This window comes from Carcharodon carcharias, chromosome 9 (genome assembly GCF_017639515.1).
Source record: "Carcharodon carcharias isolate sCarCar2 chromosome 9, sCarCar2.pri, whole genome shotgun sequence".
Classification (NCBI taxonomy): Eukaryota; Metazoa; Chordata; class Chondrichthyes; order Lamniformes; family Lamnidae; genus Carcharodon; species Carcharodon carcharias.
In genome coordinates, this window is record NC_054475.1 from 57,436,913 (window position 1) to 57,581,091 (window position 144,179).

The window sequence follows — 144,179 nt, forward strand, 5'->3', positions numbered from 1 at the left end:
TGTCCGGGCTCTCGGGTACTTTGGGGATGTCTGGGCTCTCGGGTCCTTTGGTGATCGCGGGGCTCTTAGTACAAATGGGGTTCCCTGGGCTCTCGGGTACATTGGGGTTCTCTGGACTCTCAGGTACTGTGGGGATCTCTGGATTCTTGGATACATTGGGGATCTGTGGACTCTCAGGTAGACTGGGGATAACTGGATTCTATGATACATTGTGGGATCTCTGGACTCCCAGGTACATTGGGGATCTTCGGACTCTCGGGTACATTGGGGATCTACGGGCTCTCAGGTACTCGGCGGATCTATGTATTCTCGGATACACTGGGGATCTCCGTACTCAGATGCATTAGGGATTTCTGGGCACTTGGGTTCATTGGGGATTTCTGGGCTCTCGGGTACATTGGGGATCTCTGGATTCTTAGATACATGGGGATCTCTGGGTTCTCGAGTACATTGGGGATCTTCAGGCTCTCGGGTACAATGGGGATCCCTGGACTCTCGTGTCCATTGCGGATCTTCGGGCTCTCGGGTACAATGGGGATCTCCGGGCTTTCGGGTACTTTGGGGATGTCTGGGCTCTCGGGTACATTGGGGATCGCGGGGCTCTTGGTACAATTGCGGATCCCTGAACTTTCGGGTACATTGGGGATTTCGGGCCCTCAGGTACATTGGTGATCACGGGACTGTCGGATGCATTGGGGATCTCTGGGCTCTCGGGTACACTGGGGATCTCAGAACTCTCAGGAACATGGGGGATCTCTGAACTCTCGGATACATTGGGTTTCTCCGGACTCTCAGGTACATTGGGGATCTCTGGACTCTCAGGTACAGTGGGGATCTCTGGTTTCTTGAATACATTGGGGATCTGTGGACTCTCAGGTAGACTGGGGATCTCTGGATTCTAGGATACATTGGGGATCCCTGGACTCCCAGGTACATTGGGGATCTTCAGACTCTAGGGTACATTGGGGATCTCTGGACCCTCGGGTACCTTGGGGAGCTTTGAACTCTCAGGAAATTGGGGATCTCTGGGCCCTCAGATAGTTTGGGGATCTCTGGATTCTCGGATACATTGGGGATCTCCGGGCGCTCAGATACTTGGGGGATCTCTGGACTCTCAGGTACATTGGGTATCTCAGAACTATCAGGAACATTGGGGATCTCCGGGCACTCAGATACTTTGGGTATTTATGGACTCTCGAGATCATTGGGGATCTCTGGGCTCTCAGATTCCTTGGGGATCTCGGAACTCTCGGGTACACTGGGGATCTCTGTATTCTCGGGTACATTGGGGATCTCTGGGCTCTCGGGTACATGGGGGATCTTTGGGCTCAAGGGTACATTGGGGATCTCTGGGCTCTCGGGTACATTGGGGATCCCAGGGCTCTCGGAACAATTGGGGATCCCTGGGCACTCGGGTACATTGGTGATTTCGGGCCCTCAGGTACCTTGGTGATCTCTGGACTCTCAGATACATTGGGGATCTCTGGGCTCTCAGCTACATTGGGGATCTCTGGACTCACGGGTATGTTGGGGATCTCTGAAATCTCAGGAACATGGGGGATCTCTGGAGTCTCGGGTACATTGGGGATCTTGAACTCTCAGGAACATTGGTGATCTCGGAACTCCCAGGTACATTGGGGAACTTTGGACTCTCGGGTGCATTGGGGATCTACGGTCTCGCAGGTACTCAGCGGTTCTATGTATTCTTGGATACACTGGGGATGTCCGTACTCAGATGCATTAGGGATTTCTGGGCTCTTGGGTTCATTGGGGATTTCTGGGCTCTCGGGTACATTGGGGATCTCTGGATTCTTAGATACATGGGGATCTCTGGTTTCTCGGGTACATTGGGGATCTTCGGGCTCTCGGGCACAATGGGGATCCCTGGGCTCTCGTGTCCATTGCGGATCTTCGGGCTCTCAGGCACATTGGGGATCTCCGCGATCTCAGGTACTTTGGGGATGTCTGGGCTCTCGGGTACATTGGGGATTGCGGTTCTCTTGGTACAATTGCGGATCCCTGGGCTTTCGGGTACATTGGGGATTTCGGGCCCTCAGGTACATTGGTGATCACGGGACTGTTGGATGCATTGGGGATCTCTGGGCTCTCAGATACTTTGGGGATCTCTGGACTCTCGGGTACACTGGGGATCTCAGAACTCTAAGGAACATGGGGGATCTCTGAACTCTCGGATACATTGGGTTTCTCCGGACTCTCAGGTACATTGGGGATCTCTGGACTCTCAGGTACAGTGGGGATCTCTGGACATTCGGGTACATTGGGGATCTCCGGACCCTCGGGCACATTGGGGATCTCTGGACTCTCAGGTACAGTGGGGATCTCTGGTTTCTTGAATACATTGGGGATCTGTGGACTCTCAGGTAGACTGGGGATCTCTGGATTCTAGGATACATTGGGGATCCCTGGACTCCCAGGTACATTGGGGATCTTCAGACTCTAGTGTACATTGGGGATCTCTGGACCCTCGGGTACCTTGGGGAGCTTTGAACTCTCAGGAAATTGGGGATCTCTGGGCCCTCAGATAGTTTGGGGATCTCTGGATTCTCGGATACATTGGGGATCTCCGGGCGCTCAGATACTTGGGGGATCTCTGGACTCTCAGGTACATTGGGTATCTCAGAACTATCAGGAACATTGGGGATCTCCGGGCACTCAGATACTTTTGGTATTTATGGACTCTCGAGATCATTGGGGATCTCTGGGCTCTCAGATTCCTTGGGGATCTCGGAACTCTCGGGTACACTGGGGATCTCTGTATTCTCGGGTACATTGGGGATCTCTGGGCTCTCGGGTACATGGGGGATCTTTGGGCTCTCGGGTACAATGGGGATCCCTGGGCTCTCGGGTCCATTGGGGATCTCCGTGCTCTCAGTTTCTTTGGGGATGTCTGGGCTCTCGGGTACATTGGGGATCGTGGGGCTCTTGGTACAATTGCGGATCCCTGGGCTTTCGGGTACTTTGGGGATTTCGGGCCCTCAGGTACATTGGTGATCACTGGACTGTCGGATACATTGGGGATCTCTGGACTCTCAGATACTTTGGGGATCTCTGGACTCTCAGGTACATTGGGGATCTCTGAACACTCAGGAACATTGGTGATCTCTGAACTCTCAGATACATTGGGGATCTCCGGACCCTCGGGCACATTGGGGATCTCTGGACTCTCAGGTACAGTGGGGATCTCTGGATTCTTGGATACATTGGGGATCTGTGGACTCTCAGGTAGACTGGGGATCACTGGATTCTAGGATACATTGTGGGATCTCTGGACTCCCAGGTACATTGGGGATCTTCGGACTCTCGGGTACATTGGGGATTAACAGGCTCTCAGGTGCTCGGTGGATCTATGTAATCTCGGATACACTGGGGATCTCCGTACTCAGATGCATTAGGGATTTCTGGGCACGTGGGTTCATTGGTGATTTCTGGTTTTCTCGGGTACATTTGGGGATCTCTGGATTCTTAGATACATGGGGATCTCTGGGTTCTCGGGTACATTGGGGATCTTCGGGCTCTTGGGTACAATGGGGATCCCTGGGCTCTCGTGTCCATTGCAGATCTTCGGGCTCTCGGGTACATTGGGGATCTCCGGGCTCTCTGGTACTTTGGGGATGTCTGGGCTCTCGGGTACATTGGGGATCGCGGGGCTCTTGGTACAGTAGGGGATCCCTGGGCTCTCGGGTACATTTGGGATTTCGGGCCCTCAGGTACATTGGTGATCACTGGACTGTCGGATACATTGGGGATATCTGGGCTCTCAGATACTTTGGGGATCTCTGGACTCTCGGGTATATTGGGGATCTCTGAATGCTCAGGAACATTGTGGATCTATGGGCTCTCAGATGCATTGGGGATCTCTGTACTCTCAGATACATTGGGGATCATTGGACTCTCGGGTGCATTGGGGATCTCTGGACTCAGATGCATTGAGGATTTCTGGGCTGTCGGGTACAATGGGGATTTCTGGGCTCTCTGGTACAATGTTGATCTCCGGGCTCTCGGGTACATTGGGGATCTCTGGGCTCTCGGATACATTGGGGATCTCTGGACCCTCGGGTACATTGGGGATCTATGAAATCTCAAGAACATTGGGGATTTCTGGGCCCTCAGATCTTTTGGGGATGTCTGGACTCTCGGCTACATTGGGGATCTCCGGGCGCTCAGATACTTGGGGGATCTCTGGACTCTCGGGTACATTGGGTATCTCTGAACTATCAGGAACATTGGGGATCTCCGGGCACACAGATACTTTGGGGATTTCTGGACTCTCGAGATCATTGGGGATCTCTGGGCTCTCAGATTCCTTGGGTATCTCTGGACTCTCGGGTACACTGGGGATCTCTGTATTCTCGGTACATTGGGGATCTCTGGGCTCTCGGGTACATGGGGGATCTTTGGGCTCTCGGGTACATTGGGGATCTCCGGGCTCTCGGGTACATTGGGGATCTCTGGGCTCTCGGGTACATTGGGGATCCCGGGGCTCTTGGGACAATTGGGGATCCATGGGCACTCGGGTAAATTGGTGATTTCGGGCCCTCAGGTACCTTGGTGATCTCTGGACTCTCAGATACATTGGGGATCTCTGGGATCTCAGCTACATTGGGGATCTCTGGAATCTTAGGTATGTTGGGGATCTCTGAAATCTCAGGAACATGGGGGATCTCTGGACTCTCGGGTACCTTGGGGATCTCTGAACTCTCAGGAACATTGGGAATCTCTGAACTCTCAGATACATTGAGGATCTCCGGACCCTCGGGCACATTGGGGATCCCTGGACTCTCAGGTACAGTGGGGATCTGTGGATTCTTGGATACATTGGGGATCTCTGGACTCTCAGGTACAGTGGGGATCTCTGGACATTCGGGTACATTGGGGATCTCTGGACCCTCGGGCACATTGGAGATCTCTGGACTCTCAGGTACGGTGGGGATCTCTGGTTTCTTGAATACATTGGGGATCTGTGGACTCTCAGGTAGACTGGGGATCTCTGGATTCTAGGATACATTGGGGATCCCTGGACTCACAGGTACATTGGGGATCTTCAGACTCTAGGGTACATTGGGGATCTCTGGACCCTCGGGTACCTTGGGGAGCTTTGAACTCTCAGGAAATTGGGGATCTCTGGGCCCTCAGATAGTTTGGGGATCTCTGGATTCTCGGATACATTGGGGATCTCCGGGCGCTCAGATACTTGGGGGATCTCTGGACTCTCAGGTACATTGGGTATCTCAGAACTATCAGGAACATTGGGGATCTCCGGGCACTCAGATACTTTGGGTATTTATGGACTCTCGAGATCATTGGGGATCTCTGGGCTCTCAGATTCCTTGGGGATCTCGGAACTCTCGGGTACACTGGGGATCTCTGTATTCTCGGGTACATTGGGGATCTCTGGGCTCTCGGGTACATGGGGGATCTTTGGGCTCAAGGGTACATTGGGGATCTCTGGGCTCTCGGGTACATTGGGGATCCCGGGGCTCTCGGAACAATTGGGGATCCCTGGGCACTCGGATACATTGGTGATTTCGGGCCCTCAGGTACCTTGGTGATCTCTGGACTCTCAGATACATTGGGGATCTCTGGGCTCTCAGCTACATTGGGGATCTCTGGACTCACGGGTATGTTGGGGATCTCTGAAATCTCAGGAACATGGGGGATCTCTGGAGTCTCGGGTACATTGGGGATCTTGAACTCTCAGGAACATTGGTGATCTCGGAACTCCCAGGTACATTGGGGAACTTTGGACTCTCGGGTGCATTGGGGATCTACGGTCTCGCAGGTACTCGGCGGTTCTATGTATTCTTGGATACACTGGGGATGTCCGTACTCAGATGCATTAGGGATTTCTGGGCTCTTGGGTTCATTGGGGATTTCTGGGCTCTCGGGTACATTGGGGATCTCTGGATTCTTAGATACATGGGGATCTCTGGTTTCTCGGGTACATTGGGGATCTTCGGGCTCTCGGGCACAATGGGGATCCCTGGGCTCTCGTGTCCATTGCGGATCTTCGGGCTCTCAGGCACATTGGGGATCTCCGCGATCTCAGGTACTTTGGGGATGTCTGGGCTCTCGGGTACATTGGGGATTGCGGTTCTCTTGGTACAATTGCGGATCCCTGGGCTTTCGGGTACATTGGGGATTTCGGGCCCTCAGGTACATTGGTGATCACGGGACTGTTGGATGCATTGGGGATCTCTGGGCTCTCAGATACTTTGGGGATCTCTGGACTCTCGGGTACACTGGGGATCTCAGAACTCTAAGGAACATGGGGGATCTCTGAACTCTCGGATACATTGGGTTTCTCCGGACTCTCAGGTACATTGGGGATCTCTGGACTCTCAGGTACAGTGGGGATCTCTGGACATTCGGGTACATTGGGGATCTCCGGACCCTCGGGCACATTGGGGATCTCTGGACTCTCAGGTACAGTGGGGATCTCTGGTTTCTTGAATACATTGGGGATCTGTGGACTCTCAGGTAGACTGGGGATCTCTGGATTCTAGGATACATTGGGGATCCCTGGACTCCCAGGTACATTGGGGATCTTCAGACTCTAGGGTACATTGGGGATCTCTGGACCCTCGGGTACCTTGGGGAGCTTTGAACTCTCAGGAAATTGGGGATCTCTGGGCCCTCAGATAGTTTGGGGATCTCTGGATTCTCGGATACATTGGGGATCTCCGGGCGCTCAGATACTTGGGGGATCTCTGGACTCTCAGGTACATTGGGTATCTCAGAACTATCAGGAACATTGGGGATCTCCGGGCACTCAGATACTTTTGGTATTTATGGACTCTCGAGATCATTGGGGATCTCTGGGCTCTCAGATTCCTTGGGGATCTCGGAACTCTCGGGTACACTGGGGATCTCTGTATTCTCGGGTACATTGGGGATCTCTGGGCTCTCGGGTACATGGGGGATCTTTGGGCTCTCGGGTACAATGGGGATCCCTGGGCTCTCGGGTCCATTGGGGATCTCCGTGCTCTCGGTTTCTTTGGGGATGTCTGGGCTCTCGGGTACATTGGGGATCGTGGGGCTCTTGGTACAATTGCGGATCCCTGGGCTTTCGGGTACTTTGGGGATTTCGGGCCCTCAGGTACATTGGTGATCACTGGACTGTCGGATACATTGGGGATCTCTGGGCTCTCAGATACTTTGGGGATCTCTGGACTCTCAGGTACATTGGGGATCTCTGAACACTCAGGAACATTGGTGATCTCTGAACTCTCAGATACATTGGGGATCTCCGGACCCTCGGGCACATTGGGGATCTCTGGACTCTCAGGTACAGTGGGGATCTCTGGATTCTTGGATACATTGGGGATCTGTGGACTCTCAGGTAGACTGGGGATCACTGGATTCTAGGATACATTGTGGGATCTCTGGACTCCCAGGTACATTGGGGATCTTCGGACTCTCGGGTACATTGGGGATTAACAGGCTCTCAGGTGCTCGGCGAATCTATGTAATCTTGGATACACTGGGGATCTCCGTACTCAGATGCATTAGGGATTTCTGGGCACGTGGGTTCATTGGGGATTTCTGGTTTTCTCGGGTACATTGGGGATCTCTGGATTCTTAGATACATGGGGATCTCTGGGTTCTCGGGTACATTGGGGATCTTCGGGCTCTTGGGTACAATGGGGATCCCTGGGCTCTCGTGTCCATTGCAGATCTTCGGGCTCTCGGGTACATTGGGGATCTCCGGGCTCTCTGGTACTTTGGGGATGTCTGGGCTCTCGGGTACATTGGGGATCGCGGGGCTCTTGGTACAGTAGGGGATCCCTGGGCTCTCGGGTACATTTGGGATTTCGGGCCCTCAGGTACATTGGTGATCACTGGACTGTCGGATACATTGGGGATATCTGGGCTCTCAGATACTTTGGGGATCTCTGGACTCTCGGGTATATTGGGGATCTCTGAATGCTCAGGAACATTGTGGATCTATGGGCTCTCAGATGCATTGGGGATCTCTGTACTCTCAGATACATTGGGGATCATTGGACTCTCGGGTACATTGGGGATCTCTGGACTCAGATGCATTGAGGATTTCTGGGCTGTCGGGTACAATGGGGATTTCTGGGCTCTCTGGTACAATGTTGATCTCCGGGCTCTCGGGTACATTGGGGATCTCTGGGCTCTCGGATACATTGGGTATCTCTGGACCCTCGGGTACATTGGGGATCTGTGAAATCTCAAGAACATTGGGGATTTCTGGGCCCTCAGATCTTTTGGGGATGTCTGGACTCTCGGGTACATTGGGGATCTCCGGGCGCTCAGATACTTGGGGGATCTCTGGACTCTCGGGTACATTGGGTATCTCTGAACTATCAGGAACATTGGGGATCTCCGGGCACACAGATACTTTGGGGATTTCTGGACTCTCGAGATCATTGGGGATCTCTGGGCTCTCAGATTCCTTGGGTATCTCTGGACTCTCGGGTACACTGGGGATCTCTGTATTCTCGGTACATTGAGGATCTCTGGGCTCTCGGGTACATGGGGGATCTTTGGGCTCTCGGGTACATTGGGGATCTCCGGGCTCTCGGGTACATTGGGGATCTCTGGGCTCTCGGGTACATTGGGGATCTCTGGATTCTTAGATACATGGGGATCTCTGGGTTCTCGGGTACATTGGAGATCTTTGGGCTATCGGGTACAATGGGGATCCCTGGGCTCTCATATCCATTGCGGATCTTCGGGCTCTCGGGTACATTGGGGATCTCCGGGCTCTCGGGTACTTTGGGGATGTCTGGGCTCTCGGGTACTTTGGGGATTGCGGGGCTCTTGGCACAATTGTTGATCCCTGGGCTCTCGGGTACATTGGGGATTTAGGGCACTCAAGTACATTGGTGATCACTGGACTGTCAGATACATTGGGGATCTCTGGGCTCTCAGACACTTTGGGGATCTCTGGACTCTCGGGTACACTGGGGCTCTCAGAACTCTCAGGAACATGGGGGATCTCTGAACTCTCGGATACATTGGGGATCTCCGGACTCTCAGGTACAGTGGGGATCTCTGGACACTCGGGTACAGTGGGGATCTCCGGACCCTCGGGCACATTGGGGATCTCTGGACTCTCAGGTACAGTGGGGATTTCTGGATTCTTGGATACATTGGGGATCTGTGGACTCTCAGGTAGACTGGGGATCTCTGGATTCTAGGATACATTGGGGATCTCTGGACTCCCAGTTACTTTGGGGATCTTCGGACTCTCGGGTAATTTGGGGATCTCTGGACCCTCGGGTACCTTATGGATCTTTGAACTCTCAGGAAAATTGGGGATCTCTGGGCCCTCAGATAGTTTTGGGATTTCTGGATTCTCGGGTACATTGGGGATCTCCGGGCGCTCAGATACTTGGGGGATCTCGGAAATGCGTGTACACTTGGGATCTCAGAACTCTCAGGAACATGGGGGATCTCTGAACTCTCGGATACATTGGGTTTCTCCGGACTCTCAGGTACATTGGGGATCTCTGGACTCTCAGGTACAGTGGGGATCTTTGGACATTCGGGTACATTGGTGATCTCCGGACCCTCGGGCACATTGGGGATCTCTGGACTCTCAGGTACAGTGGGGATCTCTGGTTTCTTGGATACATTGGTGATCTGTGGACTCTCAGGTAGACTGGGGATCTCTGGATTCTAGGATACATTGGGGATCCCTGGACTCCCAGGTACATTGGGGATCTTCGGACTCTCATGTACATTGGGGATCTCTGGACCCTCGGGTACCTTGGGGAGCTTTGAACTCTCAGGAAATTGGGGGTCTCTGGGCCCTCAGATAGTGTGGGGATCTCTGGATTCTCGGGTACATTGGGGATCTCCGGGAGCTCAGATACTTGGGGGATCTCTGGACTCTCGGGTACATTGGGTATCTCAGAACTATCAGGAACATTGGGGATCTCCGGGCACTCAGATACTTTGGGTATTTAGGGACTCTCGAGATCATTGGGGATCTCTGGGCTCTCAGATTCCTTGGGGATCTCGGAACTCTCGGGTACACTGGGGATCTCTGTATTCTCGGGTACATTGGGGATCTCTGGGCTCTCGGGTACATGGGGGATCTTTGGGCTCTAGGGTACATTGGGGATCCCTGGGCACTCGGGTACATTGGTGATTTCGGGCCCTCAGATACCTTGGTGATCTCTGGACTCTCAGATACATTGGGGTTCTCTGGGATCTCAGCTACATTGTGGATCTCTGGACTCTCGGGTATGTTGGGGATCTCTGAAATCTCAGCAACATTGTGGATCTCTGGACTCTCGGGAATGTTGGGGATCTCTGGACTCTCAGATACATTGGGGATCTCTGGATACTCGGATATATTGGGGATCTCTGGACTCTCGGGTATATTGGGGATTTCTGGACTCTTGGGTGCATTGGCGATTTCTGGGCTCTTGGGTACATTTCGTATCTCCGGTCTCTTGGGTACATTGGGGATCTTCGGGCTCTTGAGTACATTGGGGATCTCCGTGCTCTCGGGTCCATTGGGGATCTCTGGGCTCTCGGGTACATTGGGGATCTCTGGGCTCTCAGGTACACTGGGGATCTCTGGACCCTCGGGTACATTGGGGATCTCTGAACTATCAGGAACATTGGGGATCTCCGGGCACTCAGATTCTTTGGGGATTTCTGGACTCTCGAGATCATTGAGGATCTCTGGGCTCTCAGATTCCTTGGGGATCTCTGGACTCTTGGGTACACTGGGGATCTCTGTATTCTCGGGTACATTCAGGATCTCTGGGCTCTTGGTTACATGGGGGATCTTTGGGCTCTCGGGTACATTGGTGATTTCGGGCCCTCAGGTACATTGGTGATCTCTGGACTCTCAGTTACATTGGGGTTCCCTGGGATCTCAGCTACACTGGGGATCTCTGGACTCTCGGGTATGTTGGGGATCTCTGAAATCTCAGGAACATGGGTTTCTGGACTCTCGGGTACATTGGGGATCTCTGAACTCTCAGGAACATTGGTGATCTCTGGATACTCGGATATATTGGGGATCTCTGGACTCTCGGGTATATTGGGGATTTCTGGACTTTCGTGTGCATTGGCGATTTCTGGGCTCTCGGGTACATTTCGGATCTCCGGTCTCTTGGGTACATTGGGGATCTTCGGGCTCTCGAGTACATTGGGGATCTCCGTGCTCTCGGGTCCATTGGGGATCTCCGGGCTCTCGGGTACATTGGGGATCTCTGGGCTCTCAGGTACACTGGGGATCTCTGGACCCTCGGGTACATTGGGGATCTCTGGACCCTTAGGTACATTGGGGATCTCGGGGCTGTCAGGGACATTCGGGATATCTGGGCTCTCACATACTTTGGGGATCTCCGGTCTCTCGGCTACTTTGGGGTTCTCTGGGCTCTCAGGGACATTGGGGATATCTGGGCTCTCACATACTTTGGGGATCTCCTGACTCTCGAGTACATTGGGGATCTCTGGACTCTCGGGTACATTAGGGATCTCTGAACTCTAGGGAACATTGGGGAACACTGAACTCCCGTGTACACTGGGGATCTCTGGACTCTCAGGTACATTGGGGATCTCTGGGCTCTCAGATACTTCGGGGATCCCTGGACTCTCGGGTACACTGAGGATCTCAGAGCTCTCAGGAACATGGGGGATCTCTGAACTCTCGGATACATTGGGGATCTCCGGGGTCTAAGGTACATTGGGAATCTCTGGACTCTTGGGTACAAGGGGGATCTCTGGACATTCGGGTACATTGGGGATCTCCGGACCCTCGGGCTCATTGGGGATCTCTGGACTCTCAGGTACAGTAGGGATCTCTGGATTCTTGCATACATTGGGGATCTGTGGACTCTCAGGTAGACTGGGGATCACTGGATTTTAGGATACATTGGGGATCTCTGGACTCCCAGGTACATTGGGGATCTTCAGACTCTCAGGTACATTGGGGATCTACGGGTTCTCAGGTACTCGGCGGATTTATGTATTCTCGGATACACTGGGGATCTCCGTACTCAGATGCTTTCGGGATTTTTGGGCACTTGGGTTCATTGGGGATTTCTGGGCTCTCGGGTACATTGGGGATCTCTGGATTCTTAGATACTTGGGGATCTCGGGGTTCTCGGGTACATTGGGGATCTTCGGGCTATCGGGTACAATGGGGATCCTTGGGCTCTCGTGTCTATTGCGGATCTTCGGGCTCTCGGGTACATTTGGGATGTCCGGGCTCTCGGGTACTTTGGGGATGTCTGGGCTCTCGGGTACATTGGGGATCGCGGGGCTCTTAGTACAAATGGGGTTAGCTGGGCTCTCGGGTACATTGGGGATCTCTGCACTCTCAGGTACAGTGGGGATCTCTGGATTCTTGGATACTTTGGGGATCAGTGGACTCTCAGGTAGACTGGGGATCACTGATTTCTAGGATACATTGTTGGATCTCTGGACTCCCAGGTACATTGGGGATCTTCAGACTCTCGGGTACATTGGGGATCTACAGGCTCTCAGGTACTCGGCGGATCTATGTATTCTCAGATACACTGGGGATCTCCATACTCAGATGCATTAGGGATTTCTGGGCTCTTGGGTTCATTGGGGATTTCTGAGCTCTCGGGTACATTGGGGATCTCTGGATTCTTAGATACATGGGGATCTCTAGTTTCTCGAGTACATTGGGGATCTTCACCTCTCGGGTACAATGGGGATCCCTGGGCTCTCGTGTCCATTGCAGATCTTCGGGCTCTCGGGTACATTGGGGATCTCCGGGCTCTCGGGCACTTTGGGGATGTCTGGGCTCTCGGGTACATTGGGGATCGCGGGGCTCTTGGTACAATTGCGGATCCCTGGGCTTTCGGGTACATTGGGGATTTCGGGCCCTCAGGTACATTGGTGATCACGGGACTGTCGGATGCATTGGGGATCTCTGGGCCCTCAGATAGTTTGGGGATGTCTGGGCTCTCGGGTACATTGGGGATCTCCGGGCACTCAGATACTTGGGGGATCTCGGAAACTCGGGTACACTGGGGATCTCAGAACTCTCAGGAACATGAGGGATCTTTGAACTCTCGGATACATTGGGTTTCTCCGGACTCTCAGGTACATTGGGGATCTCTGGACTCTCAGGTACAGTGGGGATCTCTGGACATTCGGGTACATTGGGGATCTCCGGACCCTCGGACACATTGGGGATCTCTGGACTCTCAGGTACAGTGGGGATCTCTGGTTTCTTGGATACATTGGGGATCTGTGGACTCTCAGGTAGACTGGGGATCTCTGGATTCTAGGATACATTGGGGATCCCTGGACTCCCAGGTACATTGGGGATCTTCGGACTCTCGTGTACATTGGGGATCTCTGGACCCTCGGGTACCTTGGGGAGCTTTGAACTCTCAGGAAATTGGGGATCTCTTGGCCCTCAGATAGTTTGGGGATCTCTGGATTCTCGGGTACATTGGTTTTCTCCGGGCGCTCAGATACTTGGGGGATCTCTGGACTCTCGGGTACATTGGGTATCTCAGAACTATCAGGAACATTGGGGATCTCCGGGCACTCAGATACTTTGGGTATTTATGGACTCTCGAGATCATTGGGGATCTCTGGGCTCTCAGATTCCTTGGGGATCTCAGAACTCTCGGGTGCACTGGGGATCTCTGTATTCTCGGGTACATGGGGGATCTCTGGGCTCTCGGGTACATGGGGGATCTTTGGGCTCTAGGGTACATTGGGGATCTCTGGGCTCTCGGGTACATTGGGGATCCCGGGGCTCTCGGAACAATTGGGGATCCCTGGGCACTCGGGGACATTGGTGATTTCGGGCCCTCAGGTACCTTGGTGATCTCTGGACTCTCAGATACATTGGGGTTCTCTGGGATCTCAGCTACATTGTGAATCTCTGGACTCTCGGGAATGTTGGGGATCTCTGAAATCTCAGGAACATTGTGGATCTCTGGACTCTCGGGAATGTTGGGGATCTCTGGACTCTCAGATACATTGGGGATCTCTGGATACTCGGATATATTGGGGATCTCTGGACTCTCGGGTATATTGGGGATTTCTGGACTCTCGCGTGCATTGGCGATTTCTGGGCTCTCGGGTACATTTCGTATCTCCGGTCTCTTGGGTACATTGGGGATCTTCGGGCTCTCAAGTACATTGGGGATCTCTGGGCTCTCAGGTACACTGGGGATCTCTGGACCCTCGAGTACATTGGGGATCTCTGAACTATCAGGAACATTGGGGTTCTCCGGGCACTCAGATTCTTTGGGGATTTCTGGACTCTCGAGATCATTGAGGATCTCTGGGCTCTCAGATTCCTTGGGGATCTCTGGACTCTCAGGTACACTGGGGATCTCTGGACCCTCGGGTACATTGGGGATCTCTGAACTATCAGGAACATTGGGGATCTCCGGGCACTCAAATTCTTTGGGGATTTCTGGACTCTCGAGATCATTGAGGATCTCTGGGCTCTCAGATTCCTTGGGGATCTCTGGACTCTCGGGTACACTGGGGATCTCTGTATTCTCGGGTACATTCAGGATCTCTGGGCTCTTGGTTACATGGGGGAACTTTGGGCTCTCGGGTACATTGGTGATTTCGGGCCCTCAGGTACGTTGGTGATCTCTGGACTCTCAGTTACATTGGGGTTGCCTGGGATCTCAGCTACATTGGGGATCTCTGGACTCTCGGGTATGTTGGGGATCTCTGAAATCTCAGGAACATGGGGGATCTCTGGATACTCGGATATATTGGGGATCTCTGGACTCTCGGGTATATTGGGGATTTCTGGACTTTCGGGTGCATTGGCGATTTCTGGGCTCTCGGGTACATTTCGGATCTCCGGTCTCTTGGGTACATTGGGGATCTTCGGGCTCTCGAGTACATTGGGGATCTCCGTGCTCTCGGGTCCATTGGGGATCTCCGGGCTCTCAGGTACATTGGGGATCTCTGGGCTCTCAGGTACACTGGGGATCTCTGGACCCTCGGGTACATTGGGGATCTCTGGACCCTTAGGTACATTGGGGATCTCGGGCTGTCAGGGACATTCAGGATATCTGGGCTCTCACATACTTTGGGGATCTCCGGTCTCTCGGCTACTTTGGGGATCTCTGGGCTCTCAGGGACATTGGGGATATCTGGGCTCTCACATACTTTGGGGATCTCCTGACTCTCGAGTACATTGGGGATCTCTGGACTCTCGGGTACATTAGGGATCTCTGAACTCTCAGGAACATTGGGGAACACTGAACTCCCGGGTACATTGGGGATCTCTGGACTCTCAGGTACATTGGGGATCTCTGGGCTCTCAGATACTTCGGGGATCCCTGGACTCTCGGGTACACTGAGGATCTCAGAGCTCTCAGGAACATGGGGGATCTCTGAACTCTCGGATACATTGGGGATCTCCGGGCTCTAAGGTACATTGGGAATCTCTGGACTCTCGGGTACAAGGGGGATCTCTGGACATTCGGGTACATTGGGGATCTCCGGACCCTCGGGCACATTGGGGATCTCTGGACTCTCAGGTACAGTGGGGATCTCTGGATTCTTGGATACATTGGGGATCTGTGGACTCTCAGTTAGACTGGGGATCACAGGATTTTAGGATACATTGGGGATCTCTGGACTCCCAGGTACATTGGGGATCTTCAGACTCTCAGGTACATTGGGGATCTACGGGTTCTCAGGTACTCAGCGGATTTATGTATTCTCGGTTACACTGGGGATCTCCGTACTCAGATGCTTTCGGGATTTTTGGGCACTTGGGTTCATTGGGGATTTCTGGGCTCTCGGGTACATTGGGGATCTCTGGATTCTTAGATACTTGGGGATCTCGGGGTTCTCGGGTACATTGGGGATCTTCGGGCTATCGGGTACAATGGGGATCCCTGGGCTCTCGTGTCTATTGCGGATCTTCGGGCTCTCGGTTACAATTGGGATGTCCGGGCTCTCGGGTACTTTGGGGATGTCTGGGCTCTCGGGTACATTGGGGATCGCGGAGTTCTTAGTACAAATGGGGTTAGCTGGGCTCTCGGGTACATTGGGGATCTCTGCACTCTCAGGTACAGTGGGGATCGCTGGATTCTTGGATACTTTGGGGATCAGTGGACTCTCAGGTAGACTGGGGATCACTGGATTCTAGGATACATTGTTGGATCTCTGGACTCCCAGGTACATTGGGGATCTTCAGACTCTCGGGTACATTGGGGATCTACGGGCTCTCAGGTACTCGGCGGATCTATGTATTCTCGGACAAACTGGGGATCTCCGTACTCAGATGCATTAGGGATTTCTGGGCACTTGGGTTCATTGGGGATTTCTGAGCTCTCGGGTACATTGGGGATCTCTGGATTCTTAGATACATGGGGATCTCTGGTTTCTCGAGTACATTGGGGATCTTCACCTCTCGGGTACAATGGGGATCCCTGGGCTCTCGTGTCCATTGCAGATCTTCGGGCTCTCGGGTACATTGTGGATGTCCGGGCTCTCGGGTACTTTGGGGATGTCTGGGCTCTCGGGTACATTGGGGATCGCGGGGCTCTTGGTACAATTGCGGATCCCTGGGCTTTCGGGTACATTGGGGATTTCGGGCCCTCAGGTACATTGGTGATCACGGGACTGTCGGATGCATTGGGGATATCTGGGCTCTCAGATACTTTGGGGATCTCTGGACTCTCGGGTACACTGGGGATCTCAGAACTCTAAGGAACATGGGGGATCTCTGAACTCTCGGATACATTGGGTTTTTTCGGACTCTCAGGCACATTGGGGATCTCTGGACTCTCAGGTACAGTGGGGATCTCTGGTTTCTTGGATATATTGGGGATCTGTGGACTCTCAGGTAGACTGGGGATCTCTGGATTCTAGGATATATTGGGGATCCCTGGACTCCCAGGTACATTGGGGATCTTCGGACTCTCGTGTACATTGGGGCTCTCTGGACCCTCGGGTACCTTGGGGAGCTTTGAACTCTCAGGAAATTGGGGATCTCTGGGCCCTCAGATAGTTTGGGGATCTCTGGATTCTCGGGTACATTGGGGATCTCCGGGCGCTCAGATACTTGGGGGATCTCTGGACTCTCGGGTACATTGGGTATCTCAGAACTATCAGGAACATTGGGGATCTCCGGGCACTCAGATAATTTGGGGATTTATGGACTCTCGAGATCATTGGGGATCTCTGGGCTCTCAGATTCCTTGGGGATCTCGGAACTCTCGGGTACATTGGGGATCTCTGGGCTCTCGGGTATATGGGGGATCTTTGGGCTCTAGGGTACATTGGGGATCTCTGGGCTCTCGGGTACATTGGGGATCCCGGGGCTCTCGGAACAATTGGGGATCCCTGGGCACTCGGGTACATTGGTGATTTGGGCCCTCAGGTACCTTGGTGATCTCTGGACTCTAAGATACATTGGGGATTTCTGGGCTCTCAGCTACATTGGGGATCTCTGGACTCATGGGTATGTTGGGGATCTCTGAAATCTCAGGAAAATGGGGGATCTCTGGACTCTCGGGTACATTGGGGATCTCTGAACTCTCAGGAACATTGGGGATCTCTGAACTCCCAGGTACATTGGGGATCTTTGGACTCTCGGGTACATTGGGGATCTACGGGCTCTCAGGTACTCGGCGGTTCTATGTATTCTCGGATACACTGGGGATGTCCGTACTCAGATGCATTAGGGATTTCTGGGCTCTTGGGTTCATTGGGGATTTCTGGGCTCTCGGGTACATTGGGAATCTCTGGATTCATAGATACATGGGGATCTCTGGGTTCTCGGGTACATTGGGGATCTTCGGGCTCTCGTGCACAATGGGGATCCCTGGGCTCTCGTGTCCATTGCGGATCTTCGGGCTCTCGGGCACATTGGGGATCTCCGCGATCTCGGGTACATTGGGGATGGCTGGGCTTTCGGGAAATTTGGGGATTGCGGGGCTCTTGGTACAATTGCGGATCCCTGGGCTTTCGGGTACATTGGGGATTTCGGGCCCTCAGGTACATTGGTGATCACTGGACTCTCAGATACATTGGGGATCTCTGGGATCTCAGCTACATTGGGGATCTCTGGACTCTCTGGTATGTTGGGGATCTCTGAAATCTCAGGAACATGGGGGATCTCTGGACTCTCGGGTACCTTGGGGATCTCTGAACTCTCAGGAACATTGGGAATCTCTGAACTCTCAGATACATTGAGGATCTCCGGACCCTCGGGCACATTGGGGATCTCTGGACTCTCAGGTACAGTGGGGATCTGTGGATTCTTGGATACATTGGGGATCTGTGGACTCTCAGGTAGACTGGGGATCACTGGATTCTAGGATACATTGTGGGATCTCTGGACTCCCAGGTACATTGGGGATCTACGGGCTCTCAGGTACTCGGCGGATCTATGTATTCTCGGATACAGTGGGGATCTCCGTACTCAGATGCATTTGGGATTTCTGGGCACTTGGGTTCATTGGGGATTTCTGGGCTCTCGGTTACATTGGGGATCTCTGGATTCTTAGATACATGGGGATCTCTGGGTTCTCGGGTACATTGGGGATCTTCGGGCTATTGGGTACAATGGGGATCCCTGGGCTCTCATGTCCTATGCGGATCTTCGGGCTCTCGGGTACATTGGGGATCTCCGGGCTCTCGGGTACTTTGGGGATGTCTGGGCTCTCGGGTACTTTGGGCTTTGCGGGGCTCTTGGCAAAATTGGTGATCCCTGGGCTCTCGGGTACATTGGGGATTTAGGGCCCTCAGGTACATTGGTGATCACTGGACTGTCGGATACATTGGCAATCTCTGGGCTCTCAGATACTTTGGTGATCTCTGGACTCTTGGGTACACTGGGGATCTCAGAACTCTCAGGAACATGGGGGATCTCTGAACTCTCGGATACATTGGGGATCTCCGGACTCTCAGGTAAATTGGGGATCTCTGGACTCTCAGGTACAGTGGGGATCTCTGGACACTCAGGTACAGTGGGGATCTCCGGACCCTCGGGCACATTGGGGATCTCTGGACTCTCAGGTAGAGCGGGGATCTCTGGATTCTTGGATATATTGGGGATCTGTGGACTCTCAGGTAGACTGGGGATCTCTGGATTCTAGGATACATTGGGGATCTCTGGACTCCCAGTTACATTGGGGATCTTCAGACTCTCGGGTACATTGGGGATCTCTGGACCCTCGGGTACCTTATGGATCTTTGAACTCTCAGGAAAATAGGGGATCTCTGGGCCCTCAGATAGTTTGGGGATCTCTGGATTCTCGGGTACATTGGGGATATCCGGGCGCTCAGATACTTGGGGGATCTCGGAAACTCGGGTACATTGGGGATCTCTGAACAATCAGGAACATTGGGGATCTCCGGGCATTCAGATTCTTTGGGGATTTCTGGACTCTCGAGATCATTGAGGATCTCTGGGCTCTCAGATTCCTTAGGGATCTCTGGACTCTCGGGTACACTGGGGATCTCTGTATTTTCAGGTACATTCAGGATCTCTGGGCTCTTGGTTACATGGGGGATCTTTGGGCTCTCGGGTACATTGGTGATTTCTGGCCCTCAGGTACGTTGGTGATCTCTGGACTCTCAGATACTTTGGGGTTCTCTGGGATCTCAGCTACATTGGGGATCTCTGGACTCTCGGGAATGTTGGAGATCTCTGAAATCTCAGGAACATGGGGGATCTCTGGACTCTCGGGTACATTGGGGATCTCCGGACCCTCGGGTACATTGGGGAACTCTGGACTCTCAGGTACAGTGGGGATCTCTGGATTCTTGGATACATTGGGGATCTGTGGACTCTCAGGTAGACTGTGGATCACTGGATTCTAGGATACATTGTGGGATCTCTGGACTCCCAGGTACATTGGGGATCTTCGGACTCTTGGGTACATTGGGGATCGACAGGCTCTCAGGTGCTCGGCGGATCTATGTAGTCTCGGATACACTGGGGATCTCCGTACTCAGATGCATTAGGGATTTCTGGGCACTTGGGCTCATTGGGGATTTCTGGGCTCTCAGGTACATTGGGGATCTCTGGATTCTTAGATCCTTGGGGATCTCTGGGTTCTCGGGTACATTGGGGATCTTCGGGCTATCGGGGACAATGCGGATCCCTGGGCTCTCGTGTCCATTGCAGATCTTCGGGCTCTCGGGTACATTGGGGATCTCCGGGCTCTCGGTTACTTTGGGGATGTCTGGGCTCTCGGGTACATTGGGGATCGCGGGGCTCTTGGTACAATAGGGGATCCCTGGGCTCTCGGGTACATTTGGGATTTCGGGCCCTCAGGTACATTGGTGATCACTGGACTGTTGGATACATTGGGGATCTCTGGGCTCTCAGATACTTTGGGGATCTCTGGACTCTCGGGTATATTGGGGATCTCTGAATGCTCAGGAACATTGTGGATCTATGGGCTCTCAGATGCATTGGGGATCTCCGTACTCTCAGATACATTGGGGATCATTGGACTCTCGGGTGCATTGGGGATCTCTGGACTCAGATGCATTGAGGATTTCTGTGCTGTCGGGTACAATGGGGAATTCTGGGCTCTCTGGTACAATGGGAATCTCCAGGCTCTCGGGTACATTGGGGATCTCTGGGCTCTCGGATACATTGGGGATCTCTGGACCCTCGGGTACATTGGGGATCTGTGAACTCTCAAGAACATTGGGGATTTCTGGGCCCTCAGATCGTTTGGGGATGTCTGGACTCTCCGGTACATTGGGGATCTCCGGGCGCTCAGATACTTGGGGGATCTCTGGACTCTCGGGTACATTGGGTATCTCTGAACTACCAGGAACATTGGGGATCTCCGGGCACACAGATACTTTGGGGATTTCTGGACTCCTGAGATCATTGGGGATCTCTGGGCTATCAGATTCCTTGGGGATCTCTGGACTCTCGGGTACACTGGGGACCTCTGTATTCTCGGGTACATTGGGGATCTCTGGGCTCTCGGGTACATGGGGGATCTTTGGGCTCTCGGGTACATTGGGGATCTCCGGGCTCTCGGGTACATTGGGGATCTCTGGGCTCTCGGGTACTTTGGGGATCCCGGGGCTCTCGGAACAATTGGGGATCCCTGGGCACTCGGGTAAATTGGTGATTTCGGGCCCTCAGGTACCTTGGTGATCTCTGGACTCTCAGATACATTGGGGATCTCTGGGATCTCAGCTACATTGGGGATCTCTGGACTCTCTGGTATGTTGGGGATCTCTGAAATCACAGGAACATGGGGGATCTCTGGACTCTCGGGTACCTTGGGGATCTCTGAACTCTCAGGAACATTGGGAATCTCTGAACTCTCAGATACATTGAGGATCTCCGGACCCTCGGGCACATTGGGGATCTCTGGACTCTCAGGTACAGTGGGGATCTGTGGATTCTTGGATACATTGGGGATCTGTGGACTCTCAGGTAGACTGGGGATCACTGGATTCTAGGATACATTGTGGGATCTCTGGACTCCCAGGTACATTGGGGATCTTCGGACTCTCGGGTACATTGGGGATCTACGGGCTCTCAGGTACTCGGCGGATCTATGTATTCTCAGATACACTGGGGATCTCCGTACTCAGATGCATTAGGGATTTCTGGGCACTTGGGTTCATTGGGGATTTCTGGGCTCTCGGGTACATTGGGGATCTCTGGATTCTTAGATACATGGGGATCTCTGGGTTCTCGGGTACATTGGGGATCTTCGGGCTATCGGGTACAATGGGGATCCCTGGGCTCTCATGTCCATTTTGGATCTTCGGGCTCTCGGGTACATTGGGGATCTCCGGGCTCTCGGGTACTTTGGGGATGTCTGGGCTCTCGGGTACTTTGGGGTTTGCGGGGCTCTTGGCACAATTGGTGATCCCTGGGCTCTCGGGTACATTGGGGATTTAGGGCCCTCAGGTACATTGGTGATCACTGGACTGTCGGATACATTGGGGATCTCTGGGCTCTCAGATACTTTGGGGATCTCTAGACTCTCGGGTACACTGGGGATCTCAGAACTCTCAGGAACATGGGGGATCTCTGAACTCTCGGATACATTGGGGATCTCCGGACTCTCAGGTAAATTGGGGATCTCTGGACTCTCAGGTACAGTGGGGATCTCTGGACACTCAGGTACAGTGGGGATCTCTGGACCATCGGGTACCTTATGGATCTTTGAACTCTCAGGAAAATTGGGGATCTCTGGGCCCTCAGATAGTTTGGGGATCTGTGGATTCTCGGGTACATTGGGGATATCCAGGCGCTCAGATACTTGGGGGATCTCGGAAACTCGGGTACATTGGGGATCTCTGAACTATCAGGAACATTGGGGATCTCCGGGCTCTCAGATTCCTTGGGGATCTCTGGACTCTCGGGTACACTGGGGATCTCTGTATTCTCGGGTACATTCAGGATCTCTGGGCTCTTGGTTACATGGGGGATCTTTGGGCTCTCAGGTACATTTGTGATTTCGGGCCCTCAGGTACATTGGTGATCTCTGGACTCTCAGGTACATTGGGGATCTCTGGATTCTTTGATCCATCGGGATCTCTGGGTTCTCAGGTACATTGGGGATCTTCGGGCTATCGGGGACAATGGGGATCCCTGGGCTCTCGTGTCCATTGCAGATCTTCGGGCTCTCGGGTACATTGGGGATCTCCGGGCTCTCGGTTACTTTGGGGATGTCTGGGCTCTCGGGTACATTGGGGATCGTGGGGCTCTTGGTACAATAGGGGATCCCTGGTCTCTCGGGTACATTTGGGATTTCGGGCCCTCCGGTACATTGGTGATCACTGGACGGTCGGATACATTGGGGATCTCTGGGCTCTCAGATACTTTGGGGATCTCTGGACTCTCGGGTATATTGGGGATCTCTGAATGCTCAGGAACATTGTGGATCTATGGGCTCTCAGATGCATTGGGGATCTCTGTACTCTCAGATACATTGGGGATCATTGGACTCTCGGGTGCATTGGGGATATCTGGACTCAGATGCATTGAGGATTTCTGGGCTGTCGGGTACAATGGGGATTTCTGGGCTCTCTGGTACATTGGGGATCTCCAGTCTCTCGGGTACATTGGGGATCTCTGGGCTCTCGGATACATTGGGGATCTCTGGACCCTCGGGTACATTGGGGATCTGTGAACTCTCAAGAACATTGGGGATTTCTGGGCCCTCAGATCTTTTGGGGATGTCTGGACTCTCGGGTACATTGGGGATCTCCGGGCACTCAGATACTTGGGGGATCTCTGGACTCTCGGGTACATTGGGTATCTCTGAACTATCAGGAAGATTGGGGATCTCCGGGCACACAGATACTTTGGGGATTTCTGGACTCCTGAGATCATTGGGGATCTCCAGACTCTCAGGTAAATTGGGGATCTCTGGACTCTCAGGTACAGTGGGGATCTCTGGACACTCGGGTACAGTGGGGATCTCCGGACCCTCGGGCACATTGGGGATCTCTGGACTCTCAGATGCATTGGGGATCTCTGTACTCTCAGATACATTGGGGATCTGTGGACTCTCTGGTCGACTGGGGATCTCTGGATTCTAGGATACTTTGGGGATCTCTGGACTCCCAGTTACATTGGGGATCTTCGGACTCTCGGGTACATTGGGGATCTCCGGACTCAGATGCATTTGGGATTTCTGGGCTTTCGGTTACATTGGGGATTTCTGGACCTTTGGGTACATTGTGGATTTCTGGATCCTCGGGTACATTGTGGATCTCTGGACCCTTGGGTACATTGGGGATCTGTGAACTCTCAAGAACATTGGGGATCTCTTGGCCCTCAGATCCTTTGGGGATGTCTGGACTCTCGGGTACATTTGGGATCTCCGGGCGCTCAGATACTTTGGGGATCTCTGGACCCCCAGGTACATTGGGGATCTCTGAACTCTCAGGAACATTGGGGTTCTCTGGGCGCTCAGATACTTTGGGGATTTCTGTACTCTCGGTTACATTGGGGATCTCAGCGCTCTCAGATACTTTGGGGATCTTTGGACTCTAGGGTACATTAGGGATCTCTGGTTTCTTGGATACATTGGGGTTCTCTGGGATCTCGGGTACATTGGGGATCTTTGGATTCTCAGGTACATTGGGGATCTCTGGGCTCTCGGGTACATTGGGGATCTCCAGGCCCTCAGGTGCATTGGGGATCTCTGGGCTGTCGAGTACATTGGGGATCCTTGGGCTCTCGGGTACATTGGTGATTTCGGTCCCTCAGGTACATTGGTGAACTCTGGACTCTCAGATACATTGGGGATCTCTGGGATCTCGGCCACATTGGGGATCTCTGGACTCTCGGGTACATTGGGGATCTCTGAACACTCAGGAACATAGGGGATCTCTGAACTGTCAGATACATTGGGGATCTCTGGGCTCTCAGGTACATTGGGGATCTCTGAACTCTCAGGATCATTGGGGAACTCTGGACTCCCGGGTACATTGGGGATCTCTGAACTCTCGGGTACATTGGGGATCTCTGGGCTCTCGGGTACATGGGGGATCTTCGGGCTCTCGGGTACATTGGGGATCTCCGTGCTCTCGGGTACATGGGGGATCTTCGGGCTCTCAGGTACATTGGGGATCTCCGGGCTCTCGTGTACATTGGTGATTTCGGGCCCTCAGGTACATTAGTGATCTCTGGACTCTCAGATACATCTTGGATCTCTGCGATCACAGCTACATTGGGGATCTCTGGACTCTCGGGTACGTTGCGGATCTCTGAAATCTCAGGAACATGGAGGATCTCTGGACTCTTGGGTACATTGGGGATCTCTGAACTCTCAGGAAATTTGGGGATCTCTGAACTGTCAGATACATTGGGGATCTCTGGACACTCAGATACATTGGGGATCTCTGGACTCTCAGGTACATTGGGGATCTCTGAACTCTCAGGATCATTGGGGAACTCTGGACTCCCAGGTACATTGGGGATCTCTGGACTCCCGGGTTCATTGGGGATCTCTGGACTCTCGGGTACATAGGGGATCTCTGGGCTCTCGGGTACATTGGGGATCCTGGAGCTCTCAGTAAAATTGGGGATCCCTGGGCTCTCAGGTACATTGGTCATTTCGGGCCCTCAGGTACATTGGTGATCTCTGGACTCTCAGATACATTGGCGATCTCTGGGATCTCAGCTACATTGGGGATCTTTGGACTCTCGGGTACATTGGGGATCTCTGAAATCTCAGTAACATGGGGGATCGCTGGACTCTCGGGTACATTGGGGATCTCTGAACTCTCAGGAACATTGGGGATCTCTGAACTCTCAGATACATTGGGGATCTCTGGACACTCGGATACATTGGGGATCTCTGGACTCTCGGGTAAATTGGGGATTTCTGGGAGCTCGGGTGAATTGGCGATTTCTGGGCTCTCGGGTACAATGGGGATCTTCGGTCTCTTGGGTACATTGCGGATCTTCGGGCGCTCGGGTACATTTGGGATCTCCGTGCTCTCGGGTCCATTGGGGATCTCCGGGCTCTCAGGTACATTGGGGATCTCTGGGCTCTCAGGTACACTGGGGATCTCTGGACCTTCGGGTACATTGGGGATCTTTGGACCCTTAGGTACATTGAGGATCTCGGGGCTGTCAGGGACATTGGGGATATCTGGGCTCTCACATACTTTGGGGATCTCCGGACTCTCGGCTACATTGGGGATCTCTGGGCTCTCAGGAACATTGGGGATATCTGGGCTCTCAGATACTTTGGGGATCCCTGGACTCTCGGGTACACTGAGGATCTCAGAGCTCTCAGGAACATGGGGGATCTCTGAACTCTCGGATACATTGGGGATCTCCGGGCTCTAAGGTACATTTGGAATCTCTGGACTCTCGGGTACCAGGGGGATCTCTGGACATTCAGGTACATTGGGGATCTCCGGACCCTCGGGCACATTGGGGATCTCTGGACTCTCAGGTACATTGGGGATCTCTGGATTCTTGGATACATTGGGGATCTGTGGACGCTCATGTAGACTGGGGATCACTGGATTCTAGGATACATTGGGGATCTCTGGACTTCCAGGTACATTGGGGATCTTCAGACTCTCAGGTACATTGGGGATCTACAGGTTCTCAGGTACTCGGCGGATCTATGTATTCTCGGATACACTGGGGATCTCCGTACTCAGATGCTTTCAGGATTTTTGGGCACTTGGGTTCATTGGGGATTTCTGGGCTCTCGGGTACATTGGGGATCTCTGGATTCTTAGATACTTGGGGATCTCGGGGTTCTCGGGTACATTGGGGATCTTTGGGCTATCGGGTACAATGGGGATCCCTGGGCTCTCATGTCTATTGCGGATCTTCGGGCTCTCGGGTACATTGGGGATGTCCGGGATCTCGGGTACTTTGGGGATGTCTGGGCTCTTGGGTACATTGGGGATCGCGGGGCTCTTGGTACAAATGGGGTTCCCTGGGCTCTCGGGTACATTGGGGATTTAGGGCCCTCAGGTACATTGGTGATCACTGGACTGTCGTATACATTGGGGATCTCTAGGCTCTCAGATACTTTGGGGATTTCTGTACTCTCGAGATCATTGTGGATCTCTGGGCTCTCAGATTCCTTGGGGATCTCTGGACTCTCGGGTACACTGGGGATCTCTGTATTCTCGGGTACATTCGGGATCTCTGGGCTCTTGGTTACATGGGGGATCTTTGGGCTCTCGGGTACATTGGTGATTTCGGGCCCTCAGGTACGTTGGTGATCTCTGGACTCTCAGATACATTGGGGTTCTCTGGGATCTCAGCTACATTGTGGATCTCTGGACTCTCGGGAATGTTGGGGATCTCTGAAATCTCAGGAACATGGGGGATATCTGGACTCTCGGGTACATTGGGGATCTCTGAACTCTCAGGAACATTGGTGATCTCTGGACTCTCAGATACATTGGGGATCTCTGGATACTCGGAAATATTGGGGATCTCTGGACTCTCGGGTATATTGGGGATTTCTGGACTCTCGGGTGCATTGGCGATTTCTGGGCTCTCGGGTACACTGGGGATCTCTGGACCCTCGGGTACATTGGGGATCTCTGGACCCTTAGGTACATTGGGGATCTCGGGGTTGTCAGGGACATTGGGAATATCTGGGCTCTCACATATTTTGGGGATCTCCGGTCTCTCGGCTACTTTGGGGATCTCTGGGCTCTCAGGGACATTGGGGATATCTGGGCTCTCACATACTTTGGGGATCTCCTGACTCTCGGGTACATTGGGGATCTCTGGACTCTCGGGTACATTAGGGATCTCTGAACTCTCAGGAACATTGGGGAGCTCTGAACTCCTGGGTACACTGGGGATCTCAGGACTTTCAGGTACATTGGGGATCTCTGGGCTCTCAGATTCTTCGGGGATCCCTGGACTCTCGGGTACACTTAGGATCTCAGAGCTCTCAGGAACATGGGGGATCTCTGAGCTCTCGGATACATTGGGGATCTCCGGGCTCTAAGGTACATTGGGAATCTCTGGACTCTCGGGTACAAGGGGGATCTCTGGACATTCGGGTACATTGGGGATCTCCGGACCCTCGGGCACATTGGGGATCACTGGACTCTCAGGTACATTGGGGATCTCTGGATTCTTGGATACATTGGGGATCTGTGGACTCTCAGGTAGACTGGGGATCACTGGATTCTAGGATACATTGGGGATCTCTGGACTCCCAGGTACATTGGGGATCTTCAGACTCTCAGGTACATTGGGGATCTACGGGTTCTCAGGTACTCGGCGGATCTATGTATTCTCGGATACACTGGGGATCTCCGTACTCAGATGCTTTCGGGATTTTTGGGCACTTGGGTTCATTGGGGAATTCTGGTCTCGGGTACATTGAGGATCTCTGAACTCTCAGGATCATTGGGGAACTCTGGACTCCCAAGTACATTGGGGATCTCTGGACTCCCGGGTTCATTGGGGATCTCTGGACTCTCGGCTACATTGGGGATCTCTGGGCTCTCGGGTACATTGGGGATCCTGGAGCTCTCAGTAAAATTGGGGATCCCTGGCTCTCGGGTACATTGGTGATTTCGGGCCCTCAGGTACATTGGTGATCTCTGGACTCTCAGATACATTGGCGATCTCTGGGATCTCAGCTACATTGGGGATCTTTGGACTCTCGGGTACATTGGGGATCTACGGGCTCTCAGGTACTCGGCGGATCTATGTATTCTCGGATACACTGGGGATCTCCGTACTCAGATGCTTTCAGGATTTTTGGGCACTTGTGTTCATTGGGGATTTCTGGGCTCTCGGGTACATTGGGGATCTCTGGATTCTTAGATACTTGGGGATCTCGGGGTTCTCGGGTACATTGGGGATCTTTGGGCTATCGGGTACAATGGGGATCCCTGGGCTCTCATGTCTATTGCGGATCTTCGGGCTCTCGGGTACATTGGGGATGTCCGGGATCTCGGGTACTTTGGGGATGTCTGGGCTCTTGGGTACATTGGGGATCGCGGGGCTCTTGGTACAAATGGGGTTCCCTGGGCTCTCGGGTACATTGGGGATTTAGGGCCCTCAGGTACATTGGTGATCACTGGACTGTCGGATACATTGGGGATCTCAAGGCTCTCAGATACTTTGGGGATTTCTGTACTCTCGAGATCATTGTGGATCTCTGGGCTCTCAGATTCCTTGGGGATCTCTGGACTCTCGGGTACACTGGGGATCTCTGTATTCTCGGGTACATTCGGGATCTCTGGGCTCTTGGTTACATGGGGGATCTTTGGGCTCTCGGGTACATTGGTGATTTCGGGCCCTCAGGTACGTTGGTGATCTCTGGACTCTCAGATACATTGGGGTTCTCTGGGATCTCAGCTACATTGTGGATCTCTGGACTCTCGGGAATGTTGGGGATCTCTGAAATCTCAGGAACATGGGGGATATCTGGACTCTCGGGTACATTGGGGATCTCTGAACTCTCAGGAACATTGGTGATCTCTGGACTCTCAGATACATTGGGGATCTCTGGATACTCGGAAATATTGGGGATCTCTGGACTCTCGGGTATATTGGGGATTTCTGGACTCTCGGGTGCATTGGCGATTTCTGGGCTCTCGGGTACACTGGGGATCTCTGGACCCTCGGGTACATTGGGGATCTCTGGACCCTTAGGTACATTGGGGATCTCGGGGTTGTCAGGGACATTGGGAATATCTGGGCTCTCACATATTTTGGGGATCTCCGGTCTCTCGGCTACTTTGGGGATCTCTGGGCTCTCAGGGACATTGGGGATATCTGGGCTCTCACATACTTTGGGGATCTCCTGACTCTCGGGTACATTGGGGATCTCTGGACTCTCGGGTACATTAGGGATCTCTGAACTCTCAGGAACATTGGGGAGCTCTGAACTCCCGGGTACACTGGGGATCTCAGGACTTTCAGGTACATTGGGGATCTCTGGGCTCTCAGATTCTTCGGGGATCCCTGGACTCTCGGGTACACTTAGGATCTCAGAGCTCTCAGGAACATGGGGGATCTCTGAGCTCTCGGATACATTGGGGATCTCCGGGCTCTAAGGTACATTGGGAATCTCTGGACTCTCGGGTACAAGGGGGATCTCTGGACATTCGGGTACATTGGGGATCTCCGGACCCTCAGGCACATTGGGGATCACTGGACTCCCAGGTACATTGGGGATCTCTGGATTCTTGGATACATTGGGGATCTGTGGACTCTCAGGTAGACTGGGGATCACTGGATTCTAGGATACATTGGGGATCTCTGGACTCCCAGGTACATTGGGGATCTTCAGACTCTCAGGTACATTGGGGATCTACGGGTTCTCAGGTACTCGGCGGATCTATGTATTCTCGGATACACTGGGGATCTCCGTACTCAGATGCTTTCGGGATTTTTGGGCACTTGGGTTCATTGGGGAATTCTGGGCTCTCGGGTACATTGGGGATCTCTGAACTCTCAGGATCACTGGGGAACTCTGGACTCCCAGGTACCTTGGGGATCTCTGGACTCCCCGGTTCATTGGGGATCTCTGGACTCTCGGCTACATTGGGGATCTCTGGGCTCTCGGGTACATTGGGGATCCTGGAGCTCTCAGTAAAATTGGGGATCCCTGGCTCTCGGGTACATTGGTGATTTCGGGCCCTCAGGTACATTGGTGATCTCTGGACTCTCAGATACATTGGCGATCTCTGGGATCTCAGCTACATTGGGGATCTTTGGACTCTCGGGTACATTGGGGATCTCTGAAATCTCAGGAACATGGGGGATCGCTGGACTCTCGGGTACATTGGGGATCTCTGAACTCTCAGGAACATTGGGGATCTCTGAACTCTCAGATACATTGGGGATCTCTGGACACTCGGATACATTGGGAATCTCTGGACTCTCGGGTAAATTGGGGATTTCTGGGAGCTCGGGTGAATTGGCGATTTCTGGGCTCTCGGGTACAATGGGGATCTTCGGTCTCTTGGGTACATTGCGGATCTTCGGGCGCTCGGGTACATTTGGGATCTCCGTGCTCTCGGGTCCATTGGGGATCTCCGGGCTCTCAGGTACATTGGGGATCTCTGGGCTCTCAGGTACACTGGGGATCTCTGGACCTTCGGGTACATTGGGGATCTTTGGACCCTTAGGTACATTGAGGATCTCGGGGCTGTCAGGGACGTTGGGGATATCTGGGCTCTCACATACATTGGGGATCTCCGGACTCTCGGCTACATTGGGGATCTCTGGGCTCTCAGGAACATTGGGGATATCTGGGCTCTCAGATACTTTGGGGATCCCTGGACTCTCGGGTACACTGAGGATCTCAGAGCTCTCAGGAACATGGGGGATCTCTGAACTCTCGGATACATTGGGGATCTCCGGGCTCTAAGGTACATTGGGAATCTCTGGACTCTCGGGTACAAGGGGGATCTCTGGACTCTCGGGTACAAGGGGGATCTCTGGACATTCGGGTACATTGGGGATCTCCGGACCCTCGGGCACATTGGGGATCACTGGACTCTCATGTACATTGGGGATCTCTGGATTCTTGGATACATTGGGGATCTGTGGACTCTCAGGTAGACTGGGGATCACTGGATTCTAGGATACATTGGGGATCTCTGGACTCCCAGGTACATTGGGGATCTTCAGACTCTCAGGTACATTGGGGATCTACAGGTTCTCAGGTACTCGGCGGATCTATGTATTCTCGGATACACTGGGGATCTCCGTACTCAGATGCTTTCGGGATTTTTGGGCACTTGGGTTCATTGGGGATTTCTGGGCTCTCGGGTACATTGGGGATCTCTGGATTCATAGATACTTGGGGATCTCTGGGTTCTCGGGTACATTGGGGATCTTCGGGCTATCGGGTACAATGGGGATCCCTGGGCTCTCGTGTCTATTGCGGATCTTCGGGCTCTCGGGTACATTGTGGATGTCCGGGATCTCGGGTACTTTGGGGATGTCTGGGCTCTCGGGTACATTGGGGATCGCGGCGCTCTTGGTACAAATGGGGTTCCCTGGGCTCTCGGGTACATTGGGGATTTAGGGCCCTCAGGTACATTGGTGATCACTGGACTGTCGGATACATTGGGGATCTCTAGGCTCTCAGATACTTTGGGGATTTCTGGACTCTCGAGATCATTGAGGATCTCTGGGCTCTCAGATTCCTTGGGGATCTCTGGACTCTCGGGTACACTGGGGATCTCTGTATTCTCGGGTACATTCGGGATCTCTGGGCTCTTGGCTACATGGGGGATCTTTGGGCTCTCGGGTACATTGGTGATTTCGGGCCCTCAGGTACGTTGGTGATCTCTGGACTCTCAGATACATTGGGGTTCTCTGGGATCTCAGCTACATTGTAGATCTCTGGACTCTCGGGAATGTTGGGGATCTCTGAAATCTCAGGAACATGGGGGATATCTGGACTCTCAGGTACATTGGGGATCTCTGAACTCTCAGGAACTTTGGTGATCTCTGGACTCTAGATACATTGGGGATCTCTGGATACTCGGAAATATTGGGGATCTCTGGACTCTCGGGTATATTGGGGATTTCTGGACTCTCGGGTGCATTGGTGATTTCTGGGCTCTCGGGTACACTGGGGATCTCTGGACCCTCGGGTACATTGGGGATCTCTGGACCCTTAGGTACATTGGGGATCTCGGGGTTGTCAGGGACATTGGGAATATCTGGGCTCTCACATATTTTGGGGATCTCCGGTCTCTCGGCTACTTTGGGGATCTCTGGGCTCTCAGGGACATTGGGGATATCTGGGCTCTCACATACTTTGGGGATCTCCTGACTCTCGGGTACATTGGGGATCTCTGGACTCTCGGGTACATTAGGGATCTCTGAACTCTCAGGAACATTGGGGAGCTCTGAACTCCCGGGTACACTGTGGATCTCAGGACTTTCAGGTACATTGGGGATCTCTGGGCTCTCAGATTCTTCGGGGATCCCTGGACTCTCGGGTACACTTAGGATCTCAGAGCTCTCAGGAACATGGGGGATCTCTGAAATCTCGGATACATTGGGGATCTCCGGGCTCTAAGGTATATTGGGAATCTCTGGACTCTCGGGTACAAGGGGGATCTCTGGACATTCGGGTACATTGGGGATCTCCGGACCCTCGGGCACATTGGGGATCACTGGACTCTCAGGTACATTGGGGATCTCTGGATTCTTGGATACATTGGGGATCTGTGGACTCTCAGGTAGACTGGGGATCACTGGATTCTAGGATACATTGGGGATCTCTGGACTCCCAGGTACATTGGGGATCTTCAGACTCTCAGGTACATTGGGGATCTACGGGTTCTCAGGTACTCGGCGGATCTATGTATTCTCGGATACACTGGGGATCTCCGTACTCAGATGCTTTCGGGATTTTTGGGCACTTGGGTTCATTGGGGATTTCTGGGCTCTCGGGTACATTGGGGATCTCTGGATTCATAGATACTTGGGGAGCTCTGGGTTCTCGGGTACATTGGGGATCTTCGGGCTATCGGGTACAATGGGGATCCCTGGGCTCTCGTGTCTATTGCGGATCTTCGGGCTCTCGGGTACATTGTGGATGTCCGGGATCTCGGGTACTTTGGGGATGTCTGGGCTCTCGGGTACATTGGGGATCGCGGCGCTCTTGGTACAAATGGGGTTCCCTGGGCTCTCGGGTACATTGGGGATTTAGGGCCCTCAGGTACATTGGTGATCACTGGACTGTCGGATACATTGGGGATCTCTGGGCTCTCAGATATTTTCTGGATTTCAGGACTCTCGAGATCATTGAGGAACTCTGGGCTCTCAGATTCCTTGGGGATCTCTGGACTCTCGGGTACACTGGGGATCTCTGTATTCTCGGGTACATTCGGGATCTCTGGGCTCTTGGTTACATGGGGGATCTTTGGGCTCTCGGGTACATTGGTGATTTCGGGCCCTCAGGTACGTTGGTGATCTCTGGACTCTCAGATACATTGGGGTTCTCTGGGATCTCAGCTACATTGTGGATCTCTGGACTCTCGGGTATGTTGGGGATCTCTGAAATCTCAGGAACATGGGGGATCTCTGGACTCTCGGGTACATTGGGGATCTCTGAACTCTCAGGAACATTGGTGATCTCTGGACTCTCAGATACATTGGGGATCTCTGGATACTCGGATATATTGCGGATCTCTGGACTCTCGGGTATATTGGGAATTTCTGGACACTCAGGTGCATTGGCGATTTCTGGGCTCTCGGGTACATTTCGTATCTCCGGTCTCTTGGGTACATTGGGGATCTTCGGGCTCTCTGGTTTCTTGGATACATTGGGGTTCTCTGGGATCTCGGGTACATTGGGGATCTTTGGGTTCTCAGGTACATTGGGGATCTCTGGGCTCTCGGGTACATTGGGGATCTCCAGGCCCTCAGGTGCATTTGGGATCTCTGAGCTGTCGAGTACATTGGGGATCCTTGGGCTCTCGGGTACATTGGTGATTTCAGTCCCTCAGGTACATTGGTGATCTCTGGACTCTCAGATACATTGGGGATCTTTGGGATCTCGGCCACATTGGGGATCTCTGGACTCTCAGGTACATTGGGGATCTCTGAACACTCAGGAACATAGGGGATCTCTGAACTGTCAGATACATTCGGGATCTCTGGACACTCAGATACTTTGGGGATCTCTGGACTCTCAAGTACATTGGGGATCTCTGAACTCTCAGGATCATTGGGGAACTCTGGACTCCCGGGTACATTGGGGATCTCTGAACTCTCGGGTACATTGGGGATCTCTGGGCTCTCGGGTACATGGGGGATCTTCGGGCTCTCGGGTACATTGGGGATCTCCGTGCTCTCGGGTACCTGGGGGATCTTCGGGCTCTCGGGTACATTGGGGATCTCCGGGCTCTCGTGTACATTGGTGATTTCGGGCCCTCAGGTACATTAGTGATCTCTGGACTCTCAGATACATCTTGGATCTCTGCGATCTCAGCTACATTGGGGATCTCTGGACTCTCGGGTACGTTGCAGATCTCTGAAATCTCAGGAACATGGGGGATCTCTGAACTCTTGGGTACATTGGGGATCTCTGAACTCTCAGGAAGTTTGGGGATCTCTGAACTGTCAGATACATTGGGGATCTCTGGACACTCAGATACATTGGGAATCTCTGGACTCTCAGGTACATTGGGGATCTCTGAACTCTCAGGATCACTGTGGAACTCTGGACTCCCAGGTACATTGGGGATCTCTGGACTCCCGGGTTCATTGGGGATCTCTGGACTCTCGGCTACATTGTGAATCTCTGGGCTCTCGGGTACATTGGGGATCCTGGAGCTCTCAGTAAAATTGGGGATCCCTGGCTCTCGGGTACATTGGTCATTTCGGGCCCTCAGGTATATTGGTGATCTCTGGACTCTCAGATACATTGGCGATCTCTGGGATCTCAGCTACATTGGGGATCTTTGGACTCTCGGGTACATTGGGGATCTCTGAAATCTCAGGAACATGGGGGATCGCTGGACTCTCGGGTACATTGGGGATCTCTGAACTCTCAGGAACATTGGGGATCTCTGAACTCTCAGATACATTGGGGATCTCTGGACACTCGGATACATTGGGGATCTCTGGACTCTCGGGTAAATTGGGGATTTCTGGGAGCTCGGGTGAATTGGCGATTTCTGGGCTCTCGGGTACAATGGGGATCTTCGGTCTCTTGGGTACATTGCGGATCTTCGGGCGCTCGGGTACATTTGGGATCTCCGTGCTCTCGGGTCCATTGGGGATCTCCGGGCTCTCAGGTACATTGGGGATCTCTGGGCTCTCAGGTACACTGGGGATCTCTGGACCTTCGGGTACATTGGGGATCTTTGGACCCTTAGGTACATTGAGGATCTCGGGGCTGTCAGGGACATTGGGGATATCTGGGCTCTCACATACATTGGGGATCTCCGGACTCTCGGCTACATTGGGGATCTCTGGGCTCTCAGGAACATTGGGGATATCTGGGCTCTCAGATACTTTGGGGATCCCTGGACTCTCGGGTACACTGAGGATCTCAGAGCTCTCAGGAACATGGGGGATCTCTGAACTCTCGGATACATTGGGGATCTCCGGGCTCTAAGGTACATTGGGAATCTCTGGACTCTCGGGTACAAGGGGGATCTCTGGACATTCGGGTACATTGGGGATCTCCGGACCCTCAGGCACATTGGGGATCACTGGACTCTCAGGTACATTGGGGATCTCTGGATTCTTGGATACATTGCGGATCTGTGGACTCTCAGGTAGACTGGGGATCACTGGATTCTAGGATACATTGGGGATCTCTGGACTTCCAGGTACATTGAGGATCTTCAGACTCTCAGGTACATTGGGGATCTACGGGTTCTCAGGTACTTGGCGGATCTATGTATTCTCGGATACACTGGGGATCTCCGTACTCAGATGCTTTCGGGATTTTTGGGCACTTGGGTTCATTGGGGATTTCTGGGCTCTCGGGTACATTGGGGATCTCTGGATTCTTAGATACTTGGGGATCTCTGGGTTCTCGGGTACATTGGGGATCTTCGGGCTATCGGGTACAATGGGGATCCCTGGGCTCTCGTGTCTATTGCGGATCTTCGGGCTCTCGGGTACATTTGGGATGTCCGGGCTCTCGGGTAATTTGGGGATGTCTGGGCTCTTGGGTACATTGGGGATCGCGGGGCTCTTGGTACAAATGGGGTTCCCTGGGCTCTCGGGTACATTGGGGATTTAGGGCCCTCAGGTACATTGGTGATCACTGGACTGTCGGATACATTGGGGATCTCTAGGCTCTCAGATACTTTGGGGATATCTGGAGTCTCGGGTATATTGGGGATCTCTGAACGCTCAGCAACAGTGGTGATCTCTGGGCACTCAGATGCATTGGGGATCTCTGTACTCTCAGATACATTGGGGATCATTGGACTCTCGGGTACATTGGGGATCTCCGGGCTCTCGGGTACATTGGGGATCTCTGGGCTCTCGGATACATTGGGGATTTCTGGACCTTTGGGTACATTGTGGATTTCTGGATCCTCGGGTACATTGTGGATCTCTGGACCCTCGGGTACATTGGGGATTTGTGAACTCTCAAGAACATTGTGGATCTCTTGGCCCTCAGATCCTTTGGGGATGTCTGGACTCTCGGGTACATTGGGGAACTCCGGGCGCTCAGATACTTTGGGGATCTCTGGACCCCCGGGTACATTGGGGATCTCTGAACTCTCAGGAACATTGGGGATCTCTGAACTCTCAGGAACATTGGGGATCTCTGGGCGCTCAGATACTTTGGGGATTTCTGTACTCTCGGTTACATTGGGGATCTCAGCGCTCTCAGATACTTTGGGGATCTCTGGACTCTAGGGTACACTAGGGATATCTGGTTTCTTGGATACATTGGGGTTCTCTGGGATCTCGGGTACATTGGGGATCTTGATGTTCTCAGGTACATTGGGGATCTCTGGTCTCTCGGGTACATTGGGGATCTCCAGGCCCTCAGGTGCATTGGGGATCTCTGGGTTGTCGAGTACATTGGGGATCCTTGGGCTCTCGGATACATTGGTGATTTCGGTCCCTCAGGTAAATTGGTGGTCTCTGGACTCTCAGATACATTGGGGATCTCTGGGATCTCGGCCACATTGGGGATCTCTGGACTCTCGGGTACATTGGGGATCTCTGAACACTCAGGAACATAGGGGATCTCTGAACTGTCAGATACATTGGGGATCTCTGGACACTCAGATACATTGGGGATCTCTGGACTCTCAGGTACATTGGGGATCTCTGAACTCTGAGGTACATTGGGTAACTCTGGACTCCCGGGTACATTGGGGATCTCTGAACTCTCAGGTACATTGGGGATCTCTGGGCTCTCGGGTACATGGGGGATGTTCGGGCTCTCGGGTACATTGGGGATCTCCGTGCTCTCGGGAACATGGGGGATCTTCGGGCTCTCGGGTACATTGGGGATCTACGGGCTCTCGTGTAAATTGTTGATTTCGGGCCCTTAGGTACATTAGTGATCTCTGGACTCTCAGATACATCTTGGATCTCTGCGATCTCAGCTACATTGGGGATCTCTGGATTCTCGGGTACGTTGCGGATCTCTGAAATCTCAGGAACATGGGGGATCTCTGGGATCTTGGGTACATTGGGGATCTCTGAACTCTCAGGAAGTTTGGGGATCTCTGAACTGTCAGATACATTGGGGATCTCTGGACACTCAGATACATTGGGGATCTCTGAACTCTCAGGATCATTGGGGAACTCTGGACTCCCGGGTACATTGGGGATCTCTGGACTCCCGGGTTCATTGGGGATCTCTGGACTCTCGGGTACATTGGGGATTTCTGGGCTCTCGGGTACGTTGGAAATCCCGGGGCTCTCGGTAAGATTGGGGATCCCTGGGCTCTCGGGTACATTGGTGATTTCGGGCCCTCAGGTACATTGGTGATCTCTGGACTCTCAGATACATTGGCGATCTCTGGGATCTCAGCTACATTGGGGATCTTTGGACTCTCGGGTACGTTGGGGATCTCTGAAATCTCAGGAACATGGGGGATCTCTGGACTCTCGGGTACATTGGGGATCTCTGAACTCTCAGGAACATTGGGGATCTCTGAACCCTCAGATACATTGGGGATCTCTGGACACTCAGATACATTGGGGATCTCTAGACTCTCGGGTATATTGGGGATTTCTGGGAGCTCGGGTGAATTGGTGATTTCTGGGCTCTCGGGTACAATGGGGATCTCCGGTCTCTTGGGAACATTGCGGATCTTCGGGCGCTCGGGGACATTTGGGATCTCCGTGCTCTCGGGTCCATTGGGGATCTCCGGGCTCTCAGGTACATTGGGGATCTCCGGGCTCTCAGGTACACTGGGGATCTCTGGACCTTCGGGTACATTGGGACCCTTATCTCTGGACCCTTAGGTACATTGAGGATATCGGGGCTGTCAGGGACATTGGGGATATCTGGGCTCTCTCGTACTTTGGCGATCTCCGGACTCTCGGCTACATTGGGGATCTCTGGGCTCTCAGGAACATTGGGGATATCTGGGCTCTCACATACTTTGGGGATCTCCTGACAATCGGGTACATTAGGGATCTCTGGACTCTCGGGTACATTAGGGATCTCTGAACTTTCAGGAACATTGGGGAACTCTGGACTCCCGGGTACATTGGGGATCTCTGGACTCTCGGGTACATTGGGGATTTCAGGGCTCTCAGATACTTTGGGGATCTCTAGACTTTCGGGTACACTGAGGATCATGGAACTCTCAGGAACATGGGGGATCTCTGAACTCTCTGATACATTGGGGATCTCCGGACTCTCAGGTACATTGGGAATCTCTGGACTCTCGGGTACAATGGGGATCTCTGAACTCTCAGGAACATTGGGGAACTCTGGAATCCTGGGTACATTGGGAATCTCTGGACTCTCGGGTACATTGGGGATCTCTGGGCCCTCGGGTACATTGGGGATCTCTGGACCTTTAGGTACATTGGGGATCTCAGGGCTGTCAGGGACATTGGGGATATCTGGGCTCTCACATATTTTGGGGATCTCCGGACTCTCGGCTACATTGGGGATCTCTGGGCTCTCAGGGTCATTGGGGATATCTGGGCTCTCACATACTTTGAGGATCTCCTGACTCTCGGGTAAATTGGGGATCTCTGGAATCTCGGGTACATTAGAGATCTCTGAACACTCAGGAACATTGGGGAACTCCGGACTCCCGGGTACATTGGGGATCTCTGGACTCTCGGGTACATTGGGGATCTCTGGGCTCTCGGGTACATTGGGGATCTCTTGGCTCTCGGGTACATTGGGGATCTCTGAACTCTCAGGAACATGGGGGATCCCTGAACTCTCGGATACATTGGGGATCTCCGGACTCTCAGGTACATTGCGAATCTCTGGACTCTCGGGTACAAGGGGGATATCTGGACACACAGGTACATTGGGGATCTCCGGAACCTCGGGCACATTGGGGATCTCTGGACTCTTAGGTACAGTGGGGATCTCTGGATTCTTGGAAACATTGGGGATCTGTGGACTCTCAGGTAGACTGGGGATCACTGGATTCTAGGATACATTGGGGATCTCTGGACTCCCCGGTACATTCGGGATCTTCGGACTCTCGGGTACATTGGGGATCTAAGGGCTCTCAGGTACTCGGCGGATCTATGTATTCTCGGATACACTGGGGATCTCCGTACTCAGATGCATTAGGGATTTCTGGGCACTTGGGTTCATTGGGGATTTCTGTGCTCTCGGGTATATTGTGGATCTCTGGATTCTTAGATACATGGGGATCTCTGGGTTCTCGGGTACATTGGGGATCTCCGGGCTCTCAGGTTATTGGGGAGGTCTGGGCTCTCGGGTACATTGGGGATCGCGGGGCTCTTGGTACAATTGGGGATCCCTGGGCTCTCGGGTACATTGGGGATTTCAGGCCCTCAGGTACATTGGTGGTCACTGGACTGTCAGATACATTGGGGATCTCTGGGCTCCCAGATACTTTGGGCTCTCTGGACTCTCGGATATATTGGGGAACTCTGAATGCTCAGGAACATTGGGGATCTCTGGGCTCTCAGATGCATTGGGGATCTCTGTACTCTCAGATACATTGGGGATCATTGGACTCTCGGGTACATTGGGGATCTGCGGACTCAGATGCATTGGGGATTTCTGGGCTGTCGGGTACAATGGGAATCTCCGAGCTCTCGGGTACATTGGGGATCTCTGGGCTCTCAGATACATTGGGGATCTCTGGACCCTCGGGTACATTGGGGATCTCGGGGCTGTCAGGGACATTGGGGATATCTGGGCTCTCACATACTTTGGGGATCTCCAGACTCTCGGCTACATTGGGGATCTCTGGGCTCTCACGGACATTGGGGATATCTGGGCTCTCACATACCTTGGGGATCTCCTGACTCTCGGGTACATTGGGGATCTCTGAACTCTCAGGAACATTGGAGAACTCGGGACTCCCGGGTACATAAGGGATCTCTGGACTCTCGGGTACAGTGGGGATCTCTGGGCTCTCAGATACTTTGGGGATTTCTGGCCTCTCGGGTACACCGAGGATCTCTGGAAATCATTGGATATATTGGGGATCTGCGGACTCTCAGGTAGACTGGGTATCTCTGGATTCTAGGATGCATTGGGGATCTCTAGACTCCCAGGTACATTGGGGATCTTCTGACTCTCGGATACATTGGGGATCTATGGGCTCTCGGGTGCTCTGAGGATCTCTGGATTCTCGGATACATTGGGGATTTCTGGACTCTCCGGTATATTGGGGATCTCTGTATTCAGATGCATTGGGGATTTTTGGGCACTTGGGTACATTGGGGATTTCTGGGCTCTCGGGTACATTGGGGATATCTGGATTCTTAGATGCACGGGGATCTCCGGGCTATTGGGGACATTGGGGATCTTTGGGCTCTCGGGTACATTGGGGATCTCCGGGCTCTCTGGTACATTGGGGATCTCTGGGCTCTTGGATACTTTGGGGATCTCTGGACCCTCGGGTACATTGGGGACCTCTGGACCCTTGGGTTCATTGGCGATCTCTGGATCCTCGGGTACATTGGGGATCTGTGAACTCTCAGGAACATTGGGGATCTCTGGGCTCTCAGATACTTTGGGGATTTCTGGACTCTCGGGTACACTGGGGATCTCTGGATTCTTGGATACATTGGGGTTGTCTGGGATCTCGGGTACATTGGGGATCTTTGGGTTCTCAGGTACATTGGGGATCTCTGGGCTCTCGGTTACATGGGGGATCTTTGGCCTCTCGGGTACATTGGGGATCTCTGGGCTGTCGGGTACATTGGGGCTCCCGGAGCTCTCGGTACAATTGGGGATCCCTGGGCTCTCGGGTACATTGGTGATTTCGGGCCCTCATGTACATTGGTGATCTCTGGACTCTCAGATACATTGGGGTTCTCTGGGATCTCGGCCACATTGGGGATCTCTGGACTCTCGGGTACATTGGGGATCACTGAACTCTCAGGAACATTGGGGATCTCTGAAATCTGAGATACATTGGGGAGCTCTGGCCGCTCGGATACATTTGCAATCTTTGGACTCTCAGGTACATTGGGGATCTCTGAACTCTCCGGAACATTGGGGAACTCTGGACGCTCGAGTACATTGGGGATCTCTGGACTCTCGGGTACATTGTGATCTCTGGGCTCTCAGATACTTTGGGGATCTCTGGACTCTCGGGAACACTGAGGATCTCTGGATTCTTGGATATATTGGGGATCTGCAGACTCTCAGGTAGACTGGGGATCTCTGGATTCTAGGATACATTGGGGATCTCTAGACTCCCAGGTACATTGGGGATCTTCTGACTCTCGGGTACATTGGGATCTACAGGCTCTCGGGTGCTCTGCGGATCTCTGGATTCTCAGATACATTGGGGATCTCTGGACTCTCGGGTACATTGGGGATCTCTGTACTCAGATGCATTGGGGATTTTTGGGCACTTGGCTACATTGGGGATTTCTGGGCTCTCGGGTACATTGGGGATATCTGGATTCTTTGATACATGGGGATCTCCGGGCTATTGGGGACACTGGGGATCTTTTGGCTCTCGAGTACATTCGGGATCTCCGGGCTCTCTTGGTACATTGGGGATCTCTGGGCTCTCGGACACTTTGGGGATCTCTGGAGCCTGGGGTACATTGGGGACCTTTGGATCCACGGGTACATTGGGGATCTCTGGCCCCTCGGGTAAATTGGGGATCTGTGAACTCTCAGGAAAAGTGGGGATCTCTGGGCTCTCAGATACTTTGGAGATCTCTGGACTCTCAGGTACAATGGAGATCTCTGGATTCACGGATATATTGGGGATCTCCGGGTTCTCGGGTACATTGGGGATCTTCAGTCTCTCGGGTACATTGGGGATCCCTGGCCTCTCGGGTCCATTGCGGAGCTTCGGGCTCTCGGGTACATTGGGGATGGCTGGACTCTCTGGTACATTGGGGATCGCGGGGCTCTCGGTACAATTGGGGATCTCTGGGCTCTTGGGAATATTGGGGATCTCTGGGCTCTCAGATACTTTGGGGATCTCTGGACTCTCAGATACATTGAGGATCTTTGGACTCTCGGGTACATTGGGGATCTCCGGACTCAGATGCATTGGGGATTTCTGGGCTCTCGGGTACAATGGGGATTTCTGGGCTCTCCGGTACATTGGAGATCTTTGGACTCTCGGGTACACTGGGGACCTCCGGACTCAGATGCATTGGAGATCTCTGGGCTCTCGGGTACATTGGGGATCTCTGGACCCTCAGGTACATTGGGGATCTCTGGACCCTCGGGTACATTGGGGATCTGTGAACTCTCAGGAACATTGGGGATGTCTGGGCCCTCAGATCCCTTGGGGATGTCTGGACACTCGGGTACATTGGGGATGTCCGGGTGCTCAGATACTTTGGGGATCTCTGGAATCTCGGGTACATTGGGGATCTCTGAACACTCAGGATCATTGGGAATCTCTGGGCTCTCAGATACTTTGGGGATTTCTAGACACTCGGGTATATTGGGGATCTCTGTCTTCAGATGCATTGGGGATTTTTGGGCACTTGGGTACATTGGGGTTTTCTGGGCTCTCGAGTACATTGGGGATATCTGGATTCTTAGATGCACGGGGATCTCCGGGCTATTGGGGACATTGGGGATCTTTGGGCTCTCGGGTACATTGGGGATCTCTGGGCTCTTGGATACTTTGGGGATCTCTGGACTCTCGGGTACATTGGGGATCTCTGTACTCAGATGCATTGAGGATTTTTGGGCACTTGGCTACATTGGGGATTTCTGGGCTCTCGGGTGCATTGGGGACCTCTGGACCCTCGGGTACATTGGGGATCTCTAGACCTTCGGGTAAATTGGGGATCTGTGAACACTCAGGAACATTGGGGATCTCTGGGCTCTCAGATACTTTGGGGATTTCTGGACTCTCAGTTACATTGGGGATCTTTGGGCTCTCAGATACTTTGGAGATCTCTGGACTCTCAGGTACAATGGGGATCTCTGGATTCACGGATACATTGCGGAGCTTCGGGCTCTCGGGTACATTGGGGATCTCCGGGCTCTCGGGTACATTGGGGATGTCTGGGCTCTCGGGTACATTGGGGATTGCGGAGCTCTCGGTACAATTTGGGATCCCTGGGCTCTCGGGTATATTGGGAATTTCAGGCCCTCAGGTGCATTGGTGATCACTGGACTGTCGGATACGTTGGGGATCTCTGGGCTCTCATATACATTGGGGATCTTTGGACTCTCGGTAACATTGGGGATCTCCGGACTCAGATGCATTGGGGATTTCTGGGCTCTCGGGTACAATGGGGATTTCTGGGCTCTCTGGTACATTGGAGATCTTTGGACTCTCGGGTACACTGGGGACCTCCGGACTCAGATGCATTGGGGATTTCTGGGCACTCGAGTGCAATGGGGATTTCTGGGCTGTCTGCTACATTGGAGATCTCTGGGCTCTCGGGTACATTGGGGATCTCTGGGCTCTCGGATACATTGGGGATCTCTGGACCCTCAGGTACATTGGGGATCTCTGGACCCTCGGGTACATTGGGGATCTGTGAACTCTCAGGAACATTGGGGATGTCAGGGCCCTCAGATCCCTTGGGGATGTCTGGACACTCGGGTACATTGGGGATCTCCGGGTGCTCAGATACTTTGGGGATCTATGGAATCCCGGGTACATTGGGGATCTCTGAATGCTCAGGAACATTGGGGATCTCTGGGCTCTCAGATACTTTGGGGATTTCTGGACACTCGGGTACATTGGGGATCTCTGGGCTCTCAGATACTTTGGGGATCTCTGGACTCTCGGGTACACTGGGGATCTCTGGATTCTCGGATACATTGGGGATCTACGGGTTCTCGGGCATATTGGGGATCTTTGGGCTCACGGTAACATTGGGATCTCTGCGCTCTCGGGTTCATGGGGGCTCTTTCGGCTCTCGGGTACATTGGGGATCTCTGGGCTCTCGGGTACATTGGAGATCTCTTGGCTCTCGGGTACATTGGGGATCACTGAACTCTCAGGAACATGGGGGATCTCTGAACTCTCGGATACATTGGGGATCTCCGGACTCTCAGGTACATTACGAATCTCTGGACTCTCGGGTACAAGGGGGATACCTGGACACTCGGGTACATTGGGGATCTCCGGGCCCTCGGGCACATTGGGGATCTGTGGACTCTCAGGTACTGTGGGGATCTCTGGATTCTTGGATACATTGGGGATCTGTGGACTCTCAGGTAGACTGGGGATCACTGGATTCTAGGATACATTGGGGATCTCTGGACTCCCAGGTACATTGGGGATCTTCAGACTCTCGGGTACATTGGGGATCTAAGGGCTCTCAGGTACTCGGCGGATCTATGTATTCTCGGATACACTGGGGATCTCTGTACTCAGATGCATTAGGGATTTCTGGGCACTTGGGTTCATTGGGGATTTCTGGGCTCTCGGGTACATTGTGGATCTCTGGATTCTTAGATACATGGGGATCTCGGGGTTCTCGGGTACATTGGGGATCTTCGGGCTCTCGGGTACAATGGGGATCCCTGGGCTCTCGTGTCCATTGCAGATCTTCGGGCTCTCGGGTACATTGGGGATCGCGGGGCTCTTGGTACAATTGGGGATCCCTGGGCTCTTGGGTACATTGGGGATTTCGGGCCCTCAGGTACATTGGTGTTCACTGGACTGTCGGATACATTGGGGATCTCTGGGCTCCCAGATACTTTGGGATCTCTGGACTCTCGGATATATTGGGGAACTCTGAATGCTCAGGAACATTGGGGATCTCTGGGCTCTCAGATGCATTGGGGATCTCTGTACTCTCAGATACATTGGGGATCATTGGACTCTCGGGTACATTGGGGATCTGCGGACTCAGATGCATTGGGGATTTCTGGGCTGTCGGGTACAATGGGAATCTCCGGGCTCTCGGGTACATTGGGGATCTCTGTACTCAGATGCATTGGGGATTTTTGGGCACTTGGCTACATTGGGGATTTCTGGGCTCTCGGGTACATTGGGGATATCTGGATTCTTTGATACATGGGGATCTCCGGGCTATTGGGGACATTGGGGATCTTTTGGCTCTCGAGTACATTCGGGATCTCCGGGCTCTCTTGGTACATTGGGGATCTCTGGGCTCTCGGACACTTTGGGGATCTCTGGAGCCTGGGGTACATTGGGGACCTTTGGATCCCGGATACATTGGGGATCTCTGGCCCCTCGGGTAAATTGGGATCTGTGAACTCTCAGGAAAATTGGGGATCTCTGGGCTCTCAGATACTTTGGAGATCTCTGGACTCTCAGGTACAATGGGGATCTCTGGATTCACGGATACATTGGGGATCTCCGGGTTCTCGGGTACATTGGGGATCTTCAGGCTCTCGGGTACATTGGGGATCCCTGGCCTCTCGGGTCCATTGCGGAGCTTCGGGCTCTCGGGTACATTGGGGATCTCCGGGCTCTCGGGTACATTGGGGATGGCTGGACTCTCGGGTACATTGGGGATCGCGGGGCTCTCGGTACAATTGGGGATCTCTGGGCTCTTGGGAATATTGGGGATCTCTGGGCTCTCAGATACTTTGGGGATCTCTGGACTCTCAGATACATTGGGGATCTTTGGACTCTCGGGTACATTGGGGATCTCCGGACTCAGATGCATTGGGGATTTCTGGGCTCTCGGGTACAATGGGGATTTCTGGGCTCTCCGGTACATTGGAGATCTTTGGACTCTCGGGTACACTGGGGACCTCCGGACTCAGATGCATTGGAGATCTCTGGGCTCTCGGGTACATTGGGGATCTCTGGGCTCTCGGATACATTGGGGATCTCTGGACCCTCAGGTACATTGGGGATCTCTGGACCCTCGGGAACATTGGGGATCTGTGAACTCTCAGGAACATTGGGGATGTCTGGGCCCTCAGATCCCTTTGGGATGTCTGGACACTCGGGTACATTGGGGATGTCCGGGTGCTCAGATACTTTGGGGATCTCTGGAATCTCGGGTACATTGGGGATCTCTGAACACTCAGGATCATTGGGAATCTCTGGGCTCTCAGATACTTTGGGGATTTCTAGACACTCGGGTACATTGGGGATCTCTGGACTCTCGGGTATATTGGGAATCTCTGTCTTCAGATGCATTGGGGATTTTTGGGCACTTGGGTACATTGGGGTTTTCTGGGCTCTCGAGTACATTGGGGATATCTGGATTCTTAGATGCACGGGGATCTCCGGGCTATTGGGGACATTGGGGATCTTTGGGCTCTCGGGTACATTGGGGATCTCCGGGCTCTCTGGTACATTGGGGATCTCTGGGCTCTTGGATACTTTGGGGATCTCTGGACTCTCGGGTACATTGGGGATCTCAGTACTCAGATGCATTGGGGATTTTTGGGCACTTGGCTACATTGGGGATTTCTGGGCTCTCGGGTACATTGGGGATCTCTAGACCTTCGGGTAAATTGGGGATCTGTGAACACTCCGGAACATTGGGGATCTCTGGGCTCTCAGATACTTTGGGGATTTCTGGACTCTCAGTTACATTGGGGATCTTTGGGCTCTCAGATACTTTGGAGATCTCTGGACTCTCAGGTACAATGGGGATCTCTGGATTCACGGATACATTGCGGAGCTTCGGGCTCTCGGGTACATTGGGGATCTCCGGGCTCTCGGGTACATTGGGGATGTCTGGGCTCTCGGGTACATTGGGGATTGCGGAGCTCTCGGTACAATTTGGGATCCCTGGGCTCTCGGGTATATTGGGAATTTCAGGCCCTCAGGTGCATTGGTGATCACTGGACTGTCGGATACGTTGGGGATCTCTGGGCTCTCATATACATTGGGGATCTTTGGACTCTCGGTAACATTGGGGATCTCCGGACTCAGATGCATTGGGGATTTCTGGGCTCTCGGGTACAATGGGGATTTCTGGGCTCTCTGGTACATTGGAGATCTTTGGACTCTCGGGTACACTGGGGACCTCCGGACTCAGATGCATTGGGGATTTCTGGGCACTCGAGTGCAATGGGGATTTCTGGGCTGTCTGCTACATTGGAGATCTCTGGACCCTCGGGTACATTGGGGATCTGTGAACTCTCAGGAATATTGGGGATGTCAGGGCCCTCAGATCCCTTGGGGATGTCTGGACACTCGGGTACATTGGGGATCTCCGGGTGCTCAGATACTTTGGGGATCTATGGAATCCCGGGTACACTGGGGATCTCTGAATGCTCAGGAACATTGGGGATCTCTGGGCTCTCAGATACTTTGGGGATTTCTGGACACTCGGGTACATTGGGGATCTCTGGGCTCTCAGATACTTTGGGGATCTCTGGACTCTCGGGTACACTGGGGATCTCTGGATTCTCGGATACATTGGGGATCTACGGGTTCTCGGGCATATTGGGGATCTTTGGGCTCACGGTAACATTGGGATCTCTGCGCTCTCAGGTTCATGGGGGCTCTTTCAGCTCTCGGGTACATTGGGGATCTCTGGGCTCTCGGGTACATTGGAGATCTCTTGGCTCTCGGGTACATTGGGGATCACTGAACACTCAGGAACATGGGGGATCTCTGAACTCTCGGATACATTGGGGATCTCCGCACTCTCAGGTACATTACGAATCTCTGGACTCTCGGGTACAAGGGGGATATCTGGACACTCGGGTACATTAGGGATCTCCGGGCCCTCGGGCACATTGGGGATCTCTGGACTCTCAAGTACTGTGGGGATCTCTGGATTCTTGGATACATTGGGGATCTGTGGACTCTCAGGTAGACTGGGGATCACTGGATTCTAGGATACATTGGGGATCTCTGGACTCCCAGGTACATTGGGGATCTTCAGACTCTCGGGTACATTGGGGATCTAAGGGCTCTCAGGTACTCGGCGGATCTATGTATTCTCGGATACACTGGGGATCTCTGTACTCAGATGCATTAGGGATTTCTGGGCACTTGGGTTCATTGGGGATTTCTGGGCTCTCGGGTACATTGTGGATCTCTGGATTCTTAGATACATGGGGATCTCGGGGTTCTCGGGTACATTGGGGATCTTCGGGCTCTCGGGTACAATGGGGATCCCTGGGCTCTCGTGTCCATTGCAGATCTTCGGGCTCTCGGGTACATTGGGGATCTCCGGGCTCTCGGGTTATTGGGGAGGTCTGGGCTCTCGGGTACATTGGGGATCGCGGGGCTCTTGGTACAATTGGGGATCCCTGGGCTCTTGGGTACATTGGGGATTTCGGGCCCTCAGGTACATTGGTGTTCACTGGACTGTCGGATACATTGGGGATCTCTGGGCTCCCAGATACTTTGGGATCTCTGGACTCTCGGATATATTGGGGAACTCTGAATGCTCAGGAACATTGGGGATCTCTGGGCTCTCAGATGCATTGGGGATCTCTGTACTCTCAGATACATTGGGGATCATTGGACTCTCGGGTACATTGGGGATCTGCGGACTCAGATGCATTGGGGATTTCTGGGCTGTCGGGTACAATGGGAATCTCCGGGCTCTCGGGTACATTGGGGATCTCTGGGCTCTCAGATACATTGGGGATCTCTGGACCCTCGGGTACATTGGGGATCTCGGGGCTGTCAGGGACATTGGGGATATCTGGGCTCTCACATACTTTGGGGATCTCCAGACTCTCGGCTACATTGGGGATCTCGGGGCTGTCAGGGACATTGGGGATATCAGGGCTCTCACATACCTTGGGGATCTCCTGACTCTAGGGTACATTGGGGATCTCTGGACTCTCGGGTACAATGGGGATCTCTGAACTCTCAGGAACAGTGGGGAACTCGGGGCTCCCGTGTACATTAGGGATCTCTGGACTCTCGCGTACATTGGGGATCTCTGGGCTCTCAGATACTTTGGGGATTTCTGGCCTCTCGGGTACACCGAGGATCTCTGGATTCTTGGATATATTGGGGATCTGCGGACTCTCAGGTAGACTGGGTATCTCTGGATTCTAGGATGCATTGGGGATCTCTAGACTCCCAGGTACATTGGGGATCTTCTGACTCTCGGATACATTGGGGATCTATGGGCTCTCGGGTGCTCTGCGGATCTCTGGATTCTCGGATACATTGGGGATTTCTGGACTCTCCGGTATATTGGGGATCTCTGTATTCAGATGCATTGGGGATTTTTGGGCACTTGGGTACATTGGGGATTTCTGGGCTCTCGGGTACATTGGGGATATCTGGATTGTTAGATGCACGGGGATCTCTGGGCTATTGGGGACATTGGGGATCTTTGGGCTCTCGGGTACATTGGGGATCTCCGGGCTCTCTGGTACATTGGGGATCTCTGGGCTCTTGGATACTTTGGGGATCTCTGGACCCTCGGGTACATTGGGGACCTCTGGACCCTTGGGTACATTGGGGATCTCTGGATCCTCGGGTACATTGGGGATCTGTGAACTCTCAGGAACATTGGGAATCTCTGGGCTCTCAGATACTTTGGGGATCTCTTTATTCTCGGGTACACTGGGGATCTCTGGATTCTTGGATACATTGGGGTTCTCTGGGATCTCGGGTACATTGGGGATCTTTGGACTCTCGGGTACACTGGGGACCTCTGGACTCAGATGCATTGGGGATTTCTGGGCTCTTGGGTACAATAGGAATTTCTGGGCTCTCTGGTACATTGGAGATCTCTGGGCTCTCGGGTACATTGGGGATCTCTGGGCTCTCGGATTCATGGGGGATCTCTGGACCCTCAGGTACATTGGGGATCTCTGGACCCTCGGGTACATTGGGGATCTGTGAACTCTCAGGAACATTGGGGATGTCTGGGCCCTCAGATCCCTTGGGGATGTCTGGACACTCGGGTACATTGGGGATGTCCGGGTGCTCAGATACTTTGGGGATCTCTGGAATCTCGGGTACATTGGGGATCTCTGAACACTCAGGATCATTGGGAATCTCTGGGCTCTCAGATACTTTGGGGATTTCAAGACACTCGGGTACATTGGGGATCTCTGGACTCTCGGGTATATTGGGGATCTCTGTCTTCAGATGAATTGGGGATTTTTGGGCACTTGGGTACATTGGGGTTTTCTGGGCTCTCGAGTACATTGGGGATATCTGGATTCTTAGATGCACGGGGATCTCCGGGCTATTGGGGACATTGGGGATCTTTGGGCTCTCGGGTACATTGGGGATCTCCGGGCTCACTGGTACATTGGGGATCTCTGGGCTCTTGGATACTTTGGGGATCTCTGGACCTTCGGGTACATTGGGGACCTCTGGACCCTCGGGTACATTGGGGATCTCTGGACCCTCGGGTACATTGGGGATCTGTGAACTCACAGGAACATCGGGGATCTCTGGGCTCTCAGATACTTTTGGGATCTCTGGACTCTTGGGTACACTGGGGATCTCTGGATTCTTGGATACATTGGGGTTCTCTGGGATCTCGGGTACATTGGGGATCGTTGGATTCTCAGGTACATTGGGGATCTCTGGGCTCTCGGGTACATGGGGGTTCTTTGGCCTCTCGGGTGCATTGGGGATCTCCGGGCTCTCGGGTACGTTGGGGATCTCTGGGCTGTCGGGTATATTGGGGCTCCCGGAGCGCTCGGTACAATTGGGGATCCCTGGGCTCTCGGTTACATTGGTGATATCGGGCACTCAGGTAGATTGGTGATCTCTGGACTCTCAGATACATTGGGGATCTCTGAAATCTCAGGAACATTGGGGAACTCTGGACTCCCGGGTACATTGGGGATCTCTGGACTGTCGGGTACATTGGGGATCTCTGGGCTCTCAGATACTTTGGGGATCTCTGGACTCTCGGGAACACTGAGAATCTCTGGATTCTTGGATATATTGGGGATCTGCGGACTCTCGGGTAGACTGGGGATGTCTGGTATCTAGGATGCATTTGGGATCTCTGAACTCCCAGGTACATTGGGGATCTTCTGACTCTCGGGTACATTGGGGATCTCCGGGCTCTCGGGTGCTCTGCGGATCTCTGGATTCTCGGATACTTTGGGGATCTCTGGACTCTCGGGTACATTGGGGATCTCTGTACTCAGATGCCTTGGGGATTTTTGGGCACTTGGCTACATTGGGGATTTCAGGGCTCTCAGGTGCATTGGGGATATCTGGATTCTTTGATACATTGGGATCTACGGGCTATTGGGGACATTGGGGACCTTCGGGCTCTCGGGTACATTGGGGATCTCCAGGCTCTCTTGGTACATTGGGGATCTCTGGGCTCTCGGATACTTTGGGTATCTCTGGACCCTCGGGTACATTGGGGACCTCTGGACCATTGGGTACATTGGGGATCTCTGGACCTTCGGGTAAATTGGGGATCTGTGAACACTCAGGAACATTGGGGATCTCTGGGCTCTCAGATACTTTGGGGATTTCTGGACTCTCAGTTACATTGGGGATCTTTGGGCTCTCAGATACTTTGGAGATCTCTGGACTCTCAGGTACAATGGTGATCTCTGGATTCACGGATACATTGGGGATCTCCGGGTTCTCGGGTACATTGGGGATCTTCAGGCTCTCAGGTACATTGGGGATCCCTGGCCTCTCGGGTCCATTGCGGAGCTTCGGGCTCTCGGGTACATTGGGGATCTCCGGGCTCTTGGGTACATTGGGGATGTCTGGGCTCTCGGGTACATTGTGGATTGCGGGGCTCTCGGTACAATTGGGGATCCCTTGGCACTCGGGTATATTGGGAATTTCGGGCCCTCAGGTGCATTGGTGACCACTGGACTGTCGGATACGTTGGGGATCTTTGGGCTCTCATATACATTGGGGATCTTTGGACTCTCGGTAACATTGGGGATCTCCGGACTCAGATGCATTGGGGATTTCTGGGCTCTCGGGTACAATGGGGATTTCTGGGCTGTCTGGTACATTGGAGATCTCTGGGCTCTTGGGTACATTGGGGATCTCTGGGCTCTCGGATACATTGGGGATCTCTGGACCCTCAGGTACATTGGGGATCTGTGAACTCTCAGGAACATTGGGGATGTCAGGGCCCTCAGATCCCTTGGGGATGTCTGGACACTCGGGTACATTGGGGATCTCCGGGTGCTCAGATACTTTGGGGATCTATGGAATCCCGGGTACATTGGGGATCTCTGAATGCTCAGGAACATTGGGGATCTCTGGGCTCTCAGATACTTTGGGGATTTCTGGACACTCGGGTACATTGGGGATCTCTGGGCTCTCAGATACTTTGGGGATCTCTGGACTCTCGGGTACACTGGGGATCTCTGGATTCTCGGATACATTGGGGATCTACGGGTTCTCGGGCATATTGGGGATCTTTGGGCTCACGGTAACATTGGGATCTCTGCGCTCTCGGGTTCATGGCGGCTCTTTGGGCTCTCGGGTACATTGGGGATCTCTGGGCTCTCGGGTACATTGGAGATCTCTTGGCTCTCGGGTACATTGGGGATCTCTGAACTCTCAGGAACATGGGGGATCTCTGAACTCTCGGATACATTGGGGATCTCCGGACTCTCAGGTACATTGCGAATCTCTGGACTCTCGGGTCCAAGGGGGATCTCTGGACACTCGGGTACATTGGGGATCTCCGGACCCTCGGGCACATTGGGGATCTCTGGACTCTCAGGTACTGTGGGGATCTCTGGATTCTTGGATACATTGGGGATCTGTGGACTCTCAGGTAGACTGGGGATCACTGGATTCTAGGATACATTGGGGATCTCTGGACTCCCAGGTACATTGGGGATCTTCAGACTCTCGGGTACATTGGGGATCTAAGGGCTCTCAGGTACTCGGCGGATCTATGTATTCTCGGATACACTGGGGATCTCTGTACTCAGATGCATTAGGGATTTCTGGGCACTTGGGTTCATTGGGGATTTCTGGGCTCTCGGGTACATTGTGTATCTCTGGATTCTTAGATACATGGGGATCTCGGGGTTCTCGGGTACATTGGGGATCTTCGGGCTCTCGGGTACAATGGGGATCCCTGGGCTCTCGTGTCCATTGCAGATCTTCGGGCTCTCGGGTACATTGGGGATCTCCGGGCTCTTGGGTTATTGGGGAGGTCTGGGCTCTCGGGTACATTGGGGATCGCGGGGCTCTTGGTACAATTGGGGATCCCTGGGCTCTCGGGTACATTGGGGATTTCGGGCCCTCAGGTACATTGGTGATCACTGGACTTTCGGATACATTGGGGATCTCTGGGCTCCCAGATACTTTGGGATCTCTGGACTCTCGGATATATTGGGGAACTCTGAATGCTCAGGAACATTTGGGATCTCTGGGCTCTCAGATGCATTGGGGATCTCTGTACACTCAGATACATTGGGGATCATTGGACTCTCGGGTACATTGGGGATCTGCGGACTCAGATGCATTGGGGATTTCTGGGCTGTCGGGTACAATGGGAATCTCCGGGCTCTCGGGTACATTGGGGATCTCTGGGCTCTCAGATACACTGGGGATCTCTGGACCCTCGGGTACATTGGGGATCTCGGGGCTGTCAGGGACATTGGGGATATCTGGGCTCTCACATACTTTGGGGATCTCCAGACTCTCGGCTACATTGGGGATCTCTGGGCTCTCACGGACATTGGATATATCTGGGCTCTCACATACTTTGGGGATCTCCTGACTCTCGGGTACATTGGGGATCTCTGGACTCTCGGGTACAATGGGGATCCCTGAACTCTCAGGAACATTGGGGAACTCGGGGCTCCTGGGTACATTAGGGATCTCTGGGATCTCGGGTACATTGGGGATCTCTGAGCTCTCAGATACTTTGGGGATTTCTGGCCTCTCGGGTACACCGAGGATCTTTGGATTCTTGGATATATTGGGGATCTGCGGACTCTCAGGTAGACTGTGTATCTCTGGATTCTAGGATGCATTGGGGATCTCTAGACTCCCGGGTACATTGGGGATCTTCTGACTCTCGGATACATTGGGGATCTATGGGCTCTCGGGTGCTCTGAGGATCTCTGGATTCTCGGATACATTGGGGATTTCTGGACTCTCCGGTATATTGGGGATCTCTGTATTCAGATGCATTGGGGATTTTTGGGCACTTGGGTACATTGGGGATTTCTGGGCTCTCGGGTACATTGGGGATATCTGGATTCTTAGATGCACGGGGATCTCCGGGCTATTGGGGACATTGGGGATCTTTGGGCTCTCGGGTACATTGGGGATCTCCGGGCTCTCTGGTACATTGGGGATCCCTGGGCTCTTGGATACTTTGGGGATCTCTGGACCCTCGGGTACATTGGGGACCTCTGGACCCTTGGGTTCATTGGCGATCTCTGGATCCTCGGGTACATTGGGGATCTGTGAACTCTCAGGAACATTGGGGATCTCTGGGCTCTCAGATACTTTGGGGATCTCTGGACTCTCCGGAACACTGAGAATCTCTGGATTCTGGAAAAAATTGGGGATCTGTGGTCTCTCGGGTAGACTGGGGATGTCTGGATTCTAGGATGCATTTGGGATCTCTGGACTCCCAGGTACATTGGGGATCTTCTGACTCTCGGGTACATTGGGGATCTACGGGCTCTCGGGTGCTCTGCGGATCTCTGGATTCTCGGATACTTTGGGGATCTATGGACTCTCGGGTACATTGGGGATCTCTGTACTCAGATGCATTGGGGATTTTTGGGCACTTGGCTACGTTGGGGATTTCTGGGCTCTCGGGTGCATTGGGGATATCTGGATTCTTTGATACATTGGGATCTCCGGGCTATTGGGGACATTGGGGACCTTCGGGCTCTCGGGTACATTGGGGATCTCCGGGCTCTCTTGGTACATTGGGGATTTCTGGGCTCTCGGATACTTTGGGGATCTCTGGACCCTCGGGTACATTGGGAACCTCTGGACCCTCGGGTACATTGGGGATCTCTGGACCTTCGGGTAAATTGGGGATCTGTGAACACTCAGGAACATTGGGGATCTCTGGGCTCTCAGATACTTTGGGGATTTCTGGACTCTCAGTTACATTGGGGATCTTTGGGCTCTCAGATACTTTGGAGATCTCTGGACTCTCAGGTACAATGGTGATCTCTGGATTCACGGATACATTGGGGATCTCCGGGTTCTCGGGTACATTGGGGATCTTCAGGCTCTCAGGTACATTGGGGATCCCTGGCCTCTCGGGTCCAATGCGGAGCTTCGGGCTCTCGGGTACATTGGGGATCTCCGGGCTCTCGGGTACATTGGGGATGTCTGGGCTCGCGGGTACATTGGGGATTGCGGGGCTCTCGGTACAATTGGGGATCCCTGGGCTCTCGGGTATATTGGGAATTTCGGGCCCTCAGGTGCATTGGTGATCACTGGACTGTCGGATACGTTGGGGATCTCTGGGCTCTCATATACATTGGGGATCTTTGGACTCCCGGTAACATTGGGGATCTCCGGACTCAGATGCATTGGGGATTTCTGGGCTCTCGGGTACAATGGGGATTTCTGGGCTCTCTGGTACATTGGAGATCTTTGGACTCTCGGGTACACTGGGGACCTCCGGACTCAGATGCATTGGGGATTTCTGGGCACTCGAGTGCAATGGGGATTTCTGGGCTGTCTGCTACATTGGAGATCTCTGGGCTCTTGGGTACATTGGGGATCTCTGGGCTCTCGGATACATTGGGGATCTCTGGACCCTCAGGTACATTGGGGATCTCTGGACCCTCGGGTACATTGGGGATCTGTGAACTCTCAGGAACATTGGGGATGTCAGGACCCTCAGATCACTAGGGGATGTCTGGACACTCGGGTACATTGGGGATCTCCGGGTGCTCAGATACTTTGGGGATCTATGGAATCCCGGGTACATTGTGGATCTCTGAATGCTCAGGAACATTGGGGATCTCTGGGCTCTCAGATACTTTGGGGATTTCTGGACACTCGGGTACATTGGGGATCTCTGGGCTCTCAGATACTTTGGGGATCTCTGGACTCTCGGGTACACTTGGGATCTCTGGATTCTCGGATACATTAGGATCTACGGGTTCTCGGGCATATTGGGGATCTTTGGGCTCTCGGTAACATTGGGATCTCTGCGCTCTCGGGTTCATGGGGGCTCTTTGGGCTCTCGGGTACATTGGGGATCTCTGGGCTCTCGGGTACATTGGGGATCTCTTGGCTCTTGGGTACATTGGGGATCTCTGAACTCTCAGGAACATGGGGGATCTCTGACCTCTCGGATACATTGGGGATCTCCGGACTGTCAGGTACATTGCGAATCTCTGGACTCTCGGGTCCAAGGGGGATCTCTGGACACTCGGGTACATTGGGGATCTCCGGACCCTCGGGCACATTGGGGATCTCTGGACTCTCAGGTACTGTGGGGATCTCTGGATTCTTGGATACATTGGGGATCTGTGGACTCTCAGGTAGACTGGGGATCACTGGATTCTAGGATACATTGGGGATCTCTGGACTCCCAGGTACATTGGGGATCTTCGGACTCTCGGGTACATTGGGGATCTAAGGGCTCTCAGGTACTCGGCGGATCTATGTATTCTCGGATACACTGGGGATCTCCGTACTCAGATGCATTAGGGATTTCTGGGCACTTGGGTTCATTGGGGATTTCTGGGCTCTCGGGTACATTGTGGATCTCTGGATTCTTAGATACATGGGGATCTCGGGTACATTGGGGATCTTCGGGCTCTCGGGTACAATGGGGATCCCTGGGCTCTCGTGTCCATTGTGGATCTTCGGGCTCTCGGGTACATTGGGGATCTCCGGGCTCTCGGGTTATTGGGGAGGTCTGGGCTCTCGGGTACATTGGGGATCGCGGGGCTCTTGGTACAATTGGGGATCCCTGGGCTCTCGGGTACATTGGGGATTTCGGGCCCTCAGGTACATTGGTGATCACTGGACTGTCGGATACATTGGGGATCTCTGGGCTCCCAGATACTTTGGGATCTCTGGACTCTCGGATATATTGGGGAACTCTGAATGCTCAGGAACATTGGGGATCTCTGGGCTCTCAGATGCATTGGGGATCTCTGTACACTCAGATACATTGGGGATCATTGGACTCTCGGGTACATTGGGGATCTCCGGACTCAGATGCATTGGGGATTTCTGGGCTGTCGGGTACAATGGGAATCTCCGGGCTCTCGGGTACATTGGGGATCTCTGGGCTCTCAGATACATTGGGGATCTCTGGACCCTCGGGTACATTGGGGATCTCGGGGCTCTCATGGACATTGGGGATATCTGGGCTCTCACATACTTTGGGGATCTCCTGACTCTCGGGTACATTGGGGATCTCTGGTCTCTCGGTTACAATGGGTATCTCTGAACTCTCAGGAACATTGGGGAACTCTGGACTCCTGGGTACTTTTGGGATCTCTGGACTCTCGGGTAAATTGGGGATCTCTGGGCTCTCAGATACTTTGGGGATTTCTGGACTCTCGGGTACACTGAGGATCTCTGGATTCTTGGATATATTGGGGATCTCTAGACTCCAAGGTACATTGGGGATCTTCTGACTCTCGGGTAGATTGCGGATGTATGGTCTCTCGGGTGCTCTGCGGATCTCTGGATTCTCGGATACATAGGGGATCTCTGGACTCTCGGGTATATTGGGGATCTCTGTCTTCAGATGCATTGGGGATTTTTGGGCACTTGGGTACATTGGGGTTTTCTGGGCTCTCGAGTACATTGGGGATATCTGGATTCTTAGATGCACGGGGATCTCCGGGCTATTGGGGACATTAGGGATCTTTGGGCTCTCGGGTACAGTGGGGCTCTCCGGGCTCACTGGTACATTGGGAATCTCTGGGCTCTTGGATACTTTGGGGATCTCTGGACCCTCGGGTACGTTGGGGACCTCTGGACCCTTGGGTACATTGGGGATCTCTGGACCCTCGGGTACATTGGGGATCTGTGAACTCTCAGGAACATTGGGGATCTCTGGGCTCTCGGATACTTTTGGGATCTCTGGACTCTTGGGTACACTGGGGATCTCTGGATTCTTGGATACATTGGGGTTCTCTGGGATCTCGGGTACATTGGGGATCTTTGGATTCTTAGGTACATTGGGTATCTCTGGGCTCTCGGGTACATGGGGGTTCTTTGGCCTCTCGGGTACAATGGGGATCCCTGGGCTCTCGTGTCCATTGCGGATCTTTGGGCTCTCGGGTACATTGGGGATCTCCGGGCTCTCGGGTTATTGGGGAGGTCTGGGCTCTCGGGTACATTGGGGATCGCGGGGCTCTTGGTACAATTGGGGATCCCTGGGCTCTCGGGTACATTGGTGATCACTGAACTGTCGGATACATTGGGGATCTCTGGGCTCCCAGATACTTTGGGATCTCTGGACTCTCGGATATACTGGGGAACTCTGAACGCTCAGGAACATTGGGGATCTCTGGGCTCTCAGATGCATTGGGGATCTCTGTACTCTCAGATACTGTGGGGATCATTGGACTCTCGGGTACATTGGGGATCTCCGGACTCAGATGCATTGGGGATTTCTGATCTGTCGGGTACAATGGGAATCTCCGGGCTCTCGGGTACATTGGGGATCTCTGGGCTCTCAGATACATTGAGGATCTCTGGACCCTCGGGTACATTGGGGATCTCGGGGCTGTCAGGGACATTGGGGATATCTGGGCTCTCACATACTTTGGGGATCTCCAGACTCTCAGCTACATTGGGGACCTCTGGACCCTTGGGTACATTGGGGATCTCTGGATCCTCGGGTACATTGGGGATCTGTGAACTCTCAGGAACATTGGGGATCTCTGGGCTCTCAGATACTTTGGGGATCTCTGGACTCTCGGGTACACTGGGGATCTCCGGCTTCTTGGATACATTGGGGTTCTCTGGGATCTCGGGTACATTGGGGATCTTTGGGTTCTCAGGTACATTGGGGATCTCTGGGCTCTCGGTTACATGGGGGATCTTTGGCCTCTCAGGTACATTGGGGATCTCTGGACTCTCGGGTACACTGGGGATCTCCGGCTTCTTGGATACATTGGGGTTCTCTGGGATCTCGGGTACATTGGGGATCTTTGGGTTCTCAGGTACATTGGGGATCTCTGGGCTCTCGGTTACATGGGGGATCTTTGGCCTCTCAGGTACATTGGGGATCTCTGGGCTGTCGGGTACATTGGGGCTCCCGGAGCTCTCGGTACAATTGGGGATCCCTGGGCTCTTGGGTACATGCGTGATTTCGGGCCCTCATGTGCATTGGTGATCTCTGGACTCTCAGATTCATTGGGGATCTCTAGGATCTCGGCCACATTGGGGATCTCTGGACTCTCGGGTACATTGGGGATCTCTGAACTCTCAGGATCATTGGGGATCTCTGAACTCTGAGATACATTGGGGAGCTCTGGACGCTCGGATACATTTGCGATCTCTGGACTCTCAGGTACATTGGGGATCTCTGAACTCTCCGGAACATTGGGGAACTCTGGACGCTCGAGTACATTGGGGATCTCTGGACTCTCGGGTACATTGTGATCTCTGGGCTCTCAGATACTTTGGGGATCTCTGGACTCTCGGGAACACTGAGGATCTCTGGATTCTTGGATATATTGGGGATCTGCGGACTCTCAGTTAGACTGGGGATCTCTGGATTCTAGAATGCATTGGGGATCTCTGGACTCCCAGGTACATTGGGGATCTTCTGACTCTCGGGTACATTGGGGATCTGCAGGCTCTCGGGTGCTCTGCGGATCTCTGGATTCTCAGATACATTGGGGATCTCTGGACTCACGGGTACATTGGGGATCTCTGTACTCAGATGCATTGGGGATTTTTGGGCACTTGGCTACATTGGGGATTTCTGGGCTCTCGGGTACATTGGGGATATCTGGATTCTTTGATACATGGGGATCTCCGGGATATTAGGGACATTGGGGATCTTTTGGCTCTCGGGTACATTCGGGATCTCCGGGCTCTCTTGGTACATTGGGGATCTCTGGGCTCTCGGATACTTTGGGGATCTCTGGACCCTCGGGTATATTGGGGACTTTTGGATCCTCGGGTACATTGGAGATCTCTGGACCCTCGGGTAAATTGGGGATCTGTGAACTCTCAGGAACATTGGGGATCTCTGGGCTCTCGGATACTTTGGGGATTTCTGGACTCTCAGTTACATTGGGGATCTTTGGGTTCTCAGATACTTTGGTGATCTCTGGACTCTCAGGTACAATGGGGATCTCTGGATTCATGGATACATTGGGGTTCTCCGGGTTCTCAGGTACATTGGGGATCTTCAGGCTCTCGGGTACATTGGGGATCCCTGGCCTCTCGGGTCCATTGCGGAGCTTCGGGCTCTCAGGTACATTGGGGATCTCCGGACTCTCGGGTACTTTGGGGATGGCTGGGCTCTCGGGTACATTGGGGATCGCGGGGCTCTCGGTAGAATTGGGGATCCCTGGGCTCTCGGGTATATTGGGGATTTCGGGCCCTCAGGTACATTGGTGATCACTGGACTGTCGGATATGTTGGGGATCTCTGGGCTCTCAGATACTTTGGGGATCTCTGGACTCTCAGATACATTGTGGATCTTTGGACTCTCGGGTACATTGGGGATCTCCGGACTCAGATGCATTGGGGATTTCTGGGCTCTCGGGTACAATGTGGATTTCTGGGCTCTCTGGTACATTGGAGATCTCTGGGCTCTCGGGTACATTGGGGATCTCTGGGCTCTCGGATACATTGGGGATCTCTGGACCCTCAGGTACATTGGGGATCTCTGGACCCTCGGGTACTTTGGGGATCTGTGAACTCTCAGGAACATTGGGGATGTCTGGGCCCTCAGATCCCTTGGGGATGTCTGGACACTCGGGTACATTGGGGATGTCTGGGTGCTCAGATACTTTGGGAATCTCTGGAATCTCGGGTACATTGGGGATCTCTGAACACTCAGGATCATTGGGAATCTCTGGGCTCTCAGATACTTTGGGGATTTCTGGACACTCGGGTACATTGGGGATCTCTGGGCTCTCAGATACTTTGGGGATCTCTAGACTCTCGGGTACACTTGGGATCTCTGGATTCTCGGATACATTATGATCTACGGGTTCTCGGGTACATTGGGGATCTTTGGGCTCCCGGTAACATTGGGGATCTCTGCGCTCTCGGGTACATGGGGGATCTTTGGGCTCTCGGGTACATTGGGGATCTCCGGGCTTTCGGGTACATTGGGGATCTCTGGGCTCTCGTGTACATTGGGGATCTCTGGGCTCTCGGGTACATTGGGGATCCCGGGGCTCTCGGTACAATTGGGGATCCCTGGGCTCTCGGGTACATTGGTGATTTTGGGCCCTCAGGTACATTGGTGATCTCTGGACTCTCAGATACTTTGGGGATCTCAGGGATCTTGGCTACATTGGGGATCTCTGGACTCTCGGGTACGTTGGGGATCTCTGAAATCTCGGGAACATGGGGGATCTCTCCACTCACGGGTACATTGGGGATCTCCCGACTCTCAGGAACATTGGGGATCTCTGGGCTCTCAGATGCATTGGGGATCTCTGTACTCTCAGATACATTGGGGATCATTGGACTCTCGGGTACATTGGGGATCTCTGGACTCAGATGCTTTGGAGATTTCTGGGCTGTCGGGTACAATGGGGATCTCTGGGCTCTTGGGTACATTGGGGATCTCTGGGCTCTCGGATACATTGGGGATCTCTGGACCCTCGGGTACATTGGGGATCTCTGGACCCTTAGGTACATTGGGGATCTCGGGGCTGTCAGGGACATTGGGGATATCTGGACTCTCACATACTTTGGGGATCTCCAGACTCTCAGCTACATTGGGGATCTCTGGGCTCTCACGGACATTGTGGATATCTGGGCTCTCACATACTTTGGGGATCTCCTGACTCTCGGGTACATTGGGGATCTCTGGACTCTCGGGTACAATGGGGATCTCTGAACTCTCAGGAACATTGGGGAACTCTGGACCCCTGGGTACATTAGGGATCTCTGGACTCTCGGGTAAATTGGGGATCTCTGGGCTCTCAGATACTTTGGGGATTTCTGGACTCTCGGGTACACTGAGGATCTCTGGATTCTTGGATATATTGGGGATCTCTACACTCCCAGGTACATTGGGGATCTTCTGACTCTCGGGTACATTGGGGATCTACGGTCTCTCGGGTGCTCTGCGGATCTCTGGATTCTCGGATACATAGGGGATCTCTGGACTCTCGGGTATATTGGGGATCTCTGTCTTCAGATGCATTGGGGATTTTTGGGCACTTGGGTACATTGGGGTTTTCTGGGCTCTCGAGTACATTGGGGACATCTGGACCCTCGGGTACATTGGGGATCTCTGGACCCTCGGGTACATTGGGGATCTGTGAACTCTCAGGAACATTGGGGATATCTGGGCTCTCAGATACTTTTGGGATCTCTGGACTCTTGGGTACACTGGGGATCTCTGGATTCTTGGATACATTGGGGTTCTCTGGGATCTCGGGTACATTGGGGATCTTTGGATTCTCAGGTACATTGGGGAACTCTGGGCTCTCGGGTAATGGGGGTTCTTTGGCCTCTCGGGTGCATTGGGGATCTCCGGGCTCTCGGGTACGTTGAGGATCTCTGGGCTGTCGGGTACTTTGGGGCTCCCGGAGCTCTCGGTACAATTCGGGATCCCTGTGCTCTCGGTTACATTGGTGATATCGGGCACTCAGGTACATTGGAGATCTCTGGACTCTCAGATACATTGGGGATCTCTGGGATCTCGGCCACATTGGGGATCTCTGGACTCTCAGGTACATTGGGGATCGCGGGGCTCTCGGTACAATTGGGGATCCCTGGGCTCTCGGGTATATTGGGGATTTCGGGCCCTCAGTTACATTGGTGATCACTGGACTGTCGGATACGTTGGGGATCTCTGGGCTCTCAGATACTTTGGGGATCTCTGGACTCTCAGATACATTGGGGATCTTTGGACTCTCGGGTACATTGGGGATCTCCGGACTCAGATGCATTGGGGATTTCTGGGCTCTTGGGTACAATGTGGATTTCTGGGCTCTCTGGTACATTGGAGATCTCTGGGCTCTCGGGTACATTGGGGATCTCTGGGCTCTCGGATACATTGGGGATCTCTGGACCCTCAGGTACATTGGGGATCTCTGGACCCTCGGGTACATTGGGGATCTGTGAACTCTCAGGAACATTGGGGATGTCTGGGCCCTCAGATCCCTTGGGGATGTCTAGACACTCGGGTACATTGGGGATGTCTGGGTGCTCAGATACTTTGGGGATCTCTGGAATCTCGGGTACATTGGGGATCTCTGAACACTCAGGATCATTGGAAATCTCTGGGCTCTCAGATACTTTGGGGATTTCTGGACACTCGGGTACATTGGGGATCTCTGGGCTCTCAGATACTTTGGGGATCTCTGGACTCTCGGGTACACTTGGGATCTCTGGATTCTCGGATACATTAGGATCTACGGGTTCTCGGGTACATTGGGGATCTTTGCGCTCTCGGTAACATTGGGGATCTCTGCGCTCTCGTTACATGGGGGATCTTTGGGCTCTCGGGTACATTGGGGATCTCCGGGCTTTCGGGTATATTGGGGATCTCCGGGCTCTCGGGTACATTGGGGATCTCTGGGCTCTCGGGTACATTGGGGATCCCGGGGCTCTCGGTACAATTGTGAATCCCTGGGCTCTCGGGTACATTGGTGATTTTGGGCCCTCAGGTACATTGGTGATCTCTGGACTCTCAGATACATTGGGGATCTCACAGATCTTGGCTACATTCGGGATCTCTGGACTCTCGGGTACTTTGGGGATCTCTGAAATCTCAGGAACATGGGGGATCTCTCCACTCTCGGGTACATTGGGGATCTCCCGACTCTCAGGAACATTGTGGATCTCTGGGCTCTCAGATGCATTGGGGATCTCTGTACTCTCAGATACATTGGGGATCATTGGACTCTCGGGTACATTGGGGATCTCTGGACTCAGATGCATTGGAGATTTCTGGGCTGTCGGGTACAATGGGGATCTCTGGGCTCTCGGGTACATTGGGGATCTCTGGGCTCTCGGATACATTGGGGATCTCTGGAAGCTCGGGTACATTGGGGATCTCTGGACCCTTAGGTACATTGGGGATCTCGGGGCTGTCAGGGACATTGGGGATATCTGGGCTCTCACATACTTTGGGGATCTCCAGACTCTCGGGTACATTGGGGATCTCTGGACTCTCGGGTACAATGGGGATCTCTGAACTCTCAGGAACGTTGGGGAACTCTGGACTCCTGGGTACATTAGTGATCTCTGGACTCTCGGGTAAATTGGGGATCTCTGGGCTCTCAGATACTTTGGGGATTTCTGGACTCTCGGGTACACTGAGGATCTCTGGATTCTTGGATATATTGGGGATCTCTAGACTCCCAGGTACATTGGGGATCTTCTGACTCTCGGGTACATTGGGGATCTACGGTCTCTCGGGTGCTCTGCGGATCTCTGGATTCTCGGATACATAGGGGATCTCTGGACTCTCGGGTATATTGGGGATCTCTGTCTTCAGATGCATTGGGGATTTTTGGGCACTTGGGTACATTGGGGTTTTCTGGGCTCTCGAGTACATTGGGGATATCTGGATTCTTAGATGCACGGGGATCTCCGGGCTATTGGGGACATTGGGGATCTTTGGGCTCTCGGGTACAGTGGGGATCTCCGGGCTCACTGGTACATTGGGGATCTCTGGGCTCTTGGATACTTTGGGGATCTCTGGACCCTCGGGTACATTGGGGACCTCTGGACCCTCGGGTACATTGGGGATCTCTGGACCCTCGGGTACATTGGGGATCTGTGAACTGTCAGGAACATTGGGGATCTCTGGGCTCTCAGATACTTTTGGGATCTCTGGACTCTTGGGTACACTGGGGATCTCTGGATTCTTGGATACATTGGGGTTCTCTGGGATCTCAGGTATATTGGGGATCTTTGGATTCTCAGGTACATTGGGGATCTCTGGAATCTCGGGTACATGGGGGGTTCTTTGGCCTCTTGGGTGCTTTGGGGATCTCCGGGCTCTTGGGTACGTTGGGGATGTCCGGGTGCTCAGATACTTTGGGGATCTCTGGAATCTCGGGTACATTGGGGATCTCTGAACACTCAGGATCATTGGGAATCTCTGGGCTCTCAGATACTTTGGGGATTTCTGGACATTCGGGTACATTGGGGATCTCTGGGCTCGCAGATACTTTGGGGATCTCTGGACTCTTGGGTACACTTGGGATCTCTGGATTCTTGGATACATTAGGATCTACAGGTTCTCGGGTACATTGGGGATCTTTGGGCTCTCGGTAACATTGGGATCTCTGCCCTCTCGGGCACATGGGGGATCTTTGGGCTCTCGGGTACATTGGGGATCTCCGGGCTCTCGGGTACATTGGGGATCTCCGGGCTCTCGGGTACATTGGGGATCTCTAGGCTCTCGGGTACATTGGGGATCCCGGGGCTCTCGGTACAATTGGGGATCCCTGGGCTCTCGGGTACATTGGTGATTTTGGGCCCTCAGGTACATTGGTGATCTCTGGACTCTCAGATACATTGGGGATCTCTGGGATCTCGGCTACATTGGGGATCTCTGAACTCTCGGGTACGTTGGGGATCTCTGAAATCTCAGGAACATGGGGGATCTCTCCACTCTCGGGTACATTGGGGATCTCCCGACTCTCAGGAACATTGGGGATCTCTGGGCTCTCAGATGCATTGGGGATCTCTGTATTCTCAGATACATTGGGGATCATTGGACTCTCGGGTACATTGGGGATCTCCGGACTCAGATGCATTGGAGATTTCTGGGCTGTCGGGTACAATGGGGATCTCTGGGCTCTTGGGTACATTGGGGATCTCTGGGCACTCGGATACATTGGGGATCTCTGGACCCTCGGGTACATTGGGGATCTCTGGACCCTTAGGTACATTGGGGATCTCGGGGCTGTAGGGGATATTGGGGATATCTGGGCTCTCACATACTTTGGGGATCTCCAGACTCTCGGCTACATTGGGGATCTCTGGGCTCTCGGGTACATGGGGGTTCTTTGGCCTCGTGGGTGCATTGGGGATCTCCGGGCTCTCGGGTACGTTGGGGATCTCTGGGCTGTCGGGTACATTGGGGCTCCCGGAGCTCTCGGTACAATTGGGGATCCCTGGGCTCTCGGTTACATTGGTGATATCGGGCACTCAGGTACATTGGTGATCTCTGGACTCTCAGATACATTGGGGATCTCTGGGATCTCGGCCACATTGGGGATCTCTGGACTCTTGGGTACATTGGGGATCTCTGAACTCTCAGGAACATTGGGGATCTCTGAACTCTGAGATACATTGGGGTTCTCTGGATGCTCGGATACATTGGGGATCTCTGGACTCTCAGGTACATTGGGGATCTCTGAACTCTCAGGAACATTGGGGATCTCTGGACTCTCCGGTACATTGGGGATCTCTGGGCTCTCAGATACTTTGGGGATCTCTGGACTCTCGGGAACACTGAGCATCTCTGGATTCTTGGATATATTGTGGATCTGCGGACTCTCGGGTAGACTGAGGATGTCTGAATTCTAGGATGCATTTGGGATCTCTGGACTCCCAGGTACATTGGGGATCTTCTGACTCTCGGGTGCATTGGGGATCTACGGGATCTAGGGTGCTCTGCGGATCTCTGGATTCTCGGATACTTTGGGGATCTCTGGACTCTCGGGTACATTGGGGATCTCTGCACTCAGATGCATTGGGGATTTTTGGGCACTTGGCTACATTGGGGATTTCTGGGCTCTCGGGTACATTGGGGATAATTGGATTCTTTGATACATGGGGATCTCCGGGCTATTGGGGACATTGGGGACCTTCGGGCTCTCGGGTACATTGGGGATCTCTGGGCTCTCTTGGTACATTGGGGATCTCTGGGCTCTCGGACACTTTGGGGATCTCTGGACCCTGGGGTACATTGGGGACCGCTGGAACCTCGGGTACATTGGGGATCTCTGGACACTCGGGTAAATTGGGGATCTGTGAACACTCAGGAACATTGGGGATCTCTGGGCTCTCAGATACTTTGGGGATCTCTGGACTCTCGGGTACACTGGGGATCTCTGGATTCTCGGATACATTGGGGATCTACGGGTTCTCGGGCACAATGGGGATCTTTGGGCTCTCGGTAACATTGGGGATCTCTGCGCTCTCGGGTACATGGGGGATCTTTGGGCTCTCGGGTACATTGGGGATCTCTGGGCTCTCGGGTACATTGGGGATCTCTTGGCTCTCGGGTACATTGGGGATCTCTGAACTCTCAGGAACATGGGGGATCTCTGAACTCTCGGATACATTGGGGATCTCCGGACTCTCAGGTACATTGCGAATCTCTGGACTCTCGGGTACAAGGGTGATCTCTGGACACACAGGTACATTGGGGATCTCCGGACCCTCGGGCACATTGGGGATCTCTGGACTCTCAGGTACTGTGGGGATCTCTGGATTCTTGGATACATTGGGGATCTGTGGACTCTCAGGTAGACTGGGGATCACTGGATTCTAGGATACATTGGGGATTTCTGGACTCCCAGGTACATTGGGGATCTTCGGACTCTCGGGTACATTGGGGATCTAAGGGCTCTCAGGTACTCGGCGGATCTATGTATTCTCGGATACACTGGGGATCTCCGTACTCAGATGCATTAGGGATTTCTGGGCACTTGGGTTCATTGGGGATTTCTGGGCTCTCGGGTACATTGTGGATCTCTGGATTCTTAGATACATGGGGATCTCGGGGTTCTCGGGTACATTGGGGATCTTCGGGCTCTCGGGTACAATGGGGATCCCTGGGCGCTCGTGTCCATTGCAGATCTTCGGGCTCTCGGGTACATTGGGGATCTCCGGGCTCTCGGGTTATTGGGGAGGTCTGGGCTCTCGGGTACATTGGGGATTGCGGGGCTCTTGGTACAATTGGGGATCCCTGGGCTCTCGGGTACATTGGGGATTTCGGGCCCTCAGGTACATTGGTGATCACTGGACTGTCGGATACATTGGGGATCTCTGGGCTCCCAGATACTTTGGGATCTCTGGACTCTCGGATATATTGGGGAACTCTGAATGCTCAGGAACATTGGGGATCTCTGGGCTCTCAGATGCATTGGGGATCTCTGTACTCTCAGATACATTGGGGATCATTGAACTCTCGGGTACATTGGGGATCTCCGGACTCAGATGCATTGGAGATTTCGGGGCTGTCGGGTACAATGGGAATCTCCGGGCTCTCGGGTACATTGGGGATCTCTGGGCTCTCACGGACATTGGGGATATCTGGGTTCTCACATACTTTGGGGATCTCCTGACTCTCGGGTACATTGGGGATCTCTGGACTCTCGGGTACAATGGGGATCTGTGAACTCTCAGGAATATTAGGGAACTCGGGATTCCCGGGTACATTAGGGATCTCTGGACTCTCGGGTACATTGGGGATCTCTGGGCTCTCAGATACTTTGGGGTTTTCTGGCCTCTCGGGTACACCGAGGATCTTTGGATTCTTGGATATGTTGAGGTTCTGCAGACTCTCATGTAGACTGGGTATCTCTGGATTCTAGGATGCATTGGGGATCTCTAGACTCCCAGGTACATTGGGGATCTTCTGACTCTCGGATACATTGGGGATCTATGGGATCTCGGGTGCTCTGCGGATCTCTGGATTCTCGGATACATTGGGGATTTCTGGACTCTCCGGAATATTGGGGATCTCTGTATTCAGGTGCATTGGGGATTTTTGGGCACTTGGGTACATTGGGGATTTCTGGGCTCTCGGGTGCATTGGGGATATCTGGATTCTTAGATGCACGGGGATCTCCGGGCTATTGGGGACATTGGGGATCTTTGGGCACTCGGGTACATTGGGGATCTCCGGGCTCTCTGGTACATTGGGGATCTCTGGGCTCTTGGATACTTTGGGGATCTCTGGACCCTCGGGTACTTTGGGGACCTCTGGACCCTTGGGTACATTGGGGATCCCTGGATCCTCGGGTACATTGGGGATCTGTGAACTCTCAGGATCATTGGGGATCTCTGGGCTCTCAGATACTTTGGGGATCTCTGGACTCTCGGGTACACTGGGGATCTCTGGATTCTTGGATACATTGGGGTTCTCTGGGATCTCGGGTACATTGGGGATCTTTGGGTTCTCAGGTACATTGGGGATCTCTGGGCTCTCGGTTTTATGGGGGATCTTTGGCCTCTCGGGTACATTGGGGATCTCTGGGCTGTCGGGTACATTGGGGCTCCCGGAGCTCTCCGTACAATTGGGGATCCCTGGGTTCTCGGGTACATTGGGGATTTCGGGCCCTCATGTACAATGGGGATCTCTGGACTCTCGGGTACATTGGGGATCTCTGAACTCTCAGGAACATTGGGGATCTCTGAACTCTGAGATACATTGGGGATCTCTGGACGCTCGGATACATTTGCGATCTCTGGACTCTCAGGTATATTGGGGATCTCTGAACTCTCCGGAACATTGGGGAACTCTGGACGCTCGAGTACATTGGGGATCTCTGGACTCTCGGGTACATTGTGATCTCTGGGCTCTCAGATACTTTGGGGATCTCTGGACTCTCGGGAACACTGAGGATCTCTGGATTCTTGGATATATTGGGGATCTGTGGACTCTCAGGTAGACTGGGGATCTCTGGATTCTAGAATGCATTGGGGATCTCTGGACTCCCAGGTACATTGGGGATCTTCTGACTCTCGGGTACATTGGGGATCTACAGGCTCTCGGGTGCTCTGCGGATCTCTGGATTGTCAGATACATTGGGGATCTCTGGACTCTCGGGTACATTGGGGATCTCTGTGCTCAGATGCATTGGGGATTTTTGGGCACTTGGCTACATTGGGGATTTCTGGGCTCTCGGGTACATTGGGGATATCTGGATTCTTTGATACATGGGGATCTCCGGGTTATTGGGGACATTGGGGATCTTTTGGCTCTCGGGTACATTCGGGATCTCCAGGCTCTCTTGGTACATTGGGGACCTTTGGATCCTCGGGTACATTGGGGATCTTTGGACCCTCGGGTAAATTGGGGATCTGTGAACTCTCAGGAACATTGGGGATCTCTGGGCTCTCGAATACTTTGGGGATTTCTGGACTCTCAGTTACATGGGGGATCTTTGGGCTCTCAGATACTTTGGAGATCTCTGGACTCTCAGGTACAATGGGGATCTCTGGATTCACGGATACATTGGGGATCTCCGGGTTCTCGGGTACATTGGGGATCTTCAGGCTCTCGGGTACATTGGGGATCCCTGGCCTCTCGGGTCCATTGCGGAGCTTCGGGCTCTCGGGTACATTGGGGATCTCCGGGTTCTCGGGTACATTTGGGATCTTCAGGCTCTCAGGTACATTGGGGATCCCTGGCCTCTCGGGTCCATTGCGGAGCTTCGGGCTCTCGGGTACATTGGGGATCTCCGGGCTCACGGGTACATTGGGGATGTCTGGGCTCTCAGGTACATTGGGTATCGCGGGGCTCTCGGTACAATTGGGGATCCCTGGGCTCTCGGGTATATTGGGGATTTCGGGCCCTCAGGTACATTGGTGATCACTGGACTGTCGGATACTTTGGGGATCTCTGGGCTCTCAGATACTTTGGGGATCTCTGGACTCTCAGATACATTGGGGATCTTTGGACTCTCGGGTACATTGGGGATCTCCGGACTCAGATGCATTGGGGATGTCTGGGCTCTCCGGTACATTGCAGATCTCTGGACTCTCGGGTACACTGGGGACCTCCGGACTCAGATGCATTGGGGATTTCTGGGCTCTTGGGTACAATGGGGATTTCTGGGCTCTCTGGTACATTGGAGATCTCTGGGCTCTCGGATACATTGGGGATCTGTGAACTCTCAGGAACATTGGGGATGTCTGGGCCCTCAGATCCCTTGGGGATGTCTGGACACTCGGGTACATTGGGGATGTCTGGGTGCTCAGCTACTTTGTGGATCTCTGGAATCTCGGGTACATTGCGGATCTCTGAACACTCAGGATCATTGGGAATCTCTGGGCTCTCAGATACTTTGGGGATTTCTGGACACTCGGGTACATTGGGCATCTCTGGGCTCTCAGATATTTTGGCGATCTTTGGACTCTCGGGTACACTTGGGATCTCTGGATTCTCGGATACATTAGGATCTACGGGTTCTCGGGTACATTGGGGATCTTTGGGCTCTCGGTAACATTGGGGATCTCTGCGCTCACGGGTACATTGGGGATCTCTGGACCCACGGGTAAATTGGGGATCTGTGAACTCTCAGGAAAATTGGGGATCTCTGGGCTCTCAGATACTTTGGAGATCTCTGGACTCTCAGGTACAATGGGGATCTCTGGATTCACGGATACATTGGGGATCTCCGGGTTCTCGGGTACATTGGGGATCTTCAGGCTCTCGGGTACATTGGGGATCCCTGGCCTCTCGGGTCCATTGCGGAGCTTCGGGCTCTTGGGTACATTGGGGATCTCCGGGCTCTCGGGTACATTGGGGATGGCTGGACTCTCGGGTACATTGGGGATCGCGGAGCTCTCGGTACAATTGGGGATCTCTGGGCTCTTGGGAATATTGGGGATTTCGGGCCCTCAGGTACATTGGTGATCACTGGACTGTCGGATACGTTGGGGATCTCTGGGCTCTCAGATACTTTGGGGATCTCTGGACTCTCAGATACATTGGGGATCTTTGGACTCTCGGGTACATTGGGGATCTCCGGACTGAGATGCATTGCGGATTTCTGGGCTCTCGGGTACAATGGGGATTTCTGGGCTCTCTGGTACATTGGAGATCTTTGGACTCTCGGGTACACTGGGGACCTCCGGACTCAGATGCATTGGGGATTTCTGGGCTCTTGGGTACAATGGGGATTTCTGGGCTCCCTGGTACATTGGAGATCTCTGGGCTCTCGGGTACATTGGGGATCTCTGGGCTCTCGGATACATTGGGGATCTCTGGACCCTCAGGTACATTGGGGATCTCTGGACCCTCGGGTACATTGGGGATCTGTGAACTCTCAGGAACATTGGGGATGTCTGGGCCCTCAGATCCCTTGGGGATGTCTGGACACTCGGGTACATTGGGGATGTCCGGGTGCTCAGATACTTTGGGGATCTCTGGAATCTCGGGTACATTGGGGATCTCTGAACACTCAGGATCATTGGGAATCTCTGGGCTCTCAGATACTTTGGGGATTTCTAGACACTCGGGTACATTGGGGATCTCTGGACTCTCGGGTATTTTGGGGATCTCTGTCTTCAGATGCATTGGGGATTTTTGGGCACTTGGGTACATTGGGGTTTTCTGGGCTCTCGAGTACATTGGGGATATCTGGATTCTTAGATGCACGGGGATCTCCGGGCTACTGGGGACATTGGGGATCTTTGGGCTCTCGGGTACATTGGGGATCTATGGGCTCTCTGGTACATTGGGGATCTCTGGGCTCTTGGATACTGTGGGGATCTCTGGACTCTCGGGTACATTGGGGATCTCTGTACTCAGATGCATTGGGGATTTTTGGGCACTTGGCTACATTTGGGATTTCTGGGCTCTTGGGTGCATTGGGGATATCTGGATTCTTTGATACATGGGGATCTCCGGGCTATTGGGGACATTGGGGATCTTCGGGCTCTCGGGTACATTGGGGATCTCCGGGCTCTCTTGGTACATTGGGGATCTCTGGGCTCTCGGATACTTTGGGGATCTCTGGACCCTCGGGTACATTGGGGACCTCTGGACCCTCGGGTACATTGGGGATCTCTGGACCTTCGGGTAAATTGGGGATCTGTGAATACTCAGGAACATTGGGGATCTCTGGGCTCTCAGATACTTTGGGGATTTCTGGACTCTCAGTTACATTGGGGATCTTTGGGCTCTCAGATACTTTGGAGATCTCTGGACTCTCAGGTACAAGGGGGATATCTGGATTCACGGATACATTGGGGATCTCCGGGGTCTCGGGTACATTGGGGATCTGTGAACTCTCAGGAAAATTGGGGATGTCTGGGCCCTCAGATCCCTTGGAGATGTCTGGACACTCGGGTACATTGGGGATCTCTGGGTGCTCAGATACTTTGGGGATCTATGGAATCCCGGGTACATTGGGGATCTCTGAATGCTCAGGAAAATTGGGGATCTCTGGGCTCTCAGATACTTTGGGGATTTCTGGACACTCGGGTACATTGGGGATCTCTGGGCTCTCAGATATTTTGGGGATCTCTGGACTCTCGGGTACACTGGGTATCTCTGGATTCTCGGATACATTGGGGATCTACGAGTTCTCGGGTACATTGGGGATCTTTGGGCTCTCGGTAACATTGGGGATCTCTGCGCTCTCGGGTACATGGGGGATCTTTGGGCTCTCGGGTACATTGGGGATCTCCGGGCTCTCGGGTACACTGGGGATCTCTGGGCTTTCGGGTACATTGGGGATCTCTGGGCTCTCGGTTACATTGGGGATCCCGGGGCTCTTGGTACAATTGGGGATCCCTGGGCTCTCGGGTACATTGGTGATTTTGGGCCCTCAGGTACATTGGTGATCTCTGGACTCTCAGATACATTGGGGATCTCAGGGATCTCGGCTACATTGGGGATCTCTGGACTCTCGGGTACATTGCGGATCTCTGAAATCTCAGGAATATGGGGGATCTCTCCAATCTCGGGTACATTGGGGATCTCCCGACTCTCAGGAACATTGGGGATCTCTGGGCTCTCAGATGCATTGGGGATCTCTGTACTCTCAGATACATTGGGGATCATTGGACTCTCGGGTACATTGGGGATCTCTGGACTCAGATGCAATATAGATTTCTGGGCTGTCGGGTACAATGGGGATCTCTGGGCTGTCGGGTACATTGGGGATCTCTGGGCTCTCGGATACATTAGGGATCTCTGGACCCTTAGGTACATTGGGGATCTCGGGGCTGTCAGGGACATTGGGGATATCTGGGCTCTCACATACTTTGGGGATCTCCAGACTCTCGGCTACATTGGGGATCTCTGGGCTCCCACGGACATTGGGGATATCTGGGCTCTCACATACTTTGGGGATCTCCTGACTCTTGGGTACATTGGGGATCTCTGGACTCTCGGGTACAATGGGGATCTCTGAACTCTCAGGAACATTGGGGAACTCTGGACTCCTTGGTACATTAGGGATCTCTGGACTCTCGGGTAAATTGGGGATCTCTGGGCTCTCAGATACTTTGGGGATTTCTGGACTCTAGGGTACACTGAGGATCTCTGGATTCTTGGATATATTGGGGATCTCTACACTCCCAGGTACATTGGGGATCTTCTGACTCTCGGGTACATTGGGGATCTACGGTCTCTCGGGTGCTCTGCGGATCTCTGGATTCTCGGATACATAGGGGATCTCTGGACTCTCGGGTATATTGGGGATCTCTGTCTTCAGATGCATTGGGGATTTTGGGGCACTTGGGTACATTGGGGTTTTCTGGGCTCTCGAGTACATTGGGGATATCTGGATTCTTAGATGCACGGGGATCTCCGGGCTATTGGGGACATTGGGGATCTTTGGGCTCTCGGGTACAGTGGGGATCTCTGGGCTCACTGGTACATTGGGGATCTCTGGGCTCTTGGATACTTTGGGGATCTCTGAACTCTCAGGAACATTGGGGATCTCTGGACTCTCGGGTACATTGGGGATCTCTGGGCTCTCAGATACTTTGGGGATCTCTGGACTCTCGGGAACACTGAGATTCTCAGGATTCTTGGATATATTGGGGATCTGCGGACTCTCGGGTAGACTGGGGATGTCTGGATTCTAGGATGCATTTGGGATCTCTGGACTCCCAGGTACATTGGGGATCTTCTGACTCTCGGGTACATTGGGGATCTACGGGCTCTCGGGTCCTCTGCAGATCTCTGGATTCTCGGATACTTTGGGGATCTCTGGACTCTCGGGTACATTGGGGATCTCTGTACTCAGATGCATTGGGGATTTTTGGGCACTTGGCTACATTGGGGATTTCTGGGCTCTCGGGTACATTGGGGATATCTGGATTCTTTGATACATGGGGATATCCGGGCTATTGGGGACATTGGGGACCTTCGGGCTCTCGGGTACATTGGGGATCTCTGAGCTCTCTTGGTACATTGGGGATCTCTGGGCTCTCGGATACTTTGGGGATCTCTGGACCCTCGGGTACATTGGGGACCTCTGGACCCTCGGGTACATTGGGTATCTCTGGACCCTCGGGTAAATTGCGGATCTGTGAACACTCAGGAACATTGGGGATCTCTGGGCTCTCAGATACTTTGGGGATTTCTGGACTTCAGTTAAATTGGGGATCTTTGGGCTCTCACATACTTTGGAGATCTCTGGACTCTCAGGTACAATGGGGATCTCTGGATTCACGGATACATTGGGGATCTCCGGGTTCTCGGGTACATTGGGGATCTTCAGGCTCTCAGGTACATTGGGGATCCCTGGCCTCTCGGGTCCATTGCGGAGCCTAGGGCTCTTGGATACATTGGGGATCTCCGGGCTCTCGGGTACATTGGGGATGTCTGGGCTCACGGGTACATTGGGGATCGCGGGGCTCTCAGTACAATTGGGGATCCCTGGGCTCTCGGGTATATTGGGGATTTCGGGCCCTCAGGTGCATTGGTGATCACTGGACTGTCGGATACGTTGGGGATCTCTGGGCTCTCAGATACTTTGGGGATCTCTGGACTCTCAGATACATTGGGGATCTTTGGACTCTCGCTAACATTGGGGATCTCCGGACTCAGATGCATTGGGGATTTCTGGGCTCTCGGGTACAATGGGGATTTCTGGGCTCTCTGGTACATTGGAGATCTTTGGACTCTCGGGTACACTGGGGACCTCCGGACTCAGATGCATTGGGGATTTCTGGGCACCCGGGTGCAATGGGGATTTCTGGGCTGTCTGGTACATTGGAGATCTCTGGGCTCTCGGGTACATTGGGGATCTCTGGGCTCTCGGATACATTGGGGATCTCTGGACCCTCAGGTACATTGGGGATCTCTGGACCCTCGGGTATATTGGGGATCTGTGAACTCTCAGGAACATTGGGGATCTCTGGGCCCTCAGATCCCTTGGGGATGTCTGGACACTCGGGTACATTGGGGATCTCAGGGTGCTCAGATACTTTGGGGATCTATGGAATCCCGGGTACATTGGGGATATCTGAATGCTCAGGAACATTGGGGATCTCTGGGCTCTCAGATGCTTTGGGGATTTCTGGACACTCGGGTACATTGGGGATCTCTGGGCTCTCAGATACTTTGGGGATCTCTGGACACTCAGGTACACTGGGGATCTCTGGATTCTCAGATACATTGGGGATCTACGGGTTCTCGGGTACATTGGGGATCTCTGAACTCTCAGGAACATGGGGGATCTCTGAACTCTCGGATACATTGGGGATCTCCGGACTCTCAGGTACATTGCGAATCTCTGGACTCTCGGGTACAAGGGGGATCTCTGGACACTCGGGTACATTGGGGATCTCCGGACCCTCGAGCACTTTGGGGATCTCTGGACTCTCAGGTACTGTGGGGATCTCTGTATTCTTGGATACATTGGGGATCTGTGGACTCTCAGGTAGACTGAGGATCACTGGATTCTAGGATACATTGGGGATCTCTGGACTCCCAGGTACATTGGGGATCTTCGGACTCTCGGGTACATTGGGGATCTAAGGGCTCTCAGGTACTCGGCGGATCTATGTATTCTCGGATACACTGGGGATCTCCGTACTCAGATGCATTAGGGATTTCTGGGCACTTGGGTTTATTGGGGATTTCTGTGCTCTCGCGTACATTGTGGATCTCTGGATTCTTAGATACATGGGGATCTCGGGGTTCTCGGGTACATTGGGGATCTTCGGGCTCTCGGGTACAATGGGGATCCCTGGGCTCTCGTGTCCATTGCAGATCTTCGGGCTCTCAGGTACATTGGGGATCTCCGGGCTCTCGGGTTATTGGGGAGGTCTGGGCTCTCGGGTACATTGGGGATCGCGGGGCTCTTGGTACAATTGGGGATCCCTGGGCTCTCGGGTACATTGGGGATTTTGGGGCTGTCAGGGACATTGGGGATATCTAGGCTCTCACATACTTTGGGGATCTCCAGACTCTCGGCTACATTGGGGATCTCTGGGCTCTCACGGACATTGGGGATATCTGGGCTCTCACATACTTTGGGGATCTCCTGACTCTCGGGTACATTGGGGATTTCTGGGCTCTCGGGTACATTGGGGATATCTGGATTCTTAGATGCACGGGGATCTCCGGACTATTGGGGAATTTGGGGATCTTTGGGCTCTCGGGTACATTGGGGATCTCCGGGCTCTCTGGTACATTGGGGATCTCTGGGCTCTTGGATACTTTGGGGATCTCTGGACCCTCGGGTACATTGGGGACCTCTGGACCCTTGGGTACATTGGGGATCTCTGCATCCTCGGGTACATTGGGGATCTGTGAACTCTCAGGAACATTGGGGATCTCTGGGCTCTCAGATACTTTGGGGATCTCTGGACTCTCGGGTACACTGGGGATCTCTGGCTTCTTGGATACATTGGGGTTCTCTGGGATCTCGGGCAAATTGGGCATCTTTGGGTTCTCAGGTACATTGGGGATCTCTGGGCTCTCGGTTACATGGGGGATCTTTGGCCTCTCGGGTACATTGGGGATCACTGGGCTGTCGGGTACATTGGTGCTCCCGGAGCTCTCGGTACAATTGGGGATCCCTGGGCTCTCGGGTACATTGGTGATTCCGGGCCCTCATGTACATTGGGGATCTCTGACTCTCGGGTACATTGGGGATCTCCGGGTGCTCAGATACTTTGGGGATCTATGGAATCCCGTGTACATTGGGGATTTCTGGACACTCGGGTACATTGGGGATCTCTGGGCTCTCAGATACTTTGGGGATCTCTGGACTCTCGGGTACACTGGGGATCTCTGGATTCTCGGATACATTGGGGATCTACGGGTTCTCGGGCACATTGGGGATCTTTGGGCTCTCGGTAACATTGGGGATCTCTGCGCTCTCGGGTACATGGGGGATCTTTTGGCTCTCGGGTACATTGGGGATCTCTGGGCTCTCGTGTACATTGGGGATCCCGGGGCTCTCAATACAAATGGGGATCCCTGGGCTCTCGGGTACATTGGTGATTTTGGGCCCTCAGGTACATTGGTGATCTCTGGACTCTCAGATACATTGGGGATCTCTGGGATCTCGGCTACATTGGGGATCTCTGGACTCTTGGGTACATTGGGGATCTCTGAAATCTCAGGAACATGGGGGATCTCTCCACTCTCTGGTACATTGGGGATCTCCGGACTCTCAGGTACATTGGGAATCTCTGCACTCGCGGGTACATAGAGGATCTCTGGACATTCATGTACATTGGGGATCTCCGGACTCTCAGGCACATTGGGGATCTCTGGACTCTCAGGAACATTGGTGATCTCGTGGCTCTCTGAGACATTGGGGTTCTCTTGGATCTCATATACATTGGGGATAACTGAGCTCTCGGGTACACTGGGAATCTCGGGACTCTAAGATACATTGGGGAACTCTGGACTCTCAGGTACACTGGGGATCTCTGGATTCTTGGATACATTGGGGATCTGCGAACTCTCTGGCTGACTGGGGATCTCTGGATTCTAGGATACATTGGGAATCTCTGGACTCCCAGGTACATTGGGGATCTTTGACCCTTGGGTACAATGGGGATCTACAGGCTCTCGGCTACTCTGCTGATCTATGGATTCTCGGATACATTGGGGATCTCTGGACTCTCGGGTACATTGGGGATCTCTGGACCCTCGGGTATACTGGGGATCTCTGCACCCTTAGGTACATTGGGGATCTCTGGACTCTCGGGTACATTGGGGATCTCTGGGCTCTCAGACATTTTGGGGATCCCTGGACTCTCGGGTACACTGGGGATCTCCGGATTCTCAGGTACATTGGGGATCTACGGGTTCTCGGGTACATTGGGGATCTTTGGGCTCTCGGTAACATTGGGGATCTCGGCGCTCTCGGGTACATGGGGGATCTTTGGGCTCTCGGGTACATTGGGGATCCCGGGGCTCTCGGTACAATTGGGGATTCTTGGGCTCTGGGGTACATTGGTGATTTTGGGCCCTCAGGTACATTGGTGATCTCTGGACTCTCAGATACATTGATGATCTCTGGGATCTCAGCTACATTGGGGATCTCTGGACTCTCGGGTACGTTGGGGATCTCTGAAATCTCAGGTACATTGGGGATCTCTCCACTCTCGGGTACATTGGGGATCTCCAGGTTCTCAGGTACATTGGGGATCGCTGGGCTCTCAGGTACATTGGGGATCTCTGGAACCTCGGGTACATTGGGAATCTCTGGACCCTTATGTACATTGGGGATCTCAGGGCTGTCAGGGAAATTGGGGATATCTGGGCTCTCACAATCTTTGGGGATCTCCGGACTCTCGGGTACATTGGGAATCTCTGGGCTCTCAGGGACATTGAGGATATGTGGGGTCTCACATACTTTGGGGATCTCCTGTCTCTCGGGTACATTGGGGATCTCTGGACTCTCAGGTACATTGGGGATCTCTGAACTAAGAGCAACATTGGGGAACTCTGGACTCCAGGGTACATTGGGGATCTCTGGACTCTCGGGTACATTGGGGATCTCTGGGCTATCAGATAGTTTGGGAATCTCTGGATTCTCGGATACATGGGGTTCTCTGGACATTCGGGTACATTGGGGATCTCTGGACCCTCGGGCACATTGGGGGTCTCTGGACTCTCAGGTACACTGGGGATCTCTGGATTCTTGGATACATTGGGGATCTGCGGACTCTCAGGTAGACTGGGGATCTCTGGATTCTAGGATACACTGGGGCTCTCTAGACTCCCAGGTACATTGGGGATCTTCGGATGTGGGATCTTCTGGCTCTCGGGTACATTTGGGATCTCCGTGCTCTCGGGTACATTGGGGATCTCCAGGCTCTCGGGTACATTGGGGATCTCTGGGCTCTCAGGTACATTGGGGATCTCTGTGCTCTCAGGCACATTGGGGATCTCTGGACCCTCGGTACATTGGGGATCTCTGGACCCTTAGGTACATTGGGGATCTCGGGGCTGTCAGGGACATTGGGGATATCTGGGCTCTCGCATACTTTGGGGATCTCCGGACTCTCAGCTACATTGGAGATCTCTGGACACTCAGGGACATTGGGGATATCTGGGCTCTCACATACTTTGGGGATTTCCTGACTCTCGGGTACATTGGGGATATCTGGACTCTCAGGTACATTGGGGATCTCTGAACTCTGAGGAACATTGGGGAACTCTGGACTCCCGGGGACATTGGGGATCTCTGGACTCTCGGGTACATTGGGGATCTCTGGGCTCTCAGATACTTTGAGGATCTCTGGAATCACGGGTAGATTGGGGATCTCTGGACTCTCAGAGGCATTGGGGATCTCTGTACTCTCAGATACATTGGGATTCTATTGACTCTCGGGTACATTGGGGATCTCCGAACTCAGATGCATTGGGGATTTCTGGGCTCTCGGGTACAATGGGGATTTCTGGGCTCTCTGGTACATTGGGGATCTCTGGATTCTTGGATACATTGGGTCTGTGAACTCTCAAGAACATTGGGGATCTCCGGGCTCTCAGATACTTTGGGGATCGCTGGACTCTCGGGTACATTGGGGATCTCTGAATGCTCAGGAACATTTGGGAATCTTTGGGCTCTCGGATACATTGGGAATCTCTGGACACTCGGGTACCTTGGGGATCTGTGAACTCTCAGGAAAATTGGGGATCTCTGGGCCCTCAGATAGTTTGGGGATCTCTGGATTCTCGGGTACATTGGGGATCTCCAGGTGCTCAGATACTTTGGGGATCTCTGGACTCTCGGGTACATTGGGGATCTCTGAACTATCAGGAACATTGGGGATCTCCGGGCTCTCAGATACTTTGGGGATTTCTGGACTCTCGGGTACAATGGGGATTTCTGGGCTCTCTGGTACATTGGGGATCTCCGGGCTCTCGGGTACATTGGGGATCGTGGGGCTCTCGGTACAATTGGGGATCCCTGGGCTCTCAGGTACATTGGGGATTTCGGGCCCTCAGGTAGATTGGTGATCACTGGACTGTCGGACACGTTGGGGATCTCCAAGCTCTCAGATACTTTGGGGATCTCTGGACTCTCGGGTGTATTGGGGATCTCTGAACGCTCAGGAACAATGGGGATCTCTGGGCTGTCAGAAACATTGGGGATCTCTGTACTCACAGATACATTGGGGATCTTTGGACTCTCGGGTACATTGGGGATCTCAAGACTCAGATGCATTTGGGATTTCTGGGCTCTCGGGTACAATGGGGATTTCTGGGCTCTCAGATACTTTGGGGATCTCTGGAGTCTCAGGTACACTGGGGATCTTTGGATTCTCGGATACATTGGGGATCTCCGGGTTCTCAGGTACATTGGGGATCTTTGGGCTCTCGGTTACATTGGGGATCTCAGCGCTCTTGGGTACATGGGGGATCTTCATTCTCTTGGGTACATTGGGGATCCCGGGGCTCTCGGTACAATTGGTGATCCCTGGGCTCTCGAGTACATTGGTGATTTTGGGCCCTCAGGTACATTGGTGATCACTGGACTGTCGGATACGTTGGGGATCTCTGGGCTCTCAGATACTTTGGGGCTCTCTGGACTCTCGGGTATATTGGGGATCTCTGAATGCTCAGGAACACGGAGGATCTCTGGGCTCTCAGATTCATTGGGGATCTCTGTACTCTCAGATACATTTGGGATCTTTGGACTCTCGGGTATATTGGGGATCTCCAGAGGCAGATGCATTAGGGATTTCTGGGCTCTCGGGTACAATGGGGATATCTGGGCTCTCAGATACTTTGGGGATCTCTGGACTCTCGGGTACATTGGGGATCGCTGGATTCTCGGATACATTGGGGATCTCCGGGCTCTCGGGTACATTGGAGATCTCTGGGCTCTCGGGTACATTGGGGACCCCGGGGCTCTCGGTACAATTGGGGATCCTCGGCTCTCGGGTACATTGGTGATTTTGGGCCCTCAGGTACATTGGTGATCTCTTGTCTCTCAGATACATTGGGGATCTCTGGGATCTCGGCTACATTGGGGATCTCTGGACTCTCGGGTACGTTGGGGATCTCTGAAATCACAGGAACATGGAGGATCTCTGCATTCTCAGGTACATTGGGGACCTCTGAATTCTCAGGAACATTGGGGATATCTGGACTCTCAGATACTTTGGGGATCTCTGGACACTTGGATACATTGGGGATCTCTGGACTCTCAGGTACATTGGGGATCCCTGAAATCTCAGGAACATTGGGGAACTCTGGACTCCCGGGTACATTGGGGATCTCTGGACTCTCGGATACATTGGGGATCTCTGGGCTCTCAGATACTTTGGAGATCTCTGGACTCTTGGGTACATTGAGGATCTCTGGATTCTCGGATACATTGGGGATCTCCGGGTTCTCAGGTACATTGGGGATCTTTGGGCTCTCGGTTACATTGGGGATCTCTGCGCTCTTGGGTACATGTGGGATCTTCGTGCTCTCGGGTACATTGGGGATCTCCGGGCTCTCGGGTACATTGGGGATCTCTGGGCTCTCGGGTACATTGGGGATCCCGGGGCTCTCGGTACAATTGGGGATCCCTGGGCTCTCGCATACATTGGTGATTTTGGGCCCTCAGGTACATTGGTGATCTCTGGACTCTCAGATACGTTGGGGATCTCTGGGATCACGGCTACATTGGGGATCTCTGGACTCTTGGGTACGTTGGGGATCTCTGAAATCACAGGTACATAGAGGATCTCTGCACTCTCAGGTACATTGGGGACCTCTGAATTCTCAGGAACATTGGGGATATCTGAACTTTCAGATACATTGGGGATCTCTGGACACTCGGATACATTGGGGATCTCTGGACTCTCAGGTACATTGGGAATCCCTGAAGTCTCAGGAACATTGAGGAACTCTGGACTCCCGGGTACATTAGGGATCTCTGGACTCCCGGGTACATTGGGGATCTCTGAACTCTCGGGAACATGGAGGATCGCTGGACTCTCGGCTACATTGGGGATCTGCGGACTCTCAGCTACATTGGGGATCTCTGAACTGTCTGGAACATTGGGGAACTCTGTACTCCCGGGTACACTGGGGATCTCTGGACTCTCGGGTACATTGGGGATCTCTGGGCTCTAAAATACTTTGGGGATCTCTGGACTTTCGGATACATTGGTGATCTCCGGGTTCTCGGTACAATTGGGGATCCCTGGGCTCTCGGGTACATTGGTGATTTCGGGCCCTCAGGTACATTGGTGATCTCTGGACTCTCAGATACATTGGGTATCTCTGGGATCTCGGATACATTGTGGATCTCTGGACTCTCGGGTACATTGGGGATATCTGAAATCTCAGGAACATGGGGGATCTCTGGACTCTTGGGTACACTGGGGATCTCTGGATTCTAGGATGTATTGGGGATCTCTGGACTCTCAGGTACATTGGGGATCTTCGGACTCTCAGGTACATTGGGAATCTCTGCACTCTTGGGTACATGGGGGATCTCTGGACATTCGGGTACGTTGGGGATCTCCGGACCCTCGGGCACATTGGGGATCTCTGGACTCTCAGGTACACTGGGGATCTCTGGATTCTTGGATACATTGGGGACCTGTGGACACTCAGGTAGACTGGGGATCTCTGGATTCTAGGATACATTGGGGATCTCTGGACTCCCAGGTACATTGGGGATCTTCGGACTCTCGGGTACATTGGGGATCGACGGGCTCTCGGGTACTCTGCGGATCTCTGGATTCTTGGATACATTGGGGATCTCTGGACTCTCGGGTACATTGGGGATTTCCGTACTCAGATGCATTGGGGATTTCTGGGCACTTGGGTACATTGGGGATTTCTGGGCTCTCGGGTACATTGGGAATCTTTGGATTCTTAGATACATGGGGATCTCCGGGCTATTGGTTACATTGGGGTCCTTCAGCATCTCGGGTACATTGGGGATCTCCGGGCTCTCTGGTACACTGGGGATTTCCGGGCTCTCGGATACATTGGGGATATCTGGACTCTCGGGTACACTGGGGACCTCAGCACCCTCGGGTACATTGGGGATCTCTGGACCCTCGGGTACATTGGGGATCTGTGAACTCTCAGGAACATTTGGAATTTCTGGGTCCTCAGATACTTTGCGGATCTCTGGACTCCCGGGTACATTGGGGATCTCCGGGCGCTCAGATACTTTGGGGATCTCTGGACTCTCGGGTACATTGCGGATCTCTGAACTCTCAGGAACATGGGGGATCTCCAGTCTCTCAGATACTTTTGGGATTTCTGGACTCTCGGGTATTTTGGGGATCTCTAGGCTCTCAGAAACTTTGGGGATCTCTGGATTCTCGGATACATTGGGGATCTCCGGGTTCTCGGGTACATTGGGGATCTTTAATCTCTCGGGTACATTGGGGATCTCTGGGCTCTCGGGTACATGAGGGATCTTCGGGCTCTCGGGTACATTGGGGATCTCCAGGCTCTCGGGTACATTGGGGATCTCTGGGCTCTCGGGTACATTGGGGATCCCTGGGCTGTCGGTACAGTTGGGGATCACTGGGCTCTCAGGTACATTGTTGATTTCGGGCCTTCAGCTACATTGGTGATCTCTGGACTATCAGCTACATTGGGGATCCCTGGGTTTTCGGCTACATTGGGGATCTCTGGACTCTCGGGTATGCTGGGAATCTCTGAAATCTCAGGAACATTGGGGATCTCTGAACTCTAAGGAATATTGGGTATCTCTGAACTCTCAGATACATTGGTGATCTCTGGACACTCGGATACATTGGGGTTCTCTGGACTCTCGGGTATATTGGGGATTACCGGATTCTTGGATACATTGGGGAACTCTGGACTCTCGGGTACATTGGGTATTTCTGGGCTCTCGGGTGCATTGACGATTTCTTGGCTCTCGGGAACATTGGGGATCTCCGGTCTCTTGGGTACATTGGGGATCTCTGAACTCTCAGGAACATTGGGGAACTCTGGACTCCCGGATACATTGGGGTTCTCTGGACTCTCGGGTACATTGGGGATCTCTGGGCTCTCACATACTTTTGGGATCTCCTGACTTTCATGTACATTGGGGATCTCTGGACTCTCGGGTACATTGTGGATCTCTGAACTCTCAGAAACATTGGGGAACTCTGGACTCCCGGGTACATTGGAGTTCTCTGGACTCTCGGGTACTTAGAGGATCTCTGGGCTCTCAGATACTTTGGGGATTTCAGGACTCTCAGGTACACTGGGTATCTCTGAATTCTCAGGAACATGGGGGATCTCTGGACTCTCGGATACATTGGGGATCTCGGGACTCTCAGGTACATTGAGAATCTCTGGACTCTCGGGTACATTGGGGATCTCTGGACTCTCAGGTACATTGGGGATCCCTGAAGTCTCAGGAACATTGGGGAACTCTGGACTCCCGGGTACATTGGGGATCTGTGGGCTCTCAGATACTTTGGAGATCTCTGGACTCTCGGGTACATTGAGGATCTCTGGATTCTTGGATACATTGGGGATCTTTGGGCTCTCAGGTATATTGGGGATCTCTGGGCTCTCGGGTATATGGGGGATATTCGGCCTCTCGGGTACATTGGGGATCTCCGGGCTCTCGGGTACATTGGGGATATCTGGGCTCTCGGGTACATTGAGGACCCCGGGGCTTTCGGTACAACTGGGGATCCCTGGGCTCACGGGTGCATGGGTGATTTCGGCCCTCAGATACATTGGTGATCTCTGGGTTCTCAGCTACATTGGGGATCTCTAGACTCTCGGGTACGTTGGGGATCTCTGAAATCTCATGAACATGGGGGATCTCTGAACTCTCGGGTATATTGGGGATTTCCGGACTCTCGGATACATTGGGGATCTCTGGACTCTCGGGTACATTTGGGATTTCTGTGCTCTCGGGTGCATTGGGGATCTCTGGACTCTCGGATACATTGAGGATCTCTGGGCTCTCGACTACATTGGGGATCTCTGGAACCTCAGGTTCATGGGGATATCTAGGCTCTCAGATACTTTGGGGATCTCTGGACTCACAGGAACATTGGGGATCTCTGGGCTCTCAGATTCTTTAGGGATCTCTGGACTCTCGGGTACATTGGGGATCTCTGAACTCTCAGTAACATTGGGGAACTCTGGACTCCCGGGTACATTGGAGTTCTCTGGACTCTCGGGTACTTAGAGGATCTCTGGGCTCTCAGATACTTTGGGGATTTCAGGACTCTCAGGTACACTGGGTATCTCTGAATTCTCAGGAACATGGGGGATCTCTGGACTCTCGGATACATTGGGGATCTCGGGACTCTCAGGTACATTGAGAATCTCTGGACTCTCGGGTACATTGGGGATCTCTGGACTCTCAGGTACATTGGGGATCCCTGAAGTCTCAGGAACATTGGGGAACTCTGGACTCCCGGGTACATTGGGGATCTGTGGGCTCTCAGATACTTTGGAGATCTCTGGACTCTCGGGTACATTGAGGATCTCTGGATTCTTGGATACATTGGGGATCTCCGGGTTCTCGAGTACATTGGGGATCTTTGGGCTATCGGTTACAATGGGGATCTCTGCGCTCTTGGGTACATGGGGGAACTTCGTGCTCTCGGGTACATTGGGGATCTCCGGGCTCTCGGGTACATTGGGGATCTCTGGGCTCTCGGGTACATTGGGGATCCCGGGGCTCTCGGTACAATTGGGGATCCCTGGGCTCTCGGGTACTTTGGTGATTTTGGGCCCTCAGGTACATTGGTGATCTCTGGACTCTCATATACATTGGGGATCTCTGGGATCTCGGCTACATTGGGGATCTCTGGACTCTTGGGTACGTTGGGGATATCTGAAATCACAGGAACATGGAGGATCTCTGCACTCTCAGGTACATTGGGGACCTCTGAATTCTCAGGAACATTGGGGATATCTGAACTTTCAGATACATTGGGGATCTCTGGACACTCGGATACATTGGGGATCTCTGGACTCTCAGGTACATTGGGAATCCCTGAAGTCTCAGGAACATTGAGGAACTCTGGACTCCCGGGTACATTGGGGATCTCTGGACTAGTGGGTACATTGAGGATATCCGGGCTCTCGGGTACATTTGGGATCTCTGGGCTCACGGCTACATTGGGGATCTGTGGAAACTCGGGTACATTGGGGACCTCTGGATCCTCGGGTACATTGGGGATTTATGAACTCTCAGGAACATTGGGGATCTCTGGGATCTCAGATACTTTGGGGATCTCTGGACTCTTGGGTACATTGGGGATCTCTGGGCTTTCAGATACTTTAGGGATCTCTGGACTCTTGGGTGTATTGGGGAACTCTGAACGCTCAGTAACATTGGGGTCCCTGGGCTCTCAAATGAATTGGGGATATTTGGACTCTCGGATACAATGTGGATCTCTGGACTCTCAGGTACAATGGGGATCTCTTGACTCAGATCCATTGGGGATCTCAGGACTCTCGGATATAGTGAGGATCTCTGGGCTCTCGACTACATTGGGGATCTCTGGAACCTTGGGTTCATGGGGATCTCTGGGCTCTCAGATACTTTGAGGATCTCTGGACTCACAGGAACATTGGGGATCTCTGGGCTCTCGGATTCTTTGGGGATCTCTGGACTCTCGGGTACATTGGGGATCTCTGAACTCTCAGTAACATTGGGGATCTCTGGGCTCTCAGATGCATTGGGGATCTCTAGTCTCTCGGATACATTGGGGATTGCTGGGCTCTCGGGTACAAAGGGGATCTCTGGGCTCTCAGATACTTTGCGGATCTCTGGACTCTCGGGTACACTGGGGATCTCTGGATTCTTGGATACATTGGGGTCTGTGAACTCTCAAGAACATTGGGGATCTCCGGGCTCTCAGATACTTTGGGGATCGCTGGACTCTCGGGTACATTGGGGATCTCTGAATGCTCAGGAACATTTGGGAATCTTTGGGCTCTCGGATACATTGGGAATCTCTGGACACTCGGGTACCTTGGGGATCTGTGAACTCTCAGGAAAATTGGGGATCTCTGGGCCCTCAGATAGTTTGGGGATCTCTGGATTCTCGGGTACATTGGGGATCTCCAGGTGCTCAGATACTTTGGGGATCTCTGGACTCTCGGGTACATTGGGGATCTCTGAACTATCAGGAACATTGGGGATCTCCGGGCTCTCAGATACTTTGGGGATTTCTGGACTCTCGGGTACAATGGGGATTTCTGGGCTCTCTGGTACATTGGGGATCTCCGGGCTCTCGGGTACATTGGGGATCGTGGGGATCTCGGTACAATTGGGGATCCCTGGGCTCTCGGGTACATTGGGGATTTCGGGCCCTCAGGTACATTGGGGATCACTGGACTGTCGGATACGTTGGGGATCTCTGGGCTCTCAGATACTTTGGGGATCTCTGGACTCTCGGGTGTATTGGGGATCTCTGAACGCTCAGGAACAATGGGGACCTCTGGGCTGTCAGATACATTGGGGATCTCTGTACTCACAGATACATTGGGGATCTTTGGACTCTCGGGTACATTGGGGATCTCAAGACTCAGATGCATTTGGGATTTCTGGGCTCTCGGGTACAATGGGGATTTGTGGGCTCTCAGATACTTTGGGGATCTCTGGAGTCTCGGGTACACTGGGGATCTCTGGATTCTCGGATACATTGGGGATCTCCGGGTTCTCAGGTACATTGGGGATCTTTGGCTCTCAGTTACATTGGGGATCTCAGCGCTGTTGGGTACATGAGGGATCTTCATGCTCTCGGGTACATTGGGGATCCCGGGACTCTCAGTACAATTGGTGATCCCTGGGCTCTCGAGTACATTGGTGATTTTGGGCCCTCAGGTACATTGGTGATCACTGGACTGTCGGATACGTTGGGGATCTCTGGGCTCTCAGATACTTTGGGGCTCTCTGGACTCTCGGGTATATTGGGGATCTCTGAATGCTCAGGAACACGGAGGATCTCTGGGCTCTCAGATACATTGGGGATCTTTGGACTCTCGGGTATATTGGGGATCTCCGGAGGCAGATGCATTAGGGATTTCTGGGCTCTCGGGTACAATGGGGATATCTGGGCTCTCAGATACTTTGGGGATCTCTGGACTCTCGGGTACATTGGGGATCGCTGGATTCTCGGATACATTGGGGATCTCTGGGCTCTCGGGTACATTGGGGATCTCTGGGCTCTCGAGCACATTGGGGACCCCGGGGCTCTCGGTACAATTGGGGATCCCTCGGCTCTCGGGTACATTGGTGATTTTGGGCCCTCAGGTTCATTGGTGATCTCTGGACTCTCAGATACATTGGTCTGGGATCTCGGCTACATTGGGGATCTCTGGACTCTTGGGTACGTTGGGGATCTCTGAAATCACAGGAACATGGAGGATCTCTGCACTCTCAGGTACATTGGGGACCTCTGAATTCTCAGGAACATTGGGGATATCTGAACTTTCAGATACATTGGGGATCTCTGGACACTCGGATACATTGGGGATCTCTGGACTCTCAGGTACATTGGGAATCCCTGAAGTCTCAGGAACATTGAGGATCTATGGACTCCCGGGTACATTGGGGATCTCTGGACTCTCGGGTACATTGGGGATCTCTGGGCTCTCAGATACTTTGGAGATCTCTGGACTCTCGGGCACACTGAGGATCTCTGAACTCTTGGGAACATGGAGGATCGCTGGACTCTCGGCTACATTGGGTATCTGCGGACTCTCAGGTACATTGGGGATCTCTGAACTGTCTGGAACATTGGGGAACTCTGTACTCCCGGGTACACTGGGGATCTCTGGACTCTCGGGTACATTGGGGATCTCTGGGCTCTAAAATACTTTGGGGATCTCTGGACTTTCGGATACATTGGTGATCTCCGCGTTCTCGGTACAATTGGGGATCCCTGGGCTCTCGGGTACATTGGTGATTTCGGGCCCTCAGGTACATTGGTGATCTCTGGACTCTCAGGTGCATTGGGTATCTCTGGGATCTCGGATACATTGTGGATCTCTGGACTCTCGGGTACATTGGGGATATCAGAAATCTCAGGAACATGGGGGATCTCTGGACTCTTGGGTACAATGGGGATCTCTGGATTCTAGGATGTATTGGGGATCTCTGGACTCTCAGGTACATTGGGGATCTTCGGACTCTCAGGTACATTGGGAATCTCTGGACCCTTGGGTACATGGGGGATCTCTGGACATTCGGGTACGTTGGGGATCTCCGGACCCTCGGGCTCATTGGGGATCTCTGGACTCTCAGGTACACTGGGGATCTCTGGATTCTAGGATACATTGGGGATCTCTGGACTCCCAGGTACATTGGGGATCTTCGGACTCTCGGGTACATTGGGGATCTACGGGCTCTCGGGTACTCTGCGGATCTCTGGATTCTTGGATACATTGGGGATCTCTGGACTCTCGGGTACATTGGGGATTTCCGTACTCAGATGCATTGGGGATTTCTGGGCACTTGGGTACATTGGGGATTTCTGGGCTCTCGGGTACATTGGGGATCGCTGGACTCTCGGGTACATTGGGGATTTCCGTACTCAGATGCATTGGGGATTTCTGGGCACTTGGGTACATTGGGGATCTCTGGGCTCTCGGGTACATGAGGGATCTTCGGGCTCTCGGGTATTGGGGATCTCCATGCTCTCGGGTACATTGGGGATCTCTGGGCTCTCGGGTACATTGGGGATCCCTGGGCTGTCGGTACAGTTGGGGATCACTGGTCTCTCAGGTACATTGGTGATTTCGGGACTTCAGGTACATTGGTGATCTCTGGACTATCAGCTACATTGGGGATCCCTGGGTTCTCGGCTACATTGGGGATCTCTGGACTCTCGGGTATGCTGGGGATCTCTGAAATCTCAGGAACATGGGGGATCTCTGGACTCTCAGGTACATTGGGGATATCTGAACTCTAAGGAACATTGGGTATCTCTGAACTCTCAGATACATTGGTGATCTCTGGACACTCGGATACATTGGGGTTCTCTGGACTCTCGGGTATATTGGGGATTACCGGATTCTTGGATACATTGGGGAACTCTGGACTCTCGGGTACATTGGGTATTTCTGGGCTCTCGGGTGCATTGACGATTTCTTGGCTCTCGGGAACATTGGGGATCTCCGGTCTCGTGGGTACATTGGGGATCTCTGAACTCTCAGGAACATTGGGGAACTCTGGACTCCCGGATACATTGGGGTTCTCTGGACTCTCGGGTACATTGGGGATCTCTGAACTCTCAGAAACATTGGGGAACTCTGGACTCCTGGGTACATTGGAGTTCTCTGGACTCTCGGGTACTTTGAGGATCTCTGAGCTCTCAGATACTTTGGGGATTTCAGGACTCTCAGGTACACTGGGTATCTCTGAATTCTCAGGAACATGGGGGATCTCTGGACTCTTGGATTCATTGGGGATACCGGACTCTCAGGTACATTGAGAATCTCTGGACACTCGGGTACATGGGGTTCTCTGGACATTCGGGTACATTGGGGATCTCCAGACCCTCGGGCACATTGGTGATCTCTGAACTCCCAGGAAAATGGGGGATCTCTGGACTCTCAGATATATTGGGGATCTCTGGGCTCTCGGGTACACTGGGGATCTCTGGGCTCTCAGATGCATTGGGGATCTTGGGACTCTCGGATGCATTGGGGATCTCTGGACTCGCAGGTACACTGGAGATCTCTGGATTCTTGGATAAATTGGGGATCTCCGGACTCTTGGGTACACTGGTGATCTCTGGATTCTAGGATGTATTGGGGATCTCTGGACTCTCAGGTACATTGGGGATCTTCAGACTCTCAGGTTCATTGGGGATCTACACGCTCTCGGGTACTCTGATGATCTCTGGATTCTTGGATACATTGTGTATCTCCGGGCTCTTGGGTACATTGGGGTTCTTCGGGCTCTAACGTACATTGGGGATCCCAGGGCTCTCAGGTAAATTGGGGAGTTCAGGGCACGCGGGTACTTTGCGGATATCCGGGCTCTCGGGTACATTTAGGATCTCTGGGCTCACGGCTACATTGGGGATCTCTAGAAACTCGGGTACATTGGGGACCTCTGGACCCTCGGGTACATTGGGGATTTCTGAACTCTCAGGAACATTGGGGATCTCTGGGCTCTCAGATACTTTGGGGATCTCTGTACTCTTGGGTACATTGGGGATCTCTGGGCTCTCAGATACTTTGGGGATCTCTGGACTCTTGGGTACATTGGGGATCTCTGAACGCTCAGTAACATTGGGGATCCCTGGGCTCTCCAATGCATTGGGGATATCTGGACTCTCGGATACATTGTTGATCTCTGGACTCTCAGGTACAATGGGGATCTCTTGACTCAGATGCATTGGGGATCTCAGGACTCTCGGATATATTGAGGATCTCTGGGCTCTCGACTACATTGGGGATCTGTCGAACCTTGGGTTCATGGGGATCTCTGGGCTCTCAGATACTTTGGGGATCTCTGGACTCACAGGAACATTGGGGATCTCTGGGCTCTCGGATTCTTTGGGGATCTCTGGACTCTCGGGTACATTGGGGATCTCTGAACTCTCAGTAACATTGGGGATCTCTGGGCTCTCAGATGCATTGGGGATCTCTGGTCTCTCGGATACATTGGGGATCGCTGGGCTCTCGGGTACATTGGGGATCTCTGGACTCAGATGCATTGGGGATTTCTGGGCTCTCAGGTAAATTGGGGATATCTGGATTCTTAGATACATGAGCTTCTCCGGCCTCTTGGGGACATTGGGGATCTTTGGGCTTTCGAGTACATTGGGGATCTCCGGGCTAGCGGGTACATTGGAGATCTCTTCGTTCTCAGATACATTGGGGATCTCTGGACCATCGGGTACATTGGGGATCTATGGACCCTTGGGTATATTGGGGATCTCCGCACCCTCGGGTACATTGGGGATCTTCGGACTCTCAGGTACATTGGGAATCTCTGGACTCTTGGGTACATGGGGGATCTTTGGACATTCGGGTACATTGGGGATCTCTGGACCCTCGGACACATTGGGGACCTCTGGACTCTCAGGTACACAGGGGATCTCTGGATTCTAGGATGTATTGGGGATCTCTGGACTCTCAGGTACATTAGGGATCTTCGGACTCTCAGGTACATTGGGAATCTCTGGACTCTTGGGTACATGGGGGATCTCTGGACATTCGGGTACATCGGGGATCTCCGGACCCTCGGGCACATTGGGGATTTCTGGACACTCAGGTACACTGGTGATCTCTAGATTCATGGATACATTGGGGATTTGCCGACTCTCTGGTAGACTGGGGATCTCTGGATTCTAGGATACATTGGGGATCTCTGGACTCCCATGTACATTGGGGATCTTCGGACTCTCGGGTACATTGGGCATCTACGGGCTCTCGGGCACTCTGCGGATCTCTGGATTCTCGGATACATTGGGGATCTCTGGACTCTCGGGTACACTGGGGATCGCCGTACTCAGATGCATTGGGGATTTCTGGGCACTTGGGTACATTGGGGATTTCTGGGCTCTCAGGTACATTGGGGATCTTTGGATTCTTAGATACATGGGGATCTCAGGGCTATTGGGGACATTGGGGATCTTCAGCCTCTCGGGTACTTTGGGGATCTCCGGGCTCTCAGGTACACTGGGGCTGTCCGGGTTCTCGGATACATTGGGTATCTCTGGACTCTCGAGTACATTGGGGATCTCTGGACCCTCGGGTACATTGCGGATCTCTGCACCCTCGGGTACATTGGGGATCTCTGGACCCTCGGGTACATTGGGGATCTGTGAACACTCAGGAACATTGGGGATCTCTGTGTTCTCAGATACTTTCGGGATCTCTGGAATCTCGGGTATATTGGGGATCTCCGGAAGCTCAGATACTTTGGGGATCTCTGGACTCTCGGGTACATTGGGGATCTCTGAACTCTCAGGAACATTGGGGATCTCCAGGCTCTCAGATACTTTGGGGATTTCTGGACTCTCGGGTACATTGGGGATCTCTGGGCTGTCAGAAGCTTTGGGATTATCTGGTCTCTCGGGTACACTGGGCATCTCTGGATTTTCGGATACATTGGGGATCTCTGGATTCTCGGGTATATTGGGGATCTTTGGGCTCTCAGGTATATTGGGGATCTCTGGGCTCTCGGGTATATGGGGGATATCTGGGCTCTCGGGTACATTGAGGACCCCGGGGCTTTCGGTACAACTGGGGATCCCTGGGCTCACGGGTGCATGGGTGATTTCGGCCCTCAGATACATTGGTGATCTCTGGGTTCTCAGCTACATTGGGGATCTCTAGACTCTCGGGTACGTTGGGGATCTCTGAAATCTCATGAACATGGGGGATCTCTGAACTCTCGAGTATATTGGGGATTTCCGGACTCTCGGATACATTGGGGATCTCTGGACTCTCGGGTACATTTGGGATTTCTGTGCTCTCGGGTGCATTGGGGATCTCTGGACTCTCGGATACATTGAGGATCTCTGGGCTCTCGACTACATTGGGGATCTCTGGAACCTCAGGTTCATGGGGATATCTAGGCTCTCAGATACTTTGGGGATCTCTGGACTCACAGGAACATTGGGGATCTCTGGGCTCTCAGATTCTTTAGGGATCTCTGGACTCTCGGGTACATTGGGGATCTCTGAACTCTCAGTAACATTGGGGATCTCTGGGCTCTCAGGTACATTGGGGATCTCTGGAACCTCGGGTATATTGGGGATCTCTGGACCCTTAGGAACATTGGGGATCTCTGGGCTGTCAGGGACATTGGGGATATCTGGGCTCTCACATACTTTGGGGATCTCCGGACTCTCGGGTACATTGGGGATCTCTGGGCTCTCACATACTTTGGGGATCTCCGGACTCTCGGGTACATTGGGGATCTCTGGGCTCTCAGATACTTTGGAGATCTCTGGACTCTCGGGTACACTGGGGATCTCTGGATTCTCGGATATATTGGGGATCTAGGGGTTCTCGGGTACATTGGGGATCTTTGGGCTCTCAGATACATTGATGATCTCTGGGATCTCGGCTACATTGGGGATCTCTGGACTCTCGGGTACGTTGGGGATCTCTGAAATCTCAGGAACATGGGGGATCTCTCCACTCTCGGGTACATTGGGGATCTCCGGGCTCTCAGGTACATTGGGGATCTCTGGGCTCTCAGGTACATTGGGGATCTCTGGAACCTCGGGTACATTGGGGATCTCTGGACCCTTAGGTACTTTGGGGTTCTCTGGGCTTTCAGGGACATTGGGGATATCTGGGCTCCCACATACTTTGGGGATCTCCGGACTCTCGGGTACATTGGGGATCTCTGGACTCTCGGGTACATTGGGGATCTCTGAACCATCAGCAACATTCGGGAACTCTGCACTCCGGGGTACATTGTGGATCTCTGGACTCTCGGGTACATTGGGGATCTCTGGGCTATCAGATATTTTGGGAATCTCTGGACTCTCGGATACATGGGGTTCTCTGGACATTCGGGTACATTGGGGATCTCTGGACTCTCGGGTAGACTGGGGATCTTTGGTTTCTAGGATACATTGGGGCTCTCTAGACTCCCAGGTACATTGGGGATCTTCAGACTGTCGGCTACACTGGGGACCTAGGGGCTCTCGGGTACTCTGCGGATCTCTGGATTCTCGGACACATTGGGGATCTCTGGACTCTTGGGTACATTGGGGATCTGTGAACTCTCAGGAACATTGGGGATTTCTGGGCTCTCAGATACTTTGGGGATTTCTGAACTCTCGGGTACATTGGGGATCTCTGGGCTCTCAGATACTTTGGGGATCTCTGGACTCACACGTACTATGGGGATCTCTGGATTCATGGATACATTGGGTATCTCTGGGTTCTCGGGTATATTAGGGATCTTCGGGCTCTCGGGTACCTAAGGGATCCCTGGGCTATCGGGTACATTGCGGATCTTCGAGCTCTCGGATTCATTGGGGATTTCCGGGCTCTCGGGTACATTGGGGATCTCTGGACCCTCGGGTACATTGGGGATCTGTGAACACTCAGGAACATTGGGGATCTCTGTGTCCTCAGATACTTTCGGGATCTCTGGAATCTCGGGTATATTGGGGATCTCCGGGAGCTCAGATACTTTGGGGATCTCTGGACTCTCGGGTACATTGGGTATCTCTGAACTCTCAGGAACATTGGGGATCTCCAGGCTCTCAGATACTTTGGGGATTTCTGGACTCTCGGGTACATTGGGGATCTCTGGGCTGTCAGAAGCTTTGGGGATATCTGGACTCTCGGGTACACTGGGCATCTCTGGATTTTCGGATACATTGGGGATCTCTGGATTCTCGGGTATATTGGGGATCTTTGGGCTCTCAGGTATATTGGGGATCTCTGGGCTCTCGGGTATATGGGGGATATTCGGCCTCTCGGATACATTGGGGATCTCCGGGCTCTCGGGTACATTGGGGATATCTGGGCTCTCGGGTACATTGAGGACCCCGGGGCTTTCGGTACAACTGGGGAACCCTGGGCTCACGGGTGCATGGGTGATTTCGGCCCTCAGGTACATTGGTGATCTCTGGGTTCTCAGCTACGTTGGGGATCACTAGACTCTCGGGTACGTTGGGGATCTCTGAAATCTCATGAACATGGGGGATCTCTGAACTCTCGGGTATATTGGGGATTTCCGGACTCTCGGATACATTGGGGATCTCTGGACTCTCGGGTACATTGGGGATTTCTGTGCTCTCGGGTGCATTGGGGATCTCTAGGCTCTCAGATACTTTGGGGATCTCTGGACTCACAGGAACATTGGGGATCTCTGGGCTCTCAGATTCTTTAGGGATCTCTGGACTCTCGGGTACATTGGGGATCTCTGAACTCTCAGTAACATTGGGGATCTCTGGGCTCTCAGGTACATTGGGGATCTCTGGAACCTCGGGTATATTGGGGATCTCTGGACCCTTAGGTACCTTGGGGATCTCTGGGCTGTCAGGGACATTGGGGATATCTGGGCTCTCACATACTTTGGGGATCTCCAGACTCTCGGGTACATTGGGGATCTCTGGGCTCTCACATACTTTGGGGATCTCCAGACTCTCGGGTACATTGGGGATCTCTGGGCTCTCAGATACTTTGGAGATCTCTGGACTCTCGGGTACACTGGGGATCTCTGGATTCTCGGATACATTGGAGATCTAGGGGTTCTCGGGTACATTGGGGATCTTTGGGCTCTCAGATACATTGATGATCTCTGGGATCTCGGCTACATTGGGGATCTCTGGACTCTCGGGTACGTTGGGGATCTCTGAAATCTCAGGAACATGGGGGATCTCTCCACTCTCGGGTACATTGGGGATCTCCGGGCTCTCAGGTACATTGGGGATCTCTGGGCTCTCAGGTACATTGGGGATCTCTGGAACCTCGGGTACATTGGGGATCTCTGGACCCTTAGGTACTTTGGGGTTCTCTGGGCTTTCAGGGACATTGGGGATATCTGGGCTCCCACATACTTTGGGGATCTCCGGACTCTCGGGTACATTGGGGATCTCTGGACTCTCGGGTACATTGGGGATCTCTGAACCATCAGCAACATTCGGGAACTCTGCACTCCGGGGTACATTGTGGATCTCTGGACTCTCGGGTACATTGGGGATCTCTGGGCTATCAGATATTTTGGGAATCTCTGGACTCTCGGATACATGGGGTTCTCTGGACATTCGGGTACATTGGGGATCTCTGGACCCTCGGGCACATTGGGGATCTCTGGACTCTCAGGTACACTGGGGATCTCTGGATTCTTGGATACATTGGGGATCTGCGGACTCTCGGGTAGACTGGGGATCTTTGGTTTCTAGGATACATTGGGGCTCTCTAGACTCCCAGGTACATTGGGGATCTTCAGACTGTCGGCTACACTGGGGACCTAGGGGCTCTCGGGTACTCTGCGGATCTCTGGATTCTCGGACACATTGGGGATCTCTGGACTCTTGGGTACATTGGGGATCTGTGAACTCTCAGGAACATTGGGGATTTCTGGGCTCTCAGATACTTTGGGGATTTCTGAACTCTCGGGTACATTGGGGATCTCTGGGCTCTCAGATACTTTGGGGATCTCTGGACTCACACGTACTATGGGGATCTCTGGATTCATGGATACATTGGGTATCTCTGGGTTCTCGGGTATATTGGGGATCTTCGGGCTCTCGGGTACCTAAGGGATCCCTGGGCTATCGGGTACATTGCGGATCTTCGAGCTCTCGGATTCATTGGGGATTTCCAGGCTCTCAGGTACATTGGGGATCTCTGGGCTCTTGAGTACATTGCGGATCTCGGGGCTCTCAGATTCTTTGGGGATCTCTGGACTCTTGGGTATATTGGGGATCTCTGAATGCTCAGGAACATTTTGGGATCATTGGGCTCTCGGATACATTGGGGATCTCTGGACACTCGGGTACCTTGGGGATCTTTGAACTCTCAGGAGAATTGGGGATTTCTGGGCCCTCAGATAGTTTGGGGATCTCTGGATTCTCGGGTACATTGGGGATCTCCGAGCGCTCAGATACTTGGGGGATCTCTGGACTCTCGGGTACATTGGGGATCTCTGAACTATCAGGAACATTAGGAATCTCCGGGCTCTCAGATACGTTGGGGATTTCTGCACTCTCGAGTACATTGAGGATCTCTGGGCTCTCAGATACCTTGGGGATCTCTGGACTCTCGGGTACATTGGGGATCTCTGGGCTCTCGGGTACATTGGGGATCCCGGGGCTCTCGGTACAATTGGGGGTCACGGGGCTCTCGGGTACATTGGTGATTTCGGGCCCTCAGGTACATTGGTGATCTCTGGACTCTCAGATACATTGGGGAACTCTGGGATCTCAGCTACATTGGGGATCTCTGGACTCTCGGGTACGTTGGGGATCTCTGAACTCTCAGAAACATGGGGGATCTCTGGACCCTCGGGTACACTGGGGATCTCTGAACTCTCAGGAACATTGGGGATCTCTGAACTCTCAGATACATTGGGGATCTCTGGACACTCGGATACATTGGGGATCTCTGGACTCTCGGGTGTATTGGGGATTTCTGGGCTCTCGGGTGCTTTGGCGATTTCTGGGCTCTCGGGTACATTGGGGATCTCAGGTCTCTTGGGTACATTGGGGATCTTCTGGCTCTCGGGTACATTTGGGATCTCCGTGCTCTTGGGTACATTGGGGATCTCCAGGCTCTCGGGTACATTGGGGATCTCTGGGCTCTCGGGTACTTTGGGGATCTCTGGGCTCTCAGCTACATTGGGGATCTCTGGAACCTCGGGTACACTGGGGATCCCTGGACCCTTAGGTACATTGGGGATCTCGGGGCTGTCAGGGACATTGGGGATATCTGGGCTCTCACATACTTTGAGGATCTCCAGACTCTCGGCTACATTGGGGATCTCTGGAATTTCAGGGACATTGGGGATATGTGGGCTCTCACAGACCTTGGGGATTTCCTGACTCTAGGGTACTTTGGGGATATCTGGACTCTCGGGTACATTGGGGATCGCCGTACTCAGATGCATTGGGGATTTCTGGGCACTTGGGTACATTGGGGATTTCTGGGCTCTCAGCTACATTGGGGATCTCTGGATGCTTAGATACATGGGGATCTCCGGGCTATTGGGGACATTGGGGATCTTCAGCCTCTCAGGTACTTTGGGGATCTCCGGGCTCTCAGGTACACTGGGGATTTCCGGGCTCTCGGATACATTGGGTATCTCTGGACTCTCGAGTACATGGGGGATCTCTGGACCCTCGGGTACATTGCGGATCTCTGCACCCTCGGGTACATTGGGGATCTCTGGGCTCTCGGGTACATTGGGGATGTGTGAACTCTCAGGAACATTGGGGATCTCTGGGTCAACAGATACTTTCGGGATCTCTGGAATCTCGGGTATATAGGGGATCTCCGGGAGCTCAGATACTTTGGGGATCTCTGGACTCTCGAGTACATTGGGGATCTCTGAACTCTCAGGAACATTGGGGATCTCCAGGCTCTCAGATACTTTGGGGATTTCTGGACTCTCGGGTACATTGGGGATCTCTGGGCTCTCAGAAACTTTGGGGATATCTGGACTCTCGGGTACACTGGGCATCTCTGGATTCTCAGATACATTGGGGATCTCCGGGTTCTCGGGTACATTGGGGATCTTTGGGCTCTCAGGTATATTGGGGATCTCTGGGCTCTCGTGTACATGGGGGATATTCGGCCTCTTGGGTACATTGGGGATCTCCGGGCTCTCGGGTACATGGGGGATCTCTGGGCTCTCGGGTACATTGAGGATCCCAGGGCTTTCGGTACAACTGGGGATCCCTGGGCTCTCGGGTGCTTGGGTGATTTCGGCCCTCAGGTACATTGGTGATCTCTGGGTTCTCGGCTACATTGGGGATCTCTGGATTCTCGGGTACGTTGGGGATCTCTGAAATCTCATGAACATGGGGGATCTCTGGACTATTGGGTACATTGGGGATCTCTGAACTCTCAGATACTTTGGTGATCTCTGGACGTTCGGATACATTGGGGATCTCTGAACTCTCGGGTATATTGGGGATTTCCGGACTCTCGGATACATTGGGGATCTCTGGACTCTCGGGTACATTGGGGATGTGTGAACTCTCAGGAACATTGGGGATCTCTGGGTCAACAGATACTTTCGGGATCTCTGGAATCTCGGGTATATTGGGGATCTCCGGAAGCTCAGATACTTTGGGGATCTCTGGACTCTCGAGTACATTGGGGAACTCTGAACTCTCAGGAACATTGGGGATCTCCATGCTCTCAGATACTTTGGGGATTTCTGGACTCTCGGGTACATTGGGGATCTCTGGGCTCTCAGAAACTTTGGGGATATCTGGACTCTCGGGTACACTGGGCATCTCTGGATTCTCAGATACATTGGGGATCTCCGGGTTCTCGGGTACATTGGGGATCTTTGGGCTCTCAGGTATATTGGGGATCTCTGGGCTCTCGGGTACATGGGGGATATTCGGCCTCTCGGGTACATTGGGGATCTCCGGGCTCTCGGGTACATGGGGGATCTCTGGGCTCTCGGGTACATTGAGGATCCCAGGGCTTTCGGTACAACTGGGGATCCCTGGGCTCTCGGGTGCATGGGTGATTTCGGCCCTCAGGTACATTGGTGATTTCTGGGTTCTCGGCTACATTGGGGATCTCTGGACTCTCGGGTATGTTGGGGATCTCTGAAATCTCATGAACATGGGGGATCTCTGGACTATTGGGTACATTGGGGATCTCTGAACTCTCAGATACATTGGTGATCTCTGGACTTTCGGATACATTGGGGATCTCTGAACTCTCGGGTATATTAGGGATTTCCGGACTCTCGGATACATTGGGGATCTCTGGACTCTCGGGTACATTGGGGATTTCTGTGCTCTCGGGTGCACTGGCGATTTCTGGGCTCTCCGGAACATTGGGGATCTCCGGTCTCTTGGGTACATTGGGGACCTTCATGCTCTCGTGTACATTGGGGATCTCTGGACCCTCGGGTATATTGGGGATCTCTGGGCCGTTAGGTACATTGGGGACTTCGGGGCTATCAGGGACATTGGGGATATCTGGGCTCTCACATACTTTGGGGATCTCCGGACTCTGGGGTACATTGGGGATCTTTGGGCTCTCAGTGACATTGGGGATATCTGGGCTCTCACATATATTGGGGATCTCCTGACTCTCGGGTACATTGGGGATATCTGGACTCTCGGGTACATTGGGGATCTCTGAACTCTCAGGAACATTGGGGAACTCTGGACTCCCGGGTACATTGGGGATCTCTGGACTCTCGGGTACATTGAGGATCTCTGGGCTCTCAGATACTTTGGGGATTTCTGGACTCGCAGGTACACTGGGGATCTCTGAACTCTCAGGAACATGCGGGATCTCTGGACTCTCGGATACATTGGGGATCTCCGGACTCTCAGGTACATTGAGAACCTCTGGACTCTCGGTACATGGGGGATCTCTGGACATTTGGGTACAATGGGGATCTCAGGAACCTCGGGCACATTGGGGATCACTGAACTCTCAGTAACATTGGGGATCTCTGGGCTCTCAGATGCATTGTTAAATCTGGACTCTCGAATACATTGGGGATCTCTGGACTATCAGGTACATTGGGGATCTCTGGATTCAGATGCATTGGGGATCTCTGGACTCTCGGATACATTGAGGATCTCTGGGCTCTCGACTACATTGGGGATCTCTGGAACCTCGGGTTAATGGGGATCCCTGGGCTCTCAGATACTTTGGGGATCTCTGGACTCACAGGAACATTGGGGATCTCTGGGCTCTCGGATACTTTGGGGATCTCTGGACTCTCGGGTTCATTGGGGATCTCTGAACTCTCAGTAACATTGGGGATCTCTGGGCTCTCAGGTACATTGGGGATCTCTGGACCCTCGGGTATATTGGGGATCTCTGGACCCTTAGGTACATTGGGGATCTCTGGGCTGTCAGGGACATTGGCGATATCTGGGCTCTCACATACTTTGGGGATCTCCGTCTCTCGGGTACATTGGGGATCTCTGGGCTCTCAGATACTTTGGGGATCTCTGGACTCTCGGGTACACTGGGGATCTCTGGATTCTCGGATACATTGGGGATCTACGGGTTCTCGGGTGCATTGGGGATCTTTGGGCTCTCGGTAACATTGGGGATCTCTGCGCTCTCGGGTACATGGAGGATCTTTGGACTATCGGGTACATTGGGGATCTCCGGGATCTCGGGTACATTGGGGATCTCCGGGCTCTCGGGTACATTGGGGATCTCCGGGCTCTCGGGTACATTGGGGATCCCAGGGCTCTCGGTACAATTTGGGATCCTTGGGCTCTGGGGTACATCGGTGATTTTGGGCCCTCAGGTACATTGGTGATCTCTGGACTCTCAGATACATTGATGAGCTCTGGGATCACGGCTACATTGGGGATCTCTGGACTCTCGGGTACATTGGGGATCTCTGAAATCTCAGGAACATGGGGGATCTCTCCACTCTCGGGTACATTGGGGATCTCCGGGCTCTCAGGTACATTGGGGATCTCTGGGCTCTCAGGTACATTGGGGATCTCTGGAACCTCGGGTACATTGGGGATCTCTGGACACTTAGGTACATTGGGGATCTCTGGGCTGTCAGGGACATTGGGGATATCTGTGCTCTCACATACTTTGGGGATCTCCGGACTCTCGGGTACATTGGGGATCTCTGGGCTCTCAGGGACATTGAGGATATGTGGGGTCTCACATACTTTGGGGATCTCCTGTCTCTCGGGTACATTGGGGATCTCTGGCCTCTCGGGTACATTGGGGATCTCTGGGCTATCAGATATTTTGGGAATCTCTGGACTCTCGGATACATGGGGTTCTCTGGACATTCGGGTACATTGGTGATCTCTGGACCCTCGGGCACATTAGGGATCTCTGGACTCTCAGGTACACTGGGGATCTCTGGATTCTTGGATACATTGGGGATCTGTGGACTCTCGGGTAGACTGGCGATCTCTGGTTTCTAGGATACATTGGGGTTCTCTAGACTCCCAGGTACATTGGGGATCTTCGGACTGTCGGGTACACTGGGGTCCTAGGGGCTCTCGGGTACTCTGCAGATCACTGGATTCTCGGACACATTGGGGATCTCTGGACTCTTGGGTACATTGGGGATCGGTGAACTCTCAGGAACATTGGGGATCTCTGGGCTCTCAGATACTTTGGGGATTTCTGAACTCTCGGGTACATTGGGGATCTCTGGGCTCTCAGATACTTTGGGGATCTCTGGACTCACACGTACTATGGGGATCTCTGGATTCATGGATACATTGCGTATCTCTGGGTTCTCGGGTATATTGGGGATCTTCCAGCACTCGGGTACATAAGGGATCCCTGGGCTATCGGGTACATTGCGGATCTTCGAGCTCTCGGATTCATTGGGGATTTCCGGGCTCTTGGGTACATTGGGGATGTCCGGGCTCTCGGGTTCATTGCGGATCTCGGGGCTCTCAGATTCTTTGGGGATCTCTGGACTCTTGGGTATATTGGGGATCTCTGAATGCTCAGGGACATTTGGGGATCATTGGGCTCTCGGATACTTTGGGGATCTCTGGACACTCGGGTACCTTGGGGATCTTTGAACTCTGAGGAAAATTGGGGATTTCTGGGCCCTCAGATCGTTTGGGGATCTCTGGATTCTCGGGTACATTGTGGATCTCCGGGCGCTCAGATACTTGGGGGATCTCTGGACTCTCGGAACATTGGGGATTTCTGAACTATCAGGAACATGGGGAATCTCCGGGCTCTCAGATACGTTGGGGATTTCTGCACTCTCGAGTACATTGGGGATCTGTGGGCTCTCAGATAGCTTGGGGATCTCTGGACTCTCGGGTACACTGGGGATCTCTGTATTCTCAGGTACATTGGGGATCTCCGGGCTCTCGGGTACATGGGGGATCTTCGGGCCCTCAGGTAGATTGGTGATCACTGGACTGTCGGATACGTTGGGGATCTCTGGGCTCTCAGATATTTTGGGGATCTCTGGACCCTCGGGTGTATTGGGGATCTCTGAACGCTCAGGAACTTTGGGGATCTCTGGGCTGTCAGATGCATTGGGGATCTCTGTACTCACAGATACATTGGGGATCTTTGGACTCTCGGGTACATTGGGGACCTCAAGACACAGATGCATTTGGGATTTCTGGGCTCTCGGGTACAATGGGGATACCTGGGCTCTCAGATACTTTGGGGATCTCTGGATTCTCGGGTACACTGGGGATCTCTGGATTCTCGGATACATTGGGGATCTCTGAACTATCAGCAACATTCGGGAACTCTGCACTCCGGGGTACATTGTGGATCTCTGGACTCTCGGGTACATTGGGGATCTCTGGGCTATCAGATATTTTGGGAACCTCTGGACTCTCGGATACATGGGGTTCTCTGGACATTCGGGTACATTGGGGATCTCTGGACCCTCGGGCACATTGGGGATCTCTGGACTCTCAGGTACACTGGGGATCTCTGGATTCTTGGATACATTGGGGATCTGCGGACTCTCGGGTAGACTGGGGATCTTTGGTTTCTAGGATACATTGGGGCTCTCTAGACTCCCAGGTACATTGGGGATCTTCAGACTGTCGGGTACACTGGGGACCTAGGGGCTCTCGGGTACTCTGCGAATCTCTGGATTCTCGGACACATTGGGGATCTCTGGACTCTTGGGTACATTGGGGATCGGTGAACTCTCAGGAACATTGGGGATCTCTGGGCTCTCAGATACTTTGGGGATCTCTGTACTCACAGATACATTGGGGATCTTTGGACTCTCGGGTACATTGGGGACCTCAAGACTCAGATGCATTTGGGATTTCTGGGCTCTCGGGTACAATGGGGATACCTGGGCTCTCAGATACTTTGGGGATCTCTGGATTCTCGGGTACACTGGGGATCTCTGGATTCTCGGATACATTGGGGATCTCTGAACTATCAGCAACATTCGGGAACTCTGCACTCCGGGGTACATTGTGGATCTCTGGACTCTCGGGTACATTGGGGATCTCTGGGCTATCAGATATTTTGGGAACCTCTGGACTCTCGGATACATGGGGTTCTCTGGACATTCGGGTACATTGGGGATCTCTGGACCCTCGGGCACATTGGGGATCTCTGGACTCTCAGGTACACTGGGGATCTCTGGATTCTTGGATACATTGGGGATCTGCGGACTCTCGGGTAGACTGGGGATCTTTGGTTTCTAGGATACATTGGGGCTCTCTAGACTCCCAGGTACATTGGGGATCTTCAGACTGTCGGGTACACTGGGGACCTAGGGGCTCTCGGGTACTCTGCGAATCTCTGGATTCTCGGACACATTGGGGATCTCTGGACTCTTGGGTACATTGGGGATCGGTGAACTCTCAGGAACATTGGGGATCTCTGGGCTCTCAGATACTTTGGGGATTTCTGAACTCTCAGGTACATTGGGGATCTCTGAGCTCTCAGATACTTTGGGGATCTCTGGACTCACACGTACTATGGGGATCTCTGGATTCATGGATACATTGGGTATCTCTGGGTTCTCGGGTACATTGGGGATCTTCGGGCTCTCGGGTACATAAGGGATCCCTGGGCTTTCGGGTACATTGCGGATCTTCGAGCTCTCGGATTCATTGGGGATTTCCGGGCTCTCAGGTACATTGGGGATGTCTGGGCTCTCGGGTACATTGCGGATCTCGGGGCTCTCAGATTCTTTGGGGATCTCTGGACTCTTGGGTATATTGGGGATCTCTGAATGCTCAGGGACATTTGGGGATCATTGGGCTCTCAGATACTTTGGGGATCTCTGGACACTCGGGTACCTTGGGGATCTTTGAACTCTCAGGAAAATTGGGGATTTCTGGGCCCTCAGATCGTTTGGGGATCTCTGGATTCCCGGGTACACTGGGGATCTCTGCATTCTCGGATACATTGGGGATCTCTGAACTATCAGCAACATTCGGGAACTCTGCACTCCGGGGTACATTGTGGATCTCTGGACTCTCAGGTACATTGGGGATCTCTGGGCTATCAGATATTTTGGGAATCTCTGGACTCTCGGATACATGGGGTTCTCTGGACCCTCGGGCACATTGGGGATCTCTGGACTCTCAGGTACACTGGGGATCTCTGGATTCTTGGATACATTGGGGATCTGCAGACTCTCGGGTAGACTGGGGATCTTTGGTTTCTAGGATACATTTGGGCTCTCTAGACTCCCAGATACATTGGGGATCTTCAGACTGTCGGGTACACTGGGGACCTAGGGGCTCTCGGGTACTCTGCGAATCTCTGGATTCTCGGACACATTGGGGATCTCTGGACTCTTGGGTACATTGGGGTTCGGTGAACTCTCAGGAACATTGGGGATCTCTGGGCTCTCAGATACTTTGGGGATTTCTGAACTCTCGGGTACATTGGGGATCTCTGGGCTCTCAGATACTTTGGGGATCTCTGGACTCACACGTACTATGGGGATCTCTGGATTCATGGATACATTGGGTATCTCTGGGTTCTCGGGTATATTGGGGATCTTCGGGCTCTCGGGTACATGAGGGATCCCTGGGCTTTCGGGTACATTGCGGATCTTCGAGCTCTCGGATTCATTGGGGATTTCCGGGCTCTCGGGTACATTGGGGATGTCTGGGCTCTCGGGTACATTGCGGATCTCGGGGCTCTCAGATTCTTTGGGGATCTCTGGACTCTTGGGTATATTGGGGATCTCTGAATGCTCAGGGACATTTGGGGATCATTGGGCTCTCGGATACTTTGGGGATTTCTGGACACTCGGGTACCTTGGGGATCTTTGAACTCTGAGGAAAATTGGGGATTTCTGGGCTCTCAGATCGTTTGGGGATCTCTGGATTCTCGGGTACATTGGGGATCTCCGGGCGCTCAGATACTTGGGGGATCTCTGGACTCTCGGAACATTGGGGATTTCTGAACTATCAGGAACATGGGGAATCTCCGGGCTCTCAGATACGTCGGGGATTTCTGCACATACGAGTACATTGGGGATCTCTGGGCTCTCAGATACCTTGGGGATCTCTGGACTCTTGGGTACACTGGGGATCTCTGTATTCTCGGGTACATTGGGGATCTCTGGGTTCTCGGGTACATGGGGGATCTTCAGGCTCTCGGGTACATTGGTGATGTCCGGGCTCACGGGTACATTGGGGATCTCTGGGCTCTTGGGTATATTTGGGATCCCGGGGCTCTCGGTACAATTGGGGATCACTGGGCTCTCGGGTACATTGGTGATTTCGGGCCCTCAGGTACATTGGTGATCTCTGGACTCTCAGATACATTGGGGATCTCTGGGATCTCAGCTACATTGGGGATCTCTGGACTCTCGGGTACGTTGGGGATCTCTGAACTCTCAGGAACATTGGGGATCTCTGAACTCTCAGACACATTTGGGATCTCTGGACACTCGGATACATTGGGGATCTCTGGACTCTCTGGTGTATTGGGGATTTCTGGGCTCTCGGGTGCATTGGCGATTTCTGGGCTCTCGGGTACATTGGGGATCTCAGGTCTCTTGGGTACATTGGGGATCTTCTGGCTCTCGGGTACATTTGGGATCTCCATGATCTCGGGTACATTGGGGATCTCCAGGCTCTCGGGTACATTGGGGATCTCTGGGCTCCCGGGTACATTGGGGATCTCTGGGCTCTCAGCTACATTGTGGATCTCTGGACCCTCGGGTACATTGGGGATCTGTGAACTCTCAGGAAAATTGGGAATTTCTGGGCCCTCAGATAGTTTGGGGATCTCTGGATTCTCGGGTAAATTGGGGATCTCCGGGCGTTCAGATACTTGGGGGATCTCTGGACTCTCGGGTACATTGGGGATCTCTGAACTACCAGGAACATTGGGAATCTCCGGGCTCTCAGATACGTTGGGGATTTCTGCACTCTCGAGTACATTGGGGATCTCTGGGCTCTCAGATACCTTGGGGATCTCTGGACTCTCGGGTACACTGGGGATCTCTGTATTCTCGGGTACATTGGGGATCTCTGGGTTCTCGGCTACATGGGGGATCTTCGGGCTCTCGGGTACATTGGTGATCTCCGGGCTCTCGGGTACATTGGTGACCTCTGGACTCTCAGATACATTGGGGATCTCAGGGATCTCAGATACATTGGGGATCTCTGGACACTCGGATACATTGGGGATCTCTGGACTCTCGCGTCTATTGGGGATTTCTGGGCTCTCGGGTGCATTGGCGATTTCTGGGCTCTCGGGTACATTGGGGATCTCAGGTCTCTTGGGTACATTGGGGATCTTCTGGCTCTCGGGTATATTTGGGATCTCCGTGCTCTCAGGTACATTGGGGATCTCCAGGCTCTCGGGTACATTGGGGATCTCTGGCCTCTCGGGTACATTGGGGATCTCTGGGCTCTCAGCTACTTTGGGAATCTGTGGACCCTCGGGTACATTGGGGATCTCTGGACCCTTAGGTACATTGAGGATCTCGGGGCTGTCAGGGACATTGGGGATATCTGGGCTCTCACATACTTTGGGGATCTCCAGACTCTCGGCTACATTGGGGATCTCTGGACTCTCAGGGACATTGGGGATATCTGGTCTCTCACGTACTTTGGGGATTTCCTGACTCTCGGGTACATTGGGGATATCTGGACCCTCGGGTACATTGGGGATCTCTGAACTCTGAGGAACACTGAGGAACTCTGGACTCCCGGGGACATTGGGGATCTCTGGACTCTCGGGTACATTGAGGATCTCTGGACTCTCAGGTACACTGGGGATCTCTGGATTCTTGGATACATTGGGGATCTGCGGACTCTCGGGTAGACTGGGGATCTTTGGTTTCTAGGATACATTGGGGTTCTCTAGACTCCCAGGTACATTGGGGATCTTCGGACTGTCGGGTACACTGGGGACCTAGGGGCTCTCGGGTACTCTGCAGATCACTGGATTCTCGGACACATTGGGGATCTCTGGACTCTAGGATACATTGGGGATCGGTGAACTCTCAGGAACATTGGGGATCTCTGGGCTCTCAGATACTTTGGGGATTTCTGAACTCTCGGGTACATTGGGGATCTCTAGGCTCTCAGATACTTTGGGGATCTCTGGACTCACACGTACTATGGGGATCTCTGGATTCATGGATACTTTGGGTATCTCTGGGTTCTCGGGTATATTGGGGATCTTCGGGCTCTCGGGTACATAAGGGATCCCTGGGCTATCGGGTACATTGCGGATCTTCGAGCCCTCGGATTCATTGGGGATTTCCGGGCTCTCGGGTACATTGGGGATGTCTGGGCTCTCGGGTACATTGCAGATCTCGAGGCTCTAAGATTCTTTGGGGATCTCTGGACACTCGGGTACCTTGGGGATCTTTGCACTCTCAGGATAATTGGGGATTTCTGGGCGCTCAGATAGTTTGGGGATCTCTGGACTCTCGGGTACATTGGGGATCTCTGAACTATCAGGAACATTGGGAATCTCCGGGCTCTAAGATACGTTGGGGATTTCTGCACTCTCGAGTACATTGGGGTTCTCTGGGCTCTCAGATACCTTGGGGATCTCTGGACTCTCGGGTACACTGGGGATCTCTGTATTCTCGGATACATTGGGGATCTCTGGGTTCTCGGGTACATGGGGGATCTTCGGGCTCTCGGGTACATTGGTGATCTCCGGGCTCTCGGGTACATTGGGGATCTCTGGGCTCTCGGGTACAGTGGGGATCCCGGGGCTCTCGGTACAATTGGGGATCACTGGGCTCTCGGGTACATTGGTGATTTCGGGCCCTCAGGTACATTGGTGATCTCTGGACTTCAGATACATTGGGGATCTCTGGGATCTCAGCTACATTGGGGATCTCTGGACTCTCGGGTACGTTGGGGATCTTTGAACTCTCAGGAACACGGGGGATCTCTGGACCCTCGGGTACATTGGGGATCTCTGAACTCTCAGGAACATTGGGGATCTCTGAACTCTCAGATACATTGGGGATCTCTGGACACTCGGATACATTGGGGATCTCTGGACTCTCGGGTGTATTGGGGATTTCTGGGCTCTCGGGTGCATTGGCGATTTCTGGGCTCTCAGGTACATTGGGGATCTCAGGTCTCTTGGGTACATTGGGGATCTTCTGGCTCTCGGGTACATTTGGGATCTCCGTGCTCTCCGGTACATTGGGGATCTCCCGGCTCTTGGGTACATTGGGGATATCTGGGCTCTCGGGTACATTGGGGATCTCTGGGCTCTCAGCTGCATTGGGGATCTCTGGACCCGCGGGTACATTGGGGATCTCTGGACCCTTAGGTACATTGGGGATCTCGGGGCTGTCAGGGACATTGGGGATATCTGGGCTCTCACATACTTTGGGGATCTCCGGACTCTCGGCTACATTGGGGATCTCTGGACTCTCAGGGACATTGGGGATATCTGGGCTCTCACAAACTTTGGGGATTTCCTGACTCTCGGGTACATTGGGGATATCTGGACTCTCGGGTACATTGGGGATCTCTGAACTCTGAGGAACACTGAGGAACTCTGGACTCCCGGGGTCATTGGGGATCTCTGGACTCTCGGGTACATTGGGGATCTCCGGGCTCTCGGGTACATTGGGGATCGCGGGGCTCTCGGTACAGTTGGGGATCCCTGGGCTCTCGGGTACATTGGGGATTTCGGGCCCTCAGGTAGATTGGTGATCACTGGACTGTCGGATACGTTGGGGATCTCTGGGCTCTCAGATATTTTGGGGATCTCTGGACCCTCGGGTGTATTGGGGATCTCTGAACGCTCAGGAACTTTGGGGATCTCTGGGCTGTCAGATGCATTGGGGATCTCTGTACTCACAGATACATTGGGGATCTTTGGACTCTCGGGTACATTGGGGATCTCCGGATGCAGGTGCATTAGGGATTTCTGGGCTCTCGGGTACAATGGGGATTTCTGGATTCTCGGATACATTGGGTTCTCTGGGTTCTCAGGTACATTGGGGATCTTTGGGCTCTCGGTTACATTGGGGATCTCTGAGCTCTTGGGTACATGAGGGACCTTCATGCTCTCGGGTACATTGGGGATCTCCGGGCTCTCGGGTACATTGGGAATCTCTGGGCTCTCGGGTACATTGGGGATCCTGGGGCTCTCGGTACAATTGGTGATCCCTGGGCTCTCGAGTACATTGGTGATTTTGGGCCCTCAGGTACATTGGTGATTACGGGACTGTCGGATACGTTGGGCATCTCGGGACTCTCAGATAGTTTGGGGATCTCTGGACTCTCGGGTATATTGGGATCTCTGAATGCTCAGGAACATGGAGGATCTCTGGGCTCTCAGATTCATTGGGGATCTCTGTACTCTCAGATACATTGGGGATCTTTGGACTCTCGGGTATATTGGGGATCTCCGGACGCAGGTGCATTAGGGATTTCTGGGCTCTCGGGTACAATGGGGATACCTGGGCTCTCAGATACTTTGGGGATCTCTGGATTCTCGGGTACACTGGGGATCTCTGCATTCTCGGATACATTGGGGATCTCTGAACTATCAGCAACATTCGGGAACTCTGCACTCCGGGGTACATTGTGGATCTCTGGACTCTCGGGTACATTGGGGATCTCTGGGCTATCAGATATTTTGGGAATTTCTGGACTCTCGGATACATGGGGTTCTCTGGACCCTCGGGCACATTGGGGATCTCTGGACTCTCAGGTACACTGGGGATCTCTGGATTCTTGGATACATTGGGGATCTGCGGACTCTCGGGTAGACTGGGGATCTTTGGTTTCTAGGATACATTTGGGCTCTCTAGACTCCCAGGTACATTGGGGATCTTCAGACTGTCGGGTACACTGGGGACCTAGGGGCTCTCGGGTACTCTGCGAATCTCTGGATTCTCGGACACATTGGGGATCTCTGGACTCTTGGGTACATTGGGGATCGGTGAACTCTCAGGAACATTGGGGATCTCTGGGCTCTCAGATACTTTGGGGATTTCTGAACTCTCGGGTACATTGGGGATCTCTGGGCTCTCAGATACTTTGGGGATCTCTGGACTCACACGTACTATGGATACACGTACGATTCATGGATACATTGGGTATCTCTGGGTTCTCGGGTATATTGGGGATCTTCGGGCTCTCGGGTACATAAGGGATCCCTGGGCTTTCGGGTACATTGCGGATCTTCGAGCTCTCGGATTCATTGGGGATTTCCGGGCTCTTGGGTACATTGGGGATGTCTGGGCTCTCGGGTACATTGCGGATCTCGGGGCTCTCAGATTCTTTGGGGATCTCTGGACTCTTGGGTATATTGGGGATCTCTGAATGCTCAGGGACAGTTGGGGATCATTGGGCTCTCGGATACTTTGGGGATCTCTGGACACTCGGGTACCTTGGGGATCTTTGAACTCTGAGGAAAATTGGGGATTTCTGGGCCCTCAGATCGTTTGGGGATCTCTGGATTCTCGGGTACATTGGGGATCTCCGGGCGCTCAGATACTTGGGGGATCTCTGGACTCTCGGAACATTGGGGATTTCTGAACTATCAGGAACATGGGGAATCTCCGGGCTCTCAGATACGTCGGGGATTTCTGCACTTACGAGTACATTGGGGATCTCTGGGCTCTCAGATACCTTGGGGATCTCTGGACTCTTGGGTACACTGGGGATCTCTGTATTCTCGGGTACATTGGGGATCTCTGGGTTCTCGGGTACATGGGGGATCTTCAGGCTCTCGGGTACATTGGTGATCTCCGGGCTCTCGGGTACATTGGGGATCTCTGGGCTCTCGGGTATATTTGGGATCCCGGGGCTCTCGGTACAATTGGGGATCACTGGGCTCTCGGGTACATTGGTGATTTCTGGGCTCTCGGGTACATTGGGGATCTCAGGTCTCTTGGGTACATTGGGGATCTTCTGGCTCTCGGGTACATTTGGGATCTCCGTGATCTCGGGTACATTGGGGATCTCCAGGCTCTCGGGTACATTGGGGATCTCTGGACCCTCGGGTACATTGGGGATCTCTGAACTCTCAGGAAAATTGGGAATTTCTGGGCCCTCAGATAGTTTGGGGATCTCTGGATTCTCGGGTAAATTGGGGATCTCCGGGCGTTCAGATACTTGGGTATCTCTGGACTCTCGGGTACATTGGGGATCTCTGAACTACCAGGAACATTGGGAATCTCCGGGCTCTCAGATACGTTGGGGATTTCTGCACTCTCGAGTACATTGGGGATCTCTGGGCTCTCAGATACCTTGGGGATCTCTGGACTCTCGGGTACACTGGGGATCTCTGTATTCTCGGGTACATTGGGGATCTCTGGGTTCTCGGCTACATGGGGGATCTTCGGGCTCTCGGGTACATTGGTGATCTCCGGGCTCTCGGGTACATTGGTGACCTCTGGACTCTCAGATACATTGGGGATCTCAGGGATCTCAGATACATTGGGGATCTCTGGACACTTGGATACATTGGGGATCTCTGGACTCTCGCGTCTATTGGGGATTTCTGGGCTCTCGGGTGCATTGGCGATTTCTGGGCTCTCGGGTACATTGGGGATCTCAGGTCTCTTGGGTACATTGGGGATCTTCTGGCTCTCGGGTATATTTGGGATCTCCGTGCTCTCAGGTACATTGGGGATCTCCAGGCTCTCGGGTACATTGGGGATCTCTGGCCTCTCGGGTACATTGGGGATCTCTGGGCTCTCAGCTACTTTGGGAATCTGTGGACCCTCGGGTACATTGGGGATCTCTGGACCCTTAGGTACATTGAGGATCTCGGGGCTGTCAGGGACATTGGGGATATCTGGGCTCTCACATACTTTGGGGATCTCCAGACTCTCGGCTACATTGGGGATCTCTGGACTCTCAGGGACATTGGGGATATCTGGGCTCTCACATAATTTGGGGATTTCCTGACTCTCGGGTACATTGGGGATATCTGGACTCTCGGGTACATTGGGGATCTCTGAACTCTGAGGAACACTGAGGAACTCTGGACTCCCGGGGACATTGGGGATCTCTGGACTCTCGGGTACATTGAGGATCTCTGGACTCTCAGGTACACTGGGGATCTCTGGATTCTTGGATACATTGGGGATCTGCGGACTCTCGGGTAGACTGGGGATCTTTGGTTTCTAGGATACATTGGGGTTCTCTAGACTCCCAGGTACATTGGGGATCTTCGGACTGTCGGGTACACTGGGGACCTAGGGGCTCTCGGGTACTCTGCAGATCACTGGATTCTCGGACACATTGGGGATCTCTGGACTCTAGGATACATTGGGGATCGGTGAACTCTCAGGAACATTGGGGATCTCTGGGCTCTCAGATACTTTGGGGATTTCTGAACTCTCGGGTACATTGGGGATCTCTGGGCTCTCAGATACTTTGGGGATCTCTGGACTCACACGTACTATGGGGATCTCTGGATTCATGGATACATTGGGTATCTCTGGGTTCTCGGGTATATTGGGGATCTTCGGGCTCTCGGGTACATAAGGGATCCCTGGGCTTTCGGGTACATTGCGGATCTTCAAGCCCTCGGATTCATTGGGGATTTCCGGGCTCTCGGGTACATTGGGGATGTCTGGGCTCTCGGGTACATTGCGGATCTCGGGGCTCTCAGATTCTTTGGGGATCTCTGGACTCTTGGGTATATTGGGGATCTCTGAATGCTCAGGAACATTTGGGGATCATTGGGCTCTCGGATACTTTGGGGATCTCTGGACACTCGGGTACCTTGGGGATCTTTGCACTCTCAGGATAATTGGGGATTTCTGGGCGCTCAGATAGTTTGGGGATCTCTGGACTCTCGGGTACATTGGGGATCTCTGAACTATCAGGAACATTGGGAATCTCCGGGCTCTCAGATACGTTGGGGATTTCTGCACTCTCGAGTACATTGGGGTTCTCTGGGCTCTCAGATACCTTGGGGATCTCTGGACTCTCGGGTACACTGGGGATCTCTGTATTCTCGGATACATTGGGGATCTCTGGGATCTCGGGTACATGGGGGATCTTCGGGCTCTCGGGTACATTGGTAATCTCCGGGCTCTCGGGTACATTGGGGATCTCTGGGCTCTCGGGTACATTGGGGATCCCGGGGCTCTCGGTACAATTGGGGATCACTGGGCTCTCGGGTACATTGGTGATTTCGGGCCCTCAGGTACATTGGTTATCTCTGGACTCTCAGATACATTGGGGATCTCTGGGATCTCATTTACATTGGGGATCTCTGGACTCTTGGGTACGTTGGGGATCTTTGAACTCTCAGGAACATGGGGGATCTCTGGACCCTCGGGTACATTGGGGATCTCTGAACTCTCAGGAACATTGGGGATCTCTGAACTCTCAGATACATTGGGGATCTCTGGGATCTCAGCTACATTGGGGATCTCTGGACTCTCGGGTACGTTGGGGATCTTTGAACTCTCAGGAACATGGGGGCTCTCTGGACCCTCGGGTACATTGGGGATCTCTGAACTCTCAGGAACATTGGGGATCTCTGAACTCTCAGATACATTTGGGATCTCTGGACACTCGGATACATTGGGGATCTCTGGACTCTCGGGTGTATTGGGGATTTCTGGGCTCTCGGGTGCATTGGCGATTTCTGGGCTCTCGGGTACATTGGGGATCTCAGGTCTCTTGGGTACATTGGGGATCTTCTGGCTCTCGGGTACATTTGGGATCTCCGTGCTCTCCGGTACATTGGGGATCTCCCGGCTCTTGGGTATATTGGGGATATCTGGGCTCTCGGGTACATTGGGGATCTCTGGGCTCTCAGCTACATTGGGGATCTCTGGACCCGCGGGTACATTGGGGATCTCTGGACCCTTAGGTACATTGGGGATCTTGGGGCTGTCAGGGACATTGGGGATATCTGGGCTCTCACATACTTTGGGGATCTCCGGACTCTCGGCTACATTGGGGATCTCTGGACTCTCAGGGACATTGGGGATATCTGGGCTCTCACAAACTTTGGGGATTTCCTGACTCTCGGGTACATTGGGGATCTCTGAACTATCAGGAACATTGGGAATCTCCGGGCTCTCAGATACGTTGGGGATTTCTGCACTCTCGAGTACATTGGGGTTCTCTGGGCTCTCAGATACCTTGGGGATCTCTGGACTCTCGTGTACACTGGGGATCTCTGTATTTTCGGATACATTGGGGATCTCTGGGATCTCGGGTACATGGGGGATCTTCGGGCTCTCGGGTACATTGGTAATCTCCGGGCTGTCGGGTACATTGGGGATCTCTGGGCTCTCGGGTACATTGGGGATCCCAGGGCTCTCGGTACAATTGGGGATCACTGGGCTCTCGGGTACATTGGTGATTTCGGGCCCTCAGGTACATTGGTTATCTCTGGACTCTCAGATACATTGGGGATCTCTGGGATCTCATTTACATTGGGGATCTCTGGACTCTCGGGTACGTTGGGGATCTTTGAACTCTCAGGAACATGGGGGATCTCTGGACCCTCGGGTACATTGGGGGTCTCTGAACTCTCAGGAACATTGGGGATCTCTGAACTCTCAGATACATTGGGGATCTCTGGGATCTCATTTACATTGGGGATCTCTGGACTCTCGGGTGTATTGGGGATTTCTGGGCTCTCGGGTGCATTGGCGATTTCTGGGCTCTCGGGTACATTGGGGATCTCAGGTCTCTTGGGTACATTGGGGATCTGCTGGCTCTCGGGTACATTTGGGATCTCCGTGTTCTCCGGTACATTGGGGATCTCCCGGCTCTTGGGTATATTGGGGATATCTGGGCTCTCGGGTACATTGGGGATCTCTGGGCTCTCAGCTACATTGGGGATCTCTGGACCCGTGGGTACATTGGGGATCTCTGGACCCTTAGGTACATTGGGGATCTCGGGGCTGTCAGGGACATTGGGGATATCTGGGCTCTCACATACTTTGGGGATCTCCGGACTCTCGGCTACATTGGGGATCTCTGGACTCTCAGGGACATTGGGGATATCTGGGCTCTCACAAACTTTGGGGATTTCCTGACTCTCGGGTACATTGGGGATATCTGGACTCTCGGGTACATTGGGGATCTCTGAACTCTGAGGAACACTGAGGAACTCTGGACTCCCGGGGTCATTGGGGATCTCTGGACTCTCGGGTACATTGGGGATCTCCGGGCTCTCGGGTACATTGGGGATCGCGGGGCTCTCGGTACAGTTGGGGATCCCTGGGCTCTCGGGTACATTGGGGATTTCGGGCCCTCAGGTAGATTGGTGATCACTGGACTGTCGGATACGTTGGGGATCTCTGGGCTCTCAGATATTTTGGGGATCTCTGGACCCTCGGGTGTATTGGGGATCTCTGAACGCTCAGGAACTTTGGGGATCTCTGGGCTGTCAGATGCATTGGGGATCTCTGTACTCACAGATACATTGGGGATCTTTGGACTCTCGGGTACATTGGGGATCTCCGGACGCAGGTGCATTAGGGATTTCTGGGCTCTCGGGTACAATGGGGATTTCTGGGCTCTCAGATACTTTGGGGATCTCTGGACTCTCGGGTACACTGGGGATCTCTGGATTCTCGGATACATTGGGTTCTCTGGGTTCTCAGGTACATTGGGGATCTTTGGGCTCTCGGTTACATTGGGGATCTCTGAGCTCTTGGGTACATGAGGGATCTTCATGCTCTCGGGTACATTGGGGATCTCCGGGCTCTCGGGTACATTGGGAATCTCTGGGCTCTCGGGTACATTGGGGATCCTGGGGCTCTCGGTACAATTGGTGATCCCTGGGCTCTCGAGTACATTGGTGATTTTGGGCCCTCAGGTACATTGGTGATTACTGGACTGTCGGATACGTTGGGCATCTCGGGACTCTCAGATAGTTTGGGGATCTCTGGACTCTCGGGTATATTGGGGATCTCTGAATGCTCAGGAACATGGAGGATCTCTGGGCTCTCAGATTCATTGGGGATCTCTGTACTCTCAGATACATTGGGGATCTTTGGACTCTCGGGTATATTGGGGATCTCCGGACGCAGGTGCATTAGGGATTTCTGGGCTCTCGGGTACAATGGGGATATCTGGGCTCTCAGATACTTTGGGGATCTCTGGATTCTAGGGTACACTGTGGATCTCTGGATTCTCGGATACATTGGGGATCTCTGGTCTCTCGGTTACATTGGGGATCTCTGCACTCTTGGGTACATGGGGGATCTTCGTGCTCTCAGGTACATTGGGGATCTCCGGGCTCTCGGGTACATTGGGGATCTCTTGGCTCTTGGGTACATTGGGAATCCCGGGGCTCTCGGTACAATTGGGGATCCCTGGGCTCTCGGGTACATTGGTGATTTTGGGCCCTCAGGTACATTGGTGGTCTCTGGACTCTCAGATACATTGGGGATCTCTGGGATCTCAGCTACATTTGGGATCTCTGGACTCTTGGGTACGTTGGGGATCTCTGAAATCACAGGAACATGGAGGATCTCTGCACTCTCAGGTACATTGGGGACCTCTGAATTCTCAGGAACATTTGGGATATCTGAACTCTCAGATACATTCAGGATCTCTGGACACTCGGATACATTGGGGATCTCTGGACTCTCAGGTACATTGGGGATCCCTGAACTATCAGGAACATTGGGGAACTCTGGACTCTCGGGTACATTGGGGATCTCTGGGCTCTCAGATACTTTGGCGATCTCTAGACTCTCGGGTACACTGAGGATCTCTGGATTCTCGGATACATTGGGGATCTCCAGGTTCTCGGGTACATTGGGGATCTTTGGGCTCTAGGTTACATTGGGGATCTCTGCGCTCTCGGGTACATGGGGGATCTTCGTGCTCTCGGTTACATTGGGGATCTCCGGGCTCTCGGTTACATTGGGGATCTCTGGACACTCGGATACATTGGGGATCTCTGGACTCTCAGGTACATTGGGGATCCCTGAACTCTCAGGAACATTGTGGAACTCTGGCTCCCGGGTACATTGGGGATCTCTGGACTCTCGGGTACATTGGGGATCTCTGGGCTCTCAGACACTTTGGAGATCTCTGGACTCTTGGGTACACTGAGGATCTCTGACCTCTCGGGAACATGGAGTATCGCTGGACTCTGGGCTACATTGGGGATCTGCGGACTCTCAGGTACATTGGGGATCTCTGAACTGTCTGGATCATTGGGGAACTCTGTACTCCCGGGTACACTGGGGATCTCTGGATTCTCGGGTACATTGGGGATCTCTGGGCTCTCAGATATTTTGGGGATCTCTGGATTCTCGGATAGATTGGGGATCTCAGGGTTCTTGGATACATTGGGGATCTTTGGGCTCTCGGGTACATTAGGGATCTCAGGGCTCTCGGGTACATGGGGGATCTTCAGACTCTCGGGTACATTGGGGATCTCCGGGCTCTCGGGTGCATTGGGGATCTCTGGGCTCTCGGGTACATTGGGGATCCCGGCGCTCTCGGTACAATTGGGGATCCCTGGGCTCTCGGGTACATTGGTGATTTCGGGCCCTCAGGTACTTTGGTGATCTCTGGACTCTCAGATACATTGGGGATCTCTGGGATCTCGGATACATTGGGGATCTCTGGACTCTCGGGTACATTGGGGATCTCTGAAATCTCAGGAACATGGGGGATCTCTGGACTCTTGGGTACACTGGGGATCTCTGGATTCTAGGATGTATTGGGGATCTCTGGACTCTCAGGTACATTGGGGATCTTCGGACTCTCAGGTACATTGGGAATCTCTGGACTCTTGGGTACATGGGGGATCTCTGGACATTCGGGTACTTTGGGGATCTCCGGACCCTCGGGCACATTGGGGATCTCTGGACTCTCAGGTACACTGGGGATCGCTGGATTCTTGGATACATTGGGGACCTGCGGACACTCGGGTAGACAGGGGATCTCTGGATTCTAGGATACATTGGGGATCTCTGGACTCCCAGGTACATTGGGGATCTTCGGACTCTCGGGTACATTGGGGATCTACGGGCTCTCGGGTACTCTGCGGATCTCTGGATTCTTGGATACATTGGGGATCTGTGGACTCTCGGGTACATTGGGGATCTCCGTACTCAGATGCATTGGGGATTTCTGGGCACTTGGGTACAATGGGGATTTCTGGGCTCTCGGGTACATTGGGAATCACTGGATTCTTAGATACATGGGGATCTCCAGGCTATTGGTTACATTGGGGTTCTTCGGCATCTCGGGTACATTGGGGATCTCCGGGCTCTCTGGTACACTGGGGATTTCCGGGCTCTCGGATACATTGGGGATCTCAGCACCCTCGGGTACATTGGGGATCTCTGGACCCTCGGGTACATTGGGGATCTGTGAACTCTCAGGAACATTGGGAATCTCTGGGTCCTCATGATACTTTGGGGATCTCTGGACTCCCGGGTACATTGGGGATCTCCGGGCGCTCAGATACTTTGGGGATCTCTGGACTCTCGGGTACATTGGGGATCTCTGAACTCTCAGGAACATTGAGGATCTCCAGGCTCTCAGATACTTTGGGGATTTCTGGACTCTCGAGTATATTGGGGATCTCTGGGCTCTCAGAAACAATGGGGATCTCTGGATTCTTGGATACATTGGGGATCTCTGGGTGCTCGGGTACATTGGGGAACTTTGATCTCTCGGGTACATTGGGGATATCTGGGCTCTCGGGTACATGGGGGATCTTCGGGCTCTCTGGTACATTGGGGATCTCCGGGCTCTCGGGTACATTGGGGATCTCTGGGCTCTCGGGTACATTGGGGATCCCTGGGCTGTCGGTACAATTGGGGATCACTGGGCTCTCAGGTACATTGGTGATTTCGGGCCTTCAGATACATTAGTGATCTCTGGACTATCAGATACATTGGGGATCTCTGGGTTCTCGGCTACATTTGGGATCTCTGGACTCTTGGGTACGTTGGGGATCTCTGAAATCTCATGAACATGGGGGATCTCTGGACTCTCGGGTACACTGGGCAACTCTGAACTCTCAGGAACATGGGGTATCTCTGAACTCTCAGATGCATTGGTGATCTCTGGACACTCGGATACATTGGGGTTCTCTGGACTCTCGGGTATATTGGGGATTACCGGACTCTTGGATACATTGGGGAACTCTGGACTCTCAGGTACATTGGGGATTTCTGGGCTCTCGGGTGCATTGGCGATTTCTTGCCTCTCGGGAACATTGGGGATCTCCGGTCTCTTGGGTACATTGGGGATCTCTGAACTCTCAGAAACATTGGGGAACTCTGGACTCCCGGATACATTGGGGAACTCTGGAATCTCGGGTACATTGGGGATCTCTGGGCTCTCAGGGACATTGGGGATATCTGAGCACTCACATACTTTTGGGATCTCCTGACTCTCAGGTACATTGGGGATCTCTGGACTCTCGGGTACATTGGGGATCTCTGAACTCTCAGGAAAATTGGGGAACTCTGGACTCCCGGGTACATTGGTACATTGGGGTTCTCTGGACTCTCGGGTACTTTGAGGATCTCTGGGCTCTCAGATACTTTGGGGATTTCTGGACTCTCAGGTACACTGGGTATCTCTGAATTCTCAGGAACATAGGGGATCTCTGGACTCTCGGATACATTGGGGATCTCCGGACTCTCAGGTACATTGAGAATCTCTGGACTCTCGGGTACATGGGGGATCTCTGGACATTCGGGTACATTGGGGATATCCAGACCCTCGGGCACATTGGTGATCTCTGAACTCCCAGGAACATGGGAGATCTCTGGACTCTCAGATATATTGGGAATCTCTGGGCTCTCGCGTACACTGGGGATCTCTGGGCTCTCAGATACTTTGGGGATCTTGGGACTCTCGGATACATTGGGGATTTCTGGACTCGCAGGTACACTGGGGATCTCTGGATTCTTGGATAAATTGTGGATCTCCGGACTCTTGGGTACAGTGGTGATCTCAGGATTCTAGGATTTATTGGGGATCTCTGGACTCTCAGGTACATTGGGGATCTTCAGACTCTCAGGTTCATTGGGGATCTACAGGCTCTCGGGTACTCTGGTGATCTCTGGATTCTTGGATACATTGTGGATCTCCGGACTCTTGGGTACATTGGGGTTCTTCGGGCTCTAAGGTACAGTGGGGATCCCAGGGCTCTCAGGAACATTGGGGAGTTCAGGGCACTCGGGTACATTGCGGATATCCGGGCTCTCGGATACATTTGGGATCTCTGGACTCTCGGCTACATTGGGGATCTTTGGAAACTCGGGTACATTGGGGACCTCTGGACCCTCGGGTACATTGGGGATTTCTGAACTCTCAGGAACATTGGGGATCTCTGGGCTCTCAGATACTTGGGGGATCTCGGGACTCTTGGGTACATTGGGGATCTCTGGGCTCTCAGATATATTGTGGATCTCTGGGCTCTCGACTACATTGGGGATCTCTGTATCCTAGTGTTAATGGGGATCTCTGGGCTCTCAGATAATTTGGGGATCTCTGGACTCACAGGAACATTGGGGATCTCTGGGCTCTCGGATTCTTTGGGGATCTCTGGACTCTCGGGTACATTGGGGATCTCTGAACTCTCAGTAACATTGGGGATCTCTGGGCTCTCAGATGCATTGGGGATCTCTGGTCTCTCGGATACATTGGGGATCGCTGGGCTCTCGGGTACATTGGGGATCTCTAGACTCAGATGCATTGGGGATTTCTGGGCTCTCGGGTAAATTGGGGATATCTGGATTCTTAGATACATGAGCTTCTCCAGCCTCTTGGGGACATTGGGGATCTTTGGGCTTTCGAGTACATTGGGGATCTCCGGGCTCTCGGGTACATTGGAGATCTCTTGGTTCTTGGATACATTGGGGATCTCTAGACTATCGGGTACATTGGGGATCTCTGGACCCTCGGGTATATTGGGGATCTCCGCACCCTCGGGTACATTGGGGATCTTCGGACTCTCAGGTACATTGGGAATCTCTGGACTCTTGGGTACCTGGGGGATCTCTAGACATTCGGGTACATTGGGGATCTCCGGACTCTCAGACACATTGGGGACCTCTGGACTCTCAGGTACACAGGGGATCTCTGGATTCTAGGATGTATTGGGGATCTCTGGACTCTCAGGTACATTAGGGATCTTCGGACTCTCAGGTACATTGGGAATCTCTGGACTCTTGGGTACATGGGGGATCTCTGGACATTCGGGTGCATTGGGGATCTCCGGACCCTCGGGCACATTGGGGATCTCTGGACTCACAGGTACACTGGGGATCTCTGGATTCTTGGATACATTGGGGATCTGTGGACTCTCGGGTAGACTGGGGATCTCTGGATTCTAGGATGCATTGGGGATCTCTGGACTCCCAGGTACATTGGGGATCTTCGGACTCTCGGGTACATTGGGGATCTACGGGCTCTCGGGTACTCTGTGGATCTCTGGATTCTCGGATACATTGGGGATCTCTGGACTCCCGGGTACATTGGGGATCATCGTACTCAGATGCATTGGGGATTTCTGGGCACTTGGGTACATTGGAGATTTCTGGGCTCTCGGGTACATTGGGGATCTCTGGATTCTTAGATACATGGGGATCTCTGGGCTATTGGGGACATTGGGGATCTTCAGCCTCTCGGGTAGTTTGGGGATCTCTGGGCTCTCAGGTACACTGGGGATTTCCTGGCCCTCGGATACTTTGGGGATCTCTGGACTCTTGGGTACATTGGGGATCTCTGGGCTCTCAGATACTTTGGGGATCTTTGGACTCTCGGGTACATTGGGGATCTCTGAACTCTCAGTAACATTGGGGATCTCTGGGCTCTCAGATGCATTGGGGATCTCTGGACTCTCGGATACATTGGGGATCTCTGGACTCTCAGGTACATTGGGAATTTCTGGACTCAGATGCATTGGGGATCTCTGGACTCTCGGATACTTTGAGGATCTCTGGGCACTCGACTACATTGGGGATCTCTGGAACCACGGGTTCATTGGGGATCTCTGGGCTCTCAGATAATTTGGGGATCTCTGGACTCACAGGAACATTGGGGATCTCTGGGCTCTCTGATACTTTGGGGATCTCTGGACTCTCGGGAACATTGGGGATCTCTGAACTCTCAGTAACATTGGGGATCTCTGGGCTCTCAGATGCATTGGGGATCTCTGGACTCTCGGATACATTGGGGATCTCTGGACTCTCGGGTACATTGGGGATCTCTGGACTCAGATTCATTGGGGATTTCTGGGCTCTCGGGAACATTGGGGATTTCTGGGTTCTCGGGTACATTGGGGATCTCTGAATTCTTAGATACATGAGGTTCTCCGGCCTCTTGGAGGCATTGGGGATCTTCGGCCTCTCGAATAAATTGGGGATCTCCGGGCACTCGGGTACATTGGAGATCTCTGGGCTCTCGGATACATTGGGGATCTCTGGACCATCGGGTACATTGGGGATCTCTGGATCCTCGGGTACACTGGGGATCTCCGCACCCTCGGGTACATTGGGGATCTGTGAACTCTCAGGAACATTAGGGATCTCTGGGCCCTCAGATTCTTTGAGGATCTCAGGACTCTCGGATACATTGGGGATCTGTGAACTCTCAGGAACATTGGGGATCTCTGGGCTCTCAAATACATTGTGGATTTCTGAACTCTCATATACTTTGGGGATCTCTGGACTCTCGGGTACATTGGGGATCTTTGAACTCTCAGGAACATTGGGGATCTCTGGGCTCTCACATACTTTGGGGATTTCTGGACTCTCGGGTACATTGGTGATCTCTGGGCTCTCAGATACCTAGGGGATTTCTGGACTCTCAGGTACATTGGGGATCTCTGGGCTCTCAGATGCTTTGGGGATCTCTGGAATCACGGGTACACTGGGGATCTCTGGATTCTCGGATACATTGGGGATCTCCGGGTTCGCGGGTACTTTGGGGATCTTCAGGCTCTCGGGTACATTGAGGATCCCTGGGCTCTCGGGTACATTGGGGATCTCTGGGTTTTCAGGTACATTGGGGATCTCTGGACACTCGGATACATTGGGGATCTCTGGCATCTCGGATACATTGGGGATCATTGTCTCTCGGGTACCTTGGGGATTTCTGTGCTCTCGGGTAGATTGGGGATCTCCGGTCTCTTGGGTTCATTGGGGATCTTCGGGCTATTGGGTACATTGGGTATCTCTGGGCTCTCGGGTACATTGGGGATCTCCAGTCTCACGGGAACATTGGGGATCTCCGGACTCCTGGGCACATTGGGGATCTCTGGGCTAACGGGTACATTGTGTATCTCTGGACCCTCAGGTACATTGGGGATCTCTGGACCCACAGGTTCATTGGGGATCTCTGGGCTCTCAGGGACATTGGGGATATCTGGGCTCTCACATACTTTGGGGATCTCTGGACCCTCGGGTACATTGGGGATCTCTGAACTCTCAGGAACATTGGGGTTCTCTGGGCTCTCAGATCCTTTTGGGGATCTCTGGACTCTCAGATACTTTGGGGATCTCTGGACTCTCGGGTACTTTGGGGATCTCTGAACTCTCAGGAACATTGTGGATCTCTGGGCTCTCAGATACTTTGGGGATTTCTGGACTCTTGGGTACATTGGGGATCTCTGGGCTCTCAGATACTTTGGGAATTTCTGGACTCACAGGTACATTGGGGATCTCTGGATTCTCGGATACATTGTGGATCTCCAGGTTCACGGATACATTGGGGATCTCTGGACTTTAGGGTACATGGGGGATCTCTGGACATGCGGGTACATTGGGGATCTCCGGACCCTCGGGCACATTGGGGATCTCTGGACTCTCAGGTACACTGGGGATCTCTGGATTCTAGGATACATTGGGGATCTGCGGACTCTCGGGTAGACTGGGGATCTCTGGATTCTAGGATACATGGGGGATCTCTGGACTCCCAGGTACATTGGGGATCTTCAGACTCTCGGGTAAATTGTGGATCTACAGGCTCTCGGGCACTCGGCGGATCTCTGGATTCTCGGATACATTGGGGATCTCTGCACTCTCGGTACATTGGGGATCGCCGTACTCAGATGCATTGGGGATTTCTGGGCACTTGGGTACATTGGGGATTTCTGGCCTCTCGGGTACATTGGGGATCTCTGGACTCTTAAATACATGGGGATCTCCGGGCTACTGAGGACATTGGGGATCTTCAGCCTCTCGGGCACTTTGGGGATCTCCGGGCTCTCTGGTACACTGGGGATTTCCGGGCTCTCGGATACACTGGGGATCTCTGGACTCTCGAGTTCTCAGGAACATTGGGGATCTCTGGGTCCTCAGATACTTTCGGGGTCTCTAGACTCTCAGGTATATTGGGGATCTCCGGGAGCTCAGATACTTTGGCGATCTCTGGACACTCGGGTACATTTGGGATCTCTGGGCTCTCAGAAACTTTGGGGATATCTGGACTCTCGGGTAAACTGGGCATCTCTGGATTCTCAGATACATTGGGGATCTCCGGGTTCTCGGGTACATTGGGGATCTTTGGGTTCTCGGGTACATTGGGGATCTCTGGGCTCTCGGGTGCATGGGGGATATTCGGCCTCTCGGGTACATTGGGGATCTCCGGGCTCTCGGGTACATTGGGGATCTCTGGGCTCTCGGGTACATTGAGGATCCCGGGGCTTTCCGTACAATTGGGGATCCCTGGGCTCTCGGGTACATGGGTGATTTCGGCCCTCAGGTCCATTGGTGATCTCTGGACGATCAGATACATTGGGAATCTACGGGTTCTCGGCTACATTGGGGATCTCTGGACTCTCGGGAACATTGGGGATCTCTGAACTCTCAGATACATTGGTGATCTCTGGACGTTCGGATACACTGGGGATCTCTGAACTCTCGGGTATATTGGGGATTTCCGGACTCTCGGATACATTGGGGATCTCTGGACTCTCGGGTACATTGGGGATTTCTGTGCTCTCGGGTGCATTGGCGATTTCTGGGCTCCCGGGAACATTGGGGATCTACGGTCTCTTGGGTACATTGGGGATCTTCGGGCCCTCGGGTACATTGGGGATCTCTGGTCCCTCGGGTACATTGGGGATCTCTGGACCGTTAGGTACATTGGGGATTTCGGGGCTATCAGGGACATTGGGGATATCTGGGCTCTCACATACTTTGGGGATCTCCAGACTCTCGGGTACATTGGGGATCTCTGGGCTCTCAGGGACATTGGGGATATCTGGGCTCTCACATACATTGGGGATCTCCTGACTCTCGGGTACATTGGGGATATCTGGACTCTCGGGTACATTGGGGATCTCTGAACTCTCAGGAACATTGGGGAATGCTGGACTCCCGGGTACATTGGGGATCTCTGGACTCTCGGGTATATTGAGGATCTCTGGGCTCTCAGATACTTTGGGGATTTCTGGACTCGCAGGTACATTGGGGATCTCTGAACTCTCAGGAACATGGGGGATCTCTGGACTCTCAGATACATTGGGGATCTCCGGACTCTCAGGTACATTGAGAATCTCTGGACTCTCGGGTACATGGGGGATCTCTGGACATTCAGGTACAATGGGGATCTCCGGACCCTCAGGCACATTGGGGATCTCTGGACCCTCAGGTACATTGGGGATCTCTGGACTCAGATGCATTGGGGATCTCTGCACTCTCGGCTACATTGCGGATCTCTGAACTCTCAGGAACATGGGGATCTCTGGACTCTTGGATACATTGGGGATCTCCGGACTCTCAGGTACATTGAGAATCTGTGGACTCTCGGGTACATGGGGGATCTCTGGACATTCGGGTACAATGGGGATCTCCGGACCCTCGGGCACATTGGTGATCTCTGAACTCTCAGTAACATTGGGGATCTCTGGGCTCACACATGCATTGTGAAATCTGGACTCTCGGATACATTGGGGATCTCTGGACTCTCGGGTACATTGGGGATCTCTGGACTCAGATGCATTGGGGATCTCTGGGCTCTCAGATACATTGGGGATCTTTGGGCTCTCGACTACATTGGGGATCTCTGGAACTTTGGGTTCATGGGGATCTCTGGGCTCTCAGATACATTGGGGATCTCTGGACTCACAGGAACATTGGAGATCTCTGGGCTCTCGGATTCTTTTGGGATCTCTGGACTCTCGGGTACATTGGGGATCTCTGAACTCTCAGTAACATTGGTGATCTCGGGGCTCTCAGATGCATTGTGGATCTCCGTACTCTCGGATACATTGGGGATCTCTGGACTATTGGGTACATTGGGGATCTCTGGACTCAGATGCATTTGGGATTTCTGGGCTCTCGGGTACATTGGGGATTTCTGGGTGCTCGGGTACATTGGGGATCTCTGGATTCTTAGATACATGAGCTTCTCCGGCCTCTTGGGGACATTGGGGATCTTTGGGCTTTCGAGTACATTGGGGATCTCCGGGCTCTCGGGTACATTGAAGATCTCTGGGCTCTCGGATACATTGGGGATTTCTGGACTCGCAGGTACACTGGGGATCTCTGAACTCTCAGGAACATGGGGGATCTCTCGACTCTCGGATACATTGGGGATCTCTGGGCTCTAGGATACATTGGGGATCTCTGGACCATCGGGTACATTGGGGATCTCTGGACCCTCGGGTACACTGGGGATCTCTGCACCCTCGGGGACATTGGGGATCTGTGAACTCTCAGGAACATTAGGGATCTCTGGGCTCTCAAATACTTTGGGGATTTCTGGACTCTCTGATACTTTGGGGATCTCTGGCCTCTCGGATACTTTGGGGATCTCTGAACTCTCGGGTACATTGGCGATCTGTGAACCCTCAGGAACATTGGGGATCTCTGGGCTCTCAAATACTTTGGGGATCTCTGGGCTCTCAGATACTTTGGGGATTTCTGGACTCTCGGGTACATTGGGGATCTCTGGGCTCTCAGATACTTTGGGAATTTCTGGACTCTTGGGTACATTGGGGATCTCTGTGTTCTCAGATACTTTGGGGATCTCTGGAATCACGGGTACACTGGGGATCTCTGGATTCTCGGATACATTGGGGATCTCCGGACCCTCGGGCACATTGGGGATCTCTGAACTCTCAGTAACATTGGGGATCTCTGGGCTCTCAGATGCATTGTGAAATCTGGACTCTCGGATACATTGGGGATCTCTGGACTCTCAGGTACATTGGGGATCTCTGGACTCAGATGCATTGGGGATCTCTGGACTCTCGGGTACATTGGGGATCTCTGAACTCTCAGTAACATTGGGGATCTCTGGGTTCTCAGATACATTGGGGATCTCTGGGCTCTCGACTACATTGGGGATCTCTGGAACTTTGGGTTCATGGGGATCTCTGGGCTCTCAGGAACATTGGAGATCTCTGGGCTCTCGGATTCTTTTGGGATCTCTGGACTCTCGGGTACATTGGGGATCTCTGAACTCTCAGTAACATTGGTGATCTCGGGGCTCTCAGATGCATTGTGGATCTCCGTACTCTCAGATACATTGGGGATCTCTGGACTATCGGGTACCTTGGGGATCCATGGACTCAGATGCATTGGGGATTTCTGGGCTCTCGGGTACATTGGGGATTTCTGGGTGCTCGGGTACATTGGGGATCTCCGGATTCTTAGATACATGAGCTTCTCCGGCCTCTTGGGGACATTGGGGATCTGCGGGCTTTCGAGTACATTGGGGATCTCCGGGCTCTCGGGTACATTGAAGATCTCTGGGCTCTCGGATACATTGGGGATCTCTGGACCATCGGGTACATTGGGGATCTCTGGACCCTCGGGTACACTGGTGATCTCTGCACCCTCGGGGACATTGGGGATCTGTGAACTCTCAGGAACATTAGGGATCTCTGGGCCCTCAGATACTTTGGGGATCTCTGGACTCTCGGGTACATTGGCGATCTGTGAACTCTCAGGAACATTGGGGATCTCTGGGCTCTCAAATACTTTGGGGATTTCTGGACTCTCTGATACTTTGGGGATCTCTGGCCTCTCGGATACTTTGGGGATCTCTGAACTCTCGGGTACATTGGCGATCTGTGAACCCTCAGGAACATTGGGGATCTCTGGGCTCTCAAATACTTTGGGGATTTCTGGACTCTCGGGTACATTGGGGATCTCTGGGCTCTCAGATACTTTGGGGATTTCTGGACTCTCGGGTACATTGGGGATCTCTGTGTTCTCAGATACTTTGGGGATCTCTGGAATCACGGGTACACTGGGGATCTCTGGATTCTCGGATACATTGGGGATCTCCGGGTTCATGGGTACATTGGGGAACTTCGGGCTCTTGGGTACATTGGGGATCCTGGTCTCAGGTATATTGGGGAACTCTGGGCTTTCGGATACATTGAGGATCTCCGGGCCCTGAGGTACATTGGGGATCTCCGGACCCTTGGGCACTTTGGGGATCTCTGGAATCTCAGGTACACGGGGGATCTCTGGATTCTTGGATACATTGGGGATCTCTGGACTCTTGGGTACACTGGGGATCTCTGGATTCTAGGATGTATTGGCGATCTCTGGACTCTCAGGTACATTGGGGATCTTCGGACTCTCAGGTTCATTGGGGATCTACAGGCTCTCGGGTTCTCTGGGGATCTCTGGATTCTTGGATACATTGTGGATCTCCGGGCTCTTGGGTACATTGGGGATCTTCGGGCTCTCAAGTACATTGGGGATCCCTGGGCTCTCAGGTACACTGGAGAGTTCGGGGCACTCGGGTACATTGCAGATATCCGGGCTCTCGGATACATTTGGGATCTCTGGTCTCTCGGCTACATTGGGGATCTCTGGAACCTCGGGTACATTGGGGATCTCTGGACCCTCGGGTACAATGGGGATTTCTGAACTCTCAGGAACATTGGGGATCTCTGGGCTCTCAGATACTTTGGGGATCTCTGGACTCTTGGGTACATTGGGGATCTCTGGGCTCTCAGATATTTTGGGGATCTTTGGACTCTCGGGTACAATGGGGATCTCTGAACTCTCAGTAACATTGGGGATCTCTGGGCTCTCAGATGCATTGCGGATCTCTGGACTCTCGGATACATTGGGGATCTCTGGACTCTCAGGTACATTGGGAATCTCTGGACTCAGATGCATTGGGGATCTCTGGACTTCAGGTACATTGGGGATCTCGTGACTCAGATGCATTGGGAATCTCTGGACTCTTGGGTACATGGGGGATCTCTGGATGTTCGGGTGCATTGGGGATCTCCGGACCCTCGAGCACATTGGGTATCTCTGGACTCTCAGGTACAGTGGGGATCTCTGGATTCTTGGATACATTGGGGATCTGCAGACTCTCGGGTAGACTGGGGATCTCTGGATTCTAGGATACATTGGGGATCTCTGGACTCCCAGGTACATTGGGGATCTTCAGACTCTCGGGTACATTGGTGATCTCTGGACTCTCGGGTACATTGGGGATCGCCGTACTCAGATGCATTGGGGATTTCTGGGCACTTGGGTACATTGGAGATTTCTGGGCTCTCGGGTACATTTGGGATCTCTGGAATCTTAGATACATGAGGAACTCCGGGCTATTGGGGACATTGGGGATCTTCAGCCTCTCGGGTACTTTGGGGATCTCCGGGCTCTCAGATACACTGGGGATTTCCAGGCTCTCGTATACTTTGGGGATCTCTGGACTCTTGGGTACATTGGGGATCTCTGGGCTCTCAGATACTTTGGGGATCTTTGGACTCTCGGGTACATTGGGGATCTCTGAACTCTCAGTGACATTGGGGATCTCTGGGCTCTCAGATGCATTGGGGATCTCTGGACTCTCGGATACATTGGGGATCTCTGGACTCTCAGGTACATTGGGAATTTCTGGACTCAGATGCATTGGGGATCTCTGGCCTCTCGGATACTTTGGGGATCTCTGAACTCTCGGGTACATTGGCGATCTGTGAACCCTCAGGAACATTGGGGATCTCTGGGCTCTCAAATACTTTGGGGATCTCTGGGCTCTCAGATACTTTGGGGATTTCTGGACTCTTGGGTACATTGGGGATCTCTGGGCTCTCAGATAATTTGGGGATCTCTGGACTCACAGGAACATTGGGGATCTCTGGGCTCTCGGAATCTTTGGGGATCTCTGGACTCTCGGGTACATTGGGGATCTCTGAACTCTCAGTAACATTGGGGATCTCTGGGCTCTCAGATGCATTGGGGATCTCTGGTCTCTCGGATACATTGGGGATCGCTGGGCTCTCGGGTACATTGGGGATCTCTGGACTCAGATGCATTGGGGATTTCTGGGCTCTCGGGTAAATGGAGATATCTGGATTCTTAGATACATGAGATTCTCCAGCCTCTTGGGGACATTGGAGATCTCTGGACCCTCGGGTATATTGGGGATCTCCGCACCCTCGGGTACATTGGGGATCTTCGGACTCTCAGGTACATTGGGAATCTCTGGACTCTTGGGTACATGGGGGATCTCTAGACATTCGGGTACATTGGGGATCTCCGGACCCTCAGACACATTGGGGACCTCTGGACTCTCAGGTACACAGGGGATCTCTGGATTCTAGGATGTATTGGGGATCTCTGGACTCTCAGGTACATTAGGGATCTTCGGACTCTCAGGTACATTGGGAATCTCTGGACTCTTGGGTACATGGGGGATCTCTGGACATTCGGGTGCATTGGGGATCTCCGGAACCTCGAGCACATTGGGGATCTCTGCACTCTCGGCTACATTGGGGATCTCTGAACTCTCAGGAACATGGGGGATCTCTGGACTCTCGGATACATTGGGGATCTCCGGAATCTCAGGTACATTGAGAATCTCTGGACTCTCGGCTACATGGGGGATCTCTGGACATTCGGGCACAATGGGGATCTCCGGACCCTCGCGCACATTGGGGATCTCTGAACTCTCAGTAACATTGGGGATCTCTAGGCTCTCAGATGCATTGTGAAATCTGGACTCTCGGATACATTGGGGATCTCTGGACTCTCAGGTACATTGGGGATCTCTGAACTCTCAGTAACATTGGGGATCTCTGGGCTCTCAGATACATTGGGGATCTCTGGGCTCTCGACTACATTGGGGATCTCTGGACTCTCAGGTACATTGGGGATCTCTGGACTCAGATGCATTGGGGATCTCTGGACTCTCGGGTACATTGGGGATCTCTGAACTCTCAGTAACATTGGGGATCTCTGGGCTCTCAGATACATTGGGGATCTCTGGGCTCTCGACTACATTGGGGATCTCTGGAACTTTGGGTTCATGGGGATCTCTGGGCTCTCAGATACTTTGGGGATCTCTGGACTCACAGGAACATTGGAGATCTCTGGGCTCTCGGATTCTTTTGGGATCTCTGGACTCTCGGGTACATTGGGGATCTCTGAACTCTCAGTAACATTGGTGATCTCGGGGCTCTCAGATGCATTGTGGATCTCCGTACTCTCGGATACATTGGGGATCTCTGGACTATCGGGTACATTGGGGATCTATGGACTCAGATGCATTGGGGATTTCTGGGCTCTCGGGTACATTGGGGATTTCTGGGTGCTCGGGTACATTGGGGATCTCCGGATTCTTAGATACATGAGCTTCTCCGGCCTCTTGGGGACATTGGGGATCTTTGGGCTTTCGAGTACATTGGGGATCTCCGGGCTCTCGGGTACATTGAAGATCTCTGGGCTCTCAGATGCATTGGGGATCTCTGGATCTTCGGGTACATTGGGGATCTCTGGACCCTCGGGTACACTGGGGATCTCTGCACCCTCGGGGACATTGGGGATCTGTGAACTCTCAGGAACATTAGGGATCTCTGGGCCCTCAGATACTTTGGGGATCTCTGGACTCTCGGGTACATTGGCGATCTGTGAACTCTCAGGAACATTGGGGATCTCTGGGCTCTCAAATACTTTGGGGATTTCTGGACTCTCTGATACTTTGGGGATCTCTGGCCTCTCGGATACTTTGGGGATCTCTGAACTCTCGGGTACATTGGCGATCTGTGAATCCTCAGGAACATTGGGGATCTCTGGGCTCTCAAATACTTTGGGGATCTCTGGGCTCTCGGGTACATTGGGGATCTCTGTGTTCTCAGATACTTTGGGGATCTCTGGAATCACGGGTACACTGGGGATCTCTGGATTCTCGGATACATTGGGGATCTCCGGGTTCACGGGTACATTGGGGATCTTCGGGCTCTTGGGTACATTGGGGATCCTGGTCTCAGGTATATTGGGGAACTCTGGGCTTTCGTATACATTGAGGATCTCCGGCCCTGAGGTACATTGGGGATCTCCGGACACTTGGGCACTTTGGGGATCTCTGGACTCTCAGGTACACGGGGGATCTCTGGATTCTTGGATACATTGGGGATCTCTGGACTCTTGGGTACACTGGGGATCTCTGGATTCTAGGATGTATTGGCGATCTCTGGACTCTCAGGTACATTGGGGATCTTCGGACTCTCAGGTTCATTGGGGATCTACAGGCTCTCGGGTTCTCTGGGGATCTCTGGATTCTTGGATACATTGTGGAACTCCGGGCTCTTGGGTACATTGGGGATCTTCGGGCTCTCAAGTACATTGGGGATCCCTGGGCTCTCCGGTACACTGGAGAGTTTGGGGCACTCGGGTACATTGCTGATATCCGGGCTCTCGGATACATTTGGGATCTCTGGTCTCTCGGCTACTTTGGGGATCTCTGGAACCTCGGGTACATTGGGGATCTCTGGACTCTCGGGTTCATTGGGGATTTCTGAACTCTCAGGAACATTGGGGATCTCTGGGCTCTCAGATACTTTGGGGATCTCTGGACTCTTGGGTACATTGGGGATCTCTGGGCTCTCAGATACTTTGGGGATCTTTGGACTCTCGGGTACAATGGGGATCTCTGAACTCTCAGTAACATTGGGGATCTCTGGGCTCTCAGATGCATTGCGGATCTCTGGACTCTCGGATACATTGGGGATCTCTGGACTCTCAGGTACATTGGGAATCTCTGGACTCAGATGCATTGGGGATCTCTGGACTTCAGGTACATTGGGGATCTCTTGACTCAGATGCATTGGGAATCTCTGGACTCTTGGGTACATGGGGGATCTCTGGACATTCGGGTGCATTGGGGATCTCCGGACCCTCGAGCACATTGGGTATCTCTGGACTCTCAGGTACACTGGGGATCTCTGGATTCTTGGATACATTGGGGATCTGCAGACTCTCGGGTAGACTGGGGATCTCTGGATTCTGGATACATTGGGGATCTCTGGACTCTCGGGTACATTGGGGATCGCCGTACTCAGATGCATTGGGGATTTCTGGGCACTTGGGTACATTGGAGATTTCTGGGCTCTCGGGTACATTTGGGATCTCTGGATTCTTAGATACATGGGGAACTCCGGGCTATTGGGGACATTGGGGATCTTCAGCCTCTCGGGTACTTTCGGGATCTCCGGGCTCTCAGATACACTGGGGATTTCCGGGCTCTCGGATACTTTGGGGATCTCTGGACTCTTGGGTACATTGGGGATCTCTGGGCTCTCAGATACTTTGGGGATCTTTGGACTCTCGGGTACATTGGGGATCTCTGAACTCTCAGTGACATTGGGGATCTCTGGGCTCTCAGATGCATTGGGGATCTCTGGACTCTCGGATACATTGGGGATCTCTGGACTCTCAGGTACATTGGGAATTTCTGGACTCAGATGCATTGGGGATCTCTGGACTCTCGGATACTTTGATAATCTCTGGGCACTCGACTACATTGGGGATCTCTGGAACCACGGGCTCATTGGGGATCTCTGGGCTCTCAGATAATTTGGGGATCTCTGGCCTCACAGGAACATTGGGGATCTCTGGGCTCTCAGATACTTTGGGGATCTCTGGACTCTCGGGAACATTGGTGATCTCTGAACTCTCAGTAACATTGGGGATCTCTGGGCTCTCAGATGCATTGGGGATCTCTGGACTCTCGGATACATTGTGGATCTCTGGACTCTTGGGTACTTTGGGGATCTCTGAACTCTCAGGAACATTGTGGATCTCTGGGCTCCAGATACTTTGGGGATTTCTGGACTCTTGGGTACATTGGGGATCTCTGGGCTCTCAGATACTTTGGGGATTTCTGGACTCACATGTACATTGGGGATCTCTGGGTTCTCAGATACTTTGGGGATCTCTGGAATCACGGGTACACTGGGGATCTCTGGATTCTCGGATACATTGTGGATCTCCAGGTTCATGAGTACATTGGGGATCTCCGGACCCTCGGTCACATTGGGGATCTCTGGACTCTCAGGTACACTGGGGATCTCTGGATTCTAGGATACATTGGGGATCTCTAGACTCCAGGTACATTGGGGATCTTCAGACTCTCGGCTACTTTGGGGATCTACAGGCTCTCGGGTACTCTGCGGATCTCTGGATTCTCAGATACATTGGGGATCTCTGTACTCTCGGGTACATTGGTGATCGCCGTACTCAGATGCATTGGGGATTTCTGGGCACTTGGGTACATTGGGGATTTCTGGGCTCTCGGGTACATTGGGGATCTCTGGATTCTTAAATACATGGGGATCGATGGGCTACTGGGGACATTGGGGATCTTCAGCCTCTCGGGTACTTTGGGGATCTCCGGGCTCTAAGGTACACTGGGGATTTCCGAGCTCTCAGATACACTGGGGATCTCTGGACTCTCGAGTACATTGGGGATCTCTGGACACTTGGGTACATTGCGGATCTCTGCACCCTCGGGTACATTGGGGATCTCTGGAACCTTGGGTACATTGGGGATATGTGAACTCTCAGGAACATTGGGGATCTCTGGGTCCTCAGATACTTTCGGGATCTCTAGACTCTCGGGTATATTGGGGATCGCCGGGAGCTCAGATACTTTGGGGATCTCTGGACTCTCGGGTACATTGGGGATCTCTGGGCTCTCAGAAACTTTGGGGATATCTGGACTCTCGGGTACACTGGGCATCTCTGGATTCTCGGATACATTGGGGATCTGCGGGTTCTCGGGTACATTGGGGATCTTTGGGTTCTCGGGTACATCGGGGATCTCTGGGCTCTTGGGTACATGGGGGATATTCAGCCTCTCGGGTACATTGGGGATCTCCAGGCTCTCGGGTACATTGGGGATCTTTGGGCTCTCGGGTACATTGAGGATCCCGGGGCTTTCCGTACAATTGGGGATCCCTGGGCTCTCGGGTACATGGGTGATTTCGGCCCTCAGGTACATTGGTGATCTCTGGACGATCAGATACATTGGGAATCTCTGGGTTCTTGGCTACATTGGGGATCTCTGGACTCTCGGTAAGTTGGGGATCTCTGAAATCTCATGAACATGGGGGATCTCTGGACTCTCGGGTACATTGGGGATCTCTGAACTCTCAGATACATTGGTGATCTCTGGACATTCGGATACATTGGGGATCTCTGAACTCTCGGGTATATTGGGGATTTCCGGACTCTTGGATACATTCGGGATCTCTGGACTCTCGGGTACATTGGGGATTTCTGTGCTCTCGGGTGCATTGGCGATTTCTGGGCTCTCGGGAACATTGAGGATCTCCGGTCTCTTGGGTACATAGGGGATCTTCGGGCTCTCGGCTACATTGGGGATCTATGGACCCTCGGGTACATTGGGGATCTCTGGACCGTTAGGTACATTGGGGTTTTCGGGGCTATCATGGACATTGGGGATATCTGGGCTCTCACATACATTGGGGATCTCCTGACTCTCGGGTACATTGGGGATATCTGGACTCTCGGGTACATTGGGGATCTCTGAACTCTCAGGAACATTGGGGAACTCTGGACTCCGGGGTACATTGGGGATCTCTGGACCCTCGGGTATATTGAGGATATCTGGGCTCTCAGATACTTTGGGGATTTCTGGACTCGCAGTTACACTGGGGATCACTGAACTCTCAGGAACATGGGGTTTCTCTGGACTCTCGGATACATTGGGGATCTCCGGACTCTCAGGTACATTGAGAATCTCTGGACACTCGGGTACATGGGGAATCTCTGGACATTCGGGTACAATGGGGATCTCCGTACCCTCGGGCACATTGGGGATCTCTGGACTCTCAGTAACATTGGGGATCTCTGGGCTCTCAGATGCATTGTGAAATCTGGACTCTCGGATACATTGTGGATCTCTGGACTCTCAGGTACATTGGGGATCTCTGGACTCAGATGCATTGGGGATCTCTGGACTCTCGGGTACATTGGGGATCTCTGAACTCTCAGTAACATTGGGGATCTCTGGGCTCTCAGATACAATGGGGATCTCTGGGCTCTCGACTACATTGGGGATCTCTGGAACTTTGGGTTCATGGGGATCTCTGGGCTCTCAGATACTTTGGGGATCTCTGGACTCACAGGAACATTGGGGATCTCTGGACTCTCGGGTACTTTGGGGATCTCTGAACTCTCAGTAACATTTTGGATCTCGGGGCTCTCAGATGCATTGTGGATCTCTGGACTCTCGGATACATTGGGGATCTCTGGAATCTCGGGTACATTGGGGATCTATGGACTCAGATGCATTGGGGATTTCTGGGCTCTCGGGGACATTGGGGATTTCTGGGTGCTTGGGTACATTGGGGACCTCTGGATTCTTAGATACATGAGCTTCTCCGGCATGTTGGGGACATTGGGGATCTTCGGGCATTCGAGTACATTGGGGATCTCCGGGCTCTCGGGTACATTGAAGATCTCTGGGCTCTCGGATACATTGGGGATCTCTGGACCATCGGGTACATTGGGGATCTCTGCACCCTCGGGGACATTGGGGATCTGTGAACTCTCAGGAACGTTGGGGATCTCTGGGCTCTCAGATACTTTGGGGATTTCTGGACTCTTGGGTACATTGGGGATCTCTGGGCTCTCAGATACTTTGGGGATTTCTGGACTCTCGGGTACATTGGGGATCACTGTGTTCTCAGATACTTTGGGGATCTCTGGAATCACAGGTACACTGGGGATCTCTGGATTCTCGGATACGTTGGGGATCTCCGGGTTCACGGGTACATTGGGGATCTTCGGGCTCTCTGGTACATTGGGGATCCCTGGACTCTCAGGTATATTGGGGATCTCTGGGCTTTCGGATACATTGAGGATCTCGGGGCCCTGAGGTACATTGGGGATCTCTGGACCCTTGGGCACTTTGGGGATCTCTGGACACTCAGGTACACGGGGGATCTCTGGATTCTTGGATACATTGGGGATTTCTGAACTCTTGGGTACACTTTGGATCTCTGGATTCTAGGATGTATTGGGGATCTCTGGACTCTCAGGTACATTGGGGATCTTCGGACTCTCAGGTTCATTGGGGATCTACAGGCTCTCGGGTTCTCTGGGGATCTCTGGATTCTTGGATACATTGTGGATATCCAGGCTCTTGGGTACATTGGGGATCTTCGGGCTCTCAAGTACATGGGGATCCCTGGGCTCTCAGGTGCACTGGGGACTTCGGGGCACTCGGGTACATTGCGGATATCCGGGCTCTCGGGTACATTTGGGATCTCTGGTCTCTCGGCTAGATTGGTGATCTCTGGAACCTCGGGTACAATGGGGATTTCTGAACTCTCAGGAACATTGGGGATCTCTGGGCTCTCAGATACTTTGGGGATCTCTGGACTCTTGGGTACATTGGGGATCTCTGGGCTCTCAGATACTTTGGGGATCTTTGGACACTCGGGTACATTGGGGATCTCTGAACTCTCAGTAACATTGGGGATCTCTGGGCTCTCAGATGCATTGGGGATCTCTGGACTCTCGGATACATTGGGGATCTCTGGACTCTCAGGTACATTGGGAATCTCTGGACTCAGATGCATTGGGGATCTCTGGACTCTCGGATACTTTGAGGATCTCTGGGCACTCGACTACATTGGGGATCTCTGGAACCACGGGTTCATTGGGGATCTCTGGGCTCTCAGATAATTTGGGGATCTCTGGCCTCACAGGAACATTGGGGATCTCTGGGCTCTCAGATACTTTGGGGATCTCTGGACTTCGGGTACATTGGGGATCTCTGGACTCAGATTCATTGGGGATTTCTGGGTTCTCGGGTACATTGGGGATCTCTGGATTCTTAGATACATGAGCTTCTCCGGCCTATTGGGGGCATTGTGGATCTTCGGGCTCTCGAATAAATTGGGGATCTCCAGGCTCTCGGATACATTGGAGATCTCTGGGCTCTCGGATACATTGGGGATCTCTGGACCATCGGGTACATTGGGGATCTCTGGAACCTCGGGTACACTGGGGATCTCTGCACCCTCGGGTACATTGGGGATCTGTTAACTCTCAGGAACATTAGGGATCTCTGGGCCCTCAGATTCTTTGGGTATCTCTGGACTCTTGGGTACATTGGGGATCTGTGAACTCTCAGGAACATTGGGGATCTCTGGGCTCTCAAATACATTGTGGATTTCTGAACTCTCATATATTTTGGGCATCTCTGGACTCTCGGGTACTTTGGGGATCTCTGAACTCTCGGGTACATTGGCGATCTGTGAATCCTCAGGAACACTGGGGATCTCTGGGCTCGCAAATACTTTGGCGATCTCTGTGCTCTCAGATACTTTGGGGATTTCTGGACTCTTGGGTACATTGGGGATCTCTGGTTCTCAGATACTTTGGGGATCTCTGGAATCACGGGTACACTGGGGATCTCTGGATTCTCGGATACATTGGGGATCTCCGGGTTCACGGGTACATTGGGGATCTTCGGGCTCTCGGGTACATTGGGGATCCCTGGGCTCTCAGGTATATTGGGGATCTCTGGGCTTACGGATACATTGAGGATCTCGGGGCCCTGAGGTAAATTGGGGATCTCGGGACCCTTGGGCACTTTGGGGATCCCTGGACTCTCAGGTACACGGGGGATCTCTGGATTCTTGGATACACTGGGGATCTCTGGACTCTTGGGTACACTGGGGATCTCTGGATTCTAGGATGTATTGGGGATCTCTGGACTCTCAGGTACATTGGGGATCTTCGGACTCTCAGTTTCATTGGGGATCTACAGGCTCTCGGGTTCTCTGGGGATCTCTGGATTCTTGGATACATTGTGGATCTCTGGACCCTTGGGTACATTGGGGATTTCTGAACTCTCAGGAACATTGGGGATCTCTGGGCTCTCAGATTCTTTGGGGATCTCTGGACTCTTGGGTACATTGGGGATCTCTGGCTCTCAGATACTTTGGGGATCTTTGGACTCTCAGGTACATTGGGAATTTCTGGACTCAGATGCATTGGGGATCTCTGGCCTCTCGATTACTTTGAGGATCTCTGGGCACTCGACTACATTGGGGATCTCTGGAACCACGGGTTCATTGGGGATCTCTGGGCTCTCAGATAATTTGGGGATCTCTGGCCTCACAGGAACATTGGGGATCTCTGGGCTCTCAGATACTTTGGGGATCTCTGGACTCTCGGGAACATTGGGGATCTCTGAACTCTCAGTAACATTGGGGATCTCTGGGCTCTCAGATGCATTGGGGATCTCTGGACTCTCGGATACATTGGGGATCTCTGGACTCTCGGGTACATTGGGGATCTCTGGACTCATTCATTGGGGATTTCTGGGCTCTCGGGTACATTGGGGATTTCTGGGTTCTCGGGTACATTGGGGATCTCTGGATTCTTAGATACATGAGCTTCTCCGGCCTCTTGGGGACATTGGGGGTCTTCGGGCTCTCGAATAAATTGGGGATCTCCGTGCTCTCGGGTACATTGGAGATCTCTGGGCTCTCGGATACATTGGGGATCTCTGGACCATCGGGTACATTGGGGATCTCTGGACCCTCGGGTACACTGGGGATCTCTGCACCCTCGGGTACATTGGGGATCTGTGAACTCTTAGGAACATAAGGGATCTCTGGGCCCTCAGATTCTTTGGGGATCAATAGACTCTCTCGTACATTGGGGATCTGTGAACTCTCAGGAACATTGGGGATCTCTGGGCTCTCAAATACATTGTGGATTTCTGAACTCTCATATACTTTGGGCATCTCTGGACTCTCGGGTACTTTGGGGATCTCTAAACTCTCGGGTACATTGGTGATCTGTGAACCCTCAGGAACATTGTGGATCTCTGGGCTCTCAAAAACTTTGGGGATCTCTGGGCTCTCAGATACTTTGGGGATTTCAGGACTCTCGGGTACATTGGGGATCTCTGGGCTCTCAGATACTTGGGGGATTTCTGGACGCTCGGGTACATTGGGGATCTCTGTGTTCTCAGATACGTTGGGGATCTCTGGAATCACGGGTACACTGGGGATCTCTGGATTCTTGGATACATTGGGGATCTCCAGGTTCACGGGTACATTGGGGATCTTCGGGCTCTCGGGTACATTGGGGATCCCTGGGCTCTCAGGTATATTGGGGATCTCTGGGCTTTCGGATACATTGAGGATCTCCGGGCCTTGAGGTACAATGGGGATCTCCGGACCCTTGGGCACTTTGGGGATCTCTGGACTCTCAGGTACACGGGGGATCTCTGGATTCTTGGATACACTGGGGATCTCTGGACTCTTGGGTACACTGGGGATCTCTGGATTCTAGGATGTATTGGGGATCTCTGGACTCTCAGGTACATTGGGGATCTTCGGACTCTCAGTTTCATGGGGGATCTACAGGCTCCTGGGTTCTCTGGGGATCTCTGGATTCTTGGACACATTGTGGATCTCCGGGTTCTTGGGTACATTGGGGATCTTCGGGCTCTCGGGTACATTTGGGATCTCTGGTCTCTCGGCTAGATTGGGGATCTCTGGAACCTCGGGTACATTGGGGATCTCTGGACCCTCGGGTACAATGGGGATTTCTGAACTCTCAGGAACATTGGGGATCTCTGGGCTCTCAGATACTTTGGGGATCTCTGGACTCTTGGGTACATTGGGGATCTCTGGGCTCTCAGATACTTTGGGGATCTTTCGACTCTCGGGTACATTGCTGATCTCTGAACTCTCAGTAACATTGGGGATCTCTGGGCTCTCAGATGCATTGGGGATCTCTGGACTCTCGGATACATTGGGGATC

General features: G+C 53.0%; 1 protein-coding gene across 1 annotated transcript; it reads right to left on the reverse strand.

The window, feature by feature from the left end:
• Window positions 1-13,560: 13,560 nt before the first annotated feature.
• LOC121282419 (protein PELPK1-like) lies at window positions 13,561-102,139 on the reverse strand. The gene is made up of 10 exons (XM_041196135.1): window positions 102,044-102,139; window positions 99,082-99,288; window positions 96,465-96,545; window positions 41,309-41,434; window positions 39,618-39,741; window positions 37,414-37,545; window positions 19,525-19,642; window positions 19,175-19,319; window positions 13,821-13,892; window positions 13,561-13,677 (listed from the first exon to the last, which is right to left on the reverse strand). Exons 1-10 carry the CDS (start codon window positions 102,137-102,139, stop codon window positions 13,561-13,563), a joined length of 1,218 nt encoding a protein of 405 aa, XP_041052069.1.
• Between the last annotated feature and the right edge of the window lie 42,040 nt (window positions 102,140-144,179).

Coding starts and splice junctions, on each gene's coding strand:
- LOC121282419 (XM_041196135.1), bottom strand. CDS start 102,139: ATGAAGGTCCCCAATGTACCCAAGAGACCGGAGATCCCCAATGTTCCG. Junction 41,435..96,464: donor TGAATCCAGAGATCCCCATA/GTACGTGTGAGT, acceptor AATGTACCCGAG/AGTCCAGAGATCCCCAATGT. Junction 13,678..13,820: donor AGAGTCCAGAGATCACCAAG/GTACCTGAGGGC, acceptor CATGTACCCGAG/AGCCCAGAGATCCCCCATGT.